General features: G+C 34.2%; 1 protein-coding gene across 1 annotated transcript; it reads left to right on the forward strand.

The window, feature by feature from the left end:
- Nucleotides 1-58,291: 58,291 nt before the first annotated feature.
- On the forward strand, nt 58,292-115,926 carry LOC124358108 (rab3 GTPase-activating protein non-catalytic subunit-like). The gene is made up of 28 exons (XM_046810402.1): nt 58,292-58,695; nt 63,285-63,467; nt 65,198-65,279; nt 69,204-69,333; nt 71,947-72,148; nt 73,552-73,695; nt 74,512-74,695; nt 76,605-76,691; nt 76,900-77,028; nt 78,370-78,552; nt 79,061-79,201; nt 83,526-83,758; nt 87,123-87,277; nt 90,063-90,270; nt 91,707-91,895; nt 94,214-94,345; nt 95,871-96,006; nt 96,823-96,917; nt 97,569-97,762; nt 102,857-103,043; nt 104,138-104,319; nt 106,101-106,288; nt 106,469-106,682; nt 107,613-107,756; nt 109,960-110,100; nt 110,439-110,594; nt 113,501-113,642; nt 114,406-115,926. The coding sequence occupies exons 1-28, from the start codon at nt 58,593-58,595 to the stop codon at nt 114,423-114,425; spliced, it is 4,284 nt and encodes a 1,427-aa protein (XP_046666358.1). The 5' UTR covers nt 58,292-58,592; the 3' UTR covers nt 114,426-115,926.
- Nucleotides 115,927-121,896: the final 5,970 nt, after the last annotated feature.

Consider the following 121,896-nt stretch of genomic DNA (forward strand, 5'->3'; position numbering starts at 1 on the left):
ATTTGGTATAGTTTAACTGTTGTTTAATTTTAAAGTGAAAACACATAATCTTAGATTGATTTATTCATCTTTACCTATCCCTATATCGAAGAGCCAGAGCTTGTGTTATATGGGTTAATAGGCGTGGGCCCCAGCCGGTTAATATAAACTGACATCGCCCGTTAACTGTTTAGTCCTACGCTGCATCTATTTGTGACATGGAAGTGCGCAGGTGTATCCACTAGCCACCTCTCTACTTGTGTGCTGCGGCCACGCGTTGCCTCCCCCCTCCCGCATACCTGCATATCATCCACATAATTAGTACATTATACTACATAAATAAGTACGAGTGTTTACAACTGCAACGAGGCAACATTCCGATTGCTTGCACCTACTGGTCACGTGACCAAGAGGCTGGGCGACTCTCGAAGTTCTTAACTCACCTTGAAGGATGATCCCTTACAGTAAATCTATGAATGATCAGAAATGCAAATATAGTTCATGTATTACATCAAACCATCGGTTCTTCAACATTGCCAGCTGAGACAATCCTGATAGTGTGAATGATTTGTGGTATCCTTGCTCTGCGGAATCTTGCAAAATATTGTACTGAAAAAACTATAAAAATGGTCTATTGTGGGCTAGTATGCCCACACTTTCCTTATGGAGTGAGATTGTGGGGTGGCTGCGCAAAATACACATTTGAAAGAGCCTTTTGGCTACTAAAGAAGGCAGTCAGAATCATTGCAAATGTAAAATTTAGAGAGTCTTGTAGAGATACCTTCAAGAGTTTGGGATTACTGACTTTGCCCTGCCTCTATATCCTGGAGGTGGCCCTGTATTGTAGATACAAATGCGATTTGACACAAGGTAGTGACGTCCATGGATATAATACGAGGGGAAGGGACAACCTGAGAGTTCAGTCTCACAAAACGATGGCTTATGGACAACTTCCACCTCAGGTTGGTGTAAAAGTGATCAACAGACTCCCGGAGTGCATCAAGGAATTGGCAACAAGGAACGTTTCAAAGCTCGATTAAGAGATCTTTTAGTGTCGAATGCGTTTTATTCCCTTGATGAGTTCATGACAAATCGTTGAGAACAATAAAACTATTTTGTTAACTCTGTTTCCGAAACGAATGAAATTTTTATGTTGACGATTATAAAAATATGTTTTAATTAATGTAACATTGGTCAAAATTGATGTTTTAAACTTAAAAAATTGTCTAAAGCATTAAATAAAATTTGAATTTAGTAATACACTGCAAACCCAAATGGCCAACTACACGAAATTCAGAATTAAGATTTCCGACTGAAGAAACTATTTAAAAGGATCGTATGTTCATGGGAACTGTGGAACATGGTTACCAAATAAAATCAAAATGCTCATCGCCAAGAGAAAGTCCACATTCCCGTCGGCATGTCAAAATATTTATAAGTAAAAAGATTGTGATTTTTTATTATTTCAATAAAAGTCCCAATCTGTATAACATTTCAGTATTTAAGTCATTCCTGATTATAGGTACCTAATATTACTTTGAATACTACTATTTCTAATTATTCATGGATATTCAAATATACTTAGGATTGATAAAACAACAATGCTGTATCTGAGCTGAAAAACAAATGTTGGTTTAGAAGAATACATAATAATCCCGTTACATAAAGTATTTAACGTATCCACAAATGTTTGTTGTATATCATGTAGATAAACAGTACCGGAACTCATGCATCCATTTATCTTAGCCTATTCTTTTCGTTCAGAAACAACTATCCTTTTCTGTAAAAATTCATTTAGTGGAGGTGATTCGAAGGGGATGAACACGTAATTCTCTACATTTTAAAAATACAGGCAACAATATAAAGTTTCCGTTGCAAAAAGTACACTTTTTTATAGATTTAAATGTTAATAATTGTTTTTGGTAATTTTTCATTCAACTCAATCCAGCTATAATCAACAAAAACTTTAACCAGGCCATACATTTTTAAAAACTGAATTTATTTCTTACTTAGAGCATGGAACTAGTATTATTTTGACGTCGACTGTACGCACGGAGATGAGCAGAGACTGCGTGCCGCCCGACGCCATCTTGAAACCAATTCCATGAGCTCATTAGGATTCGACATCTGACCTGTGTACATAACCTCTCTAGGCAGATGCGCGCGCCGCCATGTTGTGACGTAAGAGCCACCTGTTCAACGCACATCTCATCTGTTTGATCTGTTAGGCAATCTTCTTTTCTCTTGGCAGCGCAGCGCCGCGCCCCACCTTCGTAAAGTGGCTGCTGCCGGATTTCTTACTCTTTGCTTGCCTGGTTATCGTCACCCAGTTGTTAGCTTAACCTCTTGTTGGCGTACCACTATCCGTGCATTATCTGAAAATCGCTCGGATACAAGGGATCGTTTGAAACTTCTCTGCGAAATTTTAATTGTATTCCATAACCTATTTTAATGCAAATAACAACATGCAGGTATATGTTATATAAATCTCTATTAATAGACAAGACTTATACATGCAACTTGCAAAGGACTTCTCACTAATTAAATTCTGGCCAGTTAAAAAAATCTAATAGAGACGAGCTATCAGTATGTAGAGCTTTGTAAAAACAAATCTTATGTCGGGTAGCCGTCATTGTTTTAACCTTTTTAAGATTATATTGAAAATAATAATAGGAGTTCACAAAGTAGCTCCTTCCCGTACATCTTGTCAATTCAGCTCTAAAATTTTGGATAAAAAACAACTCGTTAATAACATCATTTGGTTGTAATTTACTTATTAACTGCTTATTATTGCAGTTCACAGTTCAAATAAGTTTATTTATTAGTAATTTCTTATTATATGTATGGTCCCATGTGTATCACACGGTATGTGCGGAATTAAAAAAACATGCTTTATTAATACACTTTGCAAATTATTTTCCTATGGCTACTTAAAAATGCAATAGTCCTCTGTTATGCTAGGAATAAGTCCACTCTATAATTAAATTATGTGTTATATCTAATAATTATAATGATAATTAAAAAAATACAATATGGAATATAACTATATTCCAAACAAACATAATAAATACTGTTACATATACACCAACAACAACACATTTTTATACTAAAAGGTACTCTAAGTTACTCCCAGTGCATATAAGCTCTCCTATGAGTGTACACTTAGATGTGTACATAATTTAGTAATAAATAAATAACAACAAACAAAAATCAACAAAAGTAATAAACGTCTAAATTCAATAACAGAATAATAAAACTTTAAACAAAAATGCATTAACATAACCCAATAAATATAATAAAATGTATACTACTCTTCAAGTGCAAAACTATAATTAGGAACTACATCACAGAGCATTTCATTACATTATCATTTGCCGAGTATACTGCTTTATAAGCCTATATATTGCTTTGCTATATATACTACTATATTGCTTTCATCATAAATTTTGCTTTGCTTTCAAACGCCAACTCGTGGCTACCTTGTATAGTGAAATTGTTTACCTTGTACTAGACTTTTATATGGAAAAATCTTCACGATGGATTCGATAATAATATGTGCGAAAACGTCGACAAGAGGACAAAGAGGTAGAAACCTCACAAAAAATCCATTTGAACCAAGAACGTAGCCAGGAAAAAATGGGTAAGTCCAGCAACTGATATTTTTCCCGAGTAGACAGAGAGCAAGGCCTCATTTTGTTCCTTAAAAATTTTTTGGCGCGTTTCTTTGTTGTTGTTGAGAACGATCTTTTAGCAGTGCATGTTAGTAACACTGAATTATTTAAATAATAATTGTTTACTAAAAAATTCATTTAAAAATTTAAAATTTGGGGAGGTCCGGACCCCTTGGACCCACTCGCTGGCGAAGTCCTTGATTTGAACTTAAAATATATCCAGTCAAGGAAAAGATTTTATTTTGGTTTCGAAACGGAACGAGTGCATTAAAAGTGAGAATGTTCAATAAAATACAAGTTTGAACTCAAGATATTTGAGCTAAGAAGCCTCCCAGGTCCGATGGCCGTGTCCAGATGCAGGAATGCAGCTACAGGTGCACGCCGCCAGCTATGTGGCCGATTGCCAACCAGATACACGTTGATACACAATTCTATATTGTTGCTTTCCACCGCTCCTTCATTGCAGCCTTCAGGTATAATGTAGAAATGTAGTGTATGTTTTTGTGCGTTCTAGGAAAGCTAAATTCTTGTCGCATTGTTGGTAGTAAGAAGAACATGGAGATAATAAAGCTAAATAATCTCATAACAAAAAGACAAAGTTGTTAACCTACAAATACTGTGTCTGCGGCATGTTCGAAATGATAAATCCGTTAACCTTAAAAAAATAAGGGAAGTATTAAAGTTCTCATACGATAATGTACTTCTATAGATAGTTTCACTATTAAATCATATTAAACATTTCAAGCCCTTTTCCCTCAATCACAAAATACGGATATAAGATGATAATGTTGCATTGGTTATTTTTCTATCTCTGGATCTGCGATAAGAGATAGATACAGAGAACTAGAGATAGCTCCATTTTCTTAGCGGAGTGCACTGGTCTTGTGTTTTGGAGTAAAATCACAATAGTTGTAATTTAGGCTTGTACATTAATAATTTTGTCAGATTCCTCCATCTTTACATTACAACTGGCTAACGTGAATGTCACAGAACTAATCTAGACTGTACAGTACATAATAATTTGGTCAGGTCAATCTAACTTTACACTATAAGCTCCTTATCGTGAATATCAGAGTGACCGTAATTTAGACTTATACAATAATAATTTTGTCAGGTCAATCTAACTTTATACTATTAGCTCCTTATCGTGAATATCAGAGTGACCGTAATTTAGACTTATACAATAATAATTTTGTCAGGTCAATCTAACTTTATACTATAAGCTCCTTATCGTGAATATCAGAGTGGCCGTAATTTCTACTTATACAATAATAATTTTGACAGGTCAATCTAACTTTATAGTGTAAGCTCCTTATCGTGAATATCAGAGTGGCCGTAATTTCGACTTATACAGTAATAATTTTGACAGGCCAATCTAACTTTATAGTGTAAGCTCCTTATCGTGAATATCAGAGTGGCCGTAATTTAGACTTGTCTTATACAATAATAATTTTATCAGGTCAATCTAAATTTATACTATTAGCTCCTTATCATGAATATCAGAGTGGCCGTAATTTCTACTTATACAATAATAATTTTGTCAGGTCAATCTAACTTTATACTATAAGCTCCTTATCGTGAATATCAGAGTGGCCGTAATTTAGACTTATACAATAATAATTTTGTCAGGTCAATCTAACTTTATACTATAAGCTCCTTATCGTGAATATCAGAGTGGCCGTAATTTAGACTTATACAATAATAATTTTATCAGGTCAATCTAAATTTATACTATTAGCTCCTTATCGTGAATATCAGAGTGGCCGTAATTTCGACTTATACAGTAATAATTTTGACAGGCCAATCTAACTTTATAGTGTAAGCTCCTTATCGTGAATATCAGAGTGGCCGTAATTTAGACTTGTCTTACACAATAATAATTTTATCAGGCCAATCTAAATTTATACTATAACCTCCTTATCGTGAATACCACTGTGCTGAAATTTAAAACTATACGTTTATAATTTGGACAGGTCACTATATATTATTAAGTATTTAACGTGAATATCACCGTAGGCGTAATTTGGACTTCTACATAACTAATTTGGTCAGATGACTATCTAATATTACTATACTCTAATATTCCAAACTTCAATATTACTATAAGCTCCTTAACATTAACATCACAGTGGTGTATTTTAGATTTATATATTAAAAATTTGCTCAGATCACTCTATCTTTATATTATGAATCGTATAAAGACAGGTAATACAGTATACGTGTTAGATCATCACAACAAGGCAGACAGGGATATCCTTGAATCCCCATTGCGTGCATTAAATAACTACTCCATTTACGATCTTTTGGTGTTAATTCAAATTCGGCTCTTTTAAAAACTAATATTCACAAAGAAGATGTTAATATGTATTTTCCCCACAAAATAAGAAATGGCGATGTTATGTTCTCCAAATGGTAATCCTGGAAACGTTATGACTGGCATGAGTTCGGAAACGTTATGACTGGCATGATTTTGGAAACGTTATAACTGGCACGATTTTGGAAACGTTACGAGTGACACTGTATGTACACTCATGAATGTATCCTCTTAATGTGTATAAAATTTGTCTAACTCTTCATATCCACGCTCCAAAAGTTTTTATACTCCGCTTCAAAAATATTCAACCGTATCAGGAATACTGTATGGTTGTATCTAAGACAAAACTATCTTGTACAAATAAGTCTATTGCATACGCGCTTATGATAAGTATACAGGGTGTCCCACGAGTAACCCGACAAACTTCTCAGGTGGTTTTCTCTCATCAAACAAATTAAAAAGTTCATATAAACATATGTCCGGAAACGCTTTGTTAGCGAGGTAAGATTAACGTAAGTTTTCGCCCGATTTCTAGGAAAGGTTAAAAAGTTTGAGTGTTTATTACCAATTTAATGAAGTTAATGTACTTCAAATCTAAACAAAGCATGTTATTCAAGACCAAATTTGGTCTGATATCTCAGAAATGGGTGGTCTTACAGCTCTGGGACGCATTTTATTCAATTTTTCAGCTCATTTTACATAAAATTCAATACTTTTAACAATCTTTACGCCATAACAATATCAGTTTCGCTTTATTTCCATCCTTTCCTAGAAAATCGGGCGAAATCTTTCGCTAGCCGTAGCTCGCTCTCAAAGTGTTTCCGGACGTATGTTTATATGACCTTTCTTATTATTTTGTTGAGAGGAAACCACCTGAGAATTTTGTTGGGTTACTCGTAGACACCCTGTATATTTACTGATAATGATCCATAGAGCATTTTGAATGTTTTACCAATACACATCAACACACCAGCCATTAAACCTGAACTACACCAAGCATCTCCTCTTTTAAATTCTAGATTGATCTTTTTATTCTAATCACTTTATTTTGTTCTCATTGTTATTAAATTAAATTGAGCTTGTCAATTCCAGAAATGTATGGACATACGCATTTAGTGTTTTATCTATAGTTAAAACTATAATAATTCCAAAAATATTAATATTTTATAGCTATATTTATCAAATTCACTGCTATATACTATAAAGCCACATCTACAGCACATGGACGCGGAACATCTGAGTATCTCTTGCAGTAACAACGCCCTGTACTCATCACTACTGGACATACCAGTAAAAGGGGTTATTTAACAACATTTCACTCTGGTATTATAAACAATAAAATAACTAATAATTTTAATAAATACAATTTCCCAATAACACAATATTATGCCAAAATTCGTGTATTGATATAAAAAAAAAAACAATCTTTTACAAGGATAAAAATTGTAAAAAAGAACGGTGAATAGGCACTGAACACAACTCTGGCCAGCTTGATACAGTTGTTAAGGGCGTGAAACGACTAATTTAGTTACCTGGGGTAGATTCGGCCCTCGATTAAATTTGGGACGAGTGTTAGATGATATCGCGCTACAAATTAATGAGAGGGCCGCTCGCACGCCCCATAGCCCGTAGATGGGCATCACTCCAGTGACCCCCGTATCCGTTAGTCAAATAACGTTATAAGTGCCTCATTGATAATGTATCAGATAGCTACTAATTTCTTAGTGGCATATTTAAATTTTACGGGTATTTTAGTCGTACAGAGTAGTCTCAACATTATTGACTTACAGCAAACCCTTTATTGAAAGGATAACAGGATTTCGCACATTTGCCATCGTTATATGGTACATAGGTTAACACAACGTTTCGAGGATTGGAATCCATCCTCTTCCTCAGGTGGAAACCCTTTATTCCTGAGTTATTCAATTTCTCGTGTATTTACGATTTCTGGCACGTTTTATTCACCTCCACCGTGACCTACAAGACTGACTCCGACTTTTGGAGAGATTAATAAATAGCTCTGAGTCACGTAGGACCCTTTTTCCTTAAAAAAGTATAGTTCTTAATTATAATACTTTGAAGCAAAATACCTTCTTCACTCCAAAAAAAATCCCTGTGAGCGAAAAAATCTTAAGTATCCTCAATAAATTTCAAGATTAAGTAATTAGATGTGCAGTTTGACGCAGAATGCGTTCTTCACTCCCAAAAAAATCCCTGTGAGCGAAAAAAATCTTAAGTATGCTCAATAAATTTCAAGATTAAGTAATTATTAGATGTGCAGTTTGACGCAAAATGCGTTCTTCACTCCCAAAAAAATCCCTGTGAGCGAAAAAGTCTTAGATGTGCAGTTATAGAATGGTTTTTATTCAGTTTATCCTTATTTTGAAGCCAAACCATTCCGCGCATGTTTATTTTGAGACTAACTTGTTATTTTAATTAAACACAGAACTGATAATAGTAGTAGTAGTAATAACAATGCACCGTACATTGATCCAGTTCATTCATACTGGTGGTAAATCGTCTTTGAAACACGAAACAGGTTATCTTCATTCTTCTGTTTCTCTGTGACATAAATTCCCTCTTTCATTATGATTACTATTAAACCAACCTATTAAGAAATTGAATTTTCATAACTATTTAGTACTTTGATATAGAAATTAATTGTTTTACAAATACAAATTATGTTACTTCCTCCAGCTACAAGTCATGTACACGCATAAAAAATTTAGGTCCTCATAACAAATTATAATAAAGTTTATACGTACTTTAAATGTATGTAATTCCACTAGGTGTTATTAAAATCGTGATTCTTAAAAAGGTAGGAATTAAACGTAAAATAGTATTTTTCAAACCTAAAATCGATTGACCACCGAGCCCGATAGAGCATTCTCAAAATCGTATCGTCAGTCAATCTGTGTTATAATTCTTAAGATAAATATTCTACGATTATAGGGCCGTCAGTTTGTGTGATGACTCATGATAAAAAGGTCCTAGAGACTTGAAACTCAGTACGTAGGTTCTTCTTCGTCCGCTTAAGAACTCTATTGATATTTTAGAAAAAGTAAATTGATCAGTTCGTGCGTAGAGTACGATAACTCTTTCTTCACGTTCTGCCGGGGTTTATTCATGTCAATTTTATAAGTTATGGCTATTAGAAGATACATTAATCTCCAAAACCATTTCTGAATGATGGATGGCTAATTTTAAAAGACCAGCAAGTTAATGTGTTGGAGTTGGCGAGTTTTTGGAAATTTAATGCTGAGATATAAACCGTTTCGTAACTCACAAGCTGATGTGATTAAAGTAGTTTCTTCAACATGTTATAAGGTACTATAAGCTTTCATGCGATCCCCCAAATATTCATAATACTGCAATATTTGCTTTATTAATTTAAAAAATGTCTGTAACATATAAGAGAAACTTTAACAAGCCAAAACTCTAGGTAATAACCCAGTGTGCAAATCCCCAAATAATAGCCTTGATACTGTGGTACTAGAGGGTTGCAATATTCTTCAAGACAAATCGAATGAAACTACAGTAATGAGAATTGGGAATACAAATTACAAAGCCACGACTCTAAAGTATTGTTTATGTTGTCTAAATAACACACTCGTGGCCCCCTAACGAAAACATAAAAGCCAGATAATCGCCTCCGACAAACAAAATGGAATGCCGTCGAAACTGATGTTTTTAGTAGTGACTTCTAATTAAGGAAAACAATTAAATGCGATAATGTTTTCAGCCCGGGTAGTAGTGGAACACCTGCGCACCTGGGATCCCGAGGCAACATAACTCCTTTGCCGGCAAGCCGACACTATTTCATTATTGACAACGACTAAGTATGTACTCGGCGAGCTCCGAGTATCGAATTTGCATCGGACGCGTACGGATAGCAGCTGTTCACACCTGGTCCCCGTTATTAATACGCAGTTTGATCTGCCTCCGCCGCGAGCGCTGTCGGCGCGCTGAAAAATGTGCTCCATGATTTACGCCTTTGCGTTCCGATTTTTGTACTCTTTGATTCCTACCATCCGCTTATGCGCTCCCTCCACTCGTTTCAGGTCTACCCGGCAGTGTTCGACCTAATGTAAACAACCTTTCGACTAAAGAGTAACTAGAATGCTACCCAGTAAAATGTATTAACCAAAGATGTATTTATCTAACAAATTACTAAATGGTAGTTGGTTAAAGAGTATGACCCCTGCTTTATGCGTACTTATAGGAAAAGGACATTTTTCCAATTTTTCCAATTCAATGAGACCTAATTTTTGTTCTATTCGAATTTTTAGAATTCCTCCAAAACAAAATGCCCAATATCAAACATGATTATTTGAATATTGAGTTCTGCTCCAGTTCACCTTCTTCTTATTGCATGGGTCTGGTATCTGACGCTGTCTCAGACTGGACTCCCGGAATCTGGAGTCATGTTTGTCTGAAGAGAACCAAAAAAGTCGACGACGAAAAAGCTCGAAACGAACCTATAGCCTACATCGTTTCGACATCAGAGACACATACTGCAAAATACAATAATATTCTATTGTATTGAAATGAGTTTATTATATAAAAATTGTCTTTATTACAAATGAAACTGTTAAGATTTAGGAAAAACTAAAACAAATACGAAATATGGTTAGTAATGTTGGCTGGCACAATCACTAGGGGTTCAAATATAGCGTATGGTTACATTAACCATAATTCTGAATAAAATAAGATTAATCGTTATATCATTGTGCACCAATAAATGGGTGTATCTAATTTCCATTTACATCATATTTCTACTCTATTCATGGCATTTTAAAAACATAAGGAACAATTTTTGTTAATAATAAAATAAGTCTAAAGTAAACCAACCAATTTTTACTTAATGTTCTAAGATATATATTTTTTACTAGTTTGGATAACAGCCACTTTAAAATGTCTGCCGAATTTCTGACAAAATTGAAGCAAGAAAAAAAAATTGAATCGCATACAAAATAGGTCGTAAAAAGGAAAACTTTTAATACCTTATTTGGTATGATGGAATAATTGCACCTGAGAAAATAAATAGTCTGTTTTAGTAAATATAAAACAAAGTGAATTTTTTCTGTTTGTTCTATAATTTATGACAGGTGTTAGAGTGATTGGTTTTCACTGTAATACGCAAAGAAACGGACACTAAATGAAGAGCGTGGTACATATCATCATTTGTTTTTACCCATTTAATAATACGACAGACTATATATTTCTGACAATATAAATATCTATAGTGTGTGATAATACACTGGCTGTACTCACACTGTTCAAATATTTTATTTAGAAAACAGCCCAAATGAAATTGTCTTTAATTTATTTGCTGATTATATTAAAGTTTTTTTTTTCTATAAAAATTTCAATCAATAGTATTTCAAATTCAAAATCATGGTTTGAAAATAGTGGAGTGTAAAAAATGAAGAGAAGTCAAAAATATTAAGCTAAATGTTGGAGGTTAGTACAGATACTGTAAAGGAGTTTAAATTTTTTAAGGAGAGGCCGGTCTCCTTATATCCCAATTCATATAAGATTGATATAACGCTAAACGTTGAGGATTAGCAAAAGTGCTGTGGAGGTATTTTTATAACGTTGAGGATTAGCACCATTACAGTGTAGATATTTCATAATGATTTACAATACGCTAAGCGTTCATTACCAACAATACTGTGGAGGTTCTTTTATAATGATGTACAGTATATTACACTAAACATTGAGGATTAGCATCAATACTGCGTAGATATTTTGTAATGATTTATATTACGCTAAGCGTTGAGGATCCTGTGAAGATTTCCTTATAGCGATTGATATTAGGTCTACTCTAAGTATTGTGGGTTACCACACACTTCATGGACTAAAAACTTACTCGTTCTGCTTCTAAAGAAATTATCTTATTCCAATTTGCATTAAGACTGTGAGTCAGTCTCCGTTTGAGCCTAGCGTGTAAAATCATTCACCTCAATCACTTCTCGTTTCTCAAAATTGGGTGTTATACTTTTGTAACTAACTATTTTAATAGAATATGCTACAAAAACAGAATTTATTTGGAGTTTATATGATTCGGTGGAACACCACCAGAGGAAGCTGAATAAAACAAAAGATATATCATATACAGGTAAAGTCCAAACCGAACTCGGTTGAGGTTAGGCCACTACATCTGTACGTTACCCCTCTTGGAGGTGAGCGTAAACAGACTAGAGTTGCGAATGGGACCGAGTCATACACAGAGAGAACTGGTTCCTCGTCCGAGTTTTTGTCCAATAAAACGCGAGCCGAACCGAGCAAACAATGGTTTCACGAAAGGACAGTCGGAGATTGATGTGGAGACCAGGTACTTATGGAGATACTCCACCTTCCAGAGCGAGCGACGTGCTGTCACCGACCATGAGGGTAGACCTGTCGACTGCAAAATTGACTTACTTGACTAAACATTCTTATTATACACGTGGCCTATTATCACGTTATGGGGTATGGGTATCAAATAATCTTTTGAATTGAATTAAATTTATTCACGTATCCATACGTTACACTCAATTGACTATAAATTGACTACTGATATATATATATATATATATATATATATATATTAGAAGATCATCCAAACCACCTTGCGGTAAATCTACGTGTTAATTCTAAAAGTGTGTAGGCTACAGACTCCATTGAACTGCAATCATGGATCTACCTTTTAGGTCCTTGAATTAATTATGTTAGTGATAACAATGGTTAAAATCTAACTCAATTTTAATTGTAGACTCTTGGAGCAATTGGAAAATTCTTTAAATATTATTAAATATTAATAATATTTAAATCAATTTTAATTGTTAATGTTGTTTTGTATATAATATTTAATTATTGTTCCTCTCAAATTGAACAGATTGCAAATCAATAAAATATTTTTAAAAAGAGCTATTTTCAATTTGTTTAAATTTATAGTGGGAGAGCAAAGAGTAGGCTTGGTAGTAACAATACTTCTTATTTTAACCTTCTTTGCGACCACTGTTGAGCATAGAGTAAAAATATATCCAGTTACGGAAAATAAAAGTTTTGGTAAAAGTGTATGTTTAACTGTATTTAGCAAATGTTAAGTAAAAGATAAAGTAATATTCTCTAATACTGTATTATATATAGACAACGTTATGTCTACATTTTACTATAAATTTAAAGACTGTTATAAAATCCACTTCTTTTATCTTATAAAATCCATTTTACTTGTCTTTTGACTGAAGTATGCTGCTCAGATATATGTATGTATACATTTTCTTGGCAAATTCGGCATTGCAATCAGATATATAACCAGAAGTGCTCAGACACGTGCAAAACCTACGATATTGCGTGCGAAGCCACGAGTAACTGCTCGTAAAAAATAAAATAAAATTTAGGGCGAGATATAGGGTGGCATTTTGGAAAAAAATCATAAAACTCAAAAACGGTAATTAAATTGCATAATATATTATAAGATAATATATTATGTTTAAACTCCTATCTTGACAGCCATGTAAACCGTTTTTATAAATAACTATATTTTGATTTTTCATTTCAATACATCTTTAAAGTAGGTACTAAGTTTTTTATAAATCTAATGGTGAGCAGCTTCATAAAAATTAAATATTTCACCCCTAAAACACAAGAAATCAGATACTACACTTCCTCCTTCATCAGCTTAAACTTTACGAACAGAGAGTGTATTATTCTGCAATAATATCTCAAAATAATTGACAGATTCTTCCAAAAATGAATGTTTAATACAGTAGTTTAAAATTCCTTAAAGTGCTACTTCATGAACCGGGCATACTATTATGTTCAAGAATAGTTAATTACTTAAGATTTATATTTCTTGTGTCTTAGATCAATTGGTTTAGTTGATGATATATGAATTTTTACTAATATTTATTATTATTTTTAGGATTTACTAGACTATGTTTACAATTCACGTGGTTATACTAGTTCTGCTAAAATAATTATGAACACAATGTAAAATATTTTGTAATGAATGAATTTTCTGAAAAGAGGACGATAAAGACCCCACGCGGTGGTTATACACTTCAACCGGTTACTCTACTGACAGGAGTTATGGATCAGCCTACAATTAACGACTAGGAGATTCCTCAAGGGCAGAAAAAAGAATAAGTGAATCAATATGATTTCCAGGAGAGAAGAGGAACTGTATGTATCTTGAAGATGATGTTATCCATCTATTGCAGGAATGGTACATGCTATTAGTAATTCTTGACATCTTAATAGTGTGTGGTACAAGAGCACCAGTTATCTCAGGATTTGGTTCTGGAATTATAAGAAGAATATATTGTATGATTGTGTGCTAGAACTAGATCAGGACGAGGATGTGGAGTTTTTGTGAAGTCATATACGTATGATTGTCTGGTGCTGGTAAGTGATAATACTAGAAACAGATCGGACAGAAGAGTTACAGAGATAAACCGGATGGATACGTTTTAGGTTGGAAGTCTAAATACAATAAATGTATCACATGGAAGTCTATATTTATGATGTTAAATGGAATACTGAACAGAAATAAACTAATTTATCCAGAATGGGGGAGGCTCAAATGAGAGAGGTCTGAAGTGGAAGCGAAGTACATTGGATTCAAATGTGGTACTAGTTCAGATTTCAGAGAAGGTTTTGGAGATTGAGGATTTATAGATTTGAGGTAATGTTTTAAAAGTAGTTTATATGACTCAATGGTGAACAGAGATTTGGAAACGGGGCAGCTGGGTGCTATCATGTATGGAGCACGTATCAAAATATGGACTAAGTTAGTAATTATAATAATTGAGTTTTCTCGTAGTAGCAATGCACTTACAACCACGTTAGTAGCATAATTGACCTTATTACAGATTATCAGATTTCAGCATTATATTTTGGGCAATTAAGGCCAGAGCCGAACTTGTAAACCTCAACTACAAGCCATGGTTAAGCGAAGGAAAATTTGTTCATTGTCCAACATGCACGAAAATGAGAATGTGTATCATTAATTGCCCCCCCCCCCCACCCCCCCCCCCCCCCACCCCCCCCCCCCCCCACCCCCCCCCCCCCCCACCCCCCCCCCCCCCCACCCCCCCCCCCCCCCACCCCCCCAACTGACGCACTCCACCTTCAGTAACCACATTGTTTCCCTAAACTTTTCAGAGTAGGCAATGGTTTATTATGCTTAGCCAACAAAAACCGTATTACCGACCACAACTTTCATAACTCGAAAGATTTTCAATTGCATTCACAACATTTTAAAACTGCTATTCGTAATAACGAACAAGGAGCGACACGTAAACCCTCACTAGTAACAGCTGGATAGCCACTTAAAATAAATGGATAAATGCCCTGACATCAAAATGGGCTATGATACACCTGGCCCATAGCAACTACAGTGAGCAAAATGTAATCTACTTTCTGGATAGACTCTTGTATTTACCACATTACTTCAGATTTGACAATGAGCAAAAATGCCATGACATAACACCTATGGATTCGACTACCCAGGGCCCTAACGGGATAATAAGCTGAGGACACTACCTAGGGCTGACCTTCCACCAACCTATATTGTTATTGGTGATCTGAAGTTGTAGCCTGGAAATATTAACCATATGGAGCAAAAATGCCTTGATTGAACCAGGATTTGAAACCCAGGGCCCCCGGAGTAATAGGGCTGAGGGACATTGACCAGGGCTGACAATCCCAAACCTATTTGTTTTTGGAGATCTGTAGTTTGTAGCCTGGAAATATTTACAACTTATGTGGATGACAGATAACTATCTTATTATCTCTTGTAAAACATCAGGATTATTGGCTTTACCAGCATTAAATAATATTTTTCTGTTACTATAGTATCATAGCTGTGTATATTATCAGTTTTATAAACAGGATAAAGAATTTCAAAACTACCGGACCTCCACAAGTTTCCTATATCTATAGTCAGCTTTGAATTGCCAATGGTATGGACAAACCCATCCACTGGCTTAATTAGAGGAACTTGACATGCAGAACCTTCAACTTAATTATAGCCATTGTTTCAAGCACACTATGTACTACTAGCCTATTCAATCGATACCCAATGTTTTCACATTAAAAATATCAATATTGATCATTAGTAAAGTAGTACACATTGAAAAAACTTTAAAATTAACTTACGAACCCCTAATAATCATACATGAGTAATGTAAGTTCACAAATATTTTTATAACTTTCTTGAAATACAAATTGTACCAGAAAACCAGAGATTCACAATAAATTACAAATGTAAATATTGATTGTGTTTGGCATGATTCTAAAGCTTAATAAAAACTTGGCTTTTTGATAAAGAACAATTGAGAATGACCAGACGTTTTAAAATTATGATCATAAATGTAACAAGCTTCGGTAGTTATAGAATACCTTGTAGTTTTTTATGTCAAATTAATTATTAAGAATTATAAAAAATAAAAAAATTTGTATCTGTGAGTGAATGTCTGAGTAGAATTGTCTCCATGTTATTTTACAAAAGGTTTAATATACCTTATATTCTTATATTCTAGAAAGAATCCTTATATTCTAGCAGAGATATTTAGCATCAAAGCTGGCCTAGTGAATAAGAATATACAATCAAAAGTTAGGACATTTCATTTTACTCCTTATGCTAGAAAGTACAAGAGCTGGAAGAGGATGGATTTTTGAAAAAAGTAATTTTCTTGGTTCTATGTATATATACATTTTTTTAACTGAGGCAACAAAAGAAAACTCCACATGCAAACCGGAAATCAGTGCCAGACACAGCCTGCTTAACTTAGTGAAATCTTTACGCAAAGAATCAACTTACTTCCTAGTAATTAGTTTTATTAATCTTAAAGCAAATAACATTTACACTACATTATGCAACAAGTAGATTTGTTCAAATTAACATGAAGTTATTAATTTATACATAGCCTACACAAATATTTGATTCACACAAAAACAATGCATAAATTAAAGGATAACATCACGCACAGGTGATAAAATATTGCAACATTATTTCATACAAATAAACAAACTGTATACAGCCACTATATTTATGGTCAAGTTTTAAAATTCCTCGTTATTTCAAGAGATTTCTTACTAACAGAAAATATTAACATTTTGTACAAAACACAACCATATGATTATATTTGTAATATTCAAATTCAAACTACTGAATTTTGTATTTTAGAAACTGTCTGGAAGATGTCAAAAATTTTATACCGCATTCCTCATTCTTAGTTTTAAAAGTTTGTTATTGACGATGGGAAGGTTTGACAGAATAACAGGATTTCGGACATTTTCCATTGTAATGGTTACACAAGGTACACAACATTTTGAAAATTTACATCTATTCTCTTCGTCTGGTGGGGGAGGATACTTGCATTCTCTGCAGAGACAACACCTGGACTAGACCCAAGCAGCTTTTGGGTATGTTTGAACCCTTTTCTCTTTTTTATTTTTGTATGTACTAATACCTCCCTTAACCTGACGAAGAGGATAGGACTCCAATCTTCGAAACGTTGTGTCATGCCTTTTGTAACCATGGCAGTATAATGGAATTATATTATGCTTGATTCCATATTTTACCATTTTACATGTAAGCAATTTGAGACAAATTAGTCCAAATTTAGCTAATAAAATATGTTGCTTAAACAAGACTTACTTCGTTAGGAAGGACACTAGGCTCATGGATAAGAAACCAGCTGAAAGGCACTGGAATGAAGAGAAACACCGCAATCAAGAACATACATCCAGACACCACTCCAAACGATTCAGGTCTGAAAACGTTACAAACTTTCATTATATGTACAGATATACTAATATTTGTGTGAATTAACTGTAACTACCATTCTGTCATAATTCTTACTTCGAAACCAAAATAACAGTAAAACTGCAATACATTCATGGTAATTTAACAACAACATATTCGAATAAATCAATGATGCTTTCTACTTTTGTATTCAATTCAAGGTAAATTATCTACTGATCACATAAACTCTGATAATCCTAGCTTGAATCGTTATTACAAGCTATATAATTGTAATTGACTTTCTAGTGTTGTATTCGATTTTTACATGTATACAAATATTTTTTCTCTTACTGGCCTGTGAAAGTGAAGATTATTCATGTATGACACAAGTTTGGGAGATGTTACTATTTATTTTAAGATTCTAATCTTAAAAGGATATGTATCGGTTTATTGTAATAACCAAAAACATACGAGTGAAAATGAATTCAGATAACAGTAACATATACAGTGCAATATGGACTACAGTTAACTAAATTGTAGGATCTCAACAAAATAAATTCAGCATTTCTAAATAAAGTAATTAGAGAATAAAGAAATTGTAATCTTGTGTTGTGATTAACAAAGATTCGTGAATTGCAGTTTACTGAAAAGGAAATAATGTTTTTGAGGGATAAAAAGATGGAATAAAATAGAGTCTGAATACTGAAGATGGACTTGGATGCAACATATATTATCACAATCTTCTTTATAATCTTGTTTTTTTTTTTAAATAGCATTATATTTGTAAATAAAGGCGTTAGATAAGTACAAATTTTCCGTAAAAGGCTGCAAAACAGTCTAGTATACAAATATCAGCATTACAAAATAATAAAATTGGTTTAAAACTATTAATACTACAGCCATATTGGTAAATATTGAAACCTACTGCATATTACTTATCTAAAAAGGAAAATGGTGGAAAAATCAAATGTAATGAAATACCATTTCAATTTTGAAAATATTGGCTAACTATTGCACAAGGAAATACTAATTGAATTTTTACAATATAACTTAATAGCTAAATCAGCTATATCAGTGTACAATGATTATATGAAAATAAAAGGAGAAAACTGTATTGCGTTTTGTAAAACTATGAATAAATATATGAGGTTTCTCTAGTGCGTAAATTTGAAATATTTATAATGTAATTTGATTTGAAAACCAAATGTTGTTTGTTTGGATAATAGTGAATATTGATGATTCAATTGTGGTGGTGGCTGCATGTTATTCTGCAGTCCAACATTTTCCTCAATAGTTAATTTTACAGGATAAAAAATTAAAATTTTGTGAAGGTGTCAAAATCGGACAACAGTATAATAAGCTGCCACCAAGACAATCGAAATTATCAATTAGAAATAATTTAACTTTCAAATAAAAAAGCATTCTTAATATAGTTAATTAAAATCCATTTAATGCTGTAACTAACAATAATTGTTGTTATAATTAAAAATAATATTTAAAATTATATCAAAAGATGTAAATTCATTTTTATAGTATTTAACTAATGATCGCAACTACAATGGTGATGACCTCTGTTATTTTGTATCACAAGCTTTTTAAGTTTTACAAGTTGCCTTTTGAATACACATTTATAACTCATCTTTAAATGACAATCATTAGTTTAAAAGAGTAGCAGAAATAAAACTATACTCCATATATGAAATACGACTCACCCCGCCAACAAGCTCCGCAAGCGCTATTCTAAAACATTTATAAGTTTGGGTTTGTTCTGTAGTTTAGTAGATTTAATCAGAAATGTGCAATTATTCGATTATCGTGGTGACCGCTTATAATACTACAGGACCACAAGATCATGTGGCCACTGTATGCCAACAGGGTAGTTCTTCTTAACAACTTGAACTAATTTAAAATTCAAATTAATCTACCCCATCAGTTAACGTTAGTCTAATAATAAAAAATTAATGGATAGAGTACCGATAAGAAGGACCCGGGAATTTCTATATCAACTGATTGACGAAACAATATTGCTTGATTATAACTATTGATGTAATGGAACCGATACTAAAGTTTTTAAAGCAATAACTTACTTGTGTCAAACTTTAAACACTTTTTCATTGACTTATATCAATTAACGTATTGTCTTCTTATTAGACAATAACACAATCGATAAAAAGCTCGTGGAGGACCATGAAACGAAGTTTAAAAAAGTGGCATATATAGCCGACCTGCTTTCAACCAACTTCTTGAATCGGTTATTCATTGATAACAAGGGAAAAAACATAAATTAGTATATGCATATTGTATTTTCTGATATAAATGTTTGTTTTGTTGTTATCATTATCGTTAAGTTACTATTTATGTGTACTTATTTCCAGTTATAAATTGTTGTGCTGGATACGTTATAGCTCATTTATTACTTTGACATGGTCACCATGTGTATTAACTATTTTTATTCCAAATATGATTGGTATTATTACTATAGATACATATGAATATTATATATCGATTACACTTACACATTAAAAAAAACCGGGCGTCTGCGTTATCTTACTCTCTCCCAAATTAATATCTGAAAATCAGTAGGGCCTATTTAGTACATTTTGTCCCTCTTGATGTTGTTTTGTTCATATCAATGCCAACTAAATTCGAGGCTTTCAGGAAACATGTCTTTTAAATTTGGTATAATGTCTTTGTGTGTTAAATAATACGTGACCACCAGGACATTAAAAGATTAACACACCAAGGTAACCACGATTTCACTTTCAACTATCATTTTTGAAATATAAAAACTGTTTGACTATATTTAAATACTGAATACATGGACTAAGTTAGTTATTGTAATAGCTGATGGTCTTCTCATAGCAAGCAATATGTACTTTGAAACCATGTCACACATAAATCCAATCTCATCTCTCTTTTTTAACCAAGTTAAGACATAGTTTAGCTGAGTGTTGTTAACGGTCGTGTTGATTTCTATACTTTCTCTTGCACACATAACCTCAAACAATCTAACTGGTTTTACTTTTTTCAGGAAGGCACTCAATTCGTCCATGCTGCGTAACCTTATGCTTTCTTTTGGTGGTTAAATCTATCACAACTCATAAAACAAAAAAAAAAAACACAGTAGTTGATAGAAAACAAAGTCTTACAATATGATTCTTATACAGGGTGATTCATGAAGTTTCTCCCCCCACTTCTACAGCACATTGTACTAGTAAAAATTAATGAATAAATGTTATATAAAACATAGGTCCGAACGAAAACGCCTTCGTTAGCGAGTTACAGTAAGCGAAAGATTTCGCCTGAATTCCAGGGGTTAAAGAGTAAAATAAAGCCCATACTGAACTTTTGGGAAAAGGTTAAATTAGTAAGAAATATTGGGAATTCTTATGTATTTTTACCTTGAATAAAGCTAATAAATTAGGTTTCAGAACTGTACCTGTTAGTAGTTTTTGAGGGATTTACAGGTTTAAATTGCAAAAAATTGGGGGGAAACGAATACAATGTTTTTTTTAACGTTTGATTGTGTACAATAACTTTGATTAAATTGGTAATAAATACTATTAAAAATCAACAAACATTAATTGTAGAGGAATTTAATTCTGAGAAATTTGATATAATACAAAGTACCTAAAATAAATACAGAAAATAAGTCTCCAAAAAAATGCACCGATTTTATTCTGTATAATACATTACTAGCTGTTAAAGAAATAACCGTACGGTATGTAGTTAAAATAAAACAAAAACCAAAATGTTTGTTCCTTAATGATGAGATAAATTGAGGGGAAACAAGATTAACTGTGTAAATAAAATTTGTTTGTAAATAAAAAATATCATGTTTTATTACGTTGTATTTTTTTTAAATAAAATTTATCATCAAATGTTCGAAATAATAATATGAAAGAAACATTTTCCCCATTATTGTTTACATATTCATCGAAATGCTGTTTTTTGGTTTATTAATTTCTAAGGTTGGTAACGCACGATTAAACAGTTGATCAACAATGGTATTCTCTACTGTTACGTTAGATATGTGTATTAGTGGTGTTTTGCAAGCCTACAGAAGGACGATCGGGTTCTGTGAATCGTGTTATTAAAATGCAAATTTTTTCTGTGAGTTATAATTCGAGTTGTTTATTCAGCGAAAAAAAAAAAATCCCCCCTTACTTATTTACATCAGAGGAATACGCTGATATGGTTTTTATTTTGGGTTTACTATAATGGTAATGCTAGAGCTGCTGTAGAAGAATATGAACTACGTTACCCTAATAGGAGGATTCATGATACCTCAAAACAAATTTCAGGATCTTTTAGTTACTCTTCGGGAAACAGGATCCACTACCAAGTACTAGAACCAATTATGAACGAGCTGTCCAACTAGATGATGATATTGTTATTAATGCTGTTCATCGCAGTCCACGACGTATTTCTAGGCGGATAGGAGTGTCGCACGGTCATACGGGTGTGGAAGTAACTTAATCGAAACAAATTTTATTCCGTTACATAAAACAAAAGGTTCAACATTCTACAGCTAGGGGATGGTCCGCTTCGCTTGGAGTTTTGCAACTTTTTGACATATTAAATAATCAACTCTACAAGCGTATCTTTTGTTTACGGATGAGGCATCAATTCACGCCGGGGATGGTTGTCAATAACTTGCACAATGAACACTCATGGGCAGAAGATAATCCACATGAGGTAGTGGAACGAAACTTTTCAACATCGATTTAGTGTCAATGTCTGGTGTGGCCTTTTGCACAATCGGCTGATTGGACCTTTTCATATTACCTGAGACGCCTAAAAATGCTGTGTTCTATTTTGCATTTCCTTCCCCCCCCCCCCCACCCCCCCCCCCCCCCACCCCCCCCCCCCCCCACCCCCCCCCCCCCCCACCCCCCCCCCCCCCCACCCCCCCCCCCCCCCACCCCCCCAAGTGCATGTAATGGTTGCTTTGTGCGATGTTCCAGGCCCTTAATGACACTACAGTAACAACGCAATACTGTGTAACACTAAGAGAAGCTTACTTTTTCCGATTCAATTATTTTGTATTTGGCCGTATCTGTCACATATCTTAAAAATATACAATGTACACTAAAGATCGTGACGTAACGTAAGTACATTTAATGGTTGCTTTGGAGGATTTACCAGGGTCTAAGAGACAATACAGTAACACCACACTACTGTGTAACACTAAGAGCTTAAAAGTAATATACAATATACAGATAGTAAGGTAATGTGAGTGCATGTAATGATTGCTTTACATGGTTATTGCCTTTACAGTAAACATTACACTGTTGTGTAACACATTGATTAATAACAACAAAGTATTAACATATCAGTAATGTCAAGAGTGAGATTTACAATAACCGTGATTCTAATCGTACAATGAGTTCTTATTCTAGATATCGTATTTTTCACAAATTACTCAAGAAGTTTTTTGTTTTTTTATTACTATTATTATTCTATGAGTGTACACGCGTAGCCTTAGCTTTGGTTCTTATAATCATTATGTCTTTGTATATGGTTTGTATCGTAATATTTGAAAGACGGTTTATAATATTATCAACTCGGATGAAGTAGGCGAGGAAGCTGGAACTTAACCGGAGTTTTGTGAGAAAGACAAGTGCTGAAATTTAGGTTAAAATAACATAGGTTATATTAAATATGAACATGTACCACAGTACAGGTAATAAATGTGGATGGGTACCCCTTGACTGTGTCCAATCTTCGCAAGGTGCGATAATAATAATAGACATAATAAATATATATTGAAGAGAAACTGTTGCACAGACACGTAGCGTGATTTTCATATCGTAACATATTTAGAAAACATTGGATTAGATGAAAATGAATATCGTGTCTAATTCATTCTGATATTGTATCTGTTACTCATGGTTTAAAAAAATAAAGTACTTTAATTATTTTATTTAATTTAATTAATTTCAAATTAGACTATACGCAAGTACATTTTAGCACAATGGTGTTGGTTATTTCAATAAAGTGTTAATTAATTAAAGTATTTTGATTATAGTCTATATAATTCCGTAAAATATATAAATAAAAACATTTTATTTTTTATAATCTATTTATTCTTATGCGTACTCTTTTATAAATATTTTGGATGTAAAAATTAATTTTGCGTTTAGGCCAAATAATTCACAGCACGGGTGTAGTACTCGAATGTTGGGGTTTTGAACGAGTATATAGGACAGTAGACTGTAGAGAAAATACGCAATTCCTGAATGGTTTAATGTTATTGCATTGTTAATATTTTATGTTTATTTATTCATTATAACTTAGATTAGTATTATTCTTAAGTACTAATTTGATATCTACATAAATAGACGGCTTGCATTATAATCGTGTGTTAAGGGAATTAATATATAAAACAATGTTAAATCAACGAATAGTACAATTAAGTTATATGTTATTGGTGTTTGGGCATTGATCTTAAAACAAATAAGCTGAAAATGTTACATTTCTAATGTACCAAAAATTTGTTCCAAAATAAATGTGAAATTCCATACGGTATTGAAATAGAAGAACTGGTTATTGTCTTGAACTTAACTTGACCTGAATACACCGTTAAAGTTATTTTTTTACAAAACTGACACAACTTTTGAATGTTATTTACTCAGTGTACCGTACTATTAATGAAATTGTAGAAAGAAATAGAGATATTAACTTATACTCAGTAAATGCAAGCAAACTATTACGACACTGAACTCCTTTAATCATATATTCATAACCTTGACTTATTACATGTTCATTACATATTCAACTTGCACTATTAGTTCATTCGACTTTTAAATCCAGTGGAACGCAGACGTGACATCGGAGCGTGTAAGGTAGTGCAATCTGTTTTCGTTTGTGTTAATTTCACAGCTACTGCCTTTTTTTCTCTGGAAATTTGTTTTTAAAAAGTTATTATATCATAAAAAAGTTTAGGGATCTAAAGTATTAATTTGGACCATTTTGATATGAGGTCCGCGAAAAACCGGTTACAAATGAAGAATATTTACAGAATGTATATGAGGTAAATATACAATATAATATGTATGTATATGTACAATATAATATATATATATATATATACAGAATCAACTAATCAGTATGTATATATATATATATATATGAATAACATTACCTTTTTTACCTAATTGACTTAATATGTCTATAACTGATATACATATTGTAAAACGCCACATTCATGGCCATTTTTCCTTAAACCAAAATAACTACCTTAATTCGCTATGGAATGATAAAATGTAACTTAAGAACACAATTTTCAATACAAATTTATTTTGGAAACTGTTATTATTTTTAGTTACGTCGAATTTCAAAATGTCCAATGCATCATCCACGGGGTGGTAAATTTTTTAAATATTTCTTTTAGTATTTAGGTACAGCATCTCAAAGTTGAATGACTAGGAAATTAAAAGTGAACCTTGTGTTGTGTAAAATTACAACTTCGGTTTTTAGTTTTGTCCGATGAAAATCAAAAACCCAAAATGAACTTTTATATTTGAAGTAGGAGTAAGGTAACAATTGATGTAACGGGGTATTCTATAATCAAGAACTGCTTCTCTCCACTAAAGTGTGACAAGTATTCGGCGGCCTTTAGACCAGCTTGACTCACTCTCCCCAGACTTATCACCCAACAGACGGTGTCTTGGGGTCCGTTCTGGGGAAGCCCCAGAGCTTACAAAAGCGGGGTTTGCGGTAAACCCCGCGAGGGTTCCCAGGGCACGAACACTTTCTTCTCACCTTTATAATAGATTCGGTTCAGCCGAATTTCTCGGAAAAGTCCGCCTTGGTGCCACGCTGTCTGGCGAACTCAAAGGAGTCGTCTACACTGTACAAGCTTGTGATTCTGACTGACTGCCTCGATTTAGGCCATCACTTAAGAGTTAGTTTGTTGTGTTTGATAAGTGATACGTTTTCATACCATAAATGTCTCGTTGCTGACACTGATTTAAATATAATTTTAAACATAATCGTTTCAATCTTTGCCGATTCCTGGTTGCAGGAGTTAGACAGTTAGTTTACTGACAGGGGATGGATCCACAGTGATTAATAGGAAAGTCACCAACATGTTGCTGGATATGTTGAAGATGGAGCTTGTATTGGCTACTGTTAACTTAATAACATTTAAAATAAATAAATAACGTCTTTATTCAGCAAGCGTTCTTCAAAGTTACAGACTCTGATTTACAAGACGACTCTTGTCATAGCATACAAATAAATAATCATTCAAATCTAAAACTTAAAAAATAAAAAATAAATAAAAAAAATCTAAAAAAATAAAATTACATAAAAATCTTTTTTGGCATGGATTTTAAACGAACGGTAACTAAGGCTCTTCAAATCATGGGGCAAAGTATTATATATTTCTAGTCCAAGGTATCTACAAGCTTTCTTGCCGATTTCTAGACGGACCCTTGGCAAATGAAGTAGGCCGTCCTGTCGAGTACTGCGAGTGTTTATTTCATGCCTGAAAATAAGCTTTTTCCTGAGATATTCAGGCAAGCCAGTCTGAATAACTTTGTAAATAAGTTGAGCAGTTTGCAAGTCACATCAATCTTTAATCGGTAACACCTTAGAACTTAACCTAAATTCACTGATGTGATCAAATTTTTTGAGACCGTAGAGAAATCTCAGGGCTCTGTTTAGCAATTTAAACATATAAACCAATATTTAAAACTTTTATTTTTGTGAGGCCTTTCGATAGCAAGGCTATCTTCGTCACATAGCAAGACTTTTTGTGATATTTCTGACGAAGATAGCCTTGCTATCGAAAGGCCTCACAAAAATAAACTTTTTAAATATTGGTTTTGTGTTTAAACGTTATTAAGGTTGTTGTATAATTTGATTTAGTGTAACTTTTTAAAACAGTTTATCAGACTGTGCCGAGTGCAATTTTTCAAACTCACAATATTATAAAGGGGGTGCCCAGATGTGTAAATGAACATATACTCGTACAGCAGCGCAACATCAATAGTAACAGCTGTATCGGAGGAGAGTCCTTCTGAAAGCAGCCTGCCAGAAAACCACTCTTTATTATTCTTCACATCGGTGATAATCACAGTTAAAATTCTCGACAACAACATATAGAGGATGTGGAATGACCTCTATATAAAGCCCTCTATATATATAAAGCCTTGTTATAAAATCCCCGAATTCTGGTAGTAATTAAGGTTACAATAATGCTCTAGCCAACTGAATCCAATTATGTAGAATTTAAGAGAAGAATCAGCCTTATTGTCCCTGAACAACGCAAAACAGCTAAGGCAGATATCATATGTAAATATCAGATTCTAGGACGTTAAATCGGAACGGATGTTCGTTTTTCACAAAGTAGAGGAGTCCCTGCTTATTTCATGATACGGTTGAAGCAGTCTTCTATGTTCTTGAGCGACTAGAAATTTCATTAGCTAAGGCAGATATCATATGTAAATATCAGATTCTTGGACGTTAAATCGGAACGGATGTTCGTTTTTTCACAAGGCAGAGGAGTCCCTGCTTATTTCATGATACGGTTGAAGCAGTCTTCTATGTTCTTGAGCGACTAAAAAATTTCATTACTGAAACAGCGATAGCCGGAAGAGCTTATTTCGGCGTCCACCACTCTTCAACCTTTCCCTTCTTTTATAACACTTAACACTCTTTCAACATCTCGTTCTATAATAAATATAAGCACCGTAAGACCACTACTTCAAACTTCCTAAAGCTGCACAAGTGTTTATTATGAGCGGAAGGTAGGGAAGAAGTTGATTGCGTGAATTGCAGAGGATTAACACAAATTTTAGAACGTGTGATGAAACACATATCAACTACACTTTATGAGGAGAAGGCAGTATATTAGCATTGCATTTTTAATTATACAGGATGCTTGGAAATTGTGAACAATAGGTAATGACTACTAATAGGTAAACTGATTGTATGACCAGAGACTGTAAAGAGACAAACTGGCTGTTTAAACATAATTTTCCTCATCACACATTTAACAGGGTTCGATTTCCTATCGAATTATTACGTCTTTATTTTTCTTGATCTCATATCAGTGACATTCGGCTTTGAGGATATGTTCGAATTTGTTAATAAATTCTTAAGCTGCAATTCCATAGTAGTTATACAAATTAATCAGATATAATAGTATGTAGTTAGGCAGATTTAAATTGATTTCCTATATACATTCTAAGGAGTTCTATAATACTTTAAATATTGTACACACAAACGTGTTGATAATGGAAAGAGTTAGGGTTTCTACTGACAAACAATTTAAAATGTAAGATTACAAATCACAATTAGGCAGTTTTAAAACTTGTAAGTACCGTAAGATGATAGACGAGCGACTTCGTCCGGTGGTGTGATCTGAGTTTCGTTCGTTCTTAGTGTCGCGAACCAATGCCAATTTATCTATATTCCAAAATTTTAATCTTAAGAGTTAAACACTAATTTTTAGTTATTGGTTTTAATTAGTGCATGTTTTAGAGTTGTTGAAGTTGACACACACTATGGAGGATGTTTGTCACAGCGCTATGGTATGATTTGTTTATTTTAACCTAGATTTTTTAAATATGTGAACCATTTTTTTACAACTTCGTGTTAGTCATTTACCTGAAGAAGAGATCAGATTCAAATCTCGAAAACGTAGTGTTATTGATTTTTTGTATCACTGAACGATGGCAAATGTCCGGAAAAAATCCTGTTTCCTTCACAATCCTTCCGTCGTCAAAAACAAACTTCAAACGGAGCAGGTGAGAGCTAGAAATTATTATAGTGTAAGGCGGAAACCGGCGGAACAGTACAACCAACGTGAAGCGCTACAAATAGGTCCACCGTAGTAATAATAAGAAAAATGCCAGATTTAAATTAGTCTACTATTTTATTTCTCCAGATTTTTTTTAATATTCACAAACGTGTTTACAACGAAAAGACATTGAGTGGTCCACGTAGCGAAGATTCCTTTGGCACTTTGTAGTCAGGAAACTAATGGAAGCGTAACAGTATTTCGGACATTTGCCATCGTTATAGGTTATAAAAGGTATAACAAAGTTTCGAGGACTGGAATCTATCCTCTTCGTCAAATGGGGGAGGTATTCCCCAAAAGCTGCTTGTAGTCCAGACCAGGCGATGTGATAGGCTACAGTGGGATACTGTGCTAGTGTGATGTGTGATTGTTATCATTGTCCTTGTGGTTTGTGGTCGAGACTTACATGCTGTGCAGTGATAACGCCTGGACTGGACTGCACGCAGTTTTTGGGTATGTTTGAACCCTTTTCTTTCCCTTCTTTACTTCATTATGATCGCTATTTTTATATGTATTAATACCTTCCCCTCCTGACGAAGAGGATAGATTCCAATTCTCGAAACGTTTGTGTTATTCCTTTTATTACCTATAACGATGGCAAATATCCGACATCCTGTTATCCTTTCAACCCTTCCATCGCCAATAACAAACATTGAACAAATTAAATGGAAATGTATTAGACCAATATAAGATTTTTCTTATTTAAAACTACAAATCCATAAAATGTTCAACTTAGTTTCAAAGTGAAGTTACAAGTAGAATTATATACCCTTGTTAAAGAATTGTACTATAATGTAAGCAGTATCTTCAACCCCCTCCCCTCCCGAGTTCCCTGAATGCCCATATGCAGTTACAACATTACAACAGTATGTATTTTGATTTTGATTTATTGTGTTTTGAATTCTCCCGAGTTAAAAAACGCGAGCATGGTGTTTGCGAAATGGGGGCAGAGTGGTTGCAGTGAAGTACCAGGTGATTTTACTTTACAATAATTCTCAGAAGAATTATGGAGGGATGTATGGAACGGTATCAAATCTCATTACGTATCGAACTATAAAGTGAAATCCATTTTTTAGTATTTTCGTTTTTTTATTTGGCGACTTCTCCTAGGGCAAGGACGTAGCCAGCGAGAGGGTCCAAGGGGTACGGCCCCAAATACTTAATTTTTCAATAACTTTTTTGAAAACCGATTATTATTATTTGAATAATTAAGTATTAGTGACATGTACTGCTGAAAGATCGTCCTCAACAAAGAAATGGGCCAAGAACTTTTTAAGGAACAAAATGGGGCCTTACTTTCTGTCCACTACAGAAAGATATCAGTTGTCGTTTGAACTCCCAAAAATGTTTTCCTGGCTACGTTCTTGCCCTAGGGGGCACGGCTGGCACCGGCCTAGAGCCGCCCCTGGATTTAAAACAAACTGCCGACGTGACACGGTGTGTCGCGGCTTTGCGAGGGAGTTTTCACGTGGGAAAGTAACACTATGGGGAGGCGAAGGAGGGAGTCGGGGAGGAGTTAGGGGTAAACAGGCTTTGTTGACGCAGGTGTGGAGAAAGTTGGTGCCAAGCTGTCTGGCCTGGCCTGCGTGTGTATGTGCGTGTGTGTGTGCGTATATGTGCCTCAGCTATTGCCTAATACCGGCCAATAGCATTCCTAAGCGGCTCAACCCAATAGCCCGCCCGATATAGACACAAATGTTTGCCGTGTTTATAACAACCCCTTTACGACTATGAAATGCTCATTTATTGCATCCAATTAATGGTTAAACCTATCCACATGTGATGACTCAGAGTCCCAGACAAAATTATAGTCAGTGAGGATGACGAGTACTACATTTGGAAAGAACAATGCGTAGTACTTCTCGACGACCTTCTCCAGTTTTATATAGTCAGTGTCAATTTCTAATGTTCATCCTGGCCTGGATCGCACTGTAATCGCTAAAGCCTTGTCTATGGATCGAGAAGGCAAATCTTGGAAGATCGGAGTTTCCTTATGTACATGAGGAGTGCCTCATGTTCTTTTTGCAGAAGGTAGGAAACGAAAGAAGATTACTCGAGATTGCCATAGGCCAACTTTTAAAAGACACTATTGTTCGGAAAACGGTCTCCGATAGGCAAACTTGGAATAATGTCTCTGCAAATGAAAACCAAGGAATTAGAAGGTAGGAAGTTATGCGGAAAGCATGTCCGAGAGGGAGTAATGCTTGGGTCTGTGGGGTGAGTCCCATTCGCCAATTGAATACACTGACTGAAGGCGCATAAGCATTTTCCCTATCGTCACAGAAAATATTGAATCTAGTGATTGATTTTTCTAACTGCAGAGTTTTATGTTACTGAAAATATTTGATTGCTGGATTTCTTTTTACGTACGTTTGTTTGTTTCAAAGGACGTTCGTCGTTAAACGATCTCATTTCGCCAGGTCACTGTTTAAAGTGTTATTGAATTTTCAATGGTTGGGGCAAGTTAACGCAGGCTACTTGGAAAGTACAAGATTATTTCTTGGTACGACATTGCTAGTTTATTAATGCTGCAAGTCGTTTTAGCTACATTGCGTTAGTTATAACTAATGGCATATGTGTAGTAAAAATAAAACAGTCGGGATACACTTGGAAACATTCAAGCTACGACAATCAAATAAAATTTGCACAAAACCACCTAGTAAAGAAAATTGGAAGCCATGAATTCTTACAAAAGAGCAAATTCTTCGCATTACTATTATGTTTTAAATTTACCCAGCATTGACCATCAGTTCTACAGTGCATCTATCAATTACTCTATAAAACTTATCATTTGATTTGTCAGCTTCAAATAAGTATGCATTGTCATATATAGTTCTATCTTAATTAATTACTGTATGATAATGAAGTTTTAGAAAAAATTTCTTTGAATTGAATAAAGGGTTCATTCAAATTTTGCTAAATTGTGATTTTGATTATTATACTTTTTCTTTCTTTAAATGATTTGAAGAACTAAATAAAATCAACAGCAGTTAGTTGGTAATATCAGCTAATAAATTTAATAATGAGCTAAAGGTGAAAGTAATAAAAGTTGTATTCAATTGATTTTATTTAGTAAATAAACTAATTTAGATTATGGCACGACACAATATAAGAATGATATTTTGTAAGCCAGTTAATTCTTAGTTCAATAAGTGGCGTTTGGTTTGAATACATAAACAAATAATAGAATAATTAACGATAAATTTAAAAAGTAACATGTAATGCATCCAATCAAATCGTGTAGCACGTATTCTATATGAAAGCAATAAACTAGTAATGCCAAATTTTAAACGCGACAATAAGCTAATTATAAATAATTTTTCTGAAACTTTTTGAAAAGGAAGAATTACACTTAGATATCGAAAAGTTTGAATTTTGTAACTTTTCAATTATGATATGTTAATTTTGTTATAAAAATCACAAACAGAAAAGAAAAAGCTATGTTTATTTTACAATCTTTGAGTTAATAAATTGTATTTTAAAGTTTTGTATAGTATTTTAAGGATACCCAGTTTAGTTACCCACGAATTTTCCAAAATAATCCAAAGTATATGAGAGAGTTGACTCATATTCATAAAAGTATTATAGATTGTGGCATTTGTGCTTTCTGCGATTAAGTAGGCTACACAAGTAAAATGCAGAAATGTTGGTTTTCGCAGTGCAAGTAAATTTAATAGAAAGTACTTGGTAGTAAAAAAGTATACCAAATAACGAGTCTATAACTCGTTCACCCTTTGCATTCATAATTTATTGTCATTCACATTTGCCTCAAAACAGGGGATTTCATATGTCGATTCTTGAAATAAGGTTCTAGTTAACTTTATTTGTCTTGTGAGTACCGATGATATTTATTCTAAAACAGAGAGCTTTGATATGTCGATTCTTAAAATAAGGTTTTAGTCAACTTTATTTGTCTTGTGAGTACCGATGATATTTATTCTAAAACAGAGAGCTTTGATATGTCGATTCTTAAAATAAGGTTTTAGTAAACTTTATTTGGATTGTGAGTACCGATGATATTTATTCTAAAACAGAGAGCTTTGATATGTCGATTCTTAAAATAAGGTTTTAGAAAACTTTATTTGGATTGTGAGTACCGATGATATTTATTCTAAAACAGAGAGCTTTGATATGTCGATTCTTAAAATAAGGTTTTAGAAAACTTTATTTGGATTGTGAGTACCGATGATATTTATTCTAAAACAGAGAGCTTTGATATGTCGATTCTCAAAATAAGGTTTTAGAAAACTTTATTTGGATTGCGAGTTCCGATTATATCTATTCTAAAACAGAGGGCTTTGATATGGTGATTCTTAAAATCAGATTCTATTAAACTTTATTTGTCTTGTGAGTACCGATTCTATTCTAATATAGAGGTATTTGATGAAATTCCGTATCTATTTTTCGACCAAAGTTATAAAGTAAGAACTAAAAAAACGTATATATATATACGTTTTTTTAGTTCTTACTTTATAACTTTGGTTTGAAAAATAGATAAGGAATTTCATCAAATCCCTCTATATTAGAATATATATATATATATATATATATATATATATATATATATATATATATATTAATATTATATCCATATCGAAATGTAAATAGAATTGACACGTATGAAAACAGTATTCCCAATTAATTCGTTAGATGCGTTAGAACTTTCAGTATCTACATAATCAATCTTAGGTCTGACTTGATTCGCGCCTCTATTTTGGGGCTTCTATGTATGTAGCTCGCGCTTGTTGTTATTTAAGAGAACAGAATTGCAATGTGACTATCAGTTTGGAGATTAGTTTATAGTTTCCCGTTATCTGTAGGAGCAAATATGTGACTAACACTAGAAATAGATATAGTAGTCAGCCAGAAGGAACAAAAGTCACTTCTGTTAGTTCGTGTCCAAGCACAAACCTTGACTGCATTACTAAAGGTTTCAGATAAAACAAAATATTCCACAACTTGCACAATCTGCAAAGTTTGGCATTGTTTTATTTCGGTCGTAAATTAAATCTGAAATGTTGTAATTATTATGCTAAATGAAACGCAATAACTATTGAGTGTAGTAAAATAATGTATTTATTATTTTTGTTTAGTTTCGATTAATAGTTGTCCAAATGAGTCACCAGGTTGTATGAAGGCATAAACTGAAGGTTTTAATAGAGCTATATTGCATGTGTTTTTATTAAATTTAAAGTTTTAGTGTATACAGTGGCCGAAAGCCTTTTAGAAAACCTTTCAACTCTCTTTTTTAAATATGCATTAATATTTTCAGATTAATAATAAAATGTATAGTTCCATTAAATGTAATGATTCGTTTGCATAACTCACTCCCAATCAATGTTGATATTTTTGGCAACTCATTAGACCAATTTATTCAGAATGTTTCACTCAGCGTTAATTAGTTTGGTTTTTGTATTATCGTTATTTAACTGTCATATATTAATTCTTGTTATTGTTGTTGTTACTTATTTATTTGTTACAGATAACTATCGTTATTTGTCGTCAACTATTACTATTTATTATTATACATCATCCATACACATTTTATTGCGTTGAAAATGAACTTTTAAACTTTTAAATTGTTATTTTTAGTATTTATCCTCTATTTAATATATTTAGTATTACTTTAATGCTTCATTGTAATTGGGCAATGCCTGTAATGTAAGCATTTCTCAATAAACGAATTATGAATTATGAATAGCTAACATTGAATATTCCATGTTTGTGCGATTTCTCCAATGATGACAGAAAGTACAGCTCCGCGGTACTTCTTACCGTACACTCAGGCCGGCATATGTAGGTCATTGACCTAATGTTTTATGGTGTAAACTCCGAAAATAGATTTGTGAACTCCTAGCTCTAAAAGAAGTTGTTATGTCTAGGCAATCAGCACCCGAGTTGCGTCAGATCTACCTGTCCGACTGTCTAACTGTGCGGGGTCTTGTTCTTGCGAAATCCTCGTGTTCTTAAAATAGCTCATGATGTTATCTTGGAAAGCCAAGTAAATGTACAAAATGTATGAGTCACATTAGAGAATGTGTAAGTACTATGCCCATAATACTTGCGTAATTGTAATTCCCAATATTATATATACGATATAATTTCATTAGGTAGTATTTAGGTGTATAAAAACATCTCGAAATTGATTTACTGGCGATAGTGTAGATATGATTGATTATTTTATTTAAAACTACTAACTTCACACACTTTCATTCATGGTTAATTCAGTTTCCTCTATGAAGTTAAATACTGTACAATAGCCTTTGAGAAAAGGAGTTATTAAGATAAGGTTATTTAACATTTATGGTAACTACTTCTGAAATGAAGACCTTAAAGTTTAAAATAGGTGTATCTTAGTTATTTTTTGTGGAACACAAAAAGAAACGCATGTTCCATTTATAACCATATATTGTTGCAGAACTTGGCTGAAAAGATCCCCTAGTGCTCTCATAACATCATAGTTCTCGTCTTTCTTACTCTACATTTAATAAGATAGCTAGCTAACAGAGAACCTTCTGCTCACATAGCCCAATCCCCTTTAATGTCCTAAAACTGACTAATTAACATGATATTATCCTTATTATACTTATTTTATGAAATAACTTATCTAGCTTATGTAGAGGCTTCTATGCACATAAACCACTTCCCTGTAATCTACTAAATTAGACTAATTAACATACAATTATCCTTATCATACTTATTTTATGTAATAATACATCTAGCTTATGTAGAGGCTTTCTATGGACATAAACCAATTCCCTGTAATCTCCTAAAATTGATTATTTAACATACTATTACCCTTATCATACTTATTTTATGTAATAATACATCTAGCTTATGTAGAGGCTTTCTATGGACATAAACCAATTCCCTGTAATCTCCTAAAATTGATTATTTAACATACTATTACCCTTATCATACCCATTTTATGTAATAACATATCTAGCTTATGTAGAGGCTTTCTATGGACATAAACCAATTCCCTGTAATCTCCTAAAATTGACTGACTGTTATCCTTATCATACTTATTTTATGTAATAATACATCTAGCTTATGTAGAGGCTTCTATGCATATAAACCAGTTCCCTGTAATCTCCTAAAATTGACTAATTAACATACTATTATCCTTATCATACTTATTTTATGTAATAATACATCTCTAGCTTATATAGAGGCTTCTATGCACATACACCAGTTCCCTGTAATCTCCTAAAATTGACTAATTAACATACTATTATCCTTATCATACTCACTTTATGTAAAAACATATCTAGTTTATGTAGAGGCTTCTATGCACATAAACCAGTTCCCTGTAATCTTCTAAAATTGACTAATTAACATACTATTATCCTTATCATACTCATTTTACGTAATAACATATCTAGCTTATGTAGAGGCTTCTATGCACATACACCAGTTCCCTGTAATCTCCTAAAATTGACTAATTAACATACTATTATCCTTATCATACTTATTTTATGTAATAATACATCTTGCTTATGTAGAGGCTTCTATGCACATACATTAATCTCCATTGACTATTTAACATACTATTATCCTTATCATACTTATTTTATGTAATAATACATCTAGCTTATGTAGAGGCTTCTATGCACATAAACCAATTCCCTGTAATCTCCTAAAATTGACTATTTAACATACTATTATCCTTATCATACTTATTTTATGTAATAATACATCTAGCTTATGTAGAGGCTTCTATGCACATAAACCAGTTCCCTGTAATCTCCTAAAATTGACTAATAAACATACTATTATCCTTATCATACTTATTTTATGTAATAACATATTATGTAGCTTATGTAGAGGCTTCTATGCACAAAAACCAGTTCCCTGTAATCTCCTAAAATTGACTAATTAACATACTATTATCTATGTCTTTATTATATCCTTAATTAAAAGAGCATTTCCTCCTCAATACTTAAAAATTACTTAAAATTGAAGTACACATATATTATTATCTCGCAGTTATTTACATCCCTAATAAAAAGAAAATTCCATTACATTGTAACTATATTTCTATGACTAGGGTTTCTGTCCCCGCCTCTGTTATAGGTTGAATACATTACTTATTTCTATAAGAAATGAAATGCTATAAATGCTTCGGCGCTGTAAATGGGTATCGGAGTTAAAAAAGAAATAAAAATGGCTATACCTAATTAATGTATCCAAACATTATTCCTGTCGTTCCTTCATAAAACAAGGAAGGAGTTTGCAATAGACTTCACTGAGATTGCATGCGACATTTTTAATGCAAATCAATCTCAAGATATACTGCAGGCAGATAGACAGACAGACAATCACACAGAAAATAAATTGACGCAACATTTGCACCCAGCAAAATTCCATAGTTGGTCATGCACAATCATAGAACACGTTCTTGTCTATGTAGAAATGAAGTTCCATGCAGAATTTAAAAACTGTGAATGAAATAATTTTTCCAGGTATTTTGCCACATGATACATTCAAATTGTATTCATTACGAGGTCAGATTCCGTTATATGCCCCCTGTTACTCAACTACATCGTTTTATAACGTTCTAAGTTCATTGAACCAAGTGTAAGCGTTGGGGGCATATAACGGAATCTAACCCATTAAGAGTTTGAACAATAATAAGTGTTCCGGTGAGCTAGGGAGGGAACTACAACGCAAGCGTGCGCTGTAATCAGCCTTGATATTGGTTCTCCACTCTTTAATTTTTCATTTTGCTCTACGACTAAAAGTGTCCAATGTTACAACCTCATATGATCATAAACACTTTTCTTAGACATTTATTTATTCTGTTACTTTCTCGTTTCCATCATGGTTACTCTTAAGACCAATGTAAACATATTCGATAACGCTGCGCCAAATCCTATGGAATGACATGGAACTCGGTGTTGCTCATATAAAAATTAAGCTCCTAGCAAAATTGTCTGTTGGTAATTTTGTTTACGAGATATCGTTACTTTACAGGCAGAAGTGAATTTGAATGCCTCTCAAGGGATAGGGTTCGCTAGAGCTCAGCCAACAAACTCTCGGTTGTCGGGTAATTAAATAAAATAGCAATTGAATACGTAAGGACACAAACCGCTATACCAGTATTATTGCTAACAGTTAAGTTTTAATTTAGCGTTAATGCTAAATGAAGGGGAAAACAAAATTTTGGTATGATGTCAAACCAAGACTTTATTGTAACTCAATATGATGACTACTTTGAGACGACTATAGTATTACTAATCTGTATTGTAGTATCACATCCATGTCTTGTAGATGACTCCTTGACTCACAGGTGGTTTAGAGGTGTTGGCGGGCAATCAGTAGCTTTCCAGGCCCGTCTTGGCGCTGCGACCCCTGGACCCGATGTCACGGGTCACCTGGGCACCCTTGACCTCCCCCCCCCCACCTCCGATCCTGCTTTCGTTTTCTCCCGCAGCTGCGGAGTCGATGAAGATGACGTGGCTCAGAATCGTCTCTTCGAATCCTCTTTTCAGAAAATTATACCCTATAGACAGTTTAGTCAACCTTCTGCAGAAATCCTGAACTGGGTGCATTTGTTTGGTTCGCTCACGTATTGCATTATTAATACGTAACTCAAATTCTTGCGTAACAATCTTCTTAAATGAGTGACATCCTATGCAGTGACAACGCCTCCAGGAATATTGAACTCCTTTTGCTGAAATACTGAACCGGTTGCATTTGCTTGGTTCGCTCATGTATTGCATTATTAATATGTTACTCAAAATTTTGCATAACAACTTTCTTGAATGAGTGATTACAACAATAGGTAATGAGAAAATTCAAAATTATTTGTACAATATAAATATATTATATTATATTTAGTTCCTCAGTTCGTTTGCCAAGTACAAGAACAAATTATACAACAATTCCAAAATTACAATATGTATTCTATAGACTTACATCCTGTGCAGTGACAACGCCTCCAGGAATATTGAACTCCTTTTGCAGAAATACTGAACCGGTTGCATTTGCTTGGTTCGCTCATGTATTGCATTATTAATATGTTACTCAAAATTTTGCATAACAACTTTCTTGAATGAGTGATTACAACAATAGGTAATGAAAACATTCTAAACTATTTGTACAATATAAATATATTATATTATGTTATATTTAGTTACTCAGTTAGTTTGCTAAATACAGGAACAAATTATACAACAATTCTAAAATTACAACACCTATTTTATAGACTTACATCCTGTGCAGTGACAACGCCTGGACTGGACTCCAAGCAGCTTTTGGGTATGTTTAAACCCTTTCTGTCCCTCTTTCTGTTCTTTGTTTTGTATGTATTAATACCTCCCTCACCTGACGAAGAGGATAGATTCCAATCCTCGAAACGTTGTGTTATACCAAAGTCCGAAATCGTGTTATCCTTTCCAAATTTCCATCGTCAATAAAAAACTTCAAAATAATAAAATAATCTATTCTATATTATGAATAATCTAAATGAATAACATTAAAATGTATGAAATAGGCCAAATCGCTTTAAAAAGACGAACTCCGTTGAAATTCAATTATTGATTGTTTGTTAACAAGTCTATAACATTAGTAATTATAATATTAAATAAGTTGTAATAACTTTTATGTGTTAATATCACTGCAATGCCGTACTCAACTGTCAAAACATAAAAAAGTATTCAGCAGAAATAGTGAGCAATGTTTACAGCAAAAACGTCAAAATAGTGCATATATTATTCATATTGACATCAAATTACAAGTTGATTTACCTAATTGATTTATACACCAAGAACTTGTGTGGGCGTTGAGGGTCGGCGACGCATGGTCTACAGAACTGCAAAGGGTCTGATTTGTGATCTGAGTTGGGCACAGCACAAGGGTTGTATAAGTCCCCCTCACATGCCAGAGGCCTATGAAGATGAACAGAGAAAGACTAAGAAAAGACATACTTGTACTTAATAATTACAAGCTCTACAGACCTGTACAGGGTGTGACTTTTGATCTGATTCTTTGTTTGAATGTTATTTTTGACGATGGAAGGATTGTGAAGGAAACAGGATTTTCCGGACATTTGCCATCGCTCAGAACTACTGATCGCGAGAGAAATCAATAACCCTACGTTTCGAGATCTGCAATCTGATCTCTTCTTCAGGTAAATAACTAACCTAATACATGATCTGAGTTGTACATAATACAGAACCTTTTGATCTGAGTTGGGCACAGCACAAGTATTTTCAGTATTGTTCTGTTCCGAGCACCTACAATAGTTGTACAAGTCCCTCTCACATGCCAGAGGCCTATGAAGATGAACAGAGAAAGACTAAGAAAAGACATACTTGTACTTTGAAATGATAAGCTGTGACATTGCGAGACTTTGACAATTTGTACGAGCAGTTAAAATTGGCAACGTCGCTCCCGCGAAGTCTGTATGCACAATGGCGTTCTGTGCTTAGATGCTTATTTGTGCGGTAGTCAGAGTTCCTGTGCTTGTGGTCCCGGCAGTTGTCACCCGGCCTTGTCACATTCCGTAGCCGATGTTCAACACTTGTCATTACCGACCATTACCAGTCGGCTGCCGCCTAAGTATAGTCCCCGCGTTAATGTTATGAAATTAATGACTTTGTTGGCCCGTCCCCGTATCGTTCAGATTCCTCCCTAATTGTGCTGGATGGATAGACGCCCAGTTTTTTTGTCCCCTAACCAGGTGTGGGCTGGCTCTCCATGGGAACTACTTTGGACCTCGGCTGCTTTTACACGATTTCATTTTTAGCTTATCAATTTCCGAGAGCCGTTTTGTTTGTCCGGTGACTCAGCTCTGCTGTCTTGTTAACACCGTGCCAGCCGGTGTAAATCTCGTCCTCTTCTTCTTTCACACTGTCTTGTTTGTCCCTGTTCGGATTCCATATAGTTGACTAATCCGACAGTTTATAATGGGTTCCTTTAATTGCTAATTGGTGTCAGGAGTACACACTCGTGTGGTCAGAGAACGATAAGCTTCGTTTTAAGTCTGTATTGTGGTAACTACGAAAGTAATCTCGTTCTCTTCTTTAAAACAAGTCGTAGCTGTCGTAAACGTAAATTTACTACATTTATGGAATATTTTAGGAACCCATCTACGAGCAAAATACTTTGAAATTAAAAATAAATGTCTAGTTTGTGTTACATTCAAAAGGAATGTTCTCATTACTAAGGCTATATGTAGAATCATACGTATGCATTGACTTGTTGACGAGATTTCAATAGTATAATCTCTTTCTCAATAAGCCAAGTTATTAGAGTTTTATATTGAGAAATAAGAGGTCGGGAATATCCCGATAAGAATATTTACAAAGAAGAACTTTGTACATACAACGGATGAGAAATTAAGTCTCCAACTGGTAAACAATAGGCATTGTCACCGCATTAGGTAGATTTAGATAGGGTAGATCAGAGAGCTGGTAGACCAATTAAGATAGCAATCGTATAAACAATAATGCTGGTGGAAGTTTTTTAACAAAAAATTAGAAATTATTATTCAATGTCGTGACGTACTCCACATTCAGGTCAAAGGTACCAGAAAAGATGTAGATCAGAGAGCTGACAGACCAATGAAGATAGCAATCGTATAAACAATAATGCTGGTGGAAGTTTTTTAACAAAAAATTAGAAATTATTATTCAATGTCGTGACGTACTCCACATTCAGGTCAAAGGTACCTGAAAAGATGTAGATCAGAGCGCTGACAGACCAACGAAGATAACAGTCGAATAAAAAAATAATGATGGATGAAGTTTTTTTAACAAAAAATTAGAAATTATTATTCAATGTCGTGACGCACTCCACATTCAGTTAAAAGGTACCTGAAAAGATGTAGATCAGAGAGCTGATAAACCAATGAAGATAGCAATCGTATATAAAAAATAATGCTGGTGGACATTTTTAACAAAAAATTAGAAATTATTATTCAATGTCGTGACGTACTCCACATTCAGGTCAAAGGTACTAGAAAAGATGTAGATCAGAGAGCTGACAGACCAATGAAGATAGCAATCGTATAAACAATAATGCTGGTGGAAGTTTTTTTTAACAAAAAATTAGAAATTATTATTCAATGTCGTGACGTACTCCACATTCAGGTCAAAGGTACCAGAAAAGATGTAGATCAGAGAGCTGACAGACCAATGAAGATAGCAATCGTATAAACAATAATGCTGGTGGACATTTTTAACAAAAAATTAGAAATTATTATTCAATGTCGTGACGTACTCCACATTCAGGTCAAAGGTACCAGAAAAGATGTAGATCAGAGAGCTGACAGACCAATGAAGATAGCAATCGTATAAACAACAATGCTGGTGGACAGTTTTTTTTTTTTTAACAAAAAATTAAAAATTATTATTCAATGTCGTGACGTACTTCACATTCATACGTACATACTCAGGTCACATGTTCCAGGCAAGGCAATACGGATTTTGTGGGGAGGTTCTTTACATAGCCTGCTGCCTGATGAGCAAAAATGCCTCCACTCAGTCTGGCATCCCAGTTGTACGAACACAGCCCTGTTGGATTCCTAAATTCACAGCTTATCTCCATTCGACTAAGTCAATATAATGGAATACATCAAACGTTCCAGGAAGGATTAAAGAGAAATCAAGGACGAGAATGTTTCTTTTTGTCTATGTAAAACAAGAACTGCGAAGCTAACCAAAACTGGTTTAATATTTTTTACAGTACCCACTATATTTCGCCTGGACAGATAAAAAACCGGACAGGATCCCATTAGGAAAGTGTTAGAGAAAGTGTGATTACATGCGATGTACCTAATGCGTTACACGTTTTTATATATAAGATCAATATTCTTCATCGAATTTACTTTACAATTAGGTTCAAAGTATTGTAGTGATTTTATATGTTTTATCCGTTATGGTGACTGATCCATCTATGGCAGATTCAGATGAAACTATATTTTCCTCACACTAATTTTATTTGTTATCTTTCAAATATACAAAAATGTCAATTTCTTTATTTCCTTGTAAAATATTAGCACAATTATCACAATATCAAAAAAGTAGCCGGAAAAAGCTGAACAGATTGTTGTACATATTTAGTAAGCCGGTAATTTGGAATGTAATACATAGTGATTCTTCCATTAGGAAGGTATTTATAAAATTAATAAATTATCGTTTTTCGCCATTGAATTACGAGTTTTTCTGAAAAATCATGTCCGAGTAATTATAACAGTGCGCAGTTCCAGGAAAACATGGCTTTCTTTATGAATCAAGCGCAGACCGGGACAGGTACGACCAGAGACCACGGCTTCTGGCGCATGCGCTGTTCTAATGTCTCTACATTCCTGCGCTAACCGCATTTGTGGAATTAAACTCATCCTGTACGACTAATAAACCAACGAGTTCTCTAGCACATTCCCTCCCTCACAGCTCCTTGACAGAGATATATAGCTATTACGTGCCTAAAGTTTTAGTTATAGAATTAAAATCCCTCGTTGTTTTATTTTTTTTATTAAATGTATAATTGTATCTCCAATAAAGCAAGATAGTCTATCATATTATATAAAGACGTTGAAGAAACTAATACCATCGAGACCAAAATATAATGTTTGACTGAATTTCTTCTTTATTTTCCTTTATTATGAGAGATAATTGACATAATTGAAATTGGGTTTTAAAATAATGAAATCCACCAAAATCAATTAAGTACAATACTATTGCTAAAAAGGGTTTAATAGGTTGTCTGTTAGTCAATTATACACACAAATTGTATTCATGTTAAGATAATCAATCGTCAATTACATACTTTTAAATAAGAAAAATGTACGTTTTGAATGAGGAAACAAATAAAACGTGTCATAGAGTTGCTCAACTGCTAGCATTAACGGCTTGTGGAGATAAATCGGGGGTGGGAAGGGGGTGCCTGGCAGAACTACCTACTTTACGTTTAGGTAGTTTCTAATTGCGTGGCATTGAGTTGCTCAGCTTCCAGGATTAATGACTTGTGAGGATGAATTGGGGGGTGCCTTGCAGAACTACCTACTTTGTGTCTACGTACGCGCCTGACTACGTGGCATAGGGTTGCTCTCTTGTTAGCCTAAAAGACTTGTGAGAATAGATTGGGGGGGGGGTGCCTGGAGAACTACGTAATTTACATCTAGGTACGTCCATGATTGTGTGGTATAGATTTGCTCAACTACCAGCATTAACGACGCGAAGATAAAACGGTTGGGGGGGGGTGGTGCCTGGCAGAACTACCTACTTTACGTCTAGGTACGTCCTTGATTTCGGGGTATAGAGTTACTTAACTACCAGCATTAACAACTTGATAGGATGAACTGGGGGATCCTTGACAGAACTACCTACTTTACGTCTAGGTACGTCCCTGATTGCGTGGTATAAAGTTTCTTAACTACCAGCATTTACACCTTGATAGGATGAACTGGGGGATCCCTGACAGAACTACCTACTTTACGTCTAGGTACGTCCCTGATTGCGTGGTATAAAGTTTCTTAACTACCAGCATTTAACAAATTGATAGGATGAACTGGGGGATCCCTGACAGAACTACCTACTTTACGTCTAGGTACGTCCATGATTGCGTGGTATAAAGTTTCTTAACTACCAGCATTTACACCTTGATAGGATGAACTGGGGGATCCTTGACAGAACTACCTACTTTACGTCTAGGTACGTCCCTGATTGCGTGGTATAAAGTTTCTTAACTACCAGCATTTACACCTTGATAGGATGAACTGGGGGATCCCTGACAGAACTACCTACTTTACGTCTAGGTACGTCCCTGATTGCGTGGTATAAAGTTTCTTAACTACCAGCATTTACACCTTGATAGGATGAACTGGGGGATCCCTGACAGAACCATCGACTTTAAGTCTAGGTTCGTCCCTGATTGTGGCCATTACTAGATACAATCATGAGTATATATTTAGATTAAATTGCAGTAATAACCTTTAGAATGAAATGAAAACATTACAAAAAATTTTGTAAAGAGATATGTGATCGAACTAAATACGTTGTGTTAGCAAAAAGTCCCGCACGTGTGGATGGTCTGTAAGGAATTCGGAAAAACGATTTACATAAGCATTGTTTAAGATGTATACCTATCGTTTTAAAGTGCAATGTCATAATGTACATAAAGTAAAGTTCAACGTAAAAATAAGTAAATTTTGTTATAATAACTAACACCAGGGTTTTCCATTTATCATTCGTCTCTGCTAAACAACCCTCTTATAATGATGTACATCTTGAGCTATGCTTACATTAATTTTTTGCCGAACTCCTTGTAGACCTTCCTATATTGGATGAGAAGAGTCATTAACTACCTTAACAACTATTTCTTAAGTCCAGTATTCATTTACTAACTTTAACTTTCACAACTTTGCCAAGGCAAGAATATTAAACTATCTAAAACAAGACCTGCACTTTAAATATTTCAAACTTTAAACCCGCATAACTTTTAAAAACATTAATCTTTTAAGGTCGGATTTGAGGCATTGTACTCTACTAATACAGACCTTCAATTTGATGTACTATTCGACCTATGCTCTCATATAAGATTTCTTTCTGACTCCTTGGGGGCCATCCTCCTGACAGGACAAAAGAATATTAGTTACTTAAAAAAAGTATATTTATAGGTGCAGTAATAATGTGCCAAGTTTGATTTTTTACTTGTAATCGTTCGGGAATTACCAAGCCCCTGCAGGACATTTTTTTTAATACCGTGTATGTTTATTGTATATAAATGTAAATTTAACTAGCTTATGATGAGATGAGAACAGATTCTTGCGTTTAGCAATACCACTGAATGGCCTTAGACTTATAGGTCTTCCTTTTATACTTTGATACAATGCCTAAGAAGTTAGGAAGTAGTGCTGAAACACCGGTTATGAGTAAGCAGAGGAAAAAATAAGTTCAAACGAAGCGAAATGTAGTTTACAGAGTAAAATTAACTGTCAGGTAACTTGCAAAATTCAAGTAAATGCTGTTAACTCTGGAAACGTATGGTCTTTCGTGAGGTATTCAACGGAATGTAAAGCGAAAATCCCTCAGGGTTCTGTCTCACAGAGGAAAAAACTTTTATTGCCAGGATGTCCGTGGTAAAAAAGCAAAAACAAAAGGTACGTACCGCCATTCCCACAAAGTAGCATTTCGGACCGGATACAAGTTATTAAATAGGAGGGTTTCGACCCGGCACTCAACTAGGCTCAAAGTAAAACTCCAATTTGTCCCCAAAGTGCTGGAGGCCAGTTTTGGGCTAATAACGGACGGGAAGCAGAGGCCTATAATCGGACCACATAAACCCAGCTATCACCGGGCCTTTATATGGGTGTCATTTGCTGCCCGAACGGCAATTCCAAAAGTGAATTTAAATTAAAAAATTACATTCGAAAAGTGCCATTGGTCGTGTTGTTAAAGAAGGGGTTGTTTTGTGAGAAAAGGAGTGCACCTCGATAATAGGCCCATATCTTGACAACACTTTGTTATTAGCGATGGCCAAAATAACAATGGTGTTCACAGGCTCTTGAAACCATCTTCGAGTTGATAATAATCCGAAATAGATTTCAAAAGTTATAATAATATACAGGAAAGTCACCGAGAAAAACGCGATTAACTTGTGTTATTTCTCCAAGCCCTGTGTTTAGTTGCATGAAGCCTGAATTTGGAACGTGATGTACCAAAATGTTTGTGTTTTATTCTTGTAACATTTAAAAATGACAAATGTTCGAAATCTTGTTACCGTTTCTAATTCTACGATCGTCTTAAATAAAGGGTGATTTTTTTATTGGTGCGGTTTTTAAAACTAAATAAAAAAATGAAAAATAACCTGCATTGACATAAAAATGCATTTATTGAACTACAGTGTCATGACATTAACGTTTAAAAATGATTTCTGGCATATGGGCTCCATTTCGTTCGCGTAGAAAGCCCAATCGAGAAGTCCAATTTTCGAATACTCTTTCCAGCAACTGTGGTTGAATTCCGCCAATAACTCGACGAATGTTAGCTTCCAAGTCATTTAAAGTTTGTGGCTTGTCAGCGTATACTTGAGACTTAACATATCCCCACAGAAAGTAGTCTGTTGGCGTGATATCACACGACCGTGGGGGCCAGTTGACACTACCTCTAAATGAGATGATACGTTCACCAAATGTTTCTGCCAAGAGGCCAATTGTGTCGTTTGCCGTGTGGCACGTCGCGCCGTCTTGTTGGAACCAGACATTTTCTAAATCCACTTCAAGTTCGTTTAGCTGAGGAAAGAAAAAGTCCCGATAGCGTTGACCATTTACCGTAACAGTCTGGGCCAGCATTGTCTTTAAAAAAATAAGGGCCAATAACACCACCTGCCCAAATGGCGCACCAAACGGTAAGTTTTTTGTGGATGAAGGGGCATACCAACAAATTCTTTTGGGTTTTCATCACTCCAAATCCGACAATTCTGTTTGTTGACAAAGCCGCATAACCAGAAATGAGCCTCATCACTGAAAAAAATCTTGCCTGCGAAAGTTGGGTCACGTGTTATCTTATGTTGAGCCCATTCAACGAAATCAAGACGCTTGCGATAGTCTAATCGTTTCAGTTCTTGCACCAACTGAATCTTGTATGGATATAGGCGTAAATCCTTCCGTAAAATATTCCATAGAGTTGAGTAGCAGATCGCTAATTGCTGCGCACGATGACGAATCGACACGCTTGGATCCTCTTCAACACTATGAGCAACAGCATCAACTTACTGGTCCTTACTGTGCGGCGTCTCTGCCGATGCTTGTCAACAAGAGTGTGGGTATTACGAAAACGATTAACCAAAGCTCGAATACCTGACTCTGATGGACGATTATGAGGTCCGTAAATCGGACGAAGAGCTCGGTAAGTTGCCCGAACTGAACTGCGTATTTCAAAATAAATTTGCACTATTTCGCAAACGCTCTTCTTTTGTAAGTCTGTTCATGGTTTACTATACAATAATACGCCACTAGACAATACAAATATCGAAATGACATAAGATAATAAACAAATATCAGCTGTTTTATTCAAATTTAATTGTTGTGTTTAATAGTGGTGCCAACTTAAAAAACCACAACCAATAAAAAAATCACCCTTTACATTTCAAGCAGAGAACTTTAGGTCTCTGATGCTATCTGGTAGGTTTTATTATTTCTCCAAGCCCTATTTTTAATGTTTATTGACTCTCCAATTACATAATTAAAGATATTGAATTCATCAAGAACATTTTGCAACCTCTTGTCATCGTGTATCTATGTAGAAGGTACCTTAGTTGAACTAAAATCAACAACTGAGAAAATGAGGTTGAACAAGTTCTTGTAAAGAACAATGCAATGTTGTTTGTACAGCCAACTATAGATCAATATTTTGACAAATGTTGTGCTAGATACAGCTCTTGATAGAAACCTCATTGTTGTAATAAATTATTCGATTGAACTTCTTATTCGTTACGTTTAAGTAAGGATATTCACACCACGGAAAAAATAAATATGCCTAATATTGTAAAAGAAGAAATCGGTATTTTAATTTTCGTTGAAATAACTGCATGGATCATTAAATTACTGCCTGGCATCTAGACATTTATTCAAAGGAAATGGTATCATACAGTTGTTAAAATATAAGTTTACTTAATTTTAAATTTTATAAACTAACTTTCCTAAGTGTATAACATGTCATGTATTAGTCTACCATAAAACACTAATAATCATTAATTAGTAAATAAATTGCTTTAAGTTATTTTAATAAATAAACACAAGAAACACTTGTACTCTTTATTCAACTATACTCCCACACGGGTAACAAATGTATTTTAAACTAAATTTACTAAAAGCAATGGAACAGACTGTTGAAAGATATCTCTTTTAAAATCGTATATAAAATTAAAAAGAACCTTTTAATTCACACTGTCTGTATAAAAAATACAAAAACATATAAAATTTGTATCTCGTGTATTTCCAAATGAATGTGCACGTTTGAATCGTCCCTGTTATTTTATTTAGTAATCAGTTTAATTGAAATTTGGTACAGTTTCTAACTAATGCTGGTGGAACCTTAATGCTGTTTAGATCATTGGTTCTGAATATCATGTGACATAATTTCAAGAACTCATTGTACAATATGGAATGCTATAGGCCTACCCTTTTTTCAGTTAGACTTATATTAAGTCAATGAAATACGTTTGTTGTTGGATGTGACACACTCTTACTACTGGTGGGCCTGATGGTGACTTGAAAGAATAATTATTTATATCAGTATGCTTTTGTCTGCCGTGACGATTGCCATCAGTCGTAGGTGTTTAGTAGACGAATGCAGACGTATTGTGCAGACGTATTCTGTAGTTCAGTTTTAATGATTAGTGTTCTGTATAGTTTTTTATTAAGTGCATGTTTTTAGAGTTAGTGAAGTTGACGCACACCATGGTGGTTGTGATGCCTGTGAGGCGTGCCACAACGATTTGGTATGATTTGTTTATTTTAACCTAGTTTGTAATTATGTATTAGGTTAGCTATCAAATTAATTATCAAATTAATTGAGAAAACTGTAATTTAAAATACATTGGCCAAACAAAAAGGAAGATAAAAAAGAGAGTAAAGGAACACAAAGCATATTGTCTGAAGTATCAACAAGAGGAAAGATCGGCCATGGCGAAACATGCACTTCATACTGGACACTGCTTTTCACAAGTAAAATTATTAAAAGAAATCAAAATCAACAAATTCCTCGATGCTTACGAAACTATTTTTAGTAATCATTAGTAAATAATGAGCCTGGACCTCTACAAAATTCACCGTTAATGCCTTTAATCTAATTAAATATTAATTTTACATAAACAGTAGACATACTTCCTGGCCTTTAAAATCTTATCTCTTTGTATTTTTCAAGACATATGTTTTTAATTAAGTCTAAATTGTTTGTATTATTACTTTACTTTTATTTCAGTTATGTGGGTCTGACGATGTGTTCATTGAGCACGAAAGGCCTCACAAAAATAAAAATTTGTCATTTATTGCAGTGTTTGATCATATATTAAGCATTAGGTTAGTTATTTACCTGAAGAAGAGATCAGATCGCAGATCTCGAAACGTAGTGTTACTGATTTCTTTTTTCACTGAACGATGGCAAATATCCGGAAAAATCCTGTTTCCTTCACAATGTATATCACCTAACTGATTTAGCAGCTTCCGTTTAATAAAATAGTACATGTTTGCATATGTGATGTTTCATGGATAAAGTAGTTTTATATATTTGGAAAAAAATAATATTATAATATTTTATTATAACTGATAATTCAGTTGAAATAATTAATTATTTAAATTTGTTTAAAGTAATAAAATGGGGTTTGTATAACATTTGGCAAAATAGGCAACTTCAAGCACAATATTTATGTATAACAATTCTTAGCAACCTTTACCAGGTAGCGTTCACATTTTAAATAAAATCCACCAGATAACATAAGAGAAGGAAAGTTCTCTGTTTGAAATGTGTTTTTGACGATAGTTGGATTAGAAAGGATAACAGTATTTCGGAAATTCGCTATCATCAAATGTTCCAAGAATAAAACACTTTGTTTTTTTTTTGTGGATCACGTTCCAATTCAAGCTTTATGGTAAGCCGTGACAGCCACATACTGCCTTCCTTGCATGAGATATGACTTTGTTAATTTTTGATCATTCTCCGAAAGTCCATAACAATCGAGTGTTTGCAACAAAATATCATGTGGAGCACATTCACAAGCCTAGTTTAAATCACTTGTTGCAAAGGCAACCAAATTTTTTTCGTTTTCAAAGGCATGAAAGTTTAAATATTTCAATGGCAGTAATGTATTTTCCCTTAAAGAATGTTATTTGTCATAAAAATGGATTATTCGAATAAAAGTTTATGTAAACAAATCGTTTTAACATTTTGGAAAATTACAGGAAAATTGAAATGGGTTGAGAATTATTTAAAATTTCAATGTCACATTAATTTGTGATAGATTATTTTCATATATCTGAATGGCCGGTGTAGATGCGTCCTGGTTTTCTTCGTTGACCATCCTTCTTCCTGCTTCCTCCTTCAAACACAATGCCATTGAGTATATTGCCTCTTTTATAAGGTATAAAAGGATTTGTACCAATTTTCAGGAGAATGTATGTTTTCAGGCAGAGTACTTTTAAACCGTGCAACTTCAATAGTATTTATGATTTTGTTGGTTGTCTGACAACAGGATAAATCAAATTCAAGTTTGTCGTTGATTCTCTTTCGATAGCATACTTCAAAATCGTGTTGCTGAATTTCGAAAACCCAACAATTGACTGTAGCCAGCGTAACGTCTGATGATCCGTAAAAACAAAAGTGGCATTCCTCTAAATAAGAATGAAATTGAATTTTGAGTATTGAATATTGTATTGTAGTATAGTCTTGAAATGAGTTTCTTAACTAAAACTTGTTGTTATTATAAATAAAACGAAACACTTACAACGTTTCGAATTGTGTACCTGATGAGACAATAAGAACTAGTACTTCACCTATTCATAGGTGTCTCTGATGTCAAAACAATGTAAATATTTAGTTTTGAGCTTCTTCGTCGTCGCCTTTCTTTGGATCTCTTCAGACAAACATGACTCCAGATTCCAGGAGTCAAGTCTGAGACAGTTGTAGATACCAGACGCTGCAATAAAAGGAAGGTAAACTGGAGCTAATCTCAAAATTCAATTGAATCAACCCTTCCTACCATAGCTAAATTATGTGAAGAATTAAATGGTTTCATTCCTCAAACCAATGCTAGATATTCTTCTCCGTTGTAACTTTGATTTTATTAGTTACACAAGAGATAACTCATCCAATCCTATAACTTTAAACACGGTAAAGGAGCTGTGGCCAGGCCTCTGTGGAGTTAGACGCTCAGGTAAATTTTTGAAAGGTAACAATAAACAAATAGGTACATGGCGCAGCCCTATCACTGAAACCTCACTAATTAAAACAATTCATTGAACATCAACACACTTCGTACGAATGAATGATTTTTCCTGTGCAATTAATACAATCAAAGGTTGTACTATTAACGGTACAGTAAAGGAAATCTTCGTGTAATAATAATGGTCGTTACAATGCAGGGATAGCTTTAACTATCGTCAGAATGAATTAGTAGCAGATCAAGTTTCTTGCTGCATGGAATTCCAATCAAGTAACATTGTTGAGGATAACATGTTTGTAAGGCATCTATAGAGTCGCTTACACTTTGAAAGCCATCATCGACTAGGAAATGTCTAACTAGTTGATCTTGAACCATTTGACGAGGCGTGAACAACTGCGAACGAAACTAGATATGATAAAAACGTAGATATATACAGTAAATTAGAAGCATAATTGAAAAGAATATATTATAGCTTAATATCACAAAACAAACTAAGTGTAAATCGAGGATTTAAAAAGTGAATGCATTAAAATTTTAAAATATTCAATTGCCCTAGATATGACATAATAAACTCCCCCGAATCTTCGTTAAAATACATTATAATTTTCTTTATCCAAAATGCCTTTATGAATGAACAAATTCAAATGATTTTAAGCATTCCAAATAATTCCCAAAGTTAGAACGGTTATTACAAGTAATTCCCGCCACTGTAAACCATCCCGTTTTACTCCAAAACACATGCCTTCAACAGAATATTATTGAGAACTTTTTCCTCAATCCTAATAAAGTCATTCATGATCATTAGAGGAATTTGGCACTTCACTTACACACTTACTACTTCTCGCTACACATTAACTGGAAATTCGTTGCCTCAATAAATAAATGTTATTGGAAACTTGTGAATAAGTTCCCAAGAATCCATAAAGTCCGTGGTGAATAGTTACGCTCCTGAGAGAAATATTTCTCCTTACACCCCATTCGGCTATTTGCGGCATCGGTAAACCCTAAGGAACATTTTTTTTAATAAAGGAGAGGCCGATCCCCTTTTGAGCCTTATTCTGTCCGCCCTCATGGGCCACTGGCCTGTGCGAGGATCTTATCAAACAGAATAAGGTGGAGAGTCGATACAGTACAAGGTCAATGGTACTGATAAAAAGTGCAATGGTCACAGACAGGATTTGAACCTGCGTTATCTCTAACTCAGACCCAAAGTCCAATGACTTAGACCACTCGGCCATCGGCACTCCCAATTCGCATGAACATAAAATCGTACCTCCTAATTTACTCCTATGATCAGAGTTCACTGTTCTTAGAGCCCCCTTTAACATCAAAACCTTTCATTCCGTCGCACCAGACGTTGAAACGTGTGGTCTCTAACATAGATCCAGGCACATCGAGAACCTATAACTTGTGAGATGATGTATCGAAGAGTTTGTTAAATTAGTGATGGCCATTAAAATAATCGTTTTCTCTGTACTCCTAACTTTTTCTCCCCGGAAGGTTGAAGCCTTAAAGGGAACTTCCATCTGGACAGCATGGCAAGTTCTAGAATACATGAAGAGCTTTACGGTTATTGGGGAAAATCACGTACTTTAGGCCCCGTTTCTACTCGATGTATCTCATGTCTCGAATTAAGGTATTATCGATAACTCCTGTTTGTGTAACAGTACGTACCTATTGGATGGTATGTAATATATACTCAATACTACACTGCATGTCTAAATGTCTTGAAAGTCACAGAACCATGAATTTAGTTAATACACTCTGAGATCAATATGTATTGTCTTTTTAAACACCTTATTTTGTAGCTATGCTGATTTCCAAACTCTACAATGATAATTTTTAACACTAATTGTGTGTGACTGAATCTCAGGATTTGGGAGTTATGACCTTATCTATTATATCGCTAAGGAGGTGATGACAATTTATTGTAAAACTATTTACAACGCCTATTTATCTTAAAAATGAGGCTGGCAGAGAATGTGGGCAGCAGTTATTTTAAATGATGCAAATGTTTTCTTTCTTTGTGCTAAGAAGTACAATGTTAAACCAATTTGTTTTAACGAAACAAATTTGTTTTTATATTGCTCATCTGAAGGTAACCCACATTTTGTGTATACTTGTCAGCTTTTCATTAAATTTCCCATTTTTAGTTGTTACAGTTTGAATTATACAGATGAATACAGAAATGATACATTTGAAACCTTTTTTCAAACAGATCTTAGACTAATTATTTTCCAAAGTTTGAATTTTATATCTTTATTCAATTCAAAGATATAATTATTCCCCTAAAACACAAATAGACAAACGGACGGTAAGTTAAGCAAGATAGGACTATTATACTTTATATGTATAGTCGTGTTAATATATGGTAGTATAGTAGGTAATATATGGTAGTATATGATATGAGTGTCGTGTTTGAAAAAAGCACCAAGTTTTGGTTCTTTGAGACATGGCATAGTACAGAAATGACGATTATGAATTATTGATGCTAGCGTACACTTTGATAAACAGATTTTTTTTCATCTCATTTAAGTCTCAGCGTCAGCTATGCCGGCTTCGAAGTGCACTGGTTTTTTTTATTATTACATTTTTGGACCTCCCCGGGATTCGAACTCGTGATCTCTCGGTTAGAGAACCGAGATTATAACCACTAGTCTACGGAGGAGGACGATAAACAGATTTAAGTTGAAATGCACTTCTACATAAGAAAGGTTTTTCTATATTTTTTTATTTTATGCAACTTTTAAATATTCTGGAAATTACTTTTTACTTCCATTAATTGTAAATTTAATTTAGACAAATGTTACACGTTTTGAAGAATAAAGAGTAATAATATGTCCTTTACCTTAAAATAATATATCTTTACTATGTTAAAGTATGAATAAAATTTCAATAAAATTGCAAGAAATTTCGTAGAATTGTATTTATAACCTGAATTCATTTTTTCTCACTATAGTATATAATTGAACAAATACAATTAATTCCATACAATCCGCTTGTAAACAACCAACAGAGCTTACTATTTAGTTTTTGTAGATGTATGTATGTACTTTACTGTTTGTTGTGTGTTTACTCAGTCTACTACGGGAAGAATGAGCCTGGTGAACCAAACCACGACAACTTTTTTGGTGTGTTCTTTACATAATATTGTAAAAATGACAATGAGTAAAAAAGTGTGTATATAACGGCAAACTTTAGGAATCATTAATATTTACTAATTGTTTCTTGAAATTTAGCGCCAACCTCAAAAATATTGTTTAGTTATGTGCGAAGGAATTACGTTTGTTCAGAGTTTTTAGTGTTTAGTTTTCGTTATTAAAGTTTTATAGATTTACATTACAGTTCGTGTATTTTTGTTGTTTTGTTTTGTTTTCTTGATTTTATCTAAGGTGGCATTTCTGCACTATCCATTTACGGATGTGACAAAAAGACAAAGTCACAAGGCCGTCAAGTGGGAATTGGATATAAACCGCGTCTTCCTCATGTTGTTGCTGCTCGGTGACATAAAACCAGTTTAACCCCGCACTCATCACGACCTCTGACCTCACACCTGGCATGATCTCATCCTTACGCCGCTCTGGCTGCGACCTCAGAGTGCCATTACGACCACGAGGTTTACCGCGGGAATCTCCGGCGTTCCGAGTTCCCAACTGAAGACAGTATACATTGTAGACCAGATTTGTGTGACACTGTAATGGCTGGTCTGAACAATCCTAAACATGTTTTACTTGAGAGTAGTTTACTATTATGACCAAGAGGGGTTTCCACAGGTGTTTTCGACATTATGAGTCCCCAACTGCAGACTGTCACTGTTATAAAGACATAATCTGTGAAACAATTAAGTTTTTTGAACAATTCTGGAACATTTGATCTCACGCCATCATTGTGACCATGAGCATTATCAAGGGAATGCTTGGCTAAAATGAACCACCAAGTACAAACTGGATATATATATATAAAAATACAGTTTCTTCTATGTCTATGTTTTATTGAAATTAACAATCCTTTCAAACAATAGTATTGTTTTTGTGAAAACTTATCCTGGGTTTTGTTTTTCTCTATACACAGATCTATCTTGTACTGTAACATCAATTAATAATTAGGAGTTCGTATCAATTTATTTTACAGTTTGTTGCAACTAACGTTCAAATGTTTGGGTACTAACAGATATCAAATTGATAGCTTAGAGAACGAAAAGGAAACGGGATAATAATAAGAAAAAAAGGAAATTATAAAGAAGGGCACTGTTAACTTAAATGTTGGCCACTTATAATTAACTCAACGTCGACACCTCGCTACTTATAATTCGCCCAACACCTGGCTTTACGAGGATTCATTTCTGGTTGTTTTATACCTGCAAATAGAACCTACACAATGTACTGCAAAATCTACTGTATCATTCACATCTGAGCAACCCCGCGAATGCACATGAGCGGCACATTATTAACAGCAAATGTCGAGATATACTCATATGTGAGTAAAAGGGCTGACCGACAAGTCTAGTTTGGCGCAGAGGGGAAAATGTTGGAGTGAGGAGAGCACCCTTGATGCTAAAGTGCTAAAGGGTGTTGCTAGCCTACGCATGAGAGAGAGAGAGAGAGAGAGAGAGAGAGAGAGAGAGAGAGAGAGAGAGAGAGAGAGAGAGAGAGAGAGAGAGAGAGAGAGAGAGAGAGAGAGAGAGAGAGAGAGAGAGTACTGTATCCTACCAGCTTTGACTGAGAGAGTCTGTAACATACCTAGCATGGAGTCCAATGTCCCTTTCCATGGGATCTCGACAGGGGGCGTCCCCTACTACCAATCTTGCCCATCCTGAAACTTTTGGCTTTAGAAGCAAGCGCAAAGGTTCTTTTAGGACTAAATGCATTGAGGAGTTTACTCACCTTCTTGTACTAAGTGATATAAAAACTCCTTCACCTGTGCTGCGTAACTCCAGATAGAGCCACTAGCAATAGTAACACTGGTAGCAATCTTGTTCCACCTAGAAAAGTCATATAGCTGTTAAAAAGATGATTCCTCTAAGTAGATGAAAGGTGAGATGTTCTTGTACCATAGTCTTGCCAGAAATGGTTAAACCAATATCATGTCCTATTTATCAAATGACTAACACATTTCCTGTCAATTTACGTTCTACAGCAGCCATTAATTAAATACTCAGCAATGTCTGATTCATTACCATTGGCGTGTTATTGTAAATTTAAAATCCATTTTCTCGTAGTACATATTGTTGTAGAGACGCAGTTAATTTGAAACTATATGAAGAGAACATAACCTCGACCCATCCTCTCCATGTTCAGTGGGTTTTTTATTCAATGAATATAACAGCAGTTTTGCACTCGTTGACGTAATAAATCATCACTCCACTCGCACTATAGTTTTAGCCTCAGCGTATTCTAACTACAGCAAATCGTAATTCCACTTATAGTTCCTATCACAATTTTCACCACTGTAAGAGGTCCCCTCGTGGTCGCATCAGTATCATTTTCTCCACGCGCTCTTTGTCTTACGATTTATTGCACCATATTGAACAGGCTGGTGGCTTGACATCGGAGGACATCGAGATATCGCGAGTGGTGCGTTATTTTCCTATATTGCAAGCGGTCTCACATCTTTAAACATGTACACTCCAGTATCAGTACACCCACTTGGCTCCACTAGGTGTGTTTTACTGTCGTGAGTAAGGATATGTAATCGTATATTTATCTTGCAATGGTAATACTATTTGATTGCAAACTAAATAGATGGCCAAGATGTAACAAAAATTAAAAAGTCACAAATTCAATAATAATATTAGGTAACAATTTATACGAAGATATTGGGGCGTCAAGACTTAGCGAATAAGGTGTAAATAAAGACACTGATTACAGATTTTCGAGACCAATAATTAGTAGCATTGATGGTATTTGTCAACAGATATTTTCGGACAGAAGATGGGATAACAAAATAAATATCAACCTTCATTTAATAAGTGAATAATAAAAATCATAGTTGTAGGTAACGATATGAAGCAATGAGCCTTCAAACAACTCTGAATAGTTTAAAACTTTCATAAAGCTCGTCTGTTGTAATTTGTACCCTTCTATTCTTCTACAATGCCCCAAAGGAGCATTTCTGAATCATCGACAACTGTTTAAACAATTTCCTCATTTCTAGACAAACTGGCATCAAAGATTTTATTTGGCGCTTAAAAGTGTTCATCAGTACTTCAGCCAATGGGCACAAAATGGCCTCGCCAACTTGACAATACCATCATTTTTAAGAAGACTAGCAAATTGTTACTCACTTTTGAAGAATTAAATCTTCAGTTAATAGATGATAACTTTCACACAATGCATCTCAAATATTCTCACTTATCCTTAAAAAAAAACTCGGATGTTGTTTTATTTATTAGCTTTTGACTATTGTTCCTGAATACAGCCATGCAATCCTTACCTTACCACTATATGTTACTTGTAAGATTCTTCTTATGAGGGTGAGGTTACACGGCAACAAAACCATCCACCAGCAACATATCCTGGTTTCTTTAAAGGTCACACCTTGTTAGAAGTAACTCTATGTTCCCACAACGATGTCGATTAATCTCATAACAGACGCTTGAGTGTAAGCCACAGAACAAAAAACTAATCAGACATAAAACTAGCGTTTATATAAAGTTCAAAGTCTCAACATGCCCATAATACTTGAGAAAAGCAATATCACTAACTGTATAATTTGAAGTTTTATTAACACGAAATATGTTAAATGCAACCCTCACTGGAACGTCACTGTCTGAATATAAAAGGTTTCCATTTTTTACTCTATGGTCATGCTCTTTATCACTGGCCTCTGCTAATAATTATTTCATCAGTCTTTGAAATCTCTATATCAATATTTAATCATATGTATCGTAAACAGGTGTGCGATGCGACTGTCCCACTGACAGCTGGACTATTCTTCGGAGTTAATGTTTAGTTTGCATTGTTTATCATTAGTGATGTGGTGATATCTTGAAATTTAGTACGTATTCTGCAAAAAGGCTGGGGCAAGTTTTCAATATGGGGTTTTGAATTACTGTATAACAAGAACTTATTAGATAACAACAGTTGGTTATGTTTTGATTTATCCATACCGTACATAAAATATTCTATTCATTTTAATCTGTTTAAATTAAAGGTTAAATTGTCCTACCTGTAAAATAAAACTAGACTTACAATGTCTTGCCAAATGAGTGCTTTTGGATCTATTGTTGATTTAGAAGGTGTAAAGAAATGTTTGTATTTGGGGCATTTAACAAGTGGAAATCTTTCTTTAAAAAGTAAGTATTTTCTTTCAAATAAGTTTTTTGTTGTAGATAAGATAGTATCATCTTATTTGCAATTAATATTGAATTAAATTTATAATTACAGAGTGCACACACCCTATCAGAACTTTGTATTATTAATTTAAAAAAAATTTTATTACTGTTGAATTAGCTTCTTGCTTCCTAACCTTGCCTCATGATGGTCTGCACTTGATATGTGTGGTATTTGTGGTATCACTCTAGAAAGGAAAGGAGAAAGTTAATAATTAGTACATATTTACTTTTGCATTGTAATAGGTTTAGGCCTTATACATTTATATATTAAACTTGTGCATAAATTCTGAGTCTCCCATATGGAGAAAATGTTTACACAATTTGTATGAAGTATTTTAGCCTAGTTTGATAAGTATTTGCTTTAGCTACTTAACATTGTTTGTTGTTTTCTCGAAAGAAAATGCTTATAAAATGAAGGTGCTGACCGCACTGATGGCGATGAACATTGCTTCAGATAGTACCGATAAGTAAAGTATACAAATTCAGATAATGTGTACATTAGCCATGATAGCCATACCGATCTAAAACCATTTCTACCAATTTCTTTAGTATGTTTTCATTTCCAAAAAGATTTTCTAGGCAGTTGTGATTCATAATTGCATAATAAGGGAAAATGTGTTTGAAATTTTAAGTTATGTCCATCCCAAATAGGCTAGTACATCAATTTAGGGGAATCAGGGTTTCTGAGTGGGATGAGTATAACAATATGAGGGGTAGGCATTAACGGAGGGGATAATTTGGATACCAATATTTACGCGAGAAAAGTACAAGGAATGTTAGAAGTCAGTGTAGGGCTACCAACTGCATATGAGAAATATTAAGGAGTTTTTCGGTACTTTTTCGTCATTTTTGAAACAGTTTCTACCTCTATGGTGAAGTTTGATTGTCGATTTTTCTCTGTGCTCTCAGTCTTGTTTGCCAAAACGCATTGTATTTATACATCTCATTATTAAATAATTTTATTCCGTTTCGTGATTGGTCAGTTTCCTGCGTTGAACATTTAAAATAAAAATGTTTTTCTTTCTTTTTGTCGCTGCCATTAGCCATTTTGTATTCAAGTTGTTTTGTGCTTTTATGATAGATATTATCAGAATGACTTTCTTATATTGTGTAGTTTAGAGTTTGACAGGAAATTTTACATTCCTGTTCTTTCGCCAAAAAATGTGGCACCCATTGTTCTAAGGATCAGGATACACTGCTGTTTCCTTGTTTTAGACAGATTTAATATGATTAGGTGAGTTTGTAATATTTAGTGAGCAGTGATTCATCAGCCTTTTAGAATTTTGTATTTTACTGATCAGTACTATCTTAAAGTATATTTTTTGTTCGTTGCCATCAGCGATCCAGAGCCCATGCTGATAGCCAGAAGCATTACTTTTAAACCGTTAAAGCGTTATGCACCATTAAATACTTTGACAAGACAATCTCCCTGTTAGTGCTTTGTATCATTAAATACTTTGACGAGACCATCTCCCTGTTAGTGCTATGTACCATTAAATACTGAGATGGAACCATCTCCCTATCAGCGCTATCCACCATAAAAAACATTGACGAGACAATCTCCCTGTTAGTGCTATGTACCATTAAATACTGAGACGGAACTATCTCCCTATTAGCACTATCCACCATAAAATACTTTGACGAGACAATCTCCATGTTAGTGCTATGCACCAATAAATACTTTGACGAGACCATCTGCATGTTAACGCTATGCACCATTACATACTGAGACGAGACAAACTCCATGTTAGCGCTATGCACAATTAAATACTTTGACAAGACCATCACCCTGTTAGCGTTATCCACCATTAAATACTTTGACAAGACAATCTCCCTGTTAGTGCTTTGTATCATTAAATACTTTGACGAGACCATCTCCCTGTTAGTGCTATGTACCATTAAATACTGAGATGGAACCATCTCCCTATCAGCGCTATCCACCATAAAAAACATTGACGAGACAATCTCCCTGTTAGTGCTATGTACCATTAAATACTGAGACGGAACTATCTCCCTATTAGCACTATCCACCATAAAATACTTTGACGAGACAATCTCCATGTTAGTGCTATGCACCAATAAATACTTTGACGAGACCATCTCCATGTTAACGCTATGCACCATTAAATACTGAGACGAGACCAAATCTCCATGTTAGCGCTATGCACCATTAAATACTTTGACGAGACCAATCTCCATGTTAGCGCTATGCAGAATTAAATAACTTTGACTAGAAACCATCTCCATGTTAGCGTTATCCATCATTAAATACTTTGACGAGACCATCTCCGTGTTAGCGCTATGCACCATTAAATACTGAGACGAGACCATCTCCATGTTAGTGCTATGCACCATTAAATACTTTTACGAGACAATCTTCCTGTTAACGCTATGCACCATTAAATACTTTGACAAGACAATCTCCATGTTAGTGCTATGCACCAATAAATACTTTGACGAGACAAACTCCATGTTAGTGCTATGCACCATTAAATACTTTGACGAGACCATCTCCCTGTTAGCGTTATCCACCATTAAATACTTTGACGAGACAATCTCCATGTTAGTGCTATGCACCAATAAATACTTTGACGAGACCAAACTCCATGTTAGTGCTATGCACCATTAAATACTTTTACGAGACCATTTCTCACCTGTTAGCGTTATTCACCATTAAATACTTTGACGAGACAATCTCCATGTTAGCGCTATGGGCACCAATAAATACTTAGGACTAGACAACACCATGTTAGTGCTATGCACCATTAAATACTTTGACGAGACCTTCTCCGTGTTAGCACCATACACCATAAGTTTACTAAAATTTCTCACAGGTGTATCAGTATTATTCAGTCTATAATGACGGCTATATTATAAGTGATTCTTAAGTGTTTATGGTGACTTCATGAAGCGGGGTCCTAGTGATGTCGAGGAAGAGTTTGAGTATGACAGTGATTTAGAATTTAGTAATGGTGCATCTGACAATGACAATGCCCAATCTGTCATTGTCCATTTTTATTTTAAAATTAACATTTAAACTAACACAATTAACATTATCAGCCATGTTTAAGAAAATGTTATGTTTGTACTTGTAAAATTATACTTGGAAAAAAATAATAATTTGATGTAAAAAATACATATATTTTATTTTTTAATTAACATAAAATAAACATAAATTAGCAAACGTAACATTAACTTGCTATTTTTAAATCAACATTTTTGTATATTTTTTAATGAGCTGAAAATTAACATAAATTACATTAAAATGCATAGCTATGACAGATATATTACAACTCCCAAGTTTCATTAAAATTGAAGAGCACGTAAGTAACAGAATTTCAAGTATTAGTTTTCATTTTTACAGAATTAATTGAATTTACTGTGCAATGTAGAGGCTGTATAAACTAGTAGGCCAATGTGTTAAGGACAAAGAAAACAAATTCTTTACAAAACTATCTTGTTTCTAGTTATTGGCTGAGCATGTAGCAAAGCCTACCACTCAAGGGTCCTGAAAAATTTAATTTTTTCCCACATGATATCTGGAAAACAAACTGACCTATAGATTAAAAATTTTGCATGAGATTATTTCTGTATTATGAGGAACACTGAGTTCGACAATGGTGCATCTCACTCCATAGAATTTTACTGAGTTTATTGAATATTTTTACATCAATCTTATGAGTAACCATGATGGCAACAAGAAAACAAAAAATTAAATAAATATTTGAACAAATTCAGTACACTCATAAGAGATTTTAACATATGTGACATATTAACACATGTAGCCTAGCTATCCCAACACTATTTAAATACTGGTATGAAATCCAGTTTAATGAATGAAAATGTAAGTGATATCTGGCAAGAATCTTAAGATGTTTCATCTGTAGACTTGAAATTTTGAATGAAACTTCATTTCTATATAGACAAGAATGAGTACTATGATGGTGCATGTCTAACCATCAAATTTACCTGAGCGTCATTGAAGCCAATAAATTTCTCTTTTGTTTGCCGGGAAATGTAAGAAAAGTATTTTTGTTTTTCTATGATTTTCTGTCATTCTAATCTGTCAATAATGAAATGAGCTATAGACTGGAAATTTTGGATTGAACTTGGGCGAAGCCAGTTACGCGACACCTGGTGTGGCGTACTCCTGCCTTGTACGTAAATGTACTTTACATTTTCCGCAACAAAGTGAGTCTTCTTAAGGCAGTTTCTATTCTTCAAGAATGTATTTATAATACAGTAAGCGATTTTAAATAATAATAGGTGTCTTGTACATAATTCTAGCAAGAGCAGTGTCCTCACGAGATGTTATACGGAATATTTTCCAGTTACTTGATAGCTTTTATTTCTGAATTTATTTTATTTTATTTTCTAACTAGATTATTACAGTAATTTGGTACCTGCCTCAATTGATTCTAAATACACTGGATTCAAATAAAGTGTTTATTGATATGGTTTTGTTTTTTTATTTATTACAGTTTTTTTGTTTTATATCCTTGACTTTTTAGTTGCGCAAAAACCAACTGAAACTTCTCTGTCTTTTTCAGATTCTCAGTCTCAAGAAAAAAAGACTGTAAACAATGAAGATGCATGGGGCTGGTCGATTGAGGATGCTGAGAAACCCGTGGTAGTGTCGCACCCGAATTGGTTGGATGAGTGTGGGTTTTCTCTGTCCCCTACAGGAGAGCTGATGGCACTCACCTACCGCCAGAACCTCGTTATATTAATGTGTAAGGTCTACAGTATTCATTTCAAGCAAAGCTTGAGTGATTCAATTATTTTGTATTTTACGATTTCTGTTACATGTGTTTAATACAAAATAATTGAACTATAAAATAGTGTAATCATAAAAAAGAGCTCTGTGGTGTAGTGGTAACATGTTCGCCTGTCAAGTGAGAGATCCGAGTTCGATTCCTGGCAGAACAAGTACTTTTTGCGATTCAATGTTAATTGAAAATTAAATCAAGCTATTTCCACTTATACACATTTTGTATATGGGGCAATACGAACCATGTTGAATCTAAAATTTGATGACTCTGTTCGTCAACATTTTACTGATTTAGGAATAATGACTGTTTATAGTTTATATGTTTTCCGATCAATACTCCATGTAAAAAAACTAAGCATAAATAAATTGGTTCCGAAACTAGGTGACAGTCATTCATATTTCACAAGAAATCGAAATCAAATTGCTATTAATTCCCATAGGCTAGAATTTTATACCAAAAAAACATCGTAAGCAGGTGCAAAGTTTTTACTAAGACTACCTGTGGGATTAAGAAGTATAGACAATATTAAATTATTTAAGAAAAAATTAAAAAGTTATTTGATAAACAACCCATTATATAAATTTGATGAACTTTGACAACCATCCTTAATTTATGTTCAATCTGGTAGTAGGTTTAGTTTGATTTGTTATGGAGAAAACTGTAAATACTGTTACTTAGATGCAGCTAGTTTAATTTAACATAACGACACCATTCAATGTATACCACTGTATATTATATGAATAAAGATGTTTTCAATTCAATTCAAGTCAATATGAATTCTATTAATTTCAGAATATTATAGACATATTATTTACAAGATTTCATAGTAAACATATTCTTAGAAATTATTAATTTCATATGATAAATAAGTAATTAGATACAGCATTATGATTAGAAGCCAGGTTTCTGTTTTATATTATAAAAGAGAATAGTAATCATTGTAAACTTGAGCCCTCATGTATTGTAAAAAGCATTTTTGGAATTCACAAATTTTGACCCTTACCGAGGATGGACATGTTAGAATTATTATAGAGTTGGTTCCTTACTAATAAAAATTCTGATTCAGTTCTAATGGTACACAAAGTAATGTAATTACAATTACAGTAAGAGAAATCTAATAAAATTTAGGTTGTCCATTAATCAATTCATTGTTTTTCAAAATTCCCATTATATTGGTTTATAACTATATAATAACCTACATAATTACTGTAAGAACATATTTAATAATAAAAGTTAAATTAATAGGCAATGCCTACAATTGATTTGGGAACATTTTAGGACCCGTTTCTTAAAAATTTTAAACTGTATTGTTTATTCTAATTATGGATTTTGTTTCAGTTCACTGAACTATGAATTTTATTTTTAATAAATAATATATTTATTTTCTTTTACAAAAGAATATTAATGTTTATGATATTAATTATATTGATTATTGTTAATACTATTTATACGGTTCTAGACTACTTAGGTGAAAAATACTTGTTTTTATATTCATGTTTTGATTGGCTTTGTTTAAACATGAAATATATGTTATGACATTTGCGTCTTTACTATACTATATTATTGTAATGAATCAACATAATGTTGAATAAATTTAACTCTCCTGTGTTCTAATATATCATGGATTATATACTGTACTGTTGTAAAGTTTATTCTAGCACGCTGTAAGTTCCATGTTTCTCTTTTTTCAGCCAAATGGGACAGCAGTGAAGAGTCAAGCTCAAAAACCAAATACCACATGGTGTGGCATGGTGACCCCTGTCAGGAACACAAGTAAACTGATTTTAAGTGTACATATTAACATTTTGATCAGTTATGGTTATTTTAACCCTACAGAGACACACTGGGGTGTATCACACCCCAAACAGTTTTTATTTTAGTTATTTCAAAGTTTTCTTTTAACAGAGGGAAATTTTAGCTCCCGTGTAAATTAAGTTGGTAGTATTGGCTGCTCCCTCCAATACTTGTTTCAGTCAGTTCTGCGGATGCCTCTGTACAGTCACCAGAGAAAGTTGCCTTGGGGTTTATTACACCCCAGTGTGTCTGCCGTGCTCCTTTGAAGGGGTTTTGCTACACCCCAGTGTGTTGTTCGAGTGGCAGTTTTTTGTTATTGTTTCATTTAGCTTAATTGCAGTTTAAGTGACAACTAAGTGCAATTTTCTAGCTTTTTAATTTAAAATGGATTTAGGAAGTGATTCAATAAGAGATCTTCTTGATGAAGAAGATGATAGTGATGTGAACAGTTTATTTGGTGGGGACGATACTGACGAAGACCCGGACTTTGTACTGGAAGACACGGATAAATCTGATGAAGAGGATGCTGATGAAGATGCAGTTCCTGAACCAAATACAGAAGAAGGAGCTGGCTCTACAACAGCCTACTGGACCAGGACTTCTGCGTGCATCTGTGCCTCTTCAACGCATCAGACATGTAAATGCACGTTTTGGTAAAAATGGACATATGTGGAGTATTACTGAACCAGAAAGAAGAGGCCGTCCTTCGTCAAGAAATTATAGTGATTCACTTACCTGGGGCTAAGGGGCAGGCGAGAGATGTAAGTAGTCCACTACAGTTTTGGAATTTACTTCTTGATCAGCCTATTTTAGCAGACATAAAAACCCATACAAACGAGGAAATTGCCCGACAAATTCGACGGGTTCAAATGAAGCAAAGCTATCATAAAGAAACCTCTGATAGAGAACTATTGGCATTTTTCGGGCTGCTGTACCTTTCTGGAGTACAAGAAATTGTCACAGAAACCTAGAAGAACTTTGGTCTGTAACATTTGGAAGCTCTGTTTATCGAGCAACCATGTCTTTGAACAGATTTAAATTTTTTGGGGAATCTGCCTTAGGTTCGATGATAAACAGACTAGGCAGGCCAGAGCGCAATCTGACAAATTCGCTCCAATCCGTGAAGTTTGGGAAAAGTTTATCGAAAATGCTAAATCCCTTTATACTCCCTCTGAATACTGCACTATTGATGAGCAGCTCCTTGGGTTTAGAGGTGGCCTCTTCATTTAGAGTTTACATGCGAAGCAAACCAGATAAATATGGTTTAAAAATCATTATGATGAATGATGCTAAAACCTATTTACATGGTAAATGCAACTTCCTACGCTGGTAAATTTAAACCTCCTAATAACGAAAAAGTACCTTCTTACTATGTAAGGACTCTGAGTCAAACTATACATGGGACAAACCGAAATATAACAGATTGACAATTGGTTTTTTCGTCCGTGCCGTTATTTCACAAAATGTTGCAAGACCATAAGCTGACCATGGTTGGAACATTACGATCTAGCAAGCCAGAAATAACCACCATCGTTTCTTGCCAAAAAAGCTGTTAACTCATCTTTGTTTGCTTTTGATGCACATAGTATGCTAGTTTCATACTGTCCAAAAAAGAACAAAAATGTATTACTTTTATCAACGATGCACTCAACAAAGGAAATTGATTTAAACACGAATAAACCCTCGGCTATACTTTTTTTATAATAGTACTAAGGGAGGTACAGACTCCTTTGATCAGTTATGTCATTCCTACTCAGTAAGTCGAGTTTGTAAACGTTGGCCACTACGAATCTGGTATGGCATAATGGACCAGAGTGCTATAAATGCAATGGTATTGTAACCAATTTTAAAAGGTGAAAACCCCAAAAATGAAGAGACGAGTTTTTCCTGAAGGAGTTGGCATTGGCATTGGTAAAACCTTTTTTTGGAAGAAAGATTAGAAGTAACCACACTCCGCCGAAGTCTTCGTATTTCAATCCGCGAAATTTTTGGGCCTTCCTATTTCTCAACCTCAAAGACTGGAAGTTGGGCAAAGTAGACAGCAAAGAAGGTGTGCCTTTTTGTCCACGCAATCGGGACAGAAAAACAAAGAATACCTGCACTTCATGCAACAGGGAGCATGTGCGATGAGCACAGAGTGTTACAATGCTACGAGTGTATGGAGTAATAAAAGACTGCCAAAACAAGTGCCTCGGCTAAGGTAAACTATACCTACATGTACAAACTTTTCTCTTTTGTTGTTGTAAATACATTCATTATCAGTAGAATGAGTTAGTTATTTGAACCTTCTGTAATGAATAAAACATCGTCATGGCAATTTAAAAACATGTTAACTGAACATTACAAAATTTGGGTAATAAAAATTACTAAAATATATCTTTTGATACAATATAATATTTAATTTAATAAAATATGCATTATATGACAGAACAAACAATATCAATTAAAGTTTATGAAGTTAGATTCCAATAAAATATTATCCAAGTATTAAAAAAAAAAAAAAACATAACAAGTGGGGTGTAACACACCCCAGTGTGTCTACCATGTTCCAATGTTACAAGTGTGTCTCTGGAGGGTTAAGATCAAGCATTTATTTACCAGGTAATTTGAAAGTATCCAAATGCATAAAAAACTCGATGAAACCCAATTACTTTTCATTCATATACTTCCAAATTCTCTAGTGCCGTTTATTTGTTAATTTATATAAATTTATATAAATTTACAGAAATGTGTGATATTCACAAACTTGTTCAATCATGAAACTTCCATAGCTTTGAATTTAACTAAGGCTTTAAAAATTAAATTTAAAATATTTTGGCTTATAAGCTTTCAAAGATATATATATATGGTATAACTTTAGACATATGAGAAAGTTTTCAATAAAAAAAACCTTCCTTAAAAAAGTCGTGCTTGGACTAACCAGTGATTTGATAGGATCAGTTTTGAAAATGTTAACAGTCGAACCTTGATATTCAATTCTCCGTATGAGAAAATCCTTAATAAGTCGAATTTTTTCAAATCACCTGTCTCATAACAATGTTAATTTCATCTACTCAATTTGAATAGTGTGTTATTAACACATTGATAAGTTGGATTTTCCATTGTCACATAAGGTACATTAATCCTCTATAGATCATAATCAAGAATACAACATTCGTTTTCATTCCTGTGTATGTTGGCCATGGCCCACAAGCATTGCTGTCATAGCAACAAAGCATAGCTGTTTGTTGGACTCTACTCTCGCATCGTGCTTGACTGTAAGAGGAAGCCTTAATAAATTAAATATTGTTTTCATATATTTCACCATATTGTATAAACTCTTTTCTCATATAGGCTTTGGACCTCCAATAGCAAGTTTAACAATGAATAATTAATTTTCAAATTTGCAGTTTAGTAGTAAAGCGCAAAAAACCGGTACTTTTTTCATTCTTACAGACATAAATCTTGGTTAATGTTTGTAATAATTTTACTTATATGTCTAGACGCAGAAATAAGCCCGCTAAATTTTAATTTAACTCCCATAAGTTTAGCTTTCTTAGTTAGTTTGTGTTTAACGTCCAAACTCTGGTATCTAAATTTTTTTATCCAAGAGTAGGCAGGTGCATATTTTATCTCGTAGTATCATTGGGAAACAGTAGTTTTTATGCTGTAAACTTATTTTGCAAATGTGATGTACTTTTTGCGGTTAGTTTTGTTTGTAATTTTTATCGAGCTTTTCTAAATAGGTCATATTTTCTTAGGTTGTTTCACGAAATGTGACAAATGTGACTGTAGCTTAAACTGTGGGTATTTCATACATAAAAATGGAATTGGTGTAAAATACATCCTCTAAAACATTAAGATTAAAATAATTGTGATTGAAATGATTATAAATAAGTAGAAGTAACACTGTGGTGGTTCCAGTGAGCTGATCACCTGCGTGTGTGCGCTGCCCCTGGCTGCTCCACAGACCCACAGATCCTCACACTCTGTCCCAGATTGGACCTGTATTGCCCTCGGATTCTCCAGTGGTGCCCTTCGGTTCTATACTGAGGTGAGAACCCGGTTCCAGCACGAACACAACCACTTTACCTATCCATTAGTAATTAATACATGTTCTCTTAACCCTTTGCGCTCGAAAGGCCAGCAGCACTGGCCAAACCAAAGTTACAGACAGCTCGTATTGGTTTTGCCGTAGTTTGTCCTCATAACTCGTATAGCCAGTACAGATGGCTGCGCTACTTTCATTTACAGCTCGGCGGCCATATTTGTTGTTTACCTCCCTAGATCGGCATTAATTTTCAATATCCTCCGCGTTATTTGCATGATAATTAAAAATGTTTAAAGAAGAAATGAAAACTAATTTAAAATTCATTTTTAATGAATCTTTCTAATACAAAGATAAACATGTATTTGGGAAATTTAACTCTTTTACATATATTGTCAAAAAGATATGTTAATACAGTATTATAAAGTAGGCATTTGTAGTTATGTTATACTTAGACATGAACTATTTTAAGTTTTTCTCAGTGTTTACATTTTTTTTTTTTTTTTTTTTTTTTTTTTTCGGAATAACACTTTTAAAAATATACACCTATGTGTAGTCAAGAATACTTAGCACATGTCTTCTAGTAAAATTGTCTAGGTTTCTATTTGCACAGTCAATGTTTAGAAAAGAATTATAGGCTAATTTGAAAATTACTGCTTTACCTAAAAATTACTTTAAAAAACAGCTGATTGATAGGTTTCAGCACTCACCATTCATTATAAAACAAAGAGAATATTAGAAAATAACTGCCATGTTTAGTAGCCAGTGGTGCTGGCCTTACGAGCTGTGGACGTATTATATCTTGGCCAGTACAGCTGGACATACGAGCTGAGATAACATTGCGGTAGAAAGTAATCCGCGCTTCTGTCAAAATGACCGCGGTCAGTAGAGCTGGCCACGAGCTCCAAGGACAAATTATAAATACTGCCTTCAAGTGCATAGGGTTAATCTTTTTGGCCTTTGTTTTTTTGTTTTGGGAAGGTTAGAGAAAGATATTGGGGGATTTGCAACCAGCCTACTTGAAGGTAAATCACTTAACTTATCTTGCAAAATTATTCTAGAGCTCTAATAATCAGACAGTTTGATAAACCTTTCTTTCTTCCACCTTCACTCAGGGTGATTGCTCAGGATCATGTTATCAACTTAAGTGGAGATATTCACTTATCTTCCATTGAACTTGAAATTAACTAGCAACAACACTATGAAAAATTTAGTGATATTCATTGTTCAGTGTAGGTGTTTAAATGGTAGTTTACATGGTGGTCAATCTCTCAAGTATTGGTGTTGAACGCTGTTGAATGTATGCAGCAGAAGTAGTAAAACCTCAAGATCATTGGTATTAGTTACTATAGAAATCTACTGAGTGGTATTAAAGGTTCCTAAACCAAGTGAACTTTGCATTAAACCATCTCATTAACTTAAATATTAAGACATGGCAAATTCAACATCCTAACCGACGAAACTATAGTTATAGCTTTCCGAGTGATTATTTGCTGCTGTGCTATAGATGTATTGGCATCAGGTTTCTCTTGTCTGAATAATATAACTTACCTTGGGCAGGGTCAGTTATAGGTAAAAGTGTGGGAAATCCCTGTATCAGACCACAATGTAATTTTGACAACAAATTTTAATTTAAAGGCCTTGTGGTAGGATCCCCACAGTCTCGTTTTTTTGTTCTCTCCATGTTGCTGCTATCTAGTGTAACTCCGCAAATCCCACCTAAATAATTAATCAGAACTTTCAATGGTTTTGACTCAGGTAAATAAACTACTCACGTGGCGAAAGATTTAGAATCCTTCTTATACAATTAATTGGTTTTTAAATTAGTGGTATACAATAATATACAAAATAATTTGGAAACAAACTGAATTTAGAAGATGATTTTAACAGTGTTACATTAATTAATGGGAGACCGAGATGTTACCTTCTTATAATTTTGAACGTGACTGACGACCACGGGCTCAGCAGGTCAAGCGGCGGTCATCGCTTCAGCGGCCAATCAAAAAGGACTAGGGCCTGTGTTACAGGCTACCTAGGGCTGGAGTTAGCAATTTGTATCAGTAGTGCACAAGGCTAGCTGCACAATTCCAGCTTCATAACTTTGTACTATTTCTATTATAATAATATTCGATTCCAGTTTCTGGGCTCAAAACCATAAATTACTTGGTTGGTGACGGGTCAGATTAACAGTTAATATTGAGAAAATTGGTTATTTATAAAATGGAATAATTATGTGACTAATAATGATATATTAATATTAATTCTAAAATCGTAGTTATATATGTTTTGTCTCGCAGTAACAATTTACAGACGGAGCATTACACTAGCATACAATAAAACAATGTGATAATAAGCAGTATCTTCAGCATAGGAGTTCCCCACAGTCTTGTTTATCTTCTCTCTCCCTAAGCCTACCACCTAACATACAATAAAACTATGACGTGGTTAAGAGTATCCTCCTCAGTACAGGAGTACTAGTTATTTGTTGGTGACACGCTCAAATAGTAAAAATTTATAAATAGCCTACTGAATCAGCCTACTGATCTAATGCTAAACTGAAATTGTCCAAGAATTAGAATGCCTTTTCGACAACTTGGTAAGCTCTGTGGTTTGTGGCAGAAAGGGGACCTGCTCTTCTCAGAAGTGCTGGAGGAGGGACCGGTAGTGAGTATCAAGTGTCAGACCGTCAGTCCTTCACGTTACAGTGGTCATCCAGAGCTAACGGAGGAGTTGCATGTCACTTACCGCACTGTCGTCTGCTCAGTCTACGGGTTCGTGCTCGGCAACACACTGCGGGCCTGCAGGAACCAGCTGGCTCGAGGTCAGACTTACACATTTCATCTTTTTAGTTAGATCTATAAATACTTGCCCCTCCTCTTCCTTTTCTAGAATTGTTCTCACCACGTATATGGATATTTTATGGACTCTTTGTGGAGATGTTTTTCAATACAAACATGATATAATATAGTTATGCTAAACCAAGAAACACAAACAAATGGTATTAAGTATTTTTTCGCATTTACATACATTGATCTCTAAAACTTGTAATTTTTTATTCTACTTAGGATTTATTTGACTTATAGGGAAACATTTTTTTTCTATTGAAAACTATCCAAAGATACTATCTAAATGGAGCCTCAGTGTCCCTCTGCTTTCTCCCACCTCCACATCGCCTCTGGTTACTCAATGAAATGCGTGTTTACAGTGCAAGCCAACTGTAGTGACACCATAGTAGCTCCACCTCTGTCACTCCACAAGTGGAGTCTCTCTGACCAGGACAACATGTTGGACTGTGCTGTGGGGCTGCCTCAGTGTCCCTCTACTTTCTCCCACCTCCACATCACCTCTGGTTACTCAATGAATGTGTGTTTACAGTACAAGCCAACTGTAGTGACACCATAGTAGCTCCACCTCTGTCACTGCACAAGTAGAGTCTCCCTGACCAGGACAACATGTTGGACTGTGCAGTGGGGCTGCCTCGGTGTCCCTCTACTTTCTCCCACCTCCACATCACCTCTGGTTACTCAATGAATGTGTGTTTACAGTGCAAGCCAACTGTAGTGACACCATAGTAGTTCCACCTCTGTCACTCCACAAGTGGAGTCTCCCTGACCAGGACAACATGTTGGACTGTGCTGTGGGGCTGCCTCAGTGTCCCTCTGCTTTCTCACACCTCCACATCGCCTCTGGTTACTCAATGAATGTGTGTTTACAGTGCAAGCCAACTGTAGTGACACCATAGTAGCACCACCTCTGTCACTCCACAAGTGGAGTTTCCCTGACCAGGACAACATGTTGGACTGTGCTGTGGGGCTGCTTCAGTGTCCCTCCGCTTTCTCCCACCTCCACATCGCCTCTGGTTACTCAATGAATGTGTGTTTACAGTGCAAGCCAACTGTAGTGACACCATTGTAGCTCCACCTCTGTCACTGCACAAGTGGAGTCTCCCTGACCAGGACAACATGTTGGAATGTGCAGTTGGGCTGCCTCAGTGTCCCTCTGCTTTCTCACACCTCCACATCGCCTCTGGTTACTCAATGAATGTGTGTTTACAGTGCAAGCCAACTGTAGTGACACCATTGTAGCTCCACCTCTGTCACTGCACAAGTGGAGTCTCCCTGACCAGGACAACATGTTGGAATGTGCAGTTGGGCTGCCTCAGTGTCCCTCTGCTTTCTCACACCTCCACATCGCCTCTGGTTACTCAATGAATGTGTGTTACAGTACAAGCCAACTGTAGTGACACCATAGTAGCTCCACCTCTGTCACTGCACAAGTGGAGTCTCCCTGACCAGGACAACATGTTGGACTGTGCAGTTGGGCTGCCTCAGTGTCCCTCTGCTTTTTCACACCTCCACATCGCCTCTGGTTTGTTGTTCTTCATTCTTGTCATCTCTAAAATTCACAGTGTAATAGATTAATATCCAAAACAGAATTATTTTGTATTTTTTTACTATTTTATAGCACCAAAGTTGTAAGAGAAAGGTCTTAGAAAGAGGTTTATTTTTGGATAGTTATGGTGCTCAAAGCCCAAAGCTATGCTGTGTCTTTTACTATACTTAGCTTGTTTTAAATGTTAGTTTTTTTTATTCAAAGTTAATTTTTATTTTTATAGGGATTACATATAATAGCAATAAAACCTTATTAAAAATTTGTAGAAATTGACTTGAACCTTATTTCTTAAAAATACTTCTTTCCCGTTATCACAAAACGATTGTTATGATTTTTTCATCATAATTATTTGACTTATTATGGATATTTTTAAACATATCTTGCTTTCTAGCAAGAGTTTTAGTTCTATTTTCCTTTTGAACTCATAACAAAATGTTCATCCCTTTAACAAAAATAGCACTGAGCAAATATTGTTTTGTAATTTAAGATTCAAAATGTGCCTTGTAAAATGTTGAAAACAGAATGACCACTTTGATATGGTGTTGAATCAGGGATTAAACTAAGTACAGACCATCAAACTGCAATGATATTTTTATCATACAACTGTATGTTACGAGAAATGCAGCATCGTTCGCTTTGCTTGTTAAGTAGAATAAAGAATTAATTTGATTGGAATAGTAATTAATTTGATAATTTTATATATTTAATTTCAAAATACGATTTGTTACACAAACGTAAAATGTTTGTTTTTATAGATATTTACAAACTCTAATGAATGTTCTGTATGTACAGTGTGTGGAGGGTTTGGGACCTGGTACCGCCCCTCTCCACCCCAGAGCTCTCTGGTGGTGGCAGCCGGAAACAAACCCTTTGTCGGCTTCCATTACATTGTAGAGGGTAGTAATGCTCCCGTCCTCACAGATGTTGTCAAGGCCGTTGGAACCAAGCTCAAATCTGCACTGAACCAAGCTGTTCCGTAAGTAATTTCTGTAGTTGTAATAACACTGTATTCATAGAAGTCTGTCTTCTGCAATTAATTAGTAACTTACAGTATACCACAGTTCACTTTTGTAATGCACATTGGACATGTATGAACGCTACGAAGCAGTACTCTCCTTCCTTGGCACGCTAAAGATAAAAACACACACTGACTCTATTGTAGAAAACTCGGTTGCTCCACCGTGCTTAGAGATCGTGTCTATCACATCGTAGTGCACTCAGTTGTGTACCTGATGAGACAATGAGACTACCACTCCGCATATTTATAGGTGTCTCTGATGTCGAAGCAATGTAAATCTTTTGTTTTGAGCTTCTTTGTTGATTACTTTCTTTGGATTTCTTTAGACAAACATGACTCCAAATTCCAGGAGTTAAGTCTGAGACAGCCTCAGAGACCAGATGCTACAATAAAAGGAAGGTGAACAGGAATTATACTCAAAATTCAATTGAATCAATCCTTCTTACCATAGCTAGGTTATGTCTATTATATTAAAAATATTATTTAAATATAAAAACCACACAACTATAGTTAAGTTGCATCTAAATACATAGATTATACATTATTGTCCTAGTCTTCTCAGTATACCTACAGACCCTATGAGAAAACTTGAACTTTTGTAGATGCATGGCTTTAATACAGTAAAACATTTGTTTCTTCATTTTTTATGTTGTTACGTACAGTAATTAATTACCTTATGGTAGATGACATGCTAATTTGTTAAAAACAGCTAACCTAAATTAAAATTACTACACCTTGTTCAAATTAAATATAAATTGTCTATATAAGACATAATATATAATAAAATTTAAACATAAAACAATGAACACTAAACATTAATATAAACCAATAATGTAACTTATATAAATAACGTATAGCAATAAAATTTAAACATAAAACACTAAACACACTAAACATTAAGTATAAAAATAGACAACAAACAGTAAAAATCCCCAACACAACATGAACAAAGTACACAATTGAAATAATTATTACAAACTTATTTCTTTTTAGTTAAGAATTCAGTTCTTTGTTTTATTAAGTTTTTGGTTTTATTATTTTTTATCTTTATTAAATGACGTTTTTGTACTCTCGCTTGTACTGGTTCTAACAGAGTAATAATATAGCCATTCATAATTCCCTACACTAGTGTGTACACCACAGTGTAAAAAAATTCTTCTGAACTTGTCACACAGCCATACAACTTGTTCAAGTGTGTACTGGCTTGCCAATGGCATAGTGTAGTGGGTACAACGGTTATTGCAAGATAACTGGATCAAACTACGATGAGCGTGGCTGCTGCTTGGATGGGTGACCGCTGAGCGATCCTGTCCTTGCAAGCAGCCCGCCTGCCCGGCCATTGGTGGTGGTTCGGAAGTCACCTTTAAGCCGTTGGTCCCCAGGTTAAGTGTTAGAGAGGGCTTCTTAGCCCTAACTTTGCCTGGTAAAATAAGACACCTTTACTTTACTTTACTGGCTCTAACAGAGTAAAAATATAGCCATCCATAATTCCCTGCACTAGTGTGTACACCAAAGTGTAAAAAAATGCTTCTGAACTTGTCACACAGCCATACAACTTTTTCAAGTGTGCACTGGTTCTAACAGAGTAAAAATATAGCCATCCATAATTCCCTGCACTAGTGTGTACACCACAGTGTAAAAAAATGCTTCTGAACTTGTTACACAGCCATACAACTTGTTCAAGTGTGTACTAGACCTAACAGAGTAAAAATATGGCCATTCATAATTCCTTGCAATCGTGTGTGAGAATGGAACTAGCTGGACAGAGCCACACTCCCCAATTGTATGGACATGTTTTAGTGAAATTTTGTTTGAAAAATTTTAATATTAATAATTTTAGATGTTGATGATATGAATCTTGTTATAGAAGTTGGTTCCTTGGAGGACGTAAACCAAATCCACCACCTGAAAAAGAAAAAGTTATCATCGAACCAGCGGAACCCATGTCTTGCAGGTAGGCCTTGTGGGAACTGGAAAGTTTCTTTTAACTAAAAGAACACTAATGTTACTTAATAGTAATCAAATACTTGTGCGAGTGACTCTTACTTAGTAGGTTGCAGAAACTGTGGAAACAATGTAGAGACAAAAAGATATAATTAATCATTTATGTTAGTTTTAATTGGGTGATATTCAAATTGAAACGTTACTCATGTGATGTGAAGGTTCGGACTGTGTGACCTGTGGCGTCAGGGGACCTCGGTAACCATGTCACCTCACCGCAACCTCTGTGTGGTCTCGGACTCGCTTGGCAGAGTTACGCTCATCGACAACTCCACAGGGCTGGCTCTCAGGTGAAAACTCACACTTTGTGGATTTACTGTTTAGTCCCTTGGTTAACACAAGAATTGTATAACTATCATCAGTCAATTATGGCCTTCGCTTGATTAAAAATTAACAAATAACAAAATCTAGTCACATATTTGCTAAAATGTTGGAAACATTTTTCTGCTAAAGAAAGAATAAAGTAAGGATAAATCAATTTTTAAAGTACTTTTCTTTTACTAAGTGTAATTTAGAAGTGAATTACTTTTGTAAATATTTAAAAAAAGAACAGCAATCTATAAAGAATCAGGTATTTCAGGAGTAACATTCAAAAGTGTTAAATAACATATTAAAATTGAAAGGATAACAGGATTTCGGACATTTGCCATCGTTATAGGTATAAGTGTTATACCTTTTATAATCTGTAACGATTATATTTTTATAATCTAAATGTCTGGGAGTGAGGAAGCCAAGCAAGAAACTTCAGTTAAATTTTTGGGTTTATATATCGATAATTGGCTCACATAGAGTGGCCACGTGGAACACGTCTGCTAAAGGCTGCTGAACCTTGGGATTTGCTCTCAAATGTCTCGCCAAGGTATGTAGCCAAGATGTTCTACGGAGAGTATATTTTTCTCATGTTGAATTATTTTGAGGTACGGGTTGATGTTCTGGGGTCCATCCAGCGTGGCAAATTTCAATAGAGTGTTTGTCCTCCAGAAGTGGTGTCTGCGAATCATCTCAGGACGTAGGAGGTTCGAGACTTGTTAAACCTCTTTTTGGTGAAATGAAAATTCTTACTCTGGCGGATCTGGTGGGGTACGAGCTATGCTCTTTTGTTAAGGGTAATCCAAAGCTTTTTGTAAGCAATGGATACTACCATCAGTATCCGACCAAATCAAGAGAGCTGATATCTGTGGCTGCACATAGTACCAGCGCATTTGAGAGGGGTCCATACCACTTAGGTGCATAAGCATACAACAAATTACCATTGGATATTAAAAATAAGCACAATTTACGTTTATTTAAACAATAACTAAGGACACACTTTCTTGATAAATGCTATTCCTGTGTAAAAGATTTGTTAGGTTAGGTTTAGTTCTTAGTATTTGACGTGTATTGTAAATATGTATTTTGCATTTACGAATGATCTTGAATTTTGAATGCCCAAAATCCTGTTATCCTTTCATTTTATTCCATCGTCAATAACAAACTTTAAACAAAGGATAATGAAACTAACATAATTTAGTCGAAAGTTGATTTTAAAAGCCTTTAATTCATAACTGTTTAGAGAACTTTAGGTGATTTCACATGATCAAAAAGACGGTTTAAAACTGGATTCACCTCATCACATGTTGTATTGATAACAGGATGTGGAAAGGTTATCGGGATGCACAGTGCGGCTGGTTGACAGCAGAGGAGGAACAGAGCAAAGGGCGCAAGAGGTTGGCCCTGTTCCTGGTCATCTATGCTCCCAAGAAGGGCATTGTGGAGGTGTGGGCGATGCAACAGGGTCCTAGAATTGCTACCTTTACTGCCTCCAAGAACGGCAGGTCATTTGATACATTTTTTTGTAGTTGGTTAATTAAATTAGAACGTTCTGTGTGCTTTGTGATGCATTGTTATAAAATTATGATACATTAAGTATTAACATAACAAAAATAATATTTTTACATTTGTACTTTAAGGTGGTCCAATCAGTTTTTGGTTGGAATATTTTTATTAAATTTTAAAGTTACAGCTCTTGAAATAACCTCACTGAAAATATAAAAAGGTCAAGAAAATTAATTTTGATCACTCCACTTGAATTACTGGGACTTAAAGTAGGAACTTAATCACTATTTTCTACACCTATTCAGTTCACTTTTACAAAAGTGCATGTAGCACTTCATCTGATCTCTGCTACATTGTTATGTTTCATATTTTAAATGATACAATATTATTTGCACTCTTCTAAACAACATTAAGCCATTGTTTGATGTCTTCTTACATTATACACAATAAATGTTGGAAGTTTTGTTATACAAAACATATATTGAAAAACTATACGATATTTTTCAGATTGTTCTACATCGGCCACGGACTATTAGGAGTCTCCAGTGTGGGTAACAGGAACCCCAATCGAAGCGCAACTCCGTGTGTCTTTGTGGACGAATGTGGTGTTCTGACTGAAATTTCGATACCATTCCATTGTGCATTAAGGTAAGTGTTTCAGGAATATAATACAATTGTGTAACATTAATTTGAGATATGAAAATGCTACTATCAATAAATTTATTACAATTTCAGTAAAATTGTGTATAATTAACTGCCTTTTTGTTATTTGAAGCTATTTAACCACTATGGATAGAAAAAGAATAAATTTCAAAGCTTGGGTACTATCGTCTTCATGAAAGCATGAGACTAGAAGCAGTTTTTTGTACATATTTGAATTTAGGGAGTCGTACAAGTTTTGTTTCATAAATTAAACAATAAAATAGCCAGTAAATTTCAATCCATGTTGCGTGCATAATAGTTTTACCTGCTTTTGTAACTTTCCTAATAAATAAATCAAAGATTGTCAGTGTCAACATTGTATAAAGAAATATAAACCATGTGTGTTAATTACTATTTTGTTAAGTACTACTATAAAATCTTTGATGAAAGTAGTATAAATAATTAATGTTATATTTTTAATTCATCATTTATTCATGGTCTTCGCCCAGGTATACTCAAAATGAATCAAACGATTCCAGTTAGTAAATTATAATATTTACATTCTATTAATAACTACGGTGCTATCTTATTTCTGCCTTCATTAAAAAATGTTTTTTTTTAAATATACTTCCAACTGATGTTGCTAGATCAGACACTTAGTTACACTAACTCCCTAAAACGTGACTTCTTCAAAAAGTGGCAGTGACTTCACGTAAAATCAAATTGTTAGCGTTAATATTATAATTTTAATATTAAACTTTGATTTACAAAACCTCCTGTTTCTTGTACAATCCCGTAATTTCACTATTAGCTAAGAGCTCCGATCAAAACAGTATAAAGTAAAAATGTTGACCCCAAATTTATCCATAATTTTTAAACACATTCTACTGAAGATCAATATAAAATAATCAACATCATTCTAAGACACATTTTTTTCTGTATTGGCTATTTTTTCACACAGTACAAACTTTTTTATCCAGTTTAATTGGGACCAGATGTAATCCAGCTAATTGAGAATCTGGATAAATTGGGAGTACAGTAAAACACATTAGATTATCTATAAAAAGGAATTTGTTTTTACAAATATAACGGTAAAATAGAATCAATTATTATTTTTATGTATATTTCCTGAAAGTTCTTTCTATTAAAATAACTTTGTACTATCATAAATTTTGGTTGCCTGAAACATGTTCAGCCCCTGTTAATTCCAATTAATAAAAAATATACTGTATTTACAAATTATATAATTTTTTATGAACAATAAGTTGAAGAAATTAATCTGACATGATTTGACTTAATTTAAAAGGTAATACTTTCAAAACTTCCAAAAAATGTTCCAAAAATGTATAAATTCATAGATAGATTTATGTATAATCTAAAACAACATGCTAACTCTCACAAAAAATGGAAAAGTGAGAAGGTTTCTAAAGAATATATTACATTAATATGATTAGTGGCAAACAACTTTTTTACAACATATTTGAGGTTACACTATTTTTTAATTTAAATACTGAAAGTATACAGATGATTTGCCAAGTAGATATATACTTGGCTGACACTTCAAATATCAATGCAGAAGAGATTGATATATATGGACCATTGCTTGGAAGGCGAATGCGAATCTGCATTGGTCAAACTAAATGTAGTAAACCAATCAATCTACATAATAGGAATCTATCGACCACCAAGCGGATCAGTTAATCAAGCCATGGATATTCTATCAGAAATTCTCACTACAACGCATGCAGAAAACAAATCATTGGTAATAATGGGAGATGTCAATATCGACAGATTAAAATTAAACTCCGACAACAAGATCTTTGAAGAAGAATTACTTTCTTATGGAATAACAAGACTTCCCTCCCTCCCAGCTACTCGAATAACGGCAACATCAAAGACCTCTATTGACTGCATTTGTACAGACGTTCAACACGGCAATATGGACTATAGAATAGTTGAAGCCGGAATATCGGACCACACAGGTCAAATATGCAGCCTTCCAACTACACTAGAAAATACCAGAAGAAACCCTAGTTCTTTTAACCGAAAATTTAATACAGAAAACCTTGACTGCTTCAAAAGTGAGCTTTGTAAATGAGGACTGGAGTTGTGTACTCAAGGCTAACGATGCTGAAGAAGCTTACAACGAATTTTTAAAAGGCTGTGACAAGAAACTTTAGATTATGTATGCCCAAAGAAAAGAATCAGATTTAAACACAGTTCTAAGCCAAAATTAGTTTATGATGATGAGGCTAATCAGCTGAAAGGTGAATATCTTAAAGCTTTTTACAAGTATGAGATGACAAGAAACCCAAGTGACAAGGATACAATGGTATTTTGCTAAAAAAAAATATGACAACAAACTCAGACATCTCAAACTAAACAGCACAGAAGAACTCATAAATAAATCAAGTAACAAATCAAAGGCTCTTTGGAATGTCATCAATGCAGAAAAAGCAATGTAAGAAAAAGCAGGACCACCTTACTCGATTAGAAGTTGAATGGGAATATAGAAGAGGATCCGACACGCATGCTAATCACCTTAACAAATATTTTGTGGAAATTGCTGACTCACACTGAAAGGAAGTCGAAATCAGCTAACAACCCAGTTATTGTAACTCCTCTGAACAGTAACCAGAAACTCATTTATCACACCCTTACTTTAACTCCAACTGATGAAAATGAAGTACTGAAGACAATAGCTACCCTTAAACCTACACTATCTTCTGGCGTAGATGAAGTTCCAGCTGAAGCTATAAAACTCTGTGCGAGATCAATTAGTAACACCACTGGTCTATATTATCAACAAATCATTCAGTTTAGGCCAATTTCCTTCTGCTCTCAAAATTTCAAAAATTTATCCGAAATTCAAACAAGGATCTACTACAGACCCAAAAAATTACAGACCTATTTCACTGGTTTTCAACCTTCTCTAAAATAATAGAAAAAATTGCTCTAACAAGAATGTTGAATCACCTTGAAATGCATGATCTATTAACCAAAAACCAACATGGTTTCCTTAAAGGAAGATCAACCATAAGTGCAATAACAGACATAGTTGAATCTATTACAGATCAACTGGAAGTAAACAACCTTGTTTCAACAGTGTTATTGGACTATAGCAAGGCATTCGACTGTTTGGGCCACGATCTAATACTGCAAAAACTGACTGGCTTGGGATTTCGAGGGAAGGCAAGAGACTGGGTAGCTAGCTATCTGAATGGACCGTAGACAGTCTGTGGAGGTCCAAAAAACATTTATTGGCAGAAAATCTACATTCAGATAAATGCACTACCAGTAAAAAGAGGAGTGCCCCAGGGCTCTGTTCTTGGTCCTTTCTTGTTTGTGCTTTTTACAAATGACTTTCCCAGTTTTATTTAAAAAAGACAACATAGAGGCAACAATGTATGCAGATGACACTACATTAATTATCAAAAGCAACAATTCACAAGACCTGGTCACAAACATTACCTCAACTACTGACAAAGCACTTCAATATTGTCTCCAGAACGATTTAGCTATCAACCCTAAAAAGACGATACATATAAATTTTAGTCGCAGACAAGATGACATACCCGACATTCCTAACATCTCTACTGACCAACAAGCAAGACTGCTAGGATTAACAATAGATGCAGATCTCTCATGGACTGATCATGTGGATTTACTGAGTAAAAAGCTAAGCTCAGGAATCTATGTTATTAGAAGAGTGAAGTGGATAGGAGGTTTTGCTGCAGCTAAAGCAGCATACCACGCTCTAGTAGAATCCCACATCCGCTATGGGATAACTCTGTGGGGGAGGGACATCTGAACAGAATCTAAACAGAATTCTTGTCCTCCAGAAAAAAAGCAGTAAGGGCACCAGCTGACTTAAGCCCAACAGAGAGCTGCAGAGAAGCCTATAAATCGTTGAAGATCCTAACGGTCACAGCCATGTACATACATGCAGTGGTTATGCATGGGGACCAACTGGGACTCCCTAGGGGTAAGGATATACACTCCTTCAACACAAGAAGAGCTTTGGACTACCACCTTCCCCTTGCACCATACCACCAAGTACACAAAAAAGCCATCTTATGCGGGGCAGAGAGTTCTACAACTCGCTGCCAGATTTCTTGAAACGCCTAAGAGGGAAAGATCTTCACAGACAACTACAAAGCTGGCTGATAGAGCAACCAATATATACAACTCAAGAATTTTTTGATTTGATTTGATCTGTAAAGCAAGAAACCTCAAGATCATAAACTTTGTAAAATTGACGCCATTACATTTCCTTGTGATTTTGTAAATAAAGAGATTCTGATTTCTGATATGAATAATTTATTTCTAGTGACAAGAACAGCAAGCGTGCTCGTGATATTCACTTGGTGCGAAAGCTACGACAGCTTCTGAAGACTGGTGATGGAGAACAGACAGCTGACAGTGTAACTACTCTGTGTCGAGAGCTACAGACCCACACAGTGCGAGCTCAGGCTCTGGATCTGCTGACCTCCAGTCGCAGGGTGGCAGCCAACACTCTGCTGGAGGTGGTTGAGGGGTTTCTGCACACGTTGGAATGTGTTGGTAAGTCATAAAGTAGGCAGTGTGACTTACAATGTATCAGAAACAGTCCATTTTCACTCTGGTAAAAAAAGTGGTTTTATCTCACCTTTGTTATAATTAGATCAGGTTTAAAAACATGGATTCTAGAAATGTTCACCTTATTGTTCTATCAAATAAATCTTCCACCAATGTCACTTTAACCCTGCAGAGGCAGTTTATTTAAGACAGTTTATATTATTCTTATCCTGAATTACTTGGCTTTTTAATATTAGTTTACATTTCATGACTGAAAATGTTTTCCGAACATCTAAAATTGGCAAAATTTCTCTTTTTCTCTTAATTTGTGTTTTAAATTTCTTATTTACACAGGTCAAAACAATTTATCTTCGCATTTTCAGACACAAATATGTATTTCCCAGGTCTCTGTACATACAACTTAGAGTATACATACATCTTTCTATGTACAAAAACATATTATTAGGTAGCCCATTTGTTGTTTATAAAATTCTGGTCCCACTTAAAAATATATGTTTTTGACACAAGCATTTAAAAACTCTGAAATAGTATTATTTAACAAAATCATAAACTTCGTTCTTTAACTGACGGAACTGTTCTTGGTAGTTGTGTTTCAAAAAGTGAGATTTTTATTGTTATTTTGGCTTTGCTAAAAGAGGTAGACTATAGTTGATATTCTAAAATTATGCTCTTTTAAAGTAAAATTACACTATATAAAGTTAAATAAATTTTTGTCAGTAATTGTTAATATAAATACTGATCAAGGTAATGAATTAGATGAGCCATTATCAGTTCAATAAAGTATTCACATGAACCTTTAAAAGTTTTTGATGGTATGACAGGCTTGGAAGCATTCTCAGTTTTGCACAGTCACACTATAAGTCAACACAGTCTATCAGTTCGATCAGTTTGGCTTCCGACAAGGTCTTTCTACGACTAAAGCAGTTGAAAGTGTTGTTTCTTATGTCATTAATGGGTTTGAGAATAAAGAGGAAGTCAGTGCTCTGCTTCTAGATCTAAGTAAAGCTGTTGACACTGTGTCTCATAGAGTTTTAATTGAAAAGCTGGAATATTATGGAATAAGAGGTAATGAATTGTCTCTACTTATTTCTTATCTCTCTAGCAGGTTCCAATATGTAAAATTGAATGACAGTCAATCTAGTTCTAAGCAGTAACAGCGGGGTTCCCCAGGGCTCTGTACTGGGTCCCTTCTTGTTTACGGTGTTTATTAATGACCTTCCCAATTTCATACCGAATAAGTGTGTCTTGTATGCAGACGACACTACGTTGTTGTGCTCTGACAAATCTCATGAAACTAGTGTAGTTATGACCAATTATATGAAAGAAAGATCTTACCTTTGGTTCTCTGCAAATAGCCTATGTGTCAATGAAGACAAGTCAATTAATGAACATATTATTTTTAGCCTATGTACTGTATCGGCAAACAAGTCAGTCAAGCTACTTGGTATTACCCTTGACTCTAAACTTTTGTGGGGAACCCATATAACCTCTCTATATACTCGATTGTCCAGAGTTATTTTTCTCTTAAAAAAACTTAAACTGTGTACTTGCTCTAGTTTAGTTATTAAGGCCTACTATGCTCTTTTTCATACCCACCTTCAGTATGGTACCCTTCTCTGGGGGAATTCTAGTTATGCTGCTGATGTCTTTCTGTGCCAAAAGAAAGCTTTACGCATTATTTTTAATAAAAAGCCTACTGATTCATGTAAGCCTGTCTTTGTGGAAAGTGGTATTCTTACACTTCCTTGTATCTTTGCTCTACAAAGCCTTATGTATGTAAAAGAGAATCTTGATGTATTTAATGTGAGAGGCCTAACTCATGATTATAATACTAGAAATAGAGATCTAATTGATTTAAAACATGTTAAATCTAAGTAAAACCCAGTGTACATATCTTTTTACTGGCGTAAAGCTGTTCAATAAATTACCATTGATTGTTAGAGACATTTCCTGTAAACATTTTAAGACAGTTATGTTAAAATGGCTCAAAGAAAAGGCTTTTTACTCTGTTGACGAAATGTTACATTGTAGTATGGACAATTTATGTTTTTAGACTTCTGACCTGTACTTTACCCTATGCAATCTAGTATGTAAGCATAAGCCTAGGAATTATGTGCTTTGTAGTCTGTAGGTTTGTTGTATTTCTACAGACAAAGGTACACCTTTGACACTGTCAATACATTGTATATGTGGGATGACATTAAACATCTTGATTTTTGATTCTTGATTACTATCAATAAATTATCATCATAATAGGGTTAAATTAATACGGCTGTAAGCCAGGGATTGTTCCTAGTAGATAGGAAGAACAGCAGACTTACCTTGAAAACTATCTTCTCGGGTAAACTTACTGAAAGAACACATAAACGTACACATATTTTACACATAGTTAGGAATGTTCTATTGTACTGCAATCTTTCTCGACCAGTAGGGAACATTTTAGTAGAACATAACTACTAGCTGTTTAACCCATTGCGGATCGTATTGTTTTGGGCGTGCGGGCACCAGCAGGCACGAATTAATTTACGGTCAGCGGCCGCACGAACAGCAATGGTGCGCCACATCGTATCGCTCGCTATTGTATACTAGAAAATTCAGCTGTGAAGGTATTCGTTCAGATGGAACATGGGCCTGCTGGGGTATCCGTGATGTAGGAACGATAACACGCGAGCAACGTTTCGGGGTGGCAGGGATGATGTCTGAATCATAGTCTAAATAAAGCGGCTCGGGCGAAGCGATTACAACATCCGGGCCATTGTTTAGACTAAACCCACCAACATGTACGTCTATATCGTTTAGTTCTGTGTCACTAACCTCAAAAGTATTATAATAACAACTGGAGAAAACACCCAATCAGAAGCGCTAAAAAGCAGAGAGTAAACTCATATGAATGATTTTTCAACTTCAACATACAACTGCGATCTGTAGGATATTTATAAAACTCTAAACGTAGACCGTTGTTAAACACTCTTAGTTGACAAGTGAAGACGATCGCCCGTTGCCGTTTGGCCCGGCCGCTGCGTGACGAGCCCAGCTCGTCAGTGATCCACAATGGGTTAAAGAACATTGCAGGCTGTCACATAAACTCAACCGCAGAATACTGATATTAACTGCTGTGATTGTCTTCTTCCCCATAATTCCCTTACTATGTTCCTCCTTGGGTAAAACCAACCAGAAATGAGAAAACAAAAATCTGGTTTATATTTCACTCATTCATGTACAAATTAAAAATCACTGTTTATTACAATGTAATGCTCAGGCTTAGAATAATTCATTATTTTCCGTATATTATTGTTAAAAAATTTATTTCCCTGCTTAACAAATTTTTTTTTATATATATATTTTACAGATGACGAGAATGTGGACACTGGAAAGAAATCTCTCATGCAACGATGTGTAAAACTACAAAAACTATTAATTTTCTTCATGTTTTGTTCTGGTCTTCAGCAGAAACCTCCTGATTACGATACTGTAATGACAGCTGATTCCAATTCTGATTTGGATGTAAGTTGTGGATCTATTTATTTATTTAATTCATAAGTAAATTTTACATTCTATATTTCTTTTATGTTTAATGTATTGGATCATAAGAAAATTAAGGAACTTTTCATTAACCTTAGGCGAAATGAGTCCAACATCACAAACTTCCCTTGCCAAACTCAGTTCCAAATTAGGTTTTAGTAACTTTTTCTGTTCTAAATCTATTTTATTATTCTATCTCATATGCATGTAATTAATAATTAAACTGTTTATAGTTTTGGTCCAGTAATTATCTTTGTTATATAAGTTATATAATTCAATAAAAATTGTATTTATATTATTTAGAAATTAATAAAACTATTAAATGTTCTATTGAGCTAGAGTGTGAGATCTAACTATAATATTCATGTATTATGTCAACTATAAATAAAACAAATATCAAATAAAAAAGAATATATATAATTTATTTTTAAAGTTTTAATACACACACATTTAACCCTGGAAGCATCTATAAGAAAGTCTAAAGTGTGCACTGCTTTTTGTAGGTTTTACATGGCATCTGGACATTTTGTACAAAATCTTATATGTAGTATATGTATAAAGTGTTATATAAGAATCAGAGAATAAAGTTGTATAGTTTTTAAAATAAAAATATATTAATTTTTACAGTATACGTTTGACCTACTGAAAATTTTGACATTTGAAAAAATATATTACAAAAAGTATCCACATTATAATGGAATATAAGATGTTTCAAATGCCAAAAAAAGCCAAATTGTAGAAAATTTAGTTGTGAACACAACCATTTATAGTGCTATGGAATTCAGAAAGACATGGAAATAATTGTAATGTTTATAGAGAGAAGAGCAAAGTGGCAATTTTTTACCCATTTTCAGTGCTAAACAACTAAGTGAAATAACAATAATAAAATTAACTCTTGTTCAAAGTAATGTGTTTTTTTAACCTTTTTATGAAGTTAGCTGTTGAAAAGTGTATAACCCAGTTTTTTGCTTCAAAATTAACAAAGAGCAAAACAAGATACAACACTTCTACTTCAGATTCAACAAAGTCAGTCATGTCAGATTGATGTATAAAAGGTCCTTAACTGGCAATAATGCTTTTAGCGGTAAAATATTAATCGACCCTTTTGTCAGTTTGGAATTTACATCAAATTGTCGGTCAACGCTTTCAAGGTTAAATTAAATCTTATGTTATGATCTAAAAAACTAAATATTATTGCTCATCAGAATGTTCTGAAAGAATTCATAAATGATATAATATGGATTGATAATCTATTACCTCAATGTGTTTGTTTGTTTGATACCTACCCTCAGTCTTCTATCAGTCTTTTATTGGAGTTCAAGAAGTAACGTATTGCCAACTAAAAAGAGTCCAAAAGGTTAAGATACAAAATGAAGATGTGTGAAGCTGTTTAGTTGGGTTGAAACTTATATTCATAGACACACAAGTCTTAAACAGGTTTTTTCAATTCTTCTTTTTTATTGATCATGTACCATAGACGATTGGAAGTAATATTAGAATTACAGACATTTACTATTGTTTGTGTTTCAATAGAAACATAAAGTTTTAGTAACTGTTATCTCTACTCTTACTCACAAATCATAAGGCTAAGCTGGAAGAAAGTAAATAGAACATACATATGTGGCAATACAAATATTTACTACATCAAAATTATAAGTCATAATACACTAGCAAATATACCTAACCCATTATCAAAGTCAGAGAAAACACAAACGGAAAACTACAACTCAGTAATGACATAGTGGAGTACCGTAATAGGTAAGTTGGGATTAAACTGGAAATTACTTAATTCATGGAAGTCTGAGTCGCTGCATGGGAGGGGGGTTGTTTATGGACAGACACCTTTGGTCTACTGTATACTTTTTATCTCTTATTTATGGTTTAAACCCTTTGCACGCCACTAATAAATCCATTAACTTTCCTATAATGCCAAGACTAGTAAAAAATTTTGTTTCTTTAAGTTCAAAGCTAATTTTTTTTAAAGTATAAAACAGGGCATTTTACTTAAAATTAGTGTATTTATTGATAAAAATAAAAAAGAACTATTTACAAAACTGTTTATTTCAAATAAATTTAAATTTCATTATAAAATGTAATGAACTGAAAAGTTTAATTACATTTTACTATAAAACAAGATAAATATTACAAACTAATCACAAAACTAACACACAATGAAGAACAATAGCGAGATATGTAGTAGACACGCATGCACGAGCGCGCGCTTGTGATGACAGAGAAAGCACTAGTCTACGCCATGGATATGTTTGGTTATGGCTCTGTAGGAGACACAGAACTGACGAGCAGGTGGTCGGAGTTAGACAAAGGGTGCTCCCCTTCCCCTGTCGCAGAGTGAAGATCGTTTATAAATACTTTCTTGGCAACCGCGATAAGCTTGACCAAGAGACATAATCTATAATATCGGATATAACTGTATTTGGCGTTTTGGTCAAAGTATGCCATTCTAATATATCCGTCTACGGCGTGGGAAGGGATAAGAGTCTTATAAGGTTCTTTAATTCATAAAATTTGTTTTTTTTCCAAGTTAATTATCTTTTTGTGTCGTTAATGTACTTACTTATTGATATAGGCGGTATAAATTTACAACCGGAACTACAGGTTATGATTAGGGTTGGTTATTATTATGTCCATCTATCTTAGAGACAGAATCGGTCTGGGAAAATAATAAGGGAACAAATCGTAGCTATCAATAACTTTGAATTTTCAAATAAAATGTTCAACAAAGTAAATACAAAATGTCCAATTACAGAACTTGAGTGAACTGCTGAGACTGAGCAAAGACGAAACCCTGCGGTTGGTGCAGCCTCCAGAGGACGGAATGGAGAGGGTGCGCGTCAAGTTCCAGGAAGGGCTGGAGGGGCTACCAAGTTACTTGGCCGGTTTTCAGACCAATGCAACATCTGATGACACCATACACCTAGTGGACACGTCAGTCAACCAGAACCTTACACATATCAGTCAGTATTGTCAATAAGCTTATGGCTTTGTATTGATAAAAATGTTTTAGTGACAGCAAAACTTAAATAAAGTTGATAAAGAAACCAGCTTATTCTCACTGCACTGAATTTTAAAGTTCTTATTTGAGTTCAAAAAATTACCTAGTTCTTGTTCAGTTTAAGTTTTCTCCAATAGCAGTTTTTATTTCTTTCGATGTTACATTTGAGAAGCGTACTTTGTAAAAATTTGAAAATAACCATGTGTAATAACGAATTTTTGAGCAAAATGGAATAATAATTAACTGCATTTAAACCATTTAAATTGATTTAATGTTTAAAAGCAAATTAATTAGACCTAAATAAAAGATTTAGGAAAAATTATTCATCACATATTTTTACATTGTTTGCTACTTGGTTAATGTGACGTCATTGTTAAAGTGAAAAACAACTCCATTTAAGACAATATCAACTCATACTGGTTGAGAGAGTTTGAGTTGAAGGGGTAATAAATCTTGTAGAGGGAGATAAAAACGTATTGTTCATCAGTTGAAAAATAGCTGTGGAGAAGGTTGGAAGTCTCTGTCATCCGATCCTTGATTGCATAATATTTCATTATACTTTACAACAATTCTATTTGAGATCCAATGGAAAGTGATTATTAAATACTCTTAAATCAATTAGGAGGGTAAAAATTTTAAATTGCAGTAGTATTAAATGGTATTAAAACAACACTTTTGCAATATAATTCTTTTTGACAAGGCCTTTCGAAACCAAAGGTTTCATCATAAGGCGACTCCACAAAAGTGGAAAGTGATTAAATTTTATTGTGAAATTAGTAATTCAAGGTCAATTTAGTTCATACAAGACCAATAGAGTGGTGATTTGAATTATATTGAAATGCAATCTGAAAAAGTTTAGAATTAAAATAAAATAATTTTTAATTAGCCTTGCATAGGTGAAAAAGTGATAGTGATTGGTTCTTAAAAATTGAGTGTGGTTACTTCATTTTGGATTCTGAACCTCAACATATAGACAATTGAAGAGATAAAAACGTTTGATCCGAATTTCATCAAATTGTGCTACCAACATGTGGCTAGCATTTACAAAATTTTGATACTGACCTCATAACTTCTACAGTTCAAATCAACTTATGAAGGAAAACATCTCACCATTTTCAAATAATAAAAGTATTATTTTATTTCATAAAAAATAATATTGTTCAGAATAGGTAGATGAACAATTTTGCCTTCTGACACCACATTGGCAGCAAGGAATTTCTGAACAAACATAATGTTCCAAATATTTTGGCTTCTGAAATATGCTGTATAGAAACCACATGTTGTGCTGGTAATCATATCGCACACATATATTTTTTATGGTTACTCATACATTCCCAAATAACATTCATGAAGTTCAAGTAACATGGTGTTAAGTTTGAAGGAGACGTATCTGTGCAGGTGAAGTGGTGTGTGGAGGAGTCCAAGGAAATGTTGCAGACTGGACAAACGCTGCCGCTGAGAGTGGGATAGACAGCCTAGCCCTGCTGCGGCTCTCCCTGATCTCCTGGCTCTCTCGGCGCTCTCTCCCCTCTCTCGCTGACACTCTCACATTCAGTCAGCTCGTAACTTCTGTCTGTAACATTGCCGGTAAAGCTCTTCAGTTGAATCCTTATATTGGTTGGTTCTGTGTATCAAAGCAATGTTGATCCTGTAATGCCACTATCCCTCCCCCATACTACACAGGGTTTGTAATGGCTTAACTTATGACTAAAATAGAATAACAAACAAGAAAAGAACCAGAAAATTGGCTGAGTTAGAAATAATAAAGATATACAATAGATAACTTCATCAGTCACAAACTAAAAAATAAAGTTACTAACCTTTGGCCAAAGCTAAGAAGGTTTCTCAGACCGCCTAAGTATCAATATATGACCTTGTCATTCAACCATAGTGGTATAGAAATTGTTCTCCTTATTAGCTATCCTGTGCAGTTTAATACACAGACAAGGTCGCTGCCCTGTGCGAACCATGTTGAGATGATATATGACCTTGCCATTCAACCATAGTGGTATAGAAATTGTTCTCTTATTAGCTATCCTTGCAGTTTAATACACAGACAAGGTCGCTGCCCTGTGCGAACCATGTTGAGATGATATATGACCTTGCCATTCAACCATAGTGGTATAGAAATTGTTCTCTTATTAGCTATCCTTGCAGTTTAATACACAGACAAGGTCGCTGCCCTGTGCGAACCATGTTGAGATGATATATGACCTTGCCATTCAACCATAGTGGTATAGAAATTGTTCTCTTATTAGCTATCCTTGCAGTTTAATACACAGACAAGGTCGCTGCCCTGTGCGAACCATGTTGAGATGATATATGACCTTGCCATTCAACCATAGTGGTATAGAAATTGTTCTCTTATTAGCTATCCTTGCAGTTTAATACACAGACAAGGTCGTTGCCCTGTGCGAACCATGTTGAGATGATATATGACCTTTGCCATTCAACCATAGTGGTATAGAAATTGTTCTCTTATTAGCTATCCTTTGCAGTTTAATACACAGACAAGGTCGCTGCCCTGTGCGAACCATGTTGAGATGATATATGACCTTGCCATTCAACCATAGTGGTATAGAAATTGTTCTTCATTAGCTATCCTTGCAGTTTAATAAACAGACAAGGTCGTTGCCCTGCCCGAACCATGATGAGATTCAATGTGTCTTACTTAATCAGAAACAAGATGATTGGGCCAAAGTATGAATATGGTGATGTAGTCTATAACTAGTAAAATGTATCAAGAGTGTGTCAAGATTAGTAAATAATATACAATAAAGATACATTACTTTGAACAATGACACTTTAATAATGATGCAATATGTCTTTTTTAGAAGTGTGTCTCTGTCCGTCTGTCTGTCACTCATTATGTGTGTTAACTCTTGGTAGTAAGCTCTTGGCTTGAAACTTAGTAATTATGTTATTCTCAGTGCAAGGAATAATTCTGAGTTTTAAGTTGAAGGGCAGAAAACCCTCTGTGGACACACTGTTTTTTTTTTTTTTTTTTTTTTTTTCATTAAAAAAACGGAAAGTAGTTTAAAAAGAAACTACAATTATCATCTGTACATTTATTAGTTTTATTACAACTTTGTCAAGTACACAAATAAAACTTTTTAAAAATAAATAAACAAATATATATATTAGGTACCTGTGCAGTTTAAAACACGGGCAAGGTCATTGCCCTATATGTATTTTATATATTTACACACACACATATATAAAATTTCAATAAACATTGAATCACAAAAAGGACTTGCTCCGCCAGGACTCGAACCCGGATCTCTCACTTGCCGAGTGAATGTGCTACCATTACACCACAGAGCCCTCACTTTTTACGATTCAATTATTTTGTATTTGGCCGTATCTGTCACATATGCGTTTATATAAGCAAACTAACATATGATCGGAAGACCAAATACCTGTCAAACGACTTTTATTTACTATTAATTAAATTTGTATAAATGGCAATAGCCGAATTCAATTTCAGTTTTATATATATATATTTAGCTATAATATAATATAATTTTAGCTATGTAGCAATTATTGTCTAAAAGAGGATTTAATGCTTAATAATATGCTGAAAAGATTATTTAAATATCACGTAATATTTACTTGGATAGATTGTGTCAACAAAAATGTTAAAAAATACACATTTTAAGCTAGGTCTATTTTGCAATATGTAACCTGAAAAACAAATTGATAAAAAAGTCACATCGTAAAATTTGCAAAAGATTTGTTGGATCTAAAGGGGTTAATTAAGCTGCATACCATGCCACAAATAAATTTAATTGCTGATTTACTACAGCAAATCACTAGAATCTAGGCTGAAAAAGATAAACTTCAACAAGAATATCTGGTATTCTTGTTATAAGTTTTAAAATAAGATGGTTTGTTGTAATATACAGGAAACAGAGTGCAGGAGCCTGCGTGGTGGGGAGAGGTGAGGTCTATGCTCAGAGATAGTGTCAGCCCTCATCTGGCCGTCGTAGCCGCGGCGGTCTGCAAGGCAGTGGCCCTCACATTGGAGGAAACTGCAAGTAAGTGTTTTTAGTGCATGTTAGGATTCCTCTCTTTCACTTTATACTATGTACATTTATATTAGAATTCATACCAAGATACCCATTGTGGATCGTATTGTTTTGGCGCGCGGGCACGAATTAATTTACGGTCAGCAGCCGCACGAACGGCAATGGTGCACCACATTGTATCGCTCGTTATTGTTTACTAGAAAATTCAGCTGTGAAGGTATTCGTTCAGATGGAACATGGGCCTGCTGGGGTATTCGTGATGTAGAAACGATATCCCTCGAGCAAGGTTCCGGGGTGGATGATGTCTGAATCATAGTCTAAATAAAGGGGCTCGGGCGAATCGATTACAACATCCGGGCCATTGTCTAAACTAAACCCGCCAACATGTACGTCTGCGTCGTTTAGTTCTGTGTCACTAACTTCAAAAGTATTGTAATAACAACTGAGGAAAACACCCAATCAGAAGCGCTAAAAAGCAGAGAGTAAACTCATATGAATGATTTTTCAACTTCGACATACAACTGCGATCTGTAGAATATTTATAAAACTTTTGAAAACTCTAAACATAGACCGTTGTTAAACACTCTTAGTTGACAAGTGAAGACGATCGCCCGATCTGTCAGACATTAATAGAACTATTTGGAGGGAAACTTAAACGCAGACTGCTTTTGCGACCTGAGCTCGTCATCGTGCCGTTAGGCCCGGCCGCTGCGTGACGAGCCCAGCTCGTCAGTGATCCGCAATGGGCTAACAAGTGCTTCCAAAATTTATCTGGATTAGTATCATATCTCATATAAAGACATATGATTATGAGTATAATCGAGTTCATTATGAGTTCGCTCTTGTTGTTCACTAACAGCTACTAAATAATAATAATATCATGAAGTGTTACATCAGTTACGGGATGCCATATGTTGGAAAAGGTCACGATTGCATTTAAGTGAGAATTGATAACACTTTAGCTCACAAATCACGACTTGTCCAGCAGTTTTTGGGTAAGAATCAAATTACACAGATCCAGTAACAACTCCCCCCCCCAACTAACCTGATATATATGTTAATATTGTCTTATAACGTCAAGAATACTCTGTCTGAGAGTAGTTCTTAAATATATTATATATGGTATACAATTGACCCTTGCTGTGTATAGTTTTAGGCAGTTTTATTTTCTTTACTGTAAATGACTGCATGGGAAAACGTTAAATAGCTGTATTCTTTAATGGTCTTCTGCTATGTTCAAAATACATTCCTAACTGAAGTTTTATATTCTTAATTTGATTTTTATCCACAATTTAGTTAATACACTACAAAAGATTTCATAAAATAGTCCTGAACATTGGGACCAATAAGAGTCGTACTGTGGTCAGTTATGTAAGGCAAATTAATTTAATCAACTTGAATTCCAATCGTTCCCTTCTCAGTAACTTTGGGGTTTCCATTTCTTAACCGTTAAAAAAAGTGGTATTAAAGCATTTTATTGTATTGCTGCGTTAAAAACTTCCAAATGATCAGTACTTTAAACCAAATTTTCCAGTGATGACTGCGAGTGCTGGCACAGACGACAGCGAAACAAAATCCAGCGACTGGGAGAAGGTCACGCAGGAGTCTTGTACCTGGAGCCTGCTCATCAGTCAACTCGAGGATGTGGCCCTAATCAGCTCTGTACTCAGGTGGGTTTAATTACCTCTCAGGGATTCATGATTTTTATGAGTACGTGGATTGCTATCACGAAATTAAATTTGACTAATTAGATCAAATAAAATTCGATCGCACTTTTCTTTCCATTTCTGGCCAACCTTGGCTACCCTTTCTATTTCAGACACTGGAACTTTCCAGTAGTCGTTTGTCCTTCTTTCTTTCCCTTTTCTTCTTAGTTCAAGTTCAAGTTCAAAACTCTTTATTCAATTCAACATTTTAGTACATAAATCTCACACATCCCAATGCGCCTCACAGGGCACGTCCGAGAAAAGTAGTTGACAGTAACATGTTTACAAGTTTTGAAACATTTTGCAGTCCAACAGCAGTTCATTTCTATCTTCCAGCACCATTAGTTTTCAACCCAATAGAAAAAAATAGAAAATTAAATTTTACAAACATAACCTATTTTCAACTTAATCATTTTATAAAATAATTGTGAGCCGAAAAGTGACATTTGACAACAATAAATAAAAAGCTTCAAGTAATAACAATTCTAGAACTATATACTAGGAAGGTCTGTAGCAGTAATTTAACTATGAAAAATACCAATAAAAGTAAAAGTAACAGTAACATTAATATAATAATAACGAGTTTATTAATTAATAACAGTCTGACACTACTGAAAAATGAGTAGTTGTCGTCAGTCTTTACCAAGGGCTGTGATAACCTAAGTAAAGACACAATATTCATATGAATAAATGGGTTTAATTAATAGGTATTTGTCATAAGTAGGAGTTGTAGTATATATAATTAATTCTATCAATAAGTTTATAATGCTCACATTGCAGGCACAAGCCAGTCTGCTCAAAAACACCAACTCTGTACTGCCTTCCATATGACCCACCTGAGCTGTCGCTTCAGAATGTTTGCTCAAAAGGAAGAGGTAACAATTTTAATTAGTTCCTTTAAACATGATATATGAAAGGTATAGGTTCATTGTTCATACAATATAATGTACTTTATATATTTTATTAATATTTTTCTAATATTTAGATAAAATCTTTACGACTTTACAACATTGACTTTCCTCTCTATTATTTTTGTCTTTTTTACTCTATGGCACAGATAAATTGCCAAAGATGCAGTAATTGCAGATGTCATTTTACTCTTTACCAACTGACAGCTCACTAACTACAGCACAATCGATAAGGAATATCCAATAAAGAAAATATGTTATTCATAGTTACAAGGACTGCTTTAAAAGTAAATATTATGGTTTCAGAGGGTTGCTAATAGCTCTTTAGCAGAATATCACGAATTTACTTTCCTTTCTTGTACATTTTACACTTCTTTATTAAACTCACTTTTAGTAATATATTCTATTTCAATAAAACAAAATTTATTTATTGAGAAAGTTTATAACTTTTTCAATATATCAGTACTTGTTAGCAATGCAAAGAACAAATATTTATCAAGTCCAGCTACCACCATATTAAGCTGTCTAATTGATAATCTTTAGTGTCCTCATGGATTTTGATTGAACAAGTGTACACATTATGCACATGGCAGAATAAAAACGTAAGAGTTTGTGTAGGCTGTGTGTCGGAGTTGGTTGCACGATGGGTAGCGAGCGGCGGTCTAGAACCAACACTTCTGTTGGAGACATCACGCGTGTCCTCGTGCAGTCCGGAGAGTGAGCGTAGTGGCAGCGCTGGAGTGGGTGTGGTGGAGGGACAGACTCTCTCGGCTGAGTGCGGGGAGGAAGCAAGACCCACCAGTGATGACCAGGTACAGTACAACTAGGTGTACACAATACATGTACAGACGCACTACCACAAGTTATAATCACAATCTGCAGATATCTCAATAGAACTAGTTTAAAGGTTATTTTTGTTTTCATATGATCACAATCTGCAGATATCTCAATAGAACTAGTTTAAAGGTTATTTTTGTTTTCATATAATCACAATCTGCAGATATCTCAATAGAACTAGTTTAAAGGTTATTTTTGTTTTCATATTTAGCTTTAGCTCTTAATTAACTAATTAGAAATCTGTGCTGATTTTGTATAGCAGAGATTTGGAGATTTGCGGAAATATTGCAAAAAGTTCATTCAAAGTCAATCTGTTATCGTTACAGAGCGCATTTTCAATTTTTTCCAGCAATTCAGACACAATTGAAAGTCTTCCGCTCCTCTGATCATCATGCACAGACATAAGATCGGTTTTAAACTCGCAAAACTACTTGAACACTTTCGTACGATTCATAGCTTATCACCACATGCAATTTTACCTCGTTATAAACCTCAACCACAGTTTAAACCTCACGCTTCCAAACGAGACAACGGATGATGCCGTGTATTTCACACTTGGCAGGAGATTGGATTGTTATTATACTCTGTGTAGTAAACCTCAGAGGCCATTATGGCAACAAACAATTACATCTGTTTATGCACATATCACATTCATCCGAGTATTGAGAACCTTGCTCATTGTGAAATGCGCACTACTATAATTGTTTTCTTACTGCTGAAGACATGAAGAGCACGACAATAAACAAGGACAATTTATTGATGACTATGTAAAGACAATTAGTAACTTTAAAGAATACAATTAGAAATCTTGAAAAGAACATTACCTCAAATCGAGATACAAGAAATCAAAAAATTGGAGTAAGTAAAATGTGGAACGCAAACTTTAAGTGCTGACCTACACACCAAGGTGATAGAATTTACTTCTCCAGAAGCGCAAACTACTGGTTACAGACTTGCACAAGCAAGGCAATCTTGCTCTTGTAACTGTACCAACTCACTCAGCTAACTACCCGTCAAGACCAAGTGGAAACATCAGCTACAGATGCTACACCAACAAATGCAAAATCAAAATAAGCTGGAACCAAACACATCTGTGAAAGTAACACAAAACACACCTATTATTAGGAAAGGGTCTTTTTCAAAAATAACTAGCTTAGCATCAAGTAAAATAAGACCAGTTCAGCGCCAAAAACCAGTTCAGCATTTCTCTCCAGGTAGCAAAAAACAAAAAACATGTAAAAGAAAAAAAAGCAATACTGTCACAAATGCAATGCATTACAATACACACTCAAACTATGAGGAAGTCACGGCTACTAGACCACCAAGAAACAACACTCTGACAGTGCACAAAGTTAAAGACAGGAAACCACCAATGACTGCTACTAAACTGGAAAAAAGAAGAAACATATGAAGACTTTCTGAAACAAATATATAGATAGCCTAGGGACAATATCCCCTGCCTGTAAAAAAAGTTGAACATGTTTTTGTCAAAAACCGCAGGGCAGGACTCTCCACACAATCTTAACATAGATATCTCGCACACAGCATCCAAAGAATCAGACCATACCTCACTATTAAATGATTCTCATTTTTTAGGTATAATCCAACAAGAGAGAAAAATACAAACGATCACAAACAAGCCAAACACCAGAAAACCTTTTGGAACACAGCACAAAAACAAACCAAACCACCTCAATCACTATCCTACACCAAAATGTTAGAGGACTAAAAAATAAGGTGGAAAGAATAAATCACCTTTTGAACGACTTACATCCAACACTTGTAGTCCTAACAGAGCACGGTCTCAGCCAAGATAGATTGTCACTTACCAACATCATTGGGTACAATCTTGTAACAGAATATAGCAGGGAAGACCACAGATTGGGGGGAGTTGCTATCTATATCTGTAAAACATCAATTATAGAGGTAGAAGCCATTGACATAGCAGACAAATGTCTAGAACTAACTTTTGAAGCTGCATTAGCAAAATGTAACATCAAGAACAAGTCCTTCTACTTACTAGGTGTTTATATCGTTCACCAGCTGGACAAACAAAGTTAGGCGTTGACTTTCTATCAAATATACTTACCTCAATCCAACCTGAAACCAAACCCTTTGTTTTAATAGGAGACATAAATATAGATCGCCTAACAGTAAATTCAGACAGCACACTTCTAGAAAACGAACTGCTGACCTTCGGTATTAGACGGCTACCCCTTCCAGCTACAAGAATAACCAACCTATCAACAACCTCCATCGATTGTATTTGTACAAACATCTCACAAGACACTGTTGACTTTACAATTTTTCAAGCTGGTATTTCAGACCATACTGGTCAAATCTGCTTTCTGAAAGTGGAATTCGAACAACCTTCCAAGAAACCTGCTTGTGAAAAGAGAAAATTTTTCTACTCAGAACCTCAACTGTCTGAGAAGTGAATTTGCAGAAGAAAACTGGGAAAGTGTGTTTGAAACTCATGACACAGAGAAGGCCCTATAACTGCTTTCAACAAAATTGTAAGGTACACATTGGATAAAGTATGCCCCAAAAAACAGGTTAGGATAAAAACAAGAAATAAACTGAGAGTCCACTACGACGAAGAGGCAGCTATGCTCAAAGAAGAATTTTTAACCACTCTACGCAGGTACAAACTTACTGGAAGCGAAAACGACAGAATACTTATGATAACAAAAAAGAAAGCTTATGATTTAAAGCTAAGAAATCTTAAGCGAAATGTCACTGCTGAATATATCTCTAACTCAGACAACAAACCCAAAAGCCTTGTGGAACATTATAAATTCAGAAAAGCAGTCTAAACAAAAAGAAGAATCCAAACTCATGCTTGAAGTAGAAGGGGATATGCTAAGTAATCCTTCCCAAATAGCTAACTTCTTCAACCACCATTTTTCAACAATAGCAGATTCCACACTAAAAGAAAATAGAAAAAAAGCTGGATAACATAAACATAACCAAACCACTCACCTTTCCAGACTTTAACGAACAGCTATTGAATCTTACACCAACAACCATAAAAGAAGTCCTATCAGTGATATCCTCCCTCAAATCTAAGCTTTCTTGTGGACTGGATGAAGTCCCTTCAAAAGTTGTTAAAGCACTGTGCTAAACAATTAGCACCCACCATTGTAAATATTATAAATAAATCCTTCAAATCTGGTCATTTTCCATCTTCTTTGAAAATTGCCAAAATATATCCGAAGCATAAAAAAGGTCCAGTTACAAAAGTAGAAAACTATCGCCCGATTTCATTGATATCAACCTTTTCAAAAATAGCAGAAAAAATAGCACTTTTCACGTATTTCAAAAAAACACCTTGAACAAAACAGCCTGATATCAAATAACCAGCACGGTTTTCTTAAAGGAAGGTCAACAACCACAGCTCTCACAAGTCTGATTGAACAAATAACTGATCACCTGGATGATGGGAAGCTTGTATCGGCCGTTTTGCTGGATTATAGTAAAGCATTCGATTGTCTTGACCATGATCTCATTTTGAGAAAACTACCAACTTTGGGGATAAAAGGTTTATCAAAAGATTGGCTGGGCAGCTATTTAACTGGTCGAAGGCAAATTGTTGAAATTCAACAAATTGCAAACAAGAAAAAATGTGTGTATAGATCTACACAACTTCCAGTAAGTAGAGGAGTACCCAAGGGTCAGTCCTGGGTCCTTTTCTTATATACTCTTTACCAATGACTTTTCTAATTACATTAATGACCCCAGGGTTCAAACCCATTTTATATGCAGATGACACAACTCTACTTTTTACAAATGACACACCTCTCGGACTACTACACATGGACATTTTAACATCAACTGACAATGCAATGCAATACTGTCTTCAAAGCGATCTCGCAATAAATCCGTCTAAAACCACTCAGATCAACTTCAGCAGAAGACATGAGCAAATCCCGGAAACTCCCCAATATTATAGTTGACAATACAACAAAGCTACTGGGTGTAACTATAGATAGTGCTCTTTCATGGAATGACCACATACACAACCTCACCAAAAAACTTTCATCAGGCATCTACGTGGTAAGAAGAATAAAGTGGATTGCAAGCACAGATGCAGCCAAAGCAGCTTATTATGCTCTTGTCGAATCCCATTATCAGATATGGAATACTATCTTGGGGGGGAGGAACATCTGAGTGCAACATGAATAAAGTTTTAGTCCTTCAGAAAAAAGCAGTCAGAGCACTTGCAAACCTGAATCATACAGACAGCTGCAGAGATGCCTTCAAGTCACTGAAGCTCCTAACCGTAACAGCACTTTATCTTCTTGCAGCAGTCATTTACACCGACCAGATGGACTTTCCCAGGAATGAAGACATTCATTCATACAATACACGAGGAGCATTAAACTACCCTCTTCCTACCCATCGGACAACACATTTTAGTAAAAAACCATCCTACCTGGGCCGTAAAGTTCTAAACTCACTTCCACAAAACCTCAAAAACCTCAGAGGAAATGAACTGAAGAGACGTCTCCAGGACTGGCTAGTGGAACGACCTGTCTACACTATTAACGAATTCTACAATATTGTAAAGCAAGAGACATAAAATATCATTTCATTTCTGTTGACGCCATTGTATTTCTTGAAGAAACTACAAATAAAGATTCTTGTCTATTGTCTATTGTCTATTGTCTATGAAAGTACTTGAAATATATGCCAGATTTGTATAGTGGAAGGCCAAAGCATTATAATTGGTGGAATGGTATGCAAATGAGAATCCCCAAAACAATACCCATGATAAGAAATGGAATGGCCAAACATTAGTAATCACTGACAATTATGATCACAACCAAAAAAATCTTATTATTTTGTATGATAAGTGCCTTAATATTGGTGGCAGTTGTGTATAAAAGTAGATAAAAGTGTGGATTTTCATTTGGAAGCAAAATTGTTCCAAAATATTTATCAAAACTTTGCTTGCTTATAAATCACGTCTCATATTTATGCAATGTCTGAATGCATTAGCAAAATTGTGCGTAAAAGTTTTTGAAGTGGTTTAAGATATTTGCAGCGAGTTAAATGTTTGCCTGCAGGTGCGGACCCTGGACAGACTGAGTGTACTGAGGAGGCAGTTCCCCTACAGCCTAGCGGACAGTGTCCTGCTAGCGAACATTACCTGGGAGTATATCCTGGTGTGGAGCAAGCAAGTGGACCAGTTACAGACACTCCAGGCTGCTATCACCTGCTTGCGAGTTATACCCAGTCCTCATCTCAAGCATGGTACAAACTCACGTAAACAGAATTGGTTTCCAAATCTGCATGTAATGAACTCTTAAAAACAGATTAACTATTCACATCACTTCTACAAACTTTTTCCGGCCATCTTATTGTAAAAAAAAATATTAATTAGATTTTGTTGATCAGTAGTAAATTACAAAGTCATATGTTTAAAAAAAATCATGTTTGTTTATATGGCTTTTAGAAACAACTTTTTAACTAACCATATCTACATAATATATTGACATTTTGAGATTAGTCAATATAACTAAGAACATATCCAAAAAGAAAGTTATCGCTATATATTAACACTTGCTTTAAAACTTTCTTTACTTAACTCTAGAAGCTGCATCCACTTTATAATGATGCAACAGAACTTTTTAATTTTATTTTAGAGTTTCATTATATGCTTTATAAAATACATACAATAACTAAATGCTATATAATTGCTGTACGCAGTTGTAATAAAAATATTTGTATAATTTTTTATTTGGGTGACAAGAAACTGATTAGATGTTTTTAATTAGTAATTTATGTTTGACAGACGGATTTTTTGTTTTGCGTTTCATAAATGTTATGTAATTACATTAAAAACATTAATTCCTAATCGAAGATATTCAATAATTTTAGAATTCAATTATTTACATAAAACATCTTGAATATTTGAATGCTTAATAAGGATTGTCGATCGAGGTTTGAAGTATATCTTTAAAAAGCTCTAGTAGAATTTTTTTAAATCATGTTTTTATTTCTAATACATCTTGTAGAAACCCATAACGACTTATTTTTGTGTAGTAAATAAATATGTACAACAGGTAGTGTAATTCAAAATTTTCCAATATGTATGTTGACCTGAAGAGTCATTAACCCTACGAAACTTGAGTTCTTTTTTGTAATATATATTGTTTTGTCTTATACCAATAATGTTATGAAATGATTTAACTTTTTGTACATAGGTTACTTTCTCTGACAACTTTTCTATCCCATCTCTTCTAAACTACAACTGAGAATTATTTTAATTTTATTTCTCATTGGTTAATTTAATTATTTAAGTGTTCAATGTTGAAATAAATGTTTAGTTATCTCGTGATGTACAGGAGTCTGCTCATTGATGTGGACGATGCACCTGAGGGCCCGGTTCGAGTCTACCATACGCCTCATAAACAAGGTGGGCAAGGTCCCCAAGGAGCGACTCTGCCGGCAAGACATTGGCCTTTCTGAGCTCCAGATCGCAGACTTCTTCAGCATTTGCTCTGACTTCCTTGACATTTTTATGGAGGTTAGTTTCAGTAACACTTTGGATTTCATTTGTTTCTATGGTTGTTTTATTCACGCTACAGATTTAGTTATTACTTTTATAGCAATTCTGTTTATATATCTATTTTTTTAGCATTTATAGCAAGAAGTATTTGATTTTAGATTCTTTGGAAGATGCAATAAAGTTTAAAATTCTTTTTTCTCAAATTCTTTTACATACCAAATTAAAATGTTTTTCTGACAAAAAAAATTAGTTTTATAATTAAAAAATATTGATAGTTACCAATAGTGGTGGAGATTTGATGTATTTAGGTTTACTTTATAAAATTACCATTTGTAACCTACACCTTTTTCATCAGTAGGCCATATCTTTCAATATTTTGCGTAGTCAATAGTCAATAGTCAAACGTCTTTATTCATGAATCATGTACATTGGTGGTACAGTGAATAGTGTCAAAATAAAATATAAACCTAAAACAAAAAATAATACATACTACATACAGAAATGTTGTGTAACTACAGCTAACTATGGGAGATGGAAAACTCATCTAATGAATAAACTGCTAAATTTGTTATTGTTATTCGTAGGTCTCATCCTCTCCATTTGAAATTTATTTTTTTGTCTAATACAGGCAGAAGTTTCTTAATTGTAAATACGTCCTTTATTTAAATAAAAATCCTTTACAGTAATTAAAATCACAGACCGATCTAAAAGTGCATTGTGTTCTAAAAGTATTTTTCTAATTTTTCCCCAAAATTGACAGTTTAATTTCAGGATGTTCTTTGGATTCTATTATAATGTTTTTAATTGTACGTTTGGAAACGTTACAATAAGCAGGCTGACTCCGTTGCTTTCACTATTGGAAGTGATCTTTTTCTTCTTTGTCACAACACTCAATAGCATGTCTAATAAAGGCGAAAGTAACATACTGACAAGAAAATCGATGTCAGCTCTTTCTTCGGCACCGCATTGTGCCTTCAGAAACAATAGGGCAGGAAGGCGATGGTCAGGCAGGGAAAGAGTAAAGGAAAGCCGTTTCTGGTCTTATGCTATGGTGTCCTAGACCTTAGTATAGTAGTGTTTGTACAAATTTTGTTGGTTGAGGTTTTTTTAATTGGTATAATCTTTTCAGGTTACCTAATTAGTTCTTTTTTAAATTGATACACAAAGTGGTGTTACCTCAACAACTGAAGGTCCACTATACTATATTAGTACCCGCACAGCCCAGCCCTTCATTTATTGTTGTTTACTTCTCTAGAGCAGGGCACTGGGTGAGGAGTCACCCAAGGAGCCAGTACGCCACGAGGGACTGTGGGAGAGTAGTGCTGTGCCACCGCTTCAACAGCTTGCTCTAGAGTAGGCACCATCCAACACCATGATCTGCTACTCCTGCTGTCTCAGCATCCACACAGCTCTTGGATATATTGTTTTTTACTTCTCTAGAGCAGGGCACTGGGTGAGGAGTCACCCAAGGAGCCAGTACAACACAAGAGGGACTGGAAGAGTAGTGCTGTCTGTACCACCGCTTCAGGATCTTGCTCTAGAAAACAGACACCATGATCCAACCTACTGTCTCAGTATCCACACAGCTCTTGGTATATTGTTTTTTACTTCTCTAGAGCAGGGTACTGAGTGAGGAGTCACCCAAGGAGCCAGTACGCCATGAGGGACTGTGGGAGAGTAGTGCTGTGCCACCACTTCAACAGCTTGCTCTAGAGCAGACACCATCCAACTATGATCTGCTACTCCTGCTGTCTCAGTATCCACACAGCTCGTTGGTATATTGTTGTTTACTTCTCTAGAGCAGGGTACTGAGTGAGGAGTCACCCAAGGAGCCAGTACGCCACGAGGGACTGTGGGAGAGTAGTGCTGTGCCACCACTTCAACAGCTTGCTCTAGAGCAGACACCATCCAACTATGATCTGCTACTCCTGCTGTCTCAGCATCCACACAGCTCTTGGTATATTGTTGTTTACTTCTCTAGAGCAGGGTACTGAGTGAGGAGTCACCCAAGGAGCCAGTACGCCATGAGGGACTGTGGGAGAGTAGTGCTGTGCCACCACTTCAACAGCTTGCTCTAGAGCAGACACCATCCAACTATGATCTGCTACTCCTGCTGTCTCAGTATTCACACAGCTGTTGTATATTGTTGTTTACTTCTCTAGAGCAGGGTACTGAGTGAGGAGTCACCCAAGGAGCCAGTACGCCACGAGGGACTGTGGGAGAGTAGTGCTGTGCCACCACTTCAACAGCTTGCTCTAGAGCAGACACCATCCAACTATGATCTGCTACTCCTGCTGTCTCAGTGTGCCAGAGCTCTTCACCTCTTGGCTGTCTTCTCTCTAAGGACCACTCGCCCCCTCACTGTCTTTTTTGACTCAATTGTAAGTTCTGTTACTTTAGTGTGCACATAACTATAATTATAGGGAATGGTTATATTTTTGTTATTGTTCACAGACAAATGTTGTAGTTGCATAAACATGTATAGTCAATATGATTAAAAATATTATAAAAATGTTTTAGAACATTTTATAAATAGACCACACCATTTTTTCATTCGAGTATAATAATTTTTTAGTAGTTTACAGACACTTCAATACACAAATAGATACAAATAATTTAATTTGGTTTATTAATGTGAAATTATTGTTCATGTATAGTGAATTCTGTCATTTTATTCCAGTGTGGTAGTACAGAAGTGGGATACAACTTTGTAAATAAATATTTTTCTCTGCTCATAACTGATCTATAGAATAGAATAGAATAGAATAGAATAGAATAGAATAGAATAGAAGCTATTAAGACTGGTTTTATAAATTGATTCGAACTAAGCCAGTGATATTTTGTGCAGTACTATTGTATGGCACTGTGTGTATTTACTTAACACTCACACCTTTAATAGAAGCATAACATTTAACAGAAGTGTTATAATTTACCACTTCCTGATGTTGTTTTGGTTAGCAAATGCAGAAATTGAGGGTCCTAATTAACTCAGATATGTATCTCTGTAATTCTCTCAGTAGTGTAATGCTGACATAAAAACCATTATTTATTGTTAGAGTGATCTTCAGAGCTCGCTCTTCACAATGTTCGCTTTTAGAAGTTTCTAAAACAGAAATCATAAGGTCAGAATGGCTTGACATAATGAAAATTTGATTAATTAAATAGGAAGCAAGAATTAGTAAAGTTTAGGAACAATTGAATAAACAATGAATAATTGAACTGTACTGAGAGGTTGTTTTTCAGTGCAACAATAACAAATTTGTTACACAAAACTCATTTTACGTTCCCAAGTTTGTTACACCTGTTTGTAGGGACAGAGTGCACTGTTTGCTGATGTGAGTGCTCACACCCAGCTTCCCAGTCACGTGGTGGACACAGCACTCACAGAGGCCAGAACTCAGTTCTTACTGCGGGCCGTCAGCGCCGCCACAGCCACAATCACTCACCACGATGGGGTAGGTCTACCGATGGATGCACCATGAATCTTACAATCCATCATTATGCAAAACCCCTTACTATTTGGGTATTAGTAAATTCCAATTTGCTGGAATGCCAGAATTTAGTAAATTCCAGCAACCAAGTCGTTTTACCAGATTTTAGCATTAAAAATGTACTACTAAACAAGGTTTACTATACTTTCTTTGAATTTCTCCAGGATAATTTTATAACAAATTAAATAATGTAAAAGAACATGGGTATATTTCCTTTGTCTTATATGTTGCATGTAATATATCATTAATTTCATTGTGTATCAGTACCTTGTTCCTCACCAGACTACAGTGAGAACTGTTATCTAATATTGATGATATCTTTGGTTTCAAAGTGACAATAGCATCGCATACCGATGCATAGGTTATATCAGTAGCTTGTTCTTCAACAGATTACAGTGAAAACTGTTATCTAATAATGAAGAACCAGAATATGTCATGACTCATTCTGATGTCACCGCGGTTCAACTAGACTGGCTGTTATTTTGAGTGACAGTCCGATACTTTCAACGGAGATGATAGCCTTGTAACATTTGTGTGATTATACTTCCAGGAATCAGTCAATCTTATGTATCCTGGATTTATTGTTTCAAAGCTAAATAAAATAATGTTTATAAAACAACAACATCGCATTTTGTTTCTTTATTCTATAATTAATATATGTAAAACAAAATAACAAATTAGCTCTCTGTTACGTTTATTAAGTTTAAAATAAATTCTTTGTTATGTTTAATTTATTTTGATTTTCCTTCATTTCTGGTATGTTTGGATTTGTATTCATCCAGATCACTTTCAATCCCAATTAATCCAGATTAATGAGTTTATACTGCATATTTATAGCAATGAACTCTCTGAAACTTTGAAAGAGCTATTTTTCACAATACTTAAATGTAAGAACTGGTGTCCCACAGGGTTCAATCCTGAACCAGTATTTTTTTTTTTTTTTTTTTTTTTTTTTTTTTTTTTTTTTTTTTTGCTTATGTAAATGATTTACCTGGTACTATTGCTACTAACCATGTGAGCTCTTTTATGTTTGCATATGACCTGGCCGTACAAGTTAATGTAATAATATTTTGTTTGCTACTGATTTCCTTTGTAATATTAGTGACATTATTTAGGACTGGTCAGCTGCCAAATAAATTCTGTCTTAATAAAGATAACACCCAGAATCTAGAATTTTGTTTAAAACCTTCTCTAGCCAAAACAATGTTGACTATGTTAAATTCTTAGGAGTCATTCTTCAGAATACATTAAATGGGATAGGCACGTTGAAATGTTATGCAATAAAGTGTCTAATGGTATTTTTATACTAATTAGACAAAGATATATTGAAACTGCAGACATCCTCATTACTGTCTACTATGCTTACCTTCATAGTTTCTTATCTTATTGAATTATTGTATAGGGCAATAATTGTAACACAAAAAGCTGTTAATTTTACAAAAACGTGCAATCAAGATTATAGCTAATGTAAACATAAGGATTCACTGTAAACCTTTATTTAAAAAGTATGGTATTCTTACAGTACCTGCACTGTATATTTTAGATTGTCTATTGTATACAAAAAGAAATTTACATGCCATACCTACAAATAGATCTGTTCATAACCATATTACTAGAAACTCAAGTTCTCTTAGAATATCTCAATGTAGTCTTCAAACCACTTTGAATTGTTTTGCTGAAACAGGCATTAAACTCTACAACTCTCTTCCTTCTCATCTTAAATCTCTTAAAATTAACTGTTTCAAGAAAAATGTAAAAAATGTATTGATTAATATCAACCCATACGACATAGGCAATTATTTTGCTGCAATTGGTTAGACAATTTGAATTTTTTTTCTGACACTGCTATACATTGTGAAGATGTTCTGGCAATAAAGAATTTGAATTTGAGTGTTCAATGCTCATCTCATCATATCAGTATTGACTGCAAAAGGTTTCAAATTAAACTTTTAAGAGTCTTTGTTCTTCTCTTGCCATCTATTTGAAATGTATTTTACGGTTTAAGTACATATGAATTGTATCTAATGTGTTATATTCTAGTAGTTTTTTTTTGTGAGCCACACTGTTAAATGCAATTTCAACACTCCATATTAGATAGTGAAATGTATGATATTTATGTGATCATCACATGATCAAGATTGTAAATTAAATTGTGTATTTCATACAGGAGTACAATATGGCAGCTGCAATTGAATGGATGAAGCAGTGTCTGCTACTAGCAGCTGACTGGTCGATATCGGCTGATCCTCTCCGTCGACAGCAATGCTACGAGTTGTACGCTCGTGGTTATGACAGACTGGCAGAGGAGGTAAGTAGCATCTCTTTATATAAATAGATTTTTACATGAACATTACCAACTTTTATGGTTATTAATAAAAATTATATTCTGTCCAAGATTAAAAAGAAATTTATTATGTATATTTTTCATATTTTCTAATCTTAAAGTTATTGTATAACAATTTATATTTTTAGGTACTCAGTGCATAAAATAAATTTACAATTTAAGTAATGTAATTAAATTTTTCGTTTTTATGAATCCCAGACGCTTTTAAATATTAATTACGTATGCTTCCTCCTCTGATTGCATGGTATAGCATGTAATTTGTGGATTGGAAGAAAACATAAAATGTGAGTAATGTTGTGCAGGTGCTTGTGTCGGTGAACAACACGTCAGCGTTAGGCTGTCAACTACTGACAGTGGCAGGACTGAGGTTGAGACTGTCCATGTCAGAGTCTAACATACAGCTGAAGGAGCAGATAGCCCACATGAGCCCTGCTCTCTCCACCTGGATATCCAACCTGGTTAGTGTGCCAATGTGCTGGATAGTGTGGTAGATCCGATTTTAAAGTCTCGTTAACCTTTTCTGGGCCAGGCGGCAATATATTGCCACCATAGATTGTGTCTGAAAAGTGCCAGGCGGCAAAATATTGCTGTCAGTGACATATGCGAAAAGCGCCAGGCGGCAATATATTGTCTCCTTGATATTCGTCGTTTTCTTAAATAAATACGACGTCAAATGATGAAAGTTTTATGTTTTTTTTTATTCCCTGGTATATTTGTAGATAATTAATATGAATATTATTTTTATTTTGGAGGTCTATGTATTTTTATTGTGTAATTGTCACGTGACATTATCAGCTGACTCGATCTATTGTTGTTAATTCTTTGTGCTCTAGTGTAATCGTATTATTGTATGCTGGATTCTTCTTCATTATTTTATTTTGTGGTTGTAAATATTAGTTGTTTTAATTGTTAGGTGCTTAGGTATTGGGTGTAGTAGTTACAATGACTGACAATTTGCGATCTCACAGGAGTGAAATTGTAAATAGCACATTTGTAAAATAGAAAAAGTGTAAATAAATTTCAAATAAAATTGTGTAAATATTTCTTGGTAAATAGTGTTTTTAACTCTATTGAAACTTTTTATGGATCCTACAATCATCTGTTTACCGGTACATCCATAATGTGAATATTTATTTTAAGTTTCTTGCAATGTAAGAGTCAGTTGCTTTAACACTTATAAAATGTTGTGAAGTACAGTTAAAAATGTAAAAGTTGTACAAATATTTATACAAAATGTGTCATAAAGAAAACATTTATTTATGAGAGAAATAACACAAAATTTTGTATGGTTGTTCCTTTCTAAATGTATAATATAATAAAGTAGCTTCCCACACTAAAATTATTTTTCCTTTTTTAGTTATTTGCAAAAAAAATAATTTTTTTATGTAATTTATTAAAACATTTATTTTTATTTTAAATTACTTAAAACTACATCTATATATTTTTTTGTTGATAGTATATATATATATATATATATATATATATATACACAAGTAATTTGGTGCAACTTTTAGGTCATTCTCTAATTTTTACGAAAACTTATAAATATTTTAATCTAAGAGACTGCAAAATCGCCAATTTTAGCCTGGCACTTTTGACTAGTCACAAGGGGATATGAGATGTGAAAACATTTTGCAACATCTCATATTTGCTCCTGGCCCTGAAAGGGTTAATAGCCCCTCATTGTTGTCAGTGTGAATTCTGTGTTAATGTTTATGACTCCTTATTGTTGCATAAAAAAATCATAAGTTAATTGTCTATTATGAATAATATTTATCACCAAATTGTTTGTCACAAAACAATGTTCACTATTAATTGTATGAGACTCACCTGTGTTTTCTAATTGCTCTAACCCTCTCTTTATAATAATAGATATACTACATTGTATTGTTTGAGTTTCACATAACTTATTTCATTCACTTTGAAATTAAATAATTGGGAATGTGTTCAAATCAGTATTGAAATCATTAATTTATTAAATATCTTATAACATTCTCTATGTATGTATTGAAAAAATTCTTATACTACAAAAAAAATCAATACGGTTAATTCTAAATTTACCATGGCAAGCAACCGTTAAACATTTATTTGCACAATTAAGAATTTTAACTGTTTACAGTCAATACATATACGATACAATAACTTACACAAAATTTAAAAATATACCTAACTATACCACTCATAGATATAATACTAGGAGTGGTATAATTTTGGAAAATCATAAATTAGAGCTGTTTAAAAAGAAAACTGAATACGCTGGTACACGATTTATTCAATACATTCCTATTGACGTAAAAAAAATTGAAGGAATCAATCCGTTTAGAAATAAATTAAAAAATTATCTCATATCACGATCATTTTATTCTTTTGAAGAATTTTTTGAGGGCTTGGGCCATTAAATATAAATAAAAATTGAGTTAATTTTAGTTGTTTAAATTAACAATGTTTATGTTAAGTTAACATAAGATTTTAGATAGGTTAACCTGTATCTGTGATGATATTAGTCTATCTGTATTTGTGACACTATTCTGACTGTATTTATAATATTACAGCTTTGAATAAAGATCTATGACTATGACTATGACTATGACTATTCACTTAGCACGTGCACACCAAATGTAGATTATGGAGTCTCATTTAAAATTAAATAAAATATTGGTAAAAACTTTCTCACAACGTGATGGCTTACACAACGGGGACCACAAACCGGAAATTGAGGGAAACCGGCAACTCTTTAGCCTCCAACCAAAACCGATATGTTCAACTTGAATGACAAATATCCTTCTTGTATTTGTTTTCAATTTCTGCTTACTGTTCTCGGTGCGAACCGTTTCAATTTAAATTTAACCAATATTGATCTGTTACAATAGTCGGAAAATGGTTGTCCTGTTTTCACCACATTGCTAATTCAATTTAACAATCACCAAAAATATGCGTCAAGCCTGAGTAATACATTATTTTGTATGTTTTTTGTGTCAGGGAACATAGATTTCATTAGTAATGTGGAATAAAGTATGTTTATAAAAAAAGGTTTCATGTGATAAATGTTTTAAAGTTGTTCAAATGTTTCAAACTTCACATTTTCTCTAGGGATTTTTAATTTTTGTAATAATTCAAGATTCAATTAAATTGAAGTAATATTTTTTTGTAATGGTACAAACGAATCGTTACATTGAATGTTGTCAATTATTAAAAATAAAGAACTAGAATTTAAACTAAAACTTAAGTCCTAATCACTAATCTTTGCTACTATATAATGTTATAGTGACAAACCTGATTTGTTGGTATTTGTTTATAGCTGAAAGTATTTGAGATATATTTCTACTAGAAAGGAAACTTCAAATTTGGTATGGATGTTTGACAGAATGAAGCACCAGTGGAGCCGGCTCAGCTGACTGACACCTTAGAGCTGGTTGTAGTGGTATCAAGTCTCCTAGAAGAGAACAGTGATAACAGAAGGTTGGCAACACTGCTGCTGGATGCCTTAGCACACATTGTTAACAGAGGTTGGTACAACTGGGGTTACAATTAAATACATTGATTTCTATAGTTGGACTAATTTTAAATATATAAAGTCCCAATTTTCTACATCATAAAACATCCCAAATATTTTTGTATGTACAAAAATTTGGAGTTCACCCATGAGATCATAGATGTCTGGAATATGTTCAATAATTCACTCCTACCGGCCAGATTTGCTTTAATGATAAAATAAAACCACTTAGCGCATTGTATTGTTTGTTACAAATAATTCAGGAATTGATATCGAGTTCAGAATTGAGAATCAAGATTACAATTTAGGTATCAGAATCAAATTTTGTTGCATTGGCCCATCCCTATTTTTTAACAATCTTGAAATCTCATTGTATTTTGTTGACTGGAAATTTGAGAATTGGGGATGAGTGGATGTCAAGACTTTGTCTTTTAAATAAAAATGTATTTGAAGTCAAATAAATATCCACATAGCTTAGCGAAGATTACTCTGTTGTTTGCTAATTGCTTTTCTTGTACATTGCTTTGATCCACATTTTTAATCAGAATTGCTAAATTTAATACCTCGAAAATCAAAGTATCCAAAACATGAAAAATAACTTTTTCAAAACTGCTGTGTCTTTTATTTTCCAAACGATTAATCTGATAACAGCTGAAATTGTTTAAAAGTACATATCATATTTTGTACTGTAGTTATTATTTAATCTTTAAGCAAAAACATATGAAAGTTATTAGAATCTTGTAACATTGGATTTAGATGAAATATTTCTTTTCTAGGTGGACAGAATGAGAGATGAGTCAGAGCTATCCTGGAACTCCCTCTTCATCATTTTAAAATTGGTGTTTTCACAATCCTTATCAAGAAAAGATTACATCAAGCTCTTTTTGGTGGAGCATTATTGCAGTTATTTATTTAGGAAATTATAACCTCAGTTCTTTGATTGGTTTTCATTACTGCACATCTACAGGTTTGCATCGGCTAAAAACATCAACTAGGTATAATATATATTGTGTGATTAATGCTCCTTTATTTGTAAGTTATAAAATGTTTTACGGTTTTAATGTTAGCTGTTTTGTGCAATAGCATGTGTGTTTCTTTGTCACTTTGATATTATATTTACAATATTTCCTACTTATATATGGCTGTTGGGATTCATTGAAGCTAATAAATGTTCACTGTTCACATTCAATTCAGGATAACGTAGCATGTTTTATCAGGACTTGAAAAAGTTTTTGTAATTATTACATTTATTAGAAAACTACACAAAATAGTTATCTTGGAGGAATTGTTTTTATTAAAGTCAGTAATATGAAATAAAGAAGCTAATCTTTGTGAAATGGACAAGTTCAAAGTAATGTCCCAATAAAGTAATATTGTAATGGACAAATTTGTGTTATATGTAAATTATACTTTTTAATTGTGTTTTTAATTTGGTGATAAATTTTAAATGAAAATAGTTATTATTACAATCTCTTATTTTGTAAATGTTCCAAATTATTGTAATAATTGAACAAATTTTTGTTGCTCATGCATTAAAAATACAATATTTTCAGTGAAAATTTATAAAATTGCATCTTGCCTTTAAGAGTTGGAAAACATATTAAATATAAATATATAGTGACCTGATAATTCCCCTGACTTATCTCCGCTTGACTGCTTTCTTTGAGAATACCTCAGAGGTAAAGGTTATCAAACTTGGTCTAAATATCTTATCCAAACCACACTTAGTGTAGCACAAGAAACTCAAGATAGTCGGCATGCCCAAAAAAGCAGTAGCCAACTTTTAGAACTGCTTAGCATGTTGTCAGATAGCCATAAGAAAACTTTTGAAAAACTATATTTGGACAAAGTGAGCATTGTCTTGAGGCTAGGTTTTTCTTTGTCAATTCAACTTTACTATATTTAAGACATTTTGTAAAATTTTGAACAACAATTCCTTCCAGCTGGATTCACCTTTTGGAGTCAGGTTTGTGGCATTGTTTTCAGTACAACTAGAAGTTCAAAATTATATACAACTCAATATAGAAGATCATGAAAGATTTTCTTCTAACTCGTGTAAACAAAGGTGATATCTAATCACAAACAAGAAAAAGAAATTTCTATAATCACGTATCTGTACTGGATTAAAAAAAAATTATTTTTCTTATTTTTAGTGTTTTGAAAATAGTGTTAGTGAAGCCTACTATTGTTTAGGAAATAGGCAAAATGTTCTCTTGTGTCTATTTGTCCATAAGATATCAAGTTTGAATTGAGCTAAAGACTTAATTTTCCATGAAACTTCAATTCCACAAAACCAAGATTGATATTAATGACAGTGCATGTATCAATTAAGCTAATACATGATATTTTGCACAAAATTTTGTTTTTACATTGCGAAATTGAGTTTTATGACGAAACCCCCCCCTCCCTCCCCCCCCCCCCCCCCCGAAAAATGGCCCTCCATGGGATTATCTGATTGTTATCAAAGGCTCACTCAACAGGGGTTGGCAAAATGCATTTGTTATCTGACTGTCTGCAGGTTTCCCCAAGAGGGATCACTTCTGGTTGGTTTATACTTTCTAGTTAACCTGTTGATTAGTGAGTTTTTTTTAGTGCGCATGGCTCAAAAAGTGACTTTTTAAATTTTTTTGAGTATTTTATTTTGGTTATTCAAATAAAAAATAGGTAGGCCTCCATCTGCGTCTAGGCTAACACTTGACGCGTTCACACTGTTAGGAAATAAATCACTATCCAATTCTTCGTCTCTGAATCCAAAAAGAACTCGCATATTTCATCATCATTTAGTTGGCTACGGCCAGCCATTGGCAACAAAACTAATTAGGTTTGTAATAAATCAGACTAATCACATGAGAAAAACAAAAACATAACCTCTAACACGGGTTTTAATGTCACAGCAAGAGGTAAACTACTTGTTCCCGCGAAGCCACTTGTAGGGCTTTGTTACAGAACAAAACAAAACTGAACGCTCCTACGATCTAGCGGATACTCTGAGAACTACTTGGGCCAGTGATGTTCCGTAGTACTTACCACAGCTGCTAGATGTCTAGAAATCAATATCATTATGAGTCGCAAGTATTGCGGTGAAACTAACCAGTAAAACTGTTCAAACCGCAACAGTTGCGCCGTTACTAACCAATACCTTGGCGCACTGCGCAGCAGATGCTGCGGCGCTATTAGTCAACAGGTTAAACCAACATTGTGTACAGCAAAAACTGATTGGTCACTTACATCTGAGAAACTCAATAAATGTACAGGAGAGGCACATTGTTATGTTATGTTGGAGTAGATTGATAGGTCTTGATGACTGTTGCAGTGGGTGGGGCTTCCTTAGCGGTGTAAATTTTTGCAAGCATAAATATGAGGAAGTTCTTTGTTTGAAGTTTGTTTTTGACTATGGAAGGATTGTGAAGGAAACAGGATTTTTCCAGACATTTGCCATCGTGCAGTGATACAAAAAAATCAGTAACACTACGTTTCGAGATCTGCAATCTGATCTCTTCTTCAGCTAAATAACTAACCTAACACATAATTACAAACTATATAGTTTATACAACTATATAGAACAAAGTTAGCCACCCTTCCTTCCATGACTGAGATAGAAGCTGTGTCTATTATCCATTCCATGGCGGATGTAACTTTGAATCTCACCAGAAGGTGGTCCCTACCTCCAACCTTATCCATCCTTAATATCCTGTAGCTCCAGCAGTAGTGCAAATGTCCTTTTTGGGCTAAGTGTAACTAAAAATATCTCGGGTTTCTTGTCCCAAGTGAACAGCCGTCTTCAAGATATCTCAAAAAAGAAAATGAGCTATTGGCTTGAATATTTGTATGAAACTTTATTTCCACATAGGCAAGATTGAGTTCTGCAATGGTGCATGTTCTACTCATTCCATCCTTAGAAAAGTATGTTACGAATACACGGTTTGACGAATATCTACCTTGTAATGTAAGATATACACTGGAAATGATTTTGTGAAAATGTTTTTATCACTAATTTGGTTGTTCTAAGACCGTCAGGAAGATTTTTAATATTTTGGTGTCAAAATAAAATAAGTGACAGTCACGCTATGTGCTTAATATGGTTCTTGAGCATATTTATTCTCAAAATTTGGATTTTTCAAATTGATGAAAAAGGTTTGTTAGATTCTTTGAGCAAAACTTGATCAAAAAACTAAATATCATTTAAAAGTTCTTATTGAGAATATTTCATTTTCAAATGTAAATTGTGTCAATGATTTGGTAATACAATACAATTACATTTCTGTTAGAGATGCTATTGAAGAAGACCATGAATTGGTCAACTCTCCACTGTTATTTGGAGAAAGATTTGTATGCAGATAAACAGTTAATAGACTTTAAATGTGGTGCTTTCAATTCTGTTAAGTGTAAAAAAGGGATTTTCAGCCTAGTTTTGTATTGAGTTGGTATTCAGTTATTTTAACAATATTCTTAATAAAATATAATGTATGTATTACAAATATTAAGCCAGTGACTAGAGATGTGAATAAAACAAATAATCAAAAACATACATGTTACTATGTAAAAAAACAAACTATGAAGCACATAAACTTATTTGGTACTTTGGTATTTGTAACGAAATAGACAGGGTGTCTCTTAATCATTTGATCAAAATTTACCACATTTATCATACTTAGTAACACTATCATGCAGAATATGAATTTTCTGCAGGCATCCCTTTAAAAATGGCGCTAGTTCAAAATTTCAATATCAAATTTTTCTATCTACAAGTTTAACAAAAAAGGTCGAAATACAAAATATTTAAGCAATGTGAAAGTAAATCCAGTAGTGTATCAGATTTTATCACAGAGTTCAGGATAATTAAGAAAATTCATTTTTTTCTAACAGTTGTTTTTTCTGTTTATATATAAAAAAAAAGGAGGAGTGCATTAGTCCAATAACCTCAGCAAGTCAGTATCTAAAATGATACCTGCAGAATGTTCATATTTTGCATAATTGTGTAATTCATTACAACAAAGTTTTCTTCAGTTTCCTGAATTTATCATAAACCGTTCATGAGATTGTGTTATTTTTCCAAAAAACACACATATAGGCAGATAACTTCTATACTAAAGGATACACTTTATTATTTATTATTTGTTAGTTTTTACCTACCGAACAACGTGGTTAAGTTTGAACAAATAGTTGCGAGACATCCTGTATATATATGGCACTTTATACACAAGAAATCATTATGTGATAATATTGTACTTTAGTTATATAATTCCATAGTACTATTTAAAGCTTATTTTCAAGGTTATAACAAAGGAAATATTTTCTACTTTAATATCATATGAAAATTATCAAACAGGAGGTAAAACATAGTCTACAAAATATTGCTTCAAACGTTTTAAAATATCAAAATTAAGCTTAATCAAATTATAATATTTTCTTGGAAAGATATGCTTGGGAAATCTGACAATCCGAGCCAAGAGCTTTACTTTAAGTCTATTTATGTGTTGGAAGTATCATATTAGTAGAATTCATTTGTGTGTATCACCTTCATGGAAACATTTAAAATTTTTCTGATTTATTAAAAAGGCAAGCATATAACTAAAACTATTTTATTTTAGTATTAATATGATCACTATTAACCCTTTCCTGGGAGTATTATCACAGCAATTTCCTGTCACTACTGGGATAAATTAATATGGTTAATGTATAGAGAACAATTAATCACATTGTTACAAAATGTACTGAATGCTTTCTGATGATGTTGATGTTACAAAAATTATTTGACAAATGAGGTTTAAGGAAATAAAATATTAAATTGCATTTTTATAAACAAACAGATTTTATGTCTAGTAAATATAAAAAATATGATTGTAGGCTATTCTTACTATTCTGGAAAGTAAAACATTGTTGGTAATAAATAGTTTCAATAATTAATTCTGTAAGATAGCAACACAAGAAAGAAGGAATTGTAGACCAACGATATTTGTATCAATGGAGCGATATACAAGACATTTCATGTATTACTATCAAATAGTAGCACAAAGCAGAAAAACATTCAATGAATTACAGTAATTAAAGCAGCACAAAGCGGAGAGTATTATAGAGTAGTTCGTGATCAGCGCACGTTGGTGGTGCCATATGATATAATCCAAGATTGTAGTTTTATGTACCATGAGACTGTCCGATGTTTTTGTGTCGTGTGCGTTATTATAAACTACCAAACGTATGATGTGGTTCGAATGTGTGTAGGTGAAATTTAACTGTCCAAATTTGGTGACATCATAAGAGGTAGGGTTGGTGTGAAACTACCCACATGGTAACATATGTAGAAGCTCGTGTATTTCTTTAAATATGAATAATATTTAGCATTTACACCAAATGTTTACTAACACCAATATACTAGGTATAGGTTCTGTGATCAATTGAGGTTACCAACTTTTTTTATGTTATTTTCCCCAAGTTGTTATTCACCATTTCAAATTAAATTTGTATGTAACATTTAATTCACTGCATTCACCGCTTCACTTCAAATCATTGACTGACGAATTTAAATACTACATCAAAATCATTTGTAGCATGTGCTTCTTTCCCAAGACGAGCGAGAGAGGTCCTTCCTCTAGGAAAACCAACGAAAGGAAGAGACCGGGCAATCGCCCGCGGAGATAGGGTTGACAGAACCGGAAGTCGTGAGTTCCTATCCAAACTACTATATTTGAATTTAATATTTGTTAATATTACTTATAAATTATGTATTTTTTTGGTAACTATTATAATTAAATAATTTTAATTTATTCTAATGTAAAGTTGACTAGTCTTTTCTTTATTAATTATTTTAATCTTTACATGTGATTTGGCATTAGTCTAGGAGGATTGTATCTCCGCTTAACGATCTTTCCACGAACTATTTGAAAATTGAATTTGAATTGAACTGATCTGTTACAATTGATAAAGCTAAGTGCCTATTGAGCTAATGCCACGCTCCTCTGTTGAGTCACTGTTCCAGGACAGGGTTAATACAAACATACTTCTTTTAGTAGATGAATTATTCTAAGTATAAGTTGAAGATGGGAAGATAGTAGCGCACTCTGTACAGAATTTGCTGGTACAAACACAGATGGTAGCAGTGTACTGGTGCGGAACATGCCCACGTAAGGAAATGATAACATGATTAGGTGTGAGAGAGATAGTGAATGGTACTGGTATGACTGTTGTCTGTTTCTGAGTTCTACCATCTCATTGCTGCTGAACACCTTATCTCGCCTCTACAAATGTACTGGCTGTTGTCCGTACATCATTGTTGAGTTACAAATATGTACAGTTACAGTGTACAGGTTGCAGCCTGTGAGTGTGTAGTAGAATAAGATATATCTTGTAAATAATGAAGAATCAGTACGTATATTTTTTATTTCATTAGCGTAATATCAAGCATGTCTTTAGGAAGTGATTATGCTTGCTTATGTAAAACAGGATTTTGTTGAAAAAAAGTACCGTTAGAATTGTTATAATAATTTAAAAAAGAACATTATACATTTTTTATAACTGATGCAAACAGTTGATACAAAATCAATTAACAAAATCTTTGTTGCTCCCGGCTTGTTCCAGCATACCTCTAGTGTCCGTGTTCGCTTATGCGTTGACAAATTTCATTGAGTATGGTACCGTTGGAATTGTTATACAAATTACAAAATTGTTGGTTTCTTGTAATTTTTTTTTATAAATATTTTGGTTTTTTAAAAATATTATACTTAAAAAATTTTCAAGAGCCGGCATTTTGTTAATATTAAAGCAAATCACAACTTTATTTTTTTTAATTTTTCTTTTATTTATGGCTACTTTTTTGCAAATTTTGGTATCTTTAGCTTTACTAGTTCTAAACAAAGTAATATTTTTATAAAAAGTACAAAATAGTGGCTAGCGTCTAAACAACACATTTCTTGACCTACAGGACATTTTATGCTTGAAATAGTGAATACTAACTGCCACGACAATTTGTGACACCCTTTTGTGATCACCCTGTACATATACATATATACAGTACATATATATAAAATGAGGAATTCCATTTCTGATACTCATTATTACTATAATACTTTCAAAATCGTGAATATATGAATATTTCATACTTTATATAAATTTATAACCTAATCAAAAAAGTATGTTCAGTTTAACGTTTAACAAAACAAATTGTTTTTATATTATATCTAATCTCTACAGAGGATAAGAGCTCTTACCTTTAAAATATTTTATTAGTTGTAGAGCAGTTGGACATTGTCGTATTTTCAGGCCTCGTAAGA

This window comes from Homalodisca vitripennis, chromosome 3, assembly GCF_021130785.1.
Source record: "Homalodisca vitripennis isolate AUS2020 chromosome 3, UT_GWSS_2.1, whole genome shotgun sequence".
NCBI lineage: Eukaryota > Metazoa > Arthropoda > Insecta > Hemiptera > Cicadellidae > Homalodisca > Homalodisca vitripennis.

Bases quoted from the DNA above. Each gene is read 5' to 3' on its own strand.
- LOC124358108 (XM_046810402.1), top strand. From the start codon at position 58,593: ATGTCTTGCCAAATGAGTGCTTTTGGATCTATTGTTGATTTAGAAGGT. The intron at 77,029-78,369 runs GTGAAAACTCAC...TATTGATAACAG, and splicing joins TCCACAGGGCTGGCTCTCAG to GATGTGGAAAGGTTATCGGG. The intron at 91,896-94,213 runs GTAAAGCTCTTC...TGTAATATACAG, and splicing joins TTCTGTCTGTAACATTGCCG to GAAACAGAGTGCAGGAGCCT.